This window comes from Canis aureus, chromosome 1 (assembly GCF_053574225.1).
Source record: "Canis aureus isolate CA01 chromosome 1, VMU_Caureus_v.1.0, whole genome shotgun sequence".
Lineage (NCBI taxonomy): Eukaryota > Metazoa > Chordata > Mammalia > Carnivora > Canidae > Canis > Canis aureus.
The window spans coordinates 102,823,157-102,941,728 of record NC_135611.1 but is presented as its reverse complement, the minus strand read 5'-3'; the positions used below and the strand labels follow the sequence as shown (position 1 = coordinate 102,941,728).

Below are 118,572 nucleotides of genomic sequence, written 5' to 3'. Positions count from 1 at the left end.
AGGCAGAGGGAGAAGCAGGCTCCATGCACCGGGAGCCCAACGTGGGATTCGATTCAGGGTCTCCAGGATCGCGCCCTGGGCCAAAGGCAGGCGCTAAACCGCTGCACCACCGAGGGTTCCCTTTTTTTATTTTTTTATTTTTTAAAGAGTGACTATGTAGGGGATCCCTGGGTGGCTCAGCAGTTTGGCACCTGCCTTTGGCCTAGGGTGGGGTCCTGGAGTCCCGGGACCGAATCCCGGTTCAGACTCCCTGCATGAAGTCTCTGCTTCTCCCTCCGCTTGTGTCTCTGCTTCTGTGTGTGTGTGTTTGTCTCTCATGAATAAATAAATAAAAACCTTAAAAAAAAAAAAAAAAGAGTGACTATGCAACCACCAGAGGAGCCAAAAGCACATTAAAAAAAAGGCGGGGCGGGGGGGGGAGGGGCGGCGGATCCCTGGGTGGCTCAGCGGTATAGCGCCTGCCTTTGGCCCAGGGCGCGATCCTGGAGTCCCGGGATGGAGTCTCACGTCGGGCTCCCGGCATAGAGCCTGCTTCTCCCTCCTCCTGTGTCTCTGCCTCTCTCTCTCTCTCTCTCTCTCTCTGCCTATCATAAATAAATAAATAAATAAATAAATAAATAAATAAATAAATAAATCTTTAAAAAAAAAGTATATCATGAGCTCCTCACACAGCTTAACAATTCTGCTCCTGAGAACCTGCCCAAGAGTATAAATCCTATGTCCACCAAGAAAAATTATAGCAGTGCAGTTTACAACAGCCGAAGAGTGGACCCAGCCCAAATGTCCACCAACAGATGCACAGGTAAACAAAACGCAGTCTATCCATACAACAGAATGTTACTCAGCCATAAAAAGGGATGAAGTACTCATAAATCTTACAACACAGATGAACCTTAAAGACAGCATGCACAGTGAAAGAAGCCAGGCATGAAGCGAACTTATTGTATGATGCATTTATAGGAACTCCCCAACAGAGGCATATCTGTGGAGACAGTGGTTGCCTGGAGCTAGGGGGTACAGATGGGAAGTGACTATTAGTGGGCACAAGAGATTTTGGGGTGGACATGTCCTAACATTTGCTTTAGGTGATAGTTGTACAATCCTATAAAGTCACTAAAAGGCACTGAGTTATACACTTAAAATGAGTGCATTCTACGGTATGCACATGAGATCTCAAGCTGTTTAAGAGAAACAAATTGAGCCCGTAACAGTATCTATCTATTGACCTTGATGTGAAGAGTAAAGGAGCTACTCCACGAAATCCCTTTAGAAAGAGCCTTAGGCTAGATACTCAAGAAATGTTTTGTATGATTATGAACATGTGGTTGAGTCATACACAAGCTACAGGGTTTGATGCATGAACACCAGGACTGTTGCTTCACAATAATAGCGGTCCCTTGGGGGGTCTTATCATTTCTTGGATTTGTCCCACCTGTCTAGGGCTCAGTCTTCTCATCTGCAAAACGGGAAACCGAGCTCCATCCTCAAGGACCTTCTCTCACCCTATGTTCTGTGTTTTGTTCTAGGAACGTTTCTCTCTAGGTGCAGCAGATCCTCAAGGCCCGAAAGCCGGCAGGGAGGGGGCAGGTAGTGGGCAAAGCTGTGGAGAGTGGAGCAGGATGCCTGGGGCTTGGAGACCCAGACACAGGTAAGGAGGGGTCAATGGGCCTGGGAACAGATCCTAAGGGTTAGATGGGCTTGGCTACAAGGTGTGCATGGTGTGGAGCTGGTCTGGACTGGGTTCCGTGCCACCACTTCCTGGCTGAGATTTTGGACAAGGGACTCCCGCTCTGAGTCTGTCTAGCCCCCAGAAAGTGGTCAGTATGTTTCCTAATACCCAGTGGGGTGCTGAGGACTCCCTGAGATAAGGTCTACATTGGCCTGGGAAAATAATATAACAAAGCAACAACAGCAATGATTCCCAGGTGCCAACCAGTGTTTGCAGACCTCTCCACAAAGTACCTCGTTGAATACAAAAAGCTCAATTCATGATAGTGATTTCCAAAGTAGGACAAATGCCTTAATGTTAATCCTGTTTGCCCCTTCTGTAAATTGGGTTATAAAATCCCTTCCCTCAATGAGTTTTGTCAATGCGATTGTGCTGAAAAGGTGTCTGTCCATGGTTGGTGCTCGTTAAACAGTGACCTGTGTTTTGATGTGATAATAGGGAGCCACTGAAGGTTCCTGGGGAGGGAGGTAGCTTTGCCATCATGAAAGCACACCCCAGCTCCCCAGCCCCTCACTTCTGACGCTTAGTTACAGGATCTAGTTTGAGAACTGGTCTCATTTGGAAGCCCTAATGTATTTCTGCCAATATTTGATTATTGTCCACTGCTGGTCTGTAAGCTCCAGGAGGGCTGGTGCTCAGGTGGTCTCACTCATCACTCTATCCCCTCCCCCCCTTCCCCTGTGGTTGAAGCCCCCATGATCAAACAGGCTAACATGAATTGAATGTCTACTACGTGCCAGGCATCGTGTCAAGGGCTCAGCCAAGGTGTGTTGAATCTTTGACAGGGGTGGGGAATTCTGCAGAACTCTGGAGAGTCATCTCCCTTCCTAGACCCTCAACCTCCATGTTCCCGGCTTCCCTCCCTCCATCCTGGCCCTGCCTGGTGTTTCCATCACACCAGAGAATCTTTCCTCCCAAAGCCTCTATTTGTTGCCCTGGAAAACTAGGATGAACTCACCTCTCTTTTCCTGGCCTCACAGGCATGACGATACCTAAGTGGTTAATGCCATTATTTGCAAAGGGCAAGAGAGAGCCATTGGAGGTGCTGGGGGAAGGCAAGATGTCAATAGAAGGAAAGAGAGAGGGTCTGAATAAGATGGCTTGAACACATCCTTCCCCATCCACTTCTCAAGACCCAGATAAGTGGGTGAAGAAAAAACCATTAGAAGGTTTGCAGAAAAATGATACTTTCCACCATCCCTCATTCCTTGTGGTTTTTCAAACATGCAGCACCAACTCACCTCATGGCCATTGTTCTAGCTGTTCCCTCCATCTGGTTCTTCATTCAAAGGTCACCAGAGGGCCTGCCCTCCCAGCCACACAGTGTTCTCAGGAGCCCTTATTAATACCTGGTGCTCCACTGAAGATAAGTTTATTGTCTAGAGCAGCTCTGTCCAAGAGAACTTGCAATGATGGAATGTTCTAGATCTGTGCTGTCCAGCAAGGTAGCCATCAGCCACATGGGGCTATTGAATACTTGAAACCGTGTGATTGAGGAACTGAACGTTTTTAATTATTTTGTTTTAAATTGATTTGCTCATTCTAAATCTAAATGGAAGCAGCCATGTGTGGCTAGTGGCCAAACTGTATGGAGCAGGGTGGGTCTAGAATTTTAGCTCCTCATAGAGAGGCAGTGGCTTTCTCCTCTCCAGTGTCCCCGGGGCCAAGTGCTGTGCCTGGAAAATGTTTGCTGAAAGAATGCATACAGAGATTGCACAGGGATGCCATGGGGCTCCCCAAAGATTCCTGGACAGATGGTGACCAGGGTTGTCACACTCCCAGTTCTTCTCACAAGTTTCTTGCTGGCTGAGCACCTCCTTCCTGTTCCCCAATGTGGGAATCTGGATCCTTCCTGCTTGGAATGCAAGCTCGGAGCCTACTGGACAAATCCCGGCTCACCCTAGACCCCCTCTGGCAGCCCACACAGACAACCTCACTCTCTCCCGTTTCACGAACTCACATTTATTCACAGACAGACAAAAGGACAGGTATGGACCTTTGCTCACTGGGGACCCCCAGGGTCTGGCAGTTCCAAAGAGGTGATGGTGTCCAGTGTGTACAATGGGGGACAGCCAGGCAGAGGGTCCCCCCCCAGTCTCCATCTCTCTGGCCAACATTCTCCGCCTCCTTTTCCAAGTCGTCCTTCAAAGGCCTGTTGGGGCAAGCAGTTCCTAGCCAGCATCAGGGGTCCTGGGGGTGGGCAATGGGGAGGGAGGGGTGGTCCAGGGCCCCCCCCTGCTCCTTAGTGTTGAGGGCTGGAAGGGGAGGGGTGGGTAGATAGGAGGCGCCTCTCCTTCGACTTCCTTCCTCCGTATTGCAAACCTATTGCAAACCGGGAGCCAAATGGAGGGGCCAAGAGTGAGTATGAAGGTCAGGAGGCCAGGCCTCCCAATCCACGCAGGTGGGCCTTGCTGTCGATCTCTTCTTCTTCCATCTCAAAGGCTGAATGGTCTTGGCTGTCGAAACAGGAGGCGCTGAGGAAGACCGGGGGGGCCGGCGGCGGTGACTGGGGCGGGGTCCCCGGGGAGGGCGGCTCTTCCTTGATGTGTGCAAGAGGCAGCGGGAGCCCTTCCTCCTCCTGCCCCGCCGGCAGGGGCGGCGGGGGTGGCGGGGGCGATGGCGGGGCCTCGGCCTGCAGCGCCTGCAAGGCTGCGGCCCTCTCCAGCTCGGCCCGGTGGCAGCGCTGGTGGCGCAGGAGGCTGTAGGCGCGCGAGAAGCGGCGCGGGCAGCGCGGGCATGGATGAGGGGCCGGGCCCCCAGCGTGAACCTGCGCGTGGCGGGCCAGGTCAGCCAGCCGCTTGAATTCCCTCTGGCAGCGCACGCACTGGAAAGGGCGCGCCCCCGAGTGGGTGACTCCGTGCTGCCGCAGGTGCGCCCGGCGGCGGAACCCTTTGCCGCACTCAGGGCACCAGAAGCGAGGCTCCCCGGCTGGGGGCCGGGCCGGGGCGGTGTCCCCTCCGTTCTGCCCACCTTCTCCCCCCTCCGAAGCACTGCCGCACTCGGCCCCTTCGCCCCCCTCGGACCCCTTCCCTGAGTTCCGTCCGCCCGCGGCCTTGTCGTCCTTCTTGCCCGCCGGGGGCAGCGGGGCCAGGAGGCTGAGCGCTCCATGGACGCGGCGGTGCTGGCGGAGGTAGGAGGCGAGGCGGAAGGCCAGGCCGCAGTCTGGGCACACGAAAGGGCGGTCAGTGGAGTGGACCAGCCGGTGGCGGGACAGCGACCAGGGCCTGGCAAAGGCCTTGAGGCAGATGGAGCACTGGTGGCGCTTCGGCCGGGGCGGGGGACCCCCTTCCCCCTCCTGTTCACCCTCGGGGCGCAGACACGGGTGTGCTTTGAGCTCGCCCTTGGTGGCGAAGGCTTCGCGACAGCGGAGGCACAGGAGCGTCCAGTCGGCCTGGAGCAGGACCTGCTTCTCCTCCTGCCGCCCCGCCGCCAGCGCCAGCTCCGCCCTCAGCTCTGCGGCCCCGGCCTCGGCCTCCTCCTCCTCCGACTCCCGGGGCTCGGCGCTTGTAGGCGCCGCCAGAGAGGCCGGCTCCCCCGCGGGCCACGTCTCGGGCCACGCGGCCTCCTCCTCTGCGGCCCCCGCCGCTGCGGTGGTGGGCTGCTCCGTACCAGTGTCCTGTGCGCCCCAGCTGGACTCGGCTGCCTCTTTGGCCACCCTCTCGATGGCCAGCTCCACCTCGCCGCCGGCGTGCTCCTGGGCCAGGTGGCGCCTGAGCTGGGCAGGCTCCGGGAAGGTGCGGGGGCAGGCGGCGCAGCGCAGGGGGGGCTGGGGCCCATGGCCACGCAGGTGGCGGGAGAGGTGCGCAGGCCGGCGGAAGGCCTTGGGGCACAGTGGGCACGCGTGGGGTCGGAGGCCCGAATGGCTCAGCCGGTGGCGGGAGAGGTAGTAGGGGAAGCGGAAGAGGCGGCCACAGGTTGGGCAGGGCAGGGGCGCCCGAGGGGCTCCTGCGCCCCCCCTGCCACGGCCCCGGCCTCTACCACGGCCTCGACCCCGGCCCCGGCCCCGGCCACGGTGAGGTGGGCTGCCCTGGGCCGGTGGAGGGGGCTGCGGATCCATGCCTGTAAGGAGAAAGGGGAGACAAGGAGACATTGGGGTGGAGGGTGGGGGATGTGGAGTGGGTCAGATAAAGGGAGATGTGTGGGGCCAGGCAGAGATGCAGAGACCCAGAGAGATGGGAGATTCAGGGATGGCCAGATGTTGAGCCAGGCCCGGGAAAGGGCCAGCAAGACAGAAGGACAGAGAGACACAGAGACCCCGGGACAGACAGTGTAGAAGAAGCCACAGAAACAGGATGGGAGACAGCAGGAGAGAGAGATGGGGACTCCCAGCAGAGACAGAGATGGGTAGAAAACAAAGAGATTTGGGGGGAGATGGTGCAAACACCGAGGTCAGAAGGACCACAGCAGAATGGAGGTAGGGAAAGGTAGAGACAGAGGGAACAAGCCAGAGGTGCAGACAGAAGGAGAGACAGGCAGACAGTCAGCCAACTGCGCCAACTGCTTTCTCTCCAGTGGCCCCCCTAGAGTATTTTGGGAGGGGCTGGGAACCCGCTGTGGTGCCCAAATGGAGGGGGTGGAATAAACATTGGGTGGCCCCAGAAATGCAGTGTGAGTGCCGGGACCAGGCTCTGGGAGAGGCTGTGGCAAGGAGGGCTCAGACTTTAGGGTAGGGGTGAGGCTGGGGGGTCTGGACTCCCGGGACTGACAGAGGTGGGAGCTGGGGATCAGGACCCCAGGTTTGGGAGGTGACTGGGTCCACTCCTGTGTGTGTGTGTGGGGGGGCATGGATTCCTGGGTCCCAGTGCAGAGAGGATTGGGGGAGGGGGCTGGGCTCCTAAAGACAACGGAGAGAAGGGGGCTGGGGGCTCAGCTGCCGGAATCCTCCGGGAGGAGGCAGCTGAGGGCCCAGCCCCTGGACGCCTACCTCTACCAAGGCTGCTGGGGTCCGGAGCCCCAGGTCCCCAAGGGGGGCCAATCTCCCCACTGGGCCCAGCCTGCGGTTCCCTGGAGGCGTGATCAGCAGAATTGGGGCAGCAGGTCGTGGCCTCACAGATTTCAGAGCCCAGGGCCTGGCGCTGGGCCCCCATCGCTGCGCACCCGGTCCTTACCTCCGCCTCCTTCGCTCCTTTCTTCCTTCCCTGCGGCCGGCCTAACGCGGACAGTGGTGGCGGGGAGGGAGGGAGGGCCCCAGCGTGGTGGGGGGTGGAGGAGGCTGGGCTCGGTGTCACCGCCTAAGCCTTCCCCCCGGAAACCCGACCTGCCGACCGAGCCCAAAGGAGGAAAGACAGGCTGAGAGGCCGGAAACGGGAGGACAAGGGGACCCAGGGGGCGGGAGGGCGGGTGGCTTGGATTCCTGGGTCCTGCACGGGGAGGGGGCTGGAGGCCTGGGAGGCTGGACGCAGCTCCCCTCCCCACCCCAGCACACACACATATTCATTCATTCCTTCAACAAATACACATTTATCAGGTCCTGTCTGTGCCAGGCACTGTGTTGGGCAAGGGGGTGCCAGGGGAGGGAGGTGAATGAGGCAGTGGCAGAGGCCTTAGGGAAAGTAGGGGCCCTGTGGACTAGAATCCCACTGCAGCCTGAACAAGTGACTGTCCCTTCTCCTAGGCTCAGTGGCCCCCTCTATAACAAGCCCTGCGTATTTTCATTTGCTCCTAAGACACCAACATGTATTGAGCACCCACTGTAAGTCCTTCCGCATGTATTTTGCTACACACATTCCCTGGATCCTAAGCTACCAGTATTTGCTGAGCACCTACTGTGGGCTAGCTCTGTCCTTGGTGCTGGATCTACAGTGGCAGAGGCCATTGAACCCTGTCTGCAGGAAGCTCACGGTCAGATTCAGGAGGCAGTCAGACACAGATCCAATTGCCTTCATGGAAAATGTACTCTAATGCAGAAAAGAGGATTTGGTGGTAAGACAGAGAACAGAGAAGGCGCTGAGCTGATCTCCTATTGAGGTGAGATCAATCCTCAAGGTCTTCCAGGAGGCAACAGTGTTTCAGCTGAAACCTGCAGGATGAGAGCCAATTGTTGGGAATGAGAAGGATGAGCAAAGGGAAACCAGAGAGAAATGCACCTCAACACAGCTCAAATGCTTGATACTGAGCAGCAAAGGCTTGTTGCAGAGGGATGGCTGCAGCATGTCGCTGTCTAGGGTGAAGTAGAAGAGTGTGGGAAACAGGACCTTTTTGTACATGGTTGGGGTGAGTGAAATTCAAAACAGCCTTAACAAGTGAGCAGTTTTGGGAACTTATCTGTCAGATAGATCTGTTCAGAAAAATGCACAATGACATCTGTTCCAGGTGAATCAGTTCTGTATTGCACAGTACTGCAAAGGACTGGAAATGAGCTAAGTGCCCACGCATAGGGGATTCAAGTGATGTCATGATTGATCTGCCCAGTGGAATGCTATGTGTCCCAAAAAAAGGAAAAAAAAATCGAGAAACTTTCTTTTTTTTTAAAGATTTATTTATTTATTATTTATTTATTTATTTATTCATGAGACACACACACACACACACACACACACACACAGAGGCAGAGACACAGGCAGAGGGAGAAGCAGGCTCTATGCAGGCAACCTGATGCGGGATTCAATCCTGGGACTCCAGGATCATGCCCTGAGCCAAAGGTAGTCACTCAACCACTGAGCCACCCAGGCGTCCCAATGAAGAAACTTTCTGTGTAAAAATATGGAAAAGCTCCAAGTGATAACACGAAGGGAAGGGGGGGTGGGAAGGCAAGGTGGCAAACAGCCTGTAACTTGTTCTGTCTGAGCTTATCAGTAGGTTCTGCCTGGAAGAAGAGAGAGTAAACTAGCAACATTGTCTGACTCCCAGAACTGAAAATTACTGCACTCTATCCCTTTGTACTTCTTGAATTTGAAACCATGTGAATGTGTTCCATACTCAAAAAAAAAAAAAAAAAAAAAAAAGTAAAGGAACAAGAAATAAAATGGGGGGGGGTAATAAAAATAAATATAACCAAAATAAGTAATAACTTAGTCTTGTAAGTGCTTAATGAATACAAACCCATTTGTTTCTCCTTCCTTTCTGGAGTGGGTCACATTGTTCTTCCATTTTAAAGTGAGGTTACTAAAACATTGCAAAACTGAGTCTTTGCCTTTCACAAAGAGATGGGAGAAATGACAGAGATGAAGAGCATGATTTTAAAAAGCACCCAGTCAATAATACTACTTAAAGAAACATTTTATTTATTTATTTGAGAGAGAGAGCATGAGTGATGGGGAACAGGAAGATGACCAGAGGGAGAGGCAGACTCCCTGCTTAACAAGGAGCCCAGGATCATGATCTGAGCCAAAGGCAGACACCTAATGGACTGAGTCACCCAGGTGCCCCAATAATACCACTTTTTAAAGGATATATACATATGAGTGAAAAATCTAAAAATACCCATGGAAACAATAAGCATCACATTCAGGGTAGGAGTTACCTTTTAGCAGAGAGAAGCAGTCAGATCCTAGAGGAGCCTACAGTGAGTAAGGTATACCTCCTAATGTTTCAAAGCTGATAGTATATGTGTGTGTGAGCATGTTGCATTCATGTCAGTAGCATTAAGTACATTCTCAATGTCATGCAACCATCCCACTATCTTGTTTCAGAACTTTTTCTGTCTCCCCAACAGAAATCTAGATTCATTAAACTGTCACTCCCCATTTCCTTTTCCTCCCAGCCCCTGGCAAGCTTTATCTCTCTATGGCTTCACCTACTGTGGACATTTTGTATCAATTGAGTCATAAAATATGTCATCTCTTATGACTAGCTTCTTTCACTTAGCATGTTTTTGAGATTTATCTACGTGTGGCATGTATTGGTAGGTCATTCCTTTTGATGGTTGAATAATATTCCACTGTATCGGTATACCGCGTTTGTTTGTCCATTCATTTGTTCATGGACATTTGGGTGGTTGCTATCTTTTGGCTGTTGTGAATAGTGAGTGTTCATGTATACATTTTTGTTTTAACGGTTGTTTTCAATTCTGAGTCTATACCTGGGGGGGGGGGTGTTATTTCATTATGTATATTTTAAGGGCTTAACGTTTTTTCCAGAGAAAAAGAAAGAGAAAGAAAGAAAGAAGAAAGAAAGAAAGAAAGAAAGAAAGAAAGAAAGAAAGAAAGAAAGAAAGAAAGAAAAGAAAGAAAGAAAAGAAAGAAAAAGAAAAGAAAGAAAGATAGATTCAGGAATGGAATGGTGGGAAATAGAATTTCAAGCAGAGGGAACAGCTTATGGGGGTGGGGTGGGAATGGAGATCTTTGGTCTTGGGGGAAACTCCAGGCCTTGGATTGTGGTGGAGAGAAGCCAGGAGCTGCACAAACCACTATGTCGGCCTCTTGGTCCAGGCTGAACGCTGGACGCATTTCTAGTGCACTGAGAAGCTATTGAAAAGGTTTTAAGCTACGGAGTCACATGATCCGATTAGTGTTTTAGAGAAATTCCTGTGAGACCCGCGTGGAGGCCCGCCGGATGCAGGGGAGACCCAGGCTGGGAGCAGGGAGGAGGCGGGGCGCGGGCCCAGGTGAGAGAGGGGCCTGGGTAGTGCTGGCCTCGGAGGGGCAGCAGGCTCCCGGGCAGGGGGCGGGACCTAGCACTGATTGGCTCAGGACTGCACTCCTGGGTGCCCGTCCCCCTGCAACTGCCTCCTCATTGGCTCTCCTGTTTCCAGCCCCTCTCCCACCGGCCAGTCTCCCGCCCCCAGAAATCACATCCTGTGAACCCTGCTTGGCTTCCCAACCCTTCCTCCCGAGTTCCTAACCCCCTGCCTGTAAGGCTGGGCAGGTCTGGCCCCTGGAGCCGCCCTCAACTGATTGCTGCCTCTCTCCCACTTCACTCTGCTCCAGCCACACCACCCTCTTTGGGGACTCAGGGCCTTTGTTTGTGTGTGTGTGTGTGTGTGTGTGTGTGTGTGTGTGTGTGTGTGTTTAAGATTTTGTTTCTTTATTTATGAGAGCCAGAAAGAGAAAGAGGCAGAGGGATACAGGCAGAGGGAGAAGCAGGCTCCATGCAGGGAGCAGGACGTTGGACTCAATCCCCGGTCTCCAGGGGTCTCCTGGGCTGAAGGCGGCGCTAAACCGCTGAGCCCCCCCCCCTCCCCCCGGGCTGACTCAGGGCCTTTGAACGTGCTGTTCCCCCTGCCTGGAATGCCCTTCCCCTAGATTTCCACACTTTCCCTTACTCCCCTCATTTCTATCATATGTCCTCAGAGACACCTCCTGTCCATCGTAGCTAAAAACAGCCCTCCTGTCACCCCTATCTTCCTTACTCTGCCTTAATTTTCAATTTGTACTTAGCACAAACAAGCATCAGGTGGTTCGTGGATTACCCACTGAGGAATATAATAAAATCCCTGAGGGCAGGGGTCTGCTTTGCCAGTTTGCTTAACTGCTTATCCATCAGTGCCCAGCTGCGCCTAGAAAAGTGGATGAGCCAGGAGGGGTGAAGTTGGGGTTTCATGAGAGGGGGATGCCCCTGAAGGGAGAAGACTGAGGTGATGGGTACATGCGGAATTCAGCAGAGAGCGCAGGTGCCATCTCCTCCAGCAGATGCAAGAGGAGAGGGGAGTCATCTGCTCCAGCCCAGGAATTGGCACTCACTCCCAGAGTAAAATCCTCCCCCACCCCTTCTGAGCCTTAATTAGCACATCTATAAAATGGGGCCACAGAGAGAGGAGTGGAGTACAAGGTCCAGCCCTGCTGCCAGTCCCTTGGGAGATGGACAGGAAATGGCTGAGTCCTTGCCTCTATTGTCTCAGAAAAGATTGAGTTGGAGGTGAGGTGGGTGGAGCCTCAGCCTCCCGAGGTCCCAATTCATTAATCCCTAGCCTGCTACCATCTCCACGACAACCCTGGCTCCTTTCCAGGCCCTCAAGGCTCCAGGCAGAGCAGGTCTTTAAGTGAGCGGGTCTTGTCCCTGGGGCAGTGCCTGAATGGAAGGGGGCGAGTCTCATTTCTCCATCACAGTTTTTTGTTTTTTGTTTTTCCCCCCAGAGGATGAGTCTGGTTCCTGGTTCCTGGGTGGGAGAGTGGAGAGGAACTATCTCTAAGGTTGAGTATCCCCAGGAGCTGACCTGGAGCCTTCAAACGGGCAACTGTGGATCTCCAGGCAAAAATGTCTTCTTGTTTTCTCTCTCTCCCCAAATATGCCTCCCTCTAAGTTTTCTCGTTGTGAAATATAAGACACATAGACTAAAAGAGCATGATACAGATGTTCAGTCAACAAATAATTATCAGTAGATCACCAGATTAAGAAACAGAATGTTAGCAGCCACGCCGGAGTCCATAGAAGATTTGGCATATCCTGTTCCTAGCCTAACCCATACAACCCCACTGTTCTTTTTATTTTATTTTATTTTATTTTATTTATTTATTTATTTATTTATTTATTTATTTATTTATGATAGTCACAGAGAGAGAGAGAGAGAGAGAGAGAGGCAGAGACACAGGCAGAGGGAGAAGCAGGCTCCATGCACCGGGAGCCCGATGTGGGACTCGATCCCGGGTCTCCAGGATTGCGCCCTGGGCCAAAGGCAGGCGCCAAACCGCTGCGTCACCCAGGGATCCCCCCCACTGTTCTTTTATGGGAGAGTAATTTTCTTGCTTTTCTAGATGGTTCACTACCCAATACATCCATAATAATAAACAGTATTATAGTTTAGTTTTGCTTCCTTTTGAACATTATATAAATGGGATCATACCCATGTATCTGGCTTCGTGCATTGGGCTGCTTTACAACTTTCATTTGTGTAATTGTGTGTATCTCCATTCCTTTATTTCACTGCTGTATTGTATTCCATAGCATAATATACCACCATTTATTTATCTGCTATATTATTATTTTTTTAAGATTTATTTATTTATTTATTCATGAGAGACAGAGAGAGAGGCAGAGACGCAGGCAGAGGGAGAAGCAGGCTCCATGCAGGGAGCCTGAGCGGGACTCGATCCCTGGTCTCCAGGATCATGCCCTGGGCCCAAGGCAGGCGCTAAACTGCCGAGCCATCCAGGGATCCCCTATCTGCTATATTATTGATGGATATCTTAGTCTGCTGTGGCTGCTGTAACAAAATACCATAGACTGGGTGGTTTATAGACAACAGAAATTTATTGCTCCCGGTTCTGGAGGCTGGCAGTCCAAGATCAAGGCACCAGCATGCTTGCCTTCTGGGGGAGGCCCTCTTCTGGGTTTATGGCCAGTGCATTCTTGCTGTGTTCTCACGTGGTGGAAAGGGCTAGGGATCTCTCTGGAGCCTTTTAAGTTTGGGCATTAATCCCATGCATAAGGACTCCACCCTCAGGACTTAAGCACCTCCCAAAAGCTCCTTTTCCAAATACTGTCACATTGGGCCTTAGGATTTCAACATAGAGATTTTGATGGAACATAGACATTCAGACCATAGCAAAGACATATCAGCTGTTCAGAGTTTGAGGCTGTACCTGTTACTTCTGGGAATGTTTTTTTTTTTTTTTTTAAATTTTTATTTATTCATGATAGTCACAGAGAGAGAGAGAGGCGCAGAGACACAGGCAGAGGGAGAAGCAGGCTCCATGCACCGGGAGCCCGATGTGGGATTCGATCCCAGGTCCCCAGGATCACGCCCTGGGCCAAAGGCAGGCGCCAAACCGCTGCGCCACCCAGGGATCCCTCTGGGAATGTTTTAAATGTGTCTTCCAGTGCAGGTGAAGGAAATTCTTTGGGGTTTGTGCCTAGCAGTGGGATCACTGTTATCAAAGGATATGCACATATTCAGCCTTATTAATCGATGCCAATCCCCCAGGCATCTTAAGTTTAAGAACCTCAAAATGGGATTCTTGATCCCCCTAAGCCCCTATCCAAACCTGTTCTTCCCCTTTTCTGGCCTTGATACAAAGTGTTACCAACCAACCAGTCCCTCCTCATTCCTCCCTTTCAGTTACACACACACATTCCACCTACAGAATTCATCTTGAATCCATCCGTTTCTCTTCACCACTCTGGTCTAGGCCCCTACTGATGCATTTCTCCTGCTGCTTTGCGGTAGCCTCCTGCTGTCTCCACTTCCTTCTCCACTCAGCAGCCAGAAGGAACTTTGTAAAGTGCAAGAGGGGTCACATGCCTCCATGTTAAAATCTTGTGTCCCAGTGCTGGAGAGCACAGCCAAATGCCTGTCTTTGCCCACCATGCAGGGCCTGACCCCTCCACCTTTGTTCATCCCTCCCTCCCTCTCCTGTGGCTGTCCAGGCATCCTTCTGGTTTCAGATCAAATGCCACCTCTGTAGAGACGTCCACCGGACACATGAACAAGACAGCATAGTCACGGAGTCACTCACTTTCTTAACATCTTTCCTCCCTTCCTTCAGCATGCTCATTAACACTCGAAAAGACTTTCATTTCTTTGATTACTTTTCTCCACCCCACCGCCCAAACACTAAAATATAAACCGCATAAGTTCTTTTCTTTGCTGTTGGATCACCCAAGAGGATGTCTGGCACAGAACAGGTACTCAGGTACTCAGTACAGGAATGTGATCTAGTGCCAGAAGACAGGAGTCACTGACTCCTTCCCTGATGGGGGAGTCCTACCCTTGATGTTGGATAGTGTTGATAATCCTATCCTATCAAGGTTGGTCTACATTTGGTCACCTGGAGGCAGTCTAAGATATAAGGTTTCTTCTTAGGGGTAGGACTTTTCTTTAAGGAGACCATTTGGATTTTAGGGGGGCAGGTCTTATGGGATTGATGGTTTCTAAAGGCCATGTCTGGTTCTACGGGGCAAGTTCAGTCCATTGGAGGTGGATCTTGTGTTTTAAGGGATGGAGTTCCATTTAGATGAAACTTAAGCCATTTCTGATTTTAATGGTCTTGCACTATCTAAGAGACTCATTTGTCAAAGGGAGGGATGGAGGGAAGATCTGTCTCTACTTAGGGAGCTCATCCTAAATCAGGGACAGAAATTCCCACCTCTTTGGAGCCAAGGATCAGAAAATGAGACAGCAATGACTGACAGGACAAGGTTTATTGGGATCCTGGAGACATTAGGGAATGGGATGAGGGGCAAGGTTGAGGCTCACAGGGGGAACCCCGTAGCCAAACCCCCCTTCCCCTTGGGGTTAAGAGTAACACAGAGACAGACAAACCAACAGAGATGAAAAGACAGGTGCTACAACAGAGTGGGAGGAAAACCCCATGTCCACCACCTCCCACTCAGATGAGTTCACAGGATGGGGAATGATGTGGACTGGCCCATACTCTAGAGGAAGGGAGGAGTGTCTGCCCTATTTGCCTAAGGAGAGCGGGGGTACAGGCCACAATCTGGACCAGCCCATTCCAGTGGACAGGGGTGTGTATCTGATTCAGTTCATTCTACTGGGCGGGAAGGATTTCAAACCAGCCTATTCTAGTGTTTGGGATGGGGAAATTCACTAGGGTTGATCCATTGTGCAGTAGGGGAGGGAGACCTAATTGGGGACAGGGGTTGAGGGCAGGGGGCATCTACCCTGGTCCTCTTTCAGCATAAGGAATGAAATGGGGGTGGAGGAAAGGCAGATTCCGGCTATATCCTTTGGGGGGGGGGGCACCAGTGACTGGTGGGTAGCATTTGGGAGATCTAGGGAAATTTGGGGACATGGTCCCCCCACATTCTCCAGATCAAGGTCCTTGGGAATGATGGCTCTTGGGGAGAGGGGCACTCTTCCTTTGGGGGAAGGATGCCCATCTCTTATTAGTAGGGTCCTCAAGATGAGAAGTACTTGTAGAGACCCATTTCTCATTGCTAGCCCCCCCTAGCTTGGGGAGGCCTGTTGATTTGGGGGTGCCCAGCATTTACTCCAGAGGTGTCAAGCTCAGGAGTTTCTTCTGAGATCCTGGACTCTGGAGCTGCAGAGTCTCTCCCTGTTCATTTGCTGCCCCCAGCTCAGGGGTCTGCGTGGGTGTCTGGTGGCCCCGTGTTAACGGCTGGGGTCGCTCATGGCTGGGGTCGCTCACCGCAGGCCCCTGCGTCCAGCCCCTAGGGGAGGGGCTGTCAGGCGGAGGCGCGGCCTGACGGGGTCAGTCCATGCCCCGGTGCAGCTTCAAGTGCCGCGAGAGGTTGCTGAGTGTGATAAAGCCCTTGCCGCAGATGTGGCAGGGGAAGGGCCGCTCGGTGCCGTGCAGCAGCCGGTGGCGCTTGAGGTAGCACTCGTGGCGGAAGAACTTGCCGCACTCCAGGCACGGGAACGGCTTCTCACCCGTATGCACGAGCACGTGCCGCTCCAAGTCGCGCGGTGAGCGGAACAGCTTCTCGCACTCGGAGCAGCCAAAGATCTTCTTGCCCCGGCCGGAGCCGGATGCGGCCTCCCCGGGACTGGGATCCCCCTCGGGGGCCACCGCGGCTGCCTCTGCGCCGCCGCCCTCGCCGTGGCTGGCCCGCCGGTGCTCCTCCAGGGCCGCTAGGGCAGCATACAGGGCCCCACAGTGGCCGCAGCCGTACGTGGCGGGGCCCGAGTGGGCCTCCAGGTGGCTGGCTAGCGCTGCAGCTGATGCGAAGAAGGTCCCGCAGTCGCACTGGTATAGGGTGTCTTCCGAAGCCTCGGCTGCAGCCGCCGGGGCAGGGGCCTCCCCACCGCCTTCAGGGAGCAGCCCCCCGAGCTCGGGCACGCCGCCCCCAGTGCTGCCCAGGAGCAGCCCGCCGTCCCAGGCTGGTTGCGCGGGGCCCGCCTCCGCAGGGCCGCCGCTGTCGCCCACCACGTCGGGCCCAGAGCTGGCCCCCGAGGCCCAGGCCTGCACAGGGGGCCCGCCGGGGCCCTGCAGGTCGTGCGTCAGCTTGTGCCGCTCCAGCAGTGCGGGGGCGTTGAAGTCGCGCTCGCAGCGCGGGCACTTGAAGGGCTTCACGTCGGTGTGCGCGGCCCAGTGGGCCGCCAGCTCACGGCCGTGGTCAAAGCGCCGCGCACAGGCACCACACGCAAACGGGGGCAGTGAGGCGGCGGCGGCAGCAGCGGCCTCCGCCAGCCCCCAGCTGCCCGGGCCCGCGCCCGCCCCCTCTGGACCCTCTCCGCCCCCGGCCCCTGCGCCCCGGCACACGGAGCAGGGCCCCACATTGCAGCAGACGGAGCAGGGCGCGCTCAAGGCTGGCAGGCCTGGACCGGTTTGTAGCGGGGACGGGAGCACCCCGCGGTGCTGTCGCTTGAGATGGCGGCCCAGGCTGGAGCGCGAGGAGAAGCGGAGCTCGCAGACCAGGCAGCAGTAGGGCTTCTCACCAGTGTGTACGACCTGGGAGGACAGGAGAAAGAGCATAGCATCAGGTCATCACTTCCAGAGAGATGCGGCCCAAGCTCCCTGCTGCAGCTACAAAGCCCCATATAGCTCCAATCCTCTCACTTGTCTTCTTCTTTTTTTATTTTTATTTTTTATGATAGTCACAGAGAGAGAGAGGCAGAGACATAGGCAGAGGGAGAAGCAGGCTCCATGCACCGAGAGCCCGACGTGGGATTCGATCCCGGGTCTCCAGGATCGCGCCCTGGGCCAAAGGCAGGTGCTAAACCGCTGCGCCACCCAGGGATCCCTCTCACTTGTCTTCTATAAATTGGGTCGTGTTGGCATTCTTTTGGTCCCTTCATTCTCAGGACCTTTACACATGCTGGTCCTTAAGACTGGAAGACTCTTCCTCCCATTCTTCCGGATTAACTTCTATTCCTTTTCAACAAGCCCACCCAGGAGATTGGGACTCCCTGTTAGAGTGGCCAAGTCCTAGGGCTCTGAGCACTAACAAAACTGGGTTCAAACCCCAGCTCTGCCTTCCACTCTCAGTGAAAACTGGACAAGTAAACATCATCTCTGGGACTCTACTCTTCTCCTCTGTGATATGTGCTACCTACCTCACAGGGTTTTTGTGACAGGATAAAATCATCACTAAAAAATGACTCAATTCCTAGAAATTAGAATTATCGTTGACAAACTTTCCAATGTCCTATTGGTGTCCTCTACAGCAGTGGATGTTAGGGAAAGGTAGAGAGGAACATTTATAATTCCCTGGGCTGGGATCCCTGGGTGGCGCAGCGGTTTGGCGCCTGCCTTCGGCCTGGGGTGTGATCCTGGAGACCCAGGATTGAATCTCACGTCGGGTTCCCTGCATGGAGCCTGCTTCTCCCTCTGCCTGTGTCTCTGCCTCTCTGTCTCTCTCTGTGTGACTATCATGAATAAATAAAATCTTTAAAAAAATATATATAATTCCCTGGGCTGGGAGGTGGCTTTTTAAGATAAATGCCCAAACTTCTAGAGCAAAAACTGTCCAAAAGAACTTTCTGAAATGGGGATCCCTGGGTGGCTCAGCGGTTTAGTGCCTGCCTTTGGCCCAGGGTGCGATCCTGGGGTCCCAGGATCGAGTTCCGCGTCGGGCTCCTGGCATGGAGCCTGCTTCTCCCTCCTCCTGTCTCTCTGCCTCTCTCTGTGTTTATCATGAATAAATAAATAAATAAATAAATAAATCTTAAAAAAAAAAAAAGAACTTTCTGAAATGATGGAAACATTCTATATTTGCCACTGACCAACGAGGCAGCCATGAGCGACTGGTACTTGTCATGTGGCCAATGTATGGTGCAAGACTGTGCTTTACTGATATTGGCCTCTGTGGTTTATTTAAAAGTCTGGGAGTAGAAGAGGGAGATTTGGAGCGACGAGTCCTTTTGATTGGTAGTTCCTGCCTGGAGAACTGTAAGGCTAAGTGAGAAAATACAGTGTTCTCTGCTGTCCAGTGAGGAGCCCTGTGACTCCCACGGTGGCCAGCCTGTTGGACTCACCTGGTGGTGCAGCAGGCCGGTGGAGTCTCGGAACCCTTTAGGGCAGGCAGAGCAGCGGTAGGGCCGTTCGCCGGTGTGCGAACGCAGGTGGTTGGCCAGGTTGAAGCTGTGTTTGAAGCCCTTGCCACAGCGTGGACATGCGTGGGGTTTGAGTGCAGTGTGCCGGGCGAAGTGGCGCCGAAGGTCCGAGCGGTAGCGGAAGCTCTTCCCACACTCACTGCAGTGAAATGGGACCCGGGGAGCGGCAGCGGGAGGTGCTGGGGCTGGGGCCGGAGCAGGGACCGGGGGCACTGGCAGTGGGGCATCATCCATGGTGGCGTGGTGCGAGGGCAGTGGCAAGTGGAGGCTATCTCTGGAGCAAGGGGGAGACACGGATGGCAAGTGAGGTAGTCAGCTCCCCACGAGCCCTCTCCATCAGGCTCCCTGGACTCACACACCCACCCTTTTCCCCCTGGGAACCCTTCCCACTTCCCTCCAAGCCACACTCACCGTCCCTTAAGCCCCTCCCACTCCCCTACAAACCCTCCTCCCACTCCTCTGCCGATCTTTCCCATGCCGGCCAGATGGTTTCCACCCTACTGGACGGTTTTTAAGCCTCTCACTTTCTTTTCCAATGGACTCCCCACTCCTCTCTAAACTCCATTCACTGTTGGTAAGCCGTGCCCACTCCAATATAAACTCCGCCCACTGTTGGTAAGCCACGCCTACTCCCAGTCAGGTACCACCTAGTCTTCCCAAGGTCCCCCCCACACAGTTCCCAAAGCCTCTTGTATTCCTAGATAAGACCCTTCCCCTCTGAAAGGCCCTCCCACTCTTCTTCATGAGTGAAAGTCATCTTCAGACAAAGAGTCACATTCCTAGCGAATGAGAGGACAAAGGTGTGGGGGCCCTGGAACCTCCAGTGAGACCAAGTAAAACTCGGTCCATCTGCAGCATAGGGATAGCAGGAGTACCTACCTCATGCAGTGGAGGTGAGCATTAGGCAAAACTGGCAATGCATACTGGGAGCTTACGTACGTAGGCAGGGGCGCAACGAGTGCTCAGCAGGTAAGCTGTTCTGATTAGGACAGTCTGCTAAGTTCCTCTGAGTTTCCCAAGTCCCACCAAGCATTCTCCGCTAAGGTCCGCCTCCAAAGCTGCATTCAGTTTTTCCCTGAACTCTGACTTGTGAGGAAGCCCGGTCCTCTGCAAGACCTCTCCCCTCCCCCCCCCTTTCTCAGCCCTCTACTGGGAGCGCCTCCCCACCCCCCTAAGTCACCGCACTCCCGTTCCGGAGACTTGTTAATTCCACCAGGACTAGCCAAATCACACACCTCAGTCCCATCACCTCCCCGTGCGCACTCCCAGACGAACGATTCCCCTTCTGCTCTAAGCTGTGCCCGCCTTTGCCCTGAGCTCGGTTCCTCCACTCAGCCCCAGGTAGGTCCCGTCTATCTTTCAAGCCCGGCCCATTTCCATCCCAAGCCACGCCCACTCTGGAAGCTCCTCCCTGCGGTTGCTCCGCCCCCGCCGCCACGAAGCCCCGCCTCCTTCCCACCCAGTAGCCCGCAGGGCTGCCCACCACCCCCCCCCCCCACGTCGGCCCTGGGACCAAGGCCCCGAGTACCGGCCTTTTGTGCCCCTCCCCCCTGCCCCTAAAAGGTGCGGCCCGGGGCGCCCGGGGCACGAGCAGCCCAGGCGGGACCCGCAGCGGGGCGGGCCCACCTCGCTCGTTCGGAGCGGGGGTTCTGGAGCCCTGGGGCGGGCCCAGGGGGCCGGGAAAGTCAGTCGGCTTTTCTCTTTAATTACTTACACCTCCCTCTGGGCGCCGACATTTTGGGCAGCGGGGGCAGCGTCACTTCCACCTGGGGGCCCCTCGACTTCCGCCTCGGCTCCCTTCTTCCCCACACTCCTCCTTTCTCCCGCCCCCTTGGCTTCCCCTTCTCCCCCGCCCTTCTCTGCTTCCCGTGCCTTCCCCTAGCCCTGGAGGTTGGAGAAGCCAGGGCGCCGCCATCTTGGGTGAGGGCAGGGTGGGGGCGGGGCCTGGGGCGACTCCGCCATGCAGACTAAGGGCAGCCAGTTCTCTGCGCTGCCTCTTCTCCGTCCCTGCCCTGACGGGTGTTAACGTGAATGAGAGCAGATTTGATTCTCTTTTCGCAGCCCCACGCTCCTCCTAGTGGAGTTGCATCAGGAGAACGGAAAAATCGAAGTTCGGCGACTGTGGTAGCGCTCAGAGTAAAGAGCAGGCTCCATCTTGTCTGCGCTCCTGGGCGCTTTGAAGCCTACCAGGCGCCATGTTAATTATGGGAACTAGCAGCCATTTTCCCGCTTCTCATCCCTGCGGTACCTTTGATTGGGTCACCCTGCTGGGTGCTTTGTGAGAGGACAGATTTTCCTACAAGGTTGGGGAATGTGTTGGTGGGGTTATTTCCCGCTCGGGGCCGGTGAGGGCCACGGGCGCACGGGCGCGTTTTCCCTGCGAGGATGTAAGCGGTTCTTAGGACCCAGCGCGTCCTCTTTGTTTCCCGCGGGCGCAGGCCCGACGGAGAGGGTATAGCGGAGGGAGGGGGATGGAGGAGGGAGGAGGAGGGAGAGGGCGGGGCTGTCCCCGCGCGCGCCGCCGAGGGGCAGGGCCCCCTGGCCCCCGCCCTTTCCCACGCACCGGCCCCGTCGCCCCCGCGCGCGCACACTCGCGAGCCCAGGCGACATGCAAATGAGGTACCCGAGAGGCGGGGGTCCGGGCGGGGAGAGGGGAGAGGAGGGAGGGGAGGCCTGGGGCCGCGCACTCCTGGAGCGCGCCCCACACCTGCCTCTGCGCCCGCGCCCGCCGCCGCGCGCGCGCGTGCCGACCTCGCGCCCCGCGGAGGCGGCCCGGGCGCGCGCGCGCAGACCCCCTTCCTGGCGGCCCTCGCCGTCCGCGGCCCGCGAGCCGCTCATTGGCCGCCGCCCCCGCAGGGCCCGCCCCGCGCGCTCGGGCCGGCGGGCGCGCGCTTGAACGGGGGCGACGGAGGGGCCAGGGGCCAGGGCATGATTCCAGGGACCTGGGTTCTAGTCCAGACCTTCTTGCCCAAGCGAATCTTGTGATCGTGGAGAAGTGCTGGCCGCTCTCTCGTCTCCCGTGTGCGTGCCCTGTCCAAGGGGAGCAGTGACACCTGCAGCCCCGCTACTAACTGCACCTTTGCTTTTCTCCCTTTCTCCTGTGTGACATCTTAGTCTCCTGGTCCCAGGCTCTGGGATCGGAGGTGCTGGTTCCCGGTGGTGGTGGTGGTGGTGGTGGTGGTGGTGGTGGTGGTGGTGGTGGTGGTTTGTAGAGTGCTTCGTATCACCAACTGACAACACTGCTATGTGCACTTTACAGAGGTGGAAACTGGCTCAGAGAAACAGTCACTTGTTAGTTAGCGGCAGACCTGGAGACTAGCACGAGTGTAAGGGACTCCTTCAGGTCCCCTTGTCTTCTGGATCCATGTCTTCTCACTCCCAAGACTGTTGGGGTCCTTGAGATCTGCTTCGGGTCTTGGTCCTGCTACTTATTGGCAGGGAGGGCTTGGACAACTGACTTGGCTTTCCTGTGCCTCTGTTACCCCAGTTGCAAAATGGGGATGATGTGCCATTATCCAGAGAGTTGATGTGAGGCTGCCACTCACCCAGATAACACAGGTTGATACATCACTTCTGCACTGAGCACTTTATGTGTATTATCCAGATAACATGACTGTGAATAGGTGGAGCTATTCATCCTGTTTTGCGAAAGGCTTAACTGAGGCTCAGAGAAACGAGCACTTTGCCCCAGACCACACAGAGAGTAAGTGATAGACCTCGAAATTGAACTCAGAACCTCTGACTTGGGAACCCAGACTCTTGAGTTCTATTTCTTCATCCACGACTCGGGGCCAAACATCTCCTGGGACCAGTCCCTTTCTTCTAGTCCTAAACTCCCACTCCTCCCACTTGGTCAGTCGGGACAAAACATTTCTGGGCCTCCATGGCTCAGGCGTGATGGGCTCTTGTTTTGAGGATCGAAATACCAGCCCTTACCCTTAGTTGGATCTATCCTATCCTCCCATGAAGATTTTTCTTTATTTCAGTTGAAGTTGACCCTAAACTTCCAGGAGAGGGGTTAGGGAGGCTTAGGGGATGCCTGTGTGGCTCAGTTCAGTGTCTGCTCACCAACTGTTACAGAATACCTTGCTGTTTTACCCACCAGTGTGGCTATAACTGTCCAGGTGAATGTCGGCCATGCCCAGGTCAAGAGACTCGGACCAAGGGATGGGCGAGGTGTTGGGGGACAAGGGATGCTCCAGACCCTCCCTGCACTGACGGCTGCCCCCTCTCTCCTCTTAGCCCGGCTCCAGTGCCCAGACCCAAGTCCCCCACTGCTCAATGGACATCCCCAGCCCAGACCCGTTGCCTTCGCCTTTGCCAGGGGAGGAAGAGAAACCTCTGGCCTTACCTTCTCCTGTTCCCCGGGGCCGCCGAGGCCGGCGTCCCGGTGGGGCCACCTCCTCGAATCAGACGCTCAAGGCCACCCTCCCTCGCAAGCGGGGCCGCCCCCCCAAGTCAGGGCAGGAGCCCCCGCTGGCACAGGGGGTGACAGCCCCTGTGGGCAGCGGCGGTGGCAGCGACCTCCTGTTGATCGATGATCAGGGTGTACCCTATACCGTCTCTGAGGGGTCAGCGGCAGGTTTGCCTGAGGGCTCTGGCCCTAAGAAGGCCCCACACTTCTGCCCGGTGTGCCTGCGGGCCTTCCCCTACCTCTCCGACCTGGAACGCCACAGCATCTCACACTCAGAGCTGAAGCCGCATGAGTGCAAGGATTGCGGCAAGACCTTCAAGAGGTCCAGCCACCTCCGGCGGCACTGCAACATCCATGCCGGCCTGCGGCCTTTCCGCTGCCCACTCTGCCCCCGCCGCTTCCGTGAGGCGGGCGAGCTGGCCCACCACCACCGTGTCCACTCTGGGGAGCGCCCCTACCAGTGCCCTGTCTGCCGGCTGCGCTTCACGGAGGCCAACACGCTCCGGCGCCATGCCAAGCGCAAGCACCCCGAGGCCATGGGGGTGCCCCTGTGTTCCCCGGACCCAGGGCCTGAACCACCGTGGGACGAGGAGGGCATTCCGGCTACAACAGGGGCTGAGGAGGAGGTGGAGGAGGAGCCGGAGGAGAAAGAGCTGGCTTGATCCTGGGCCATGGCTCCCCAGGTCAGGTTTACAGCTGGGAGTTCAGCTGGTGCTGAGCCTGGGCAGGAGAGCTGGGCCCCCCTCATACCTGGTGGTCCTCTCGTTGTGGGAGGGGGTTGAGGGTGAGGACCTGAACTCTTGGGTCCTGCTGCCTTCTGCCACCCTCCCCCGGACTGACAGGCCCCTGGAGGTAGGGGCCTTGGAAATAAATCTCTGCCTACTGGCTTCCTGTGTGTATTCAGTGATGCTACCAGGGCTGGCCCTTCCTTCAAATGCCCTCCTGTCCCTATGTCACCCTGATGGGAGAGTGCATGGAGTTTGGAGGAACCCTCATCTTATGTGCCTTGTTATCACGCCTGGCGCTGAAAACTGGCTTGCGGGAAGCCTTTGCCCCCTCCCTCATCTCCAGCGGACCTCACGTACTCCATGTAAATACCCACTCTAAAACACTGAAACCTCTGTGCAAACATGACTCTAGGTCCCCTTGCCCCATTCCAGCCAGATTCTTGGAAGTGCACTCACTACTTTGCCCCATCTTTTTATCCTGACACTGTAAGAAAAACTGAGGTGAGGGTTGTGGGCAGAACCGATAACTTGGGTAAGGCGTGGGTAGAAGGTGAGAGGACCGGCAAAGGTGAGAGGTGTAGCCAGGAGGGGCGGGGCCGGAGGGGCGAAGCTTAGGGAAAGTGCTGCGAACAAGGTGGGGCTGACATTGGTTTAGCGGTGGGCAGGTAGAAGGTATAGATTTAGAAGGAACGAAAAGGGTTTATCTGAGAGGAGAGCAAGATGTTAGGAGAGGCGGGAACTGTTAAAGATGCAGAGAGGTGGGCATGATGTTCGGACCGAGGGGGTGCCTAGGATCCGGGTACCTAGGAAGGGGTAAGGAAAGGAAACCCCTGAGACAGGGCAGTTAGTAGGGAGGGGCGGGGCTGACGCAAGGGGTTTGGTGCAGCCTAAAAACGTCTGAGAAGCACGGCTTAAAAGAAAGAGCTGGGGCTGTGGGCGGGGCTGAGGAGGGAGAGGTGGAATTCTTGGGGACTCGGAGGTGGGGAAGAACAGGAGAAAGCCCTAGCGTACTGGGGCGAGGAGGACGGATTTTGAGGCAATGGGCGGGGCTTCAGTAATTAAGCCAGGAAAATGGGCGTGAATCCGAGAGGGGGCGGGGCTTAAGTGCGAGACTTATGAGCGGGGCGTGGTCTAACCGGATGTCCGGATCGTGTGGGCGGTGCCCTAGGAGGCGGGCGTTCAGAGCGCAGGCGCACGTTGCTCAGCTCGGCTACCGGAAGCGGTTTAGGCTTTCCCCGTCCGCGTCTCCGAGCCAGCGCGCAGGCGCAGTTTCTTTTCCCGGTCGCCAAGGCCGCCCCCTCTTTCCGCTCCTCCACGCCGGCGCCTCGGAGACGGGCGCGACTTCCGCTTCCGGGCGGGCGGGCAGGCAGGCGGCGCGGGGCTGCCGGGGAGGGGGAGGGGGCGGCACTTCCGGTCGGGCCCTCGGGTCTCCCCGGAGCGGCGGCGTCTCCTCCGCCTCCTCGGCCTCCTCCCGGCGGAGACCCCTGCGCCGGTGAGTGACGGGGCGCGTGGCCCGGGGGCCTGGGGGAAACGGGGGCGGGGGGTCCCGCCTTGGCCCACTCTGGTCCCCAGAACGTCCCTGTCAGTACCTCTCTCGCCGGGCCCTCTCCGGGGGTCCACGGTCATGCCCCCTGTGAGACCTTTCCAGACATCTGCCCCCCCCCCCCCCCGCAACGCCCCCGTGCAGGACGACTGCCGGAGCACTCTGGTTTGTGGCGATCCCTTACACGGCTGCTAGGGCCCCCCATGAATGCTTCTTCGGAGGCTCGCTTCTGCATAATCTCCTGTCATTGCTGCCTCTGGGACAGCCCTCCGATCGGCACCAGCCTCATGGGGGCAGCTGCCCGCGGACTGTCGGTTCGGAGTGTTGCACTGGTGCGCTGCTGCAGACCTGCCCTCTTTCCTCGGCACACACAGCAGCCTCCAGGTCTCCTGCACCCGCCCCCTCCCCGCGGAAGAATACTTTCTCTTCCAGTCTGCAGCCGCAATGCCTTTTTGTCCTTCTGCACCACCCTCCCGCAGTACTTGAGAATACCCCTTCAGCCCCCTTCAGCCCCCCCCCCCCCCCACCAATAGAATAGCTCCCTCTAGAGTTCTGCTCTCACCCATATCCTCTCCCCCTTCAGGTAAAATAGCTGCCCGGTGTAGCTCCAGGCTCTGATGAAATGCTTGTGCCCCGCCTCCCCCCCCCCATCGGGGCAGTCCCTGCCCTCAGTCCTCTGGGGGAACAGCCCTCGCCCCCACCCCTTGAGGCTCTCCCTTAGGCTGCACCTCTTTCCCCAGCGGCAACAACTCTCCCCTGCCACTTCTCACCCAACTTCATTTCATCCCCTGAACACCCCAGAGAAGACCCCCAGCCTTTCTGTGGTCTGACCTCTTCTCTTCCCCAGGCATTAATGCATGCATACATACATTCATTCATTTAGTGTTCTAGGTGCAGGGCATACAGAGATGAAGGAGAAGATGCAGTCTTTCATTTTGTGGGTTTTACAGTCTAGTTGAGGAGAGTTCAAAACTAGTGAATAAGGTCAGTTTTGTTTTCTGGGTTCTCCCTGTGCCTGATGGGCAACTTCACAGGTGAAACAACCATGTAATGATCTGGATGGATTGTTTCAGGCAGAGAGAATAGCAAGTGCCAAGGTCCTGAGGTGGTCATGATCATGGTGAGTGAAGGAGCACCAGGAGAGGTCAGTGAAGTTGGAGCAGAGGACCTGAAGAGAAGAACAAGAGGAGGGACAGTTTGATCTCACAGGGCCTTGGGTGTAGTAAGGGTGTTGTGATCAATTATCTGGCCTTTGTCAGCTCTACCAAGCCCAAAATGTTCTTCATTTGTTCATTCATTCATTTGTTCAGCAAGTGTTTAGTGAGGGCCTTTTACACGCTGGGGATGCAGTAGAGAACAAAATAGACAAAAACCTTTACCCTCGTGGTTGCCTGTGCTAGTTTATAGAACAACTAAAAAGCAAAATACAGCAGGATCAGGGTATATTACAGGGGAGAAGGCAGGAAGGCCTCCTCTAAAAGATTCCCATTGTCATCTTGTTGCTCCAAGATGCCACACACCAAAAAGTTACAGTTGTGCATGAACCCTGTTCCTCCTGGACAATGGTGGCCAGGCAGGGGCTGCTCTTACCAGCTCCCCTAAAGAGTGAAGTGGTTCACATCTCTGAGCAGACCACTCCCTTTTTTCCTAGACCCGTTCATTCAATTATTTCACAAATATTTTCAGAGACAGCACTATTCTAAGTCCTGGGATAGAACAGTGAACAAAACAGATGAAAATCATTGCCTATGTCCAGTCCACCTTCTAGAAGGAGAGGACAGCAACAAGACAAACAGAATATGTGGTTTATTAGGTGATGCTGATAGGTAGGGGCAAAATTAAGCAGGCTGTGAAGAGCAAGAATTTTGGTCTGGATGACAGGTTACGGTGGTTATGGAGAGCCTCACCAGGGAGGCAGCATTTGAATAGAGACGTGAAGGAGGTGAGGAGGCGTAGAAGGAGAGGTGTATAGATAACAATCAGAGCATTCCAGGCAGAAGCTAGCCAGTGCAGGAGCCCTGGGGCAGCAATGTTGATACATTGGAGAAGCAGCCAGGTGGCCATGGAGACTATGTAGGTCATCATAACTGACTTTGACTTTAAGTGAGATGGGTGTCACTGCAGAGTTTGAGCAGAGGGAGGGACATGGTTTAGCTTTAGTCCTCCTGTCTATTTTTTTTTTTTTAAAGATTTTATTTATTTATTTATTCATGATAGTCACAGAGAGAGAGAGAGAGAGACACAGGCAGAGGGAGAAGCAGGCTCCATGCACCGGGAGCCCGATGCGGGACTCGATCCCAGGTCTCCAGGATCGCGCCCTGGGCCAAAGGCAGGCGCCAAACCGCTGCGCCACCCAGGGATCCCTAGTCCTCCTGTCTATTAATACGAGTAGTAACTATGCTTATCTTATGAACCTGTTAGGAAGTTTGATTGAGACAAGCCACATAAGGCACCTAATACAGTGCTCATTTGTGTTTAGTAAATGCTGGTGGCTAGTTCTGGGGTTAGGTGGCAGGAAAGTGGGGTGAAGTATATTTCTAGCATAAGGCGGAGTGGGGGTCTTACTCATTTTGGAGAGAGGATATCGAAAGACAGTATAGTATCGGGGGTCATTCACTCTGCAGCCCCACCGCCTGCCTTCAATTCCTGGCTCAGCCACAGCTTGTTACTGGTATGACCTCAGGAGATGAGGTGACCTCTCTAGCCCTCAGTCTCTTCCTCTGTAAAACAGACTTCATAATGGTCACCGTCTTCTTGAGTTATCAGGAAGACTCACTGAGTCAACATACATAAAGGATTTAAAAGAGCACTTCACGTTACGTGTTACTCTGTCACCGTTATTGTTACTAACAGACTGGACTTTCATCACAAGTCAACTCTGTTGCAACAGAACGGCCCACAGGTCCTGGTATCAGAGAGACTTGGGATCCAATCCTGCTTTCCCCTTTACTGGCTATGTGACCTTGGAGAAATGACCCCCCCTCTCAGTTTCCCCACATATAAAGTGGGACCAATACCAGTACAGGACCACTGGGGCCTCGGGGATGCTACAGCTCAAACTGGCTGAACAATAAACATGGCTGTTATGATTATGACTGCAGTTGCTGTGGAACTCCTACCCCTTGGGAGGGGCTCCCTCCATCATGCCCTCTCCACATATAGCCTCCCATGCACGTCTCTCCTTAGAAAGACACTCATTTAAGGCTTGGAAAGAGGAAATGCCTCCTCGTGTGAGCCTGATCAGTTCTGCCCCCCGGTTCTATTCCCTGCCCCTCATGGCAGCAACCCATCGCATTTTCCCACTTACCCTTGGGTCACTTCTTATAACATCACTGCCCTCAGAATTCCTTCTTCTGGGGACCCCCTCCCCCATGTCAACACCATCTCTGCTTATGTTCCCCGTGCTCCCTCAGGGAGTTCTAGACAAATCAGTTTCATCCCTTTGCTCAACAAATATTTCTCAATATAGGCTATCAGTTTACCTCTGAGCCCTACTTTAGCTGCATCTTCACTGAGTTTTGGTATGTTGTATTTTCATTTTTATTCATCTGGGGTTCCTTGAGATTTCTTCATGGACCACTGGTGATTTAAGAGGGTATGTTTAATTCCCATGTATCAGCAAATACTTAGCAAGCAACCACACTGGGTGCTGTGCTTGGTGCTGCAGGCCTAGTGGCAAACAAGACAGGACAAATCCTCCTCCTCATAGGCAAACACACCGTGAAGGAAATGCATGCAGCAAGTCATGACAGGGACAGTGATGAAAAATGCAACAAGACAAGGGGTTAGGGAGGACAGGGTGGGCATTACCATCTGAGCAGAGACCCAAAACAGGCATGGGACGGAGCCTTGAGATCTGGGGAAGTCTCACCACCTCACTGCTCCATCTGTTCAAGATGGTGACCCACTTCCCCTCCCACCCAACCCCTGCCATAACCCCCCCATAACCTACAGAACACCCCCAAATAAAGCTCTTACCCCCATAGTTCCACCCCATCTTTGTCCACCTTAGAGAACCTGATAAAACCACCCTGTGGTGGGGAGGGGATGGGCTGAATTGCAGGCTTGCTCTGTGACCTTGGGCAAGTCACTTGACTTCTCTGTGCTTCTCTTTTGTCAAATGGGAATAACAGTAGTTCCTATGTCATAGTCTCATAGACTTGTGGAGATTGAGTTAATATGTGTAATGGGCTTGGAACACATTGGGCCTAAAGGAAATGCCCAGTCCACATTGGCTGTTACTAATGTGTATTCTGATGGTGGGAAGCCTGGGCGGTGGCTTCTTCCCTAAGACATTTATCTCCCGTCCTGCCCCCCATCTTCTACTATGTGCTTCTCTCTGCCCATCCAGCCCACTCTAGCCTGGTCTCCCAGATTTAGGTGTCACCCACAGGCTTCCACTACCACTCCAACCATGCCTTTCTCCTTCTGCAGATCAGATTAACTAGAGGGGGTGTGAAGGGCATGGGATGTTGAGTCTCATCCAAGGACACCCAGAGCTAGAGGCTAAAAATAACGGCCTCTTGGCCAGGGGAGTGGAGGAAATACTCACCTTTCACCTGCGGGGAGAGAGAGCCAGCTCAGTGGATGGAAGCTGATGGGCCCTGGCCTTGTATTCACCACTGACCCCTACCGTGGGCTGGGCACAGAGCCAGGCCTCCAGGGGCCAGGGATGATGACCAAGGAGCATGCCACACTTCAGGGACCCTTCTCCTGCTGGCTCTGCACTGTTTTGGTGGGGGCATTTCCCCAGCCCCCCGGGGTGGCTCAGGTTCACAAATTAATTGTAGGAACTGAGGCTCAGGTGGGGGTAGGGGGTGCAGATATGGGCAGCTGCCATCTGGAATGCAAAGTGCTGTAAGAGAGGTGCCCAGAGAATGACTCCTACGGCAGAGGAGGCCGGGAAGGCCCCCTGGGCTGAGGACAAGATCCTACACTCCCTGGCTAGCTGCTGTCAGGCTCCTCCCAGGTGTGTGAGGACACTGAAGGTACAGATAGTTCTGGGGACTGGAAGCTCTGCCAATGAGTATGTTTCCTTACATCCTGGGTGAGATCCCCTGAGTGCCCCTGTGGTCTAGGGGTGGCCGCCCTCTCTTAGAAATGGAGAAAGTGTGGATGGGGAAGGAGATGGGACTTGAACCCAGGTCAGCCCAGGTGCAAGGGCCCACATATTTTCTGCTGTGTTGGGCTGCCTTCCCTCTCACAGCCAGTCCTCTTGCTGTAACTTGTTTCTTCCAGGCAAACACATTATACTTCCCACCTTGTAAAAGAACCTCCCTCCTCCAACACAGATTTCATTCCAGTTCTCTTGGTTTGTCCTGACTTTCTGCCACCACCTGCAGTAGTGAGAGTGGTATCTGCATCATGCCTTCCACTTTCCTAGTGCCTGCAAAGTGCCTGAAGCATCCACCCAAAGGCCTTATGTGGATTTGCTTGTTGGATCCTCACATCAGCCCTGTGAAGTAGGGATATGCTTTGCCACTTCTGTTTGTAGATGAGGAAATCCAGGCAGAGAGAGATTCAAGCACTTGCCTATGGTCACACAGCTAGAATGTGGTGGGGCTCAGAGTCTATCTGGAATTCAAGCTCTAGAGTCTACCCTCTTACCACTTTACAGAGTCCAACCCTGAGGGGACTAAGAACAGGGCTTGTGTGATTTATTTATTTATTTATTTATTTATTTATTTATTTATTTATTTATTTATTTATTTATTTATGATAGTCACACAGAGAGAGGGAGAGAGGCAGAGACACAGGCAGAGGGAGTAGCAGGCTCCATGCACCGGGAGCCGGCGTGGGATTCGATTCCAGGTCTCCAGGATTGCGCCCTGGGCCAAAGGCAGGCGCTAAACCACTGCGCCACCCAGGGATCCCCAGGGCTTGTGTGTTTTGGAGAGGAGGGTACGGTGCAGTGCTGATGGCCAAGAGTTTGCAAGGGGACTGTGACCAGAGGCCAGGGGTGCTGGGAGCATTAGATTGGGGGTGGGGACAAAGAGCCTGCAGGCAGCATTGGGGAAGAGGATACGTGAAGACCCCAGAAACAATGGGAAAAATGGAAGGAATGGGAGAGGAGGAACAAAGAGGATACTGAAAGGAGGTGGCCCAGTGGGGTGGAGGGACAGGCACCAGGGAGTAGTGGCTCTGGCACACACACGTTTGCTAGTGCACATAGCTTCCGGGCGGCGCCTGGGCCTGTGTGCTCAGCCCCCTCCTCTCTCTGCAGGGTCTCCCGTCGCCCGGCCCGCCCGAGATGGAGGCAAACGCAGCAGGCAGTGCCACCGGGGGTGGTGGGGGCAGCGGCATAGGGGGCGAGGACGGGGTTCACTTCCAGAGCTACCCCTTCGACTTTCTCGAGTTCCTCAACCACCAGCGCTTTGAGCCCATGGAGCTCTATGGGGAGCACGCCAAGGCAGTGGCAGCCCTGCCCTGCGCCCCCGGGCCGCCGCCCCAGCCCCCGCCCCAGCCGCCTCCGCCCCAGTACGACTACCCGCCCCAGTCTACCTTCAAACCCAAGGCGGAGGCGCCGTCCTCGTCGTCCTCGTCGTCGTCGTCCTCCTCCTCGTCCTCCTCATCCTCCTCTTCCTCCCAGGCCAAGAAGCCCGACCCGCCCCTGCCTCCCGCCTTCGGCCCCCCCCCACCGCCCCTCTTTGATGCTGCCTTCCCCGCCCCGCAATGGGGCATCGTCGACCTCTCTGGACACCAGCACCTTTTTGGGAATCTGAAACGTGGGGGGCCCGCCTCCGGGCCGGGGGTGACTCCGGGGCTGGCCTCGCCCACGGGGACCCCGGGGCCTCTGCCCGCACCCTCCCAGACCCCGCCGGGACCTGCCACAGGGGCAGCCTGTGACCCGACCAAGGACGACAAGGGCTACTTCCGCAGGCTGAAGTACCTGATGGAGCGGCGCTTCCCGTGCGGCGTTTGCCAGAAGTCCTTCAAACAGTCCTCGCACCTGGTCCAGCACATGCTGGTGCACTCCGGGGAGAGGCCGTACGAGTGCGGCGTGTGCGGCCGCACCTACAACCACGTCTCCAGCCTCATCCGCCACCGCCGCTGCCACAAGGATGTGCCGCCCGCCGCCACAGGCCCGCCGCAGCCGGGGGCGCCACTTCCTCCGCTGGGCCTGCCCGCACCCCCTGCGGGAGTGCCCCCCGCTGCCGCCGCTGCCCCCCCCACGCCCGTGTCCTCCGGTCCCCCCGCCCCGCCTGCTGCTGCTGGAGCTGCCACCGTGGCCGCCCCCGTTGCGGAGGGGACCGGTGCCCCTGCCGGGGTGGGCGTGCCCCCTCCCGCGGCGGGGGGCGGCGAGGGCCCATTTGCCTGCCCGCTCTGCTGGAAGGTCTTCAAGAAGCCCAGCCACCTCCACCAGCACCAGATCATCCACACCGGCGAGAAGCCCTTCTCCTGTTCCGTGTGCAGCAAGAGCTTCAACCGCAGGGAGAGCCTCAAGCGGCACGTGAAGACGCACTCGGCCGACCTCCTGCGCCTACCTTGCGGCGTCTGCGGGAAGGCGTTCCGCGACGCCGCCTACCTGCTCAAGCACCAGGCGGCTCACGCGGGCGCGGGGGCGGCAGGGCCGAGGCCTGTGTACCCCTGCGACCTGTGCGGCAAGTCCTACTCCGCGCCGCAGAGCCTGCTCCGGCACAAGGCAGCGCATGCCCCCCCCGCCGCCCCCGACGCGCCCAAGGATGCAGCGGCCTCCGTCCCGCAGCCCCCGCCTTCCTTCCCTGCCGGCCCTTACCTCCTGCCTCCAGACCCCCCCGCCACAGACAGTGAGAAGGCGGCGGCGGCAGCGGCGGCCGTGGTATATGGTGCCGTGCCCGTCCCACTGCTGGGGGCGCACCCGCTGCTGCTCGGCGGGGCCGGGACCAGTGGGGCCGGGGGGTCCAGCGCCAACGTCCCTGGAAAGACATTCTGCTGCGGCATCTGTGGGCGGGGCTTCGGGCGGCGTGAGACTCTGAAGCGCCACGAGCGCATCCACACCGGGGAGAAGCCCCACCAGTGTCCGGTGTGTGGGAAGCGCTTCCGAGAGTCCTTCCACCTGAGCAAGCACCACGTGGTGCACACTCGTGAGCGGCCCTACAAGTGCGAGCTCTGTGGCAAAGTCTTCGGCTACCCGCAGAGCCTCACCCGCCACCGCCAGGTGCACCGGCTTCAGCTGCCCTGCGCCCTGGCCGGGGCCGCGGGCCTCCCGGCCACCCAGGGCGCATCAGGGGCCTGTGGGCCGGGCGCCTCGGCCAGTTCTGCTGGAGCTGCGGATGCCCTGAGCTATGCCTGCTCAGACTGCGGCGAGCACTTCCCCGATCTCTTCCACGTGATGAGCCACAAGGAGGCCCACATGGCAGAGAAGCCTTACGGCTGTGACGCCTGCGGCAAGACCTTTGGCTTCATCGAGAATCTCATGTGGCACAAGCTGGTCCACCAGGCTGCCCCTGAGCGCCTGCTCCCACCCACACCTGGCGGTCCCCAGCCCCAGGACGGCTCTGGCAGTGCCGATGCAGCCAGTGTGCTGGACAACGGGTTGGCAGGAGAGGTGGGGGCGGCTGTGGCAGCGCTGGCAGGCGTGTCTGGGGGTGACGACGCCGGCGGAACGGCGGTGGCTGGAGGCGGTGGGGGTGCCAGTTCAGGCCCTGAGCGCTTCAGCTGTGCCACATGTGGCCAGAGCTTCAAGCATTTCCTGGGCCTGGTGACTCACAAGTATGTGCACCTGGTGCGGCGGACCCTAGGCTGTGGCCTCTGTGGCCAGAGCTTCGCTGGTGCTTACGATCTGCTCCTGCACCGCCGCAGCCACCGGCAGAAGCGAGGCTTCCGCTGCCCAGTGTGTGGCAAGCGCTTCTGGGAGGCAGCTCTGCTCATGCGCCACCAGCGCTGTCACACAGAGCAGCGGCCCTACCGGTGCGGTGTGTGTGGCCGGGGCTTCCTGCGCTCCTGGTACCTGAGGCAACATCGCGTGGTGCACACGGGCGAGCGCGCCTTCAAGTGCGGCGTGTGCGCCAAGCGCTTTGCGCAGTCCTCCAGCCTGGCAGAGCATCGGCGTTTGCACGCGGTGGCCCGGCCCCAGCGTTGCGGCGCCTGCGGCAAGACCTTCAGATACCGCTCCAACCTGCTGGAGCACCAGCGGCTGCACCTGGGTGAGCGCGCCTACCGCTGCGAGCACTGCGGGAAGGGCTTTTTCTACCTGAGCTCAGTGCTGCGCCACCAGCGTGCCCATGAGCCGCCGCGGCCCGAGCTCCGCTGCCCTGCCTGCCTCAAAGCCTTCAAGGACCCCGGCTACTTTCGGAAGCACCTGGCGGCCCACCAGGGCGGCCGGCCCTTCCGCTGCTCCTCCTGTGGCGAGGGCTTTGCCAACACCTATGGCCTCAAGAAACACCGCTTGGCCCACAAAGCTGAGGGCCTCGGGGGTCCTGGGGCAGGGGCGGGCACCTTGGCGGGAAAGGATGCCTGACAAGGAGGGGTTTCGGGTCCGCCGCTCGATCAGATGTGCTCTCCCGCACTCACCCCTTCCAGTTGCTGATCAGACTCTTACCCCTCCTTGCTGTTGCCCCAGCCATCCTTCAGAACTTCAGACAGACTAGCCTCCTAGAAGGCCCATGGCGTCCAGACTCAAGACTGGATCGCTCCCATCCGGGACCTCTCTGGCTCTTCTCTTGTCCTGCCAGCCACTGAACCGGGTCCTCTGTCCAACCCCGTTTGTAACCTTCATCAGCGCTCCCCCTCCCTTGCAATATTCTGTCCCCCAATAAGCTTTGGTGGAGGATGTGGGTGTGAACTGCCCCTCCCCATTCCTTTGGGATCTGGTTGGAAAGTGGAGTATGAGTTGAGTCGGGAGGCCCCAGTGGGACGGGGTGCTCTTTTGGATTGTGGGGGTGGGGGTGGGGTGGCAGACGCGGCTTGTACAGAGCGGAGGATAATAAATCTTACCAACAGGGCCGCTGGAGTCCTTTCTTGCATCCCAGAGAGTGGGGAATTAAGCGCTGACAAACAGTTGAGAACTTTTGTTTCCCAGGAATTTTGATTCCCCACCACCCTCTGCTTCACGCTCATGCTCTCTGCTTTGCCTCATTCAATGGGTAATTGCTGAGGATTTACCACATCCAAGCTTTAAGTCGGCACCTTGAGCAAAGGGAGAGGAACAAGACAGGTAAGTTTCTGTTCTTGGTAACTGACAGTGTGCGTAGACTCCTTCCCCTTCAAGATGTTTTTGGTATTTGTTCACTTGGCCAGCATTTACCAAAGCCCCCCGCCTGCTGGGTCCTTCACAGGACACTGGGAAGACTTAAATTGGACATGCTTCTTGCCCTTGAGTTAGGGAGAAAAGAACCACTGCTGTGTTCCAGCACTCTACAGACTCGTGGTTCTTACAACCTCACCCATGGCACCTGTCCCTCCAGGATGATTTGAAGGAGCTCCAAAAGCCCTTCCACAGCTCTCACTTCCATTGTTGAAACAGCGAGCCCTGTGCTCTTCAACGTGTGTTTAGTTATGCCATCCATCAGAGGAGAAGGCTGACGTCCTGGAGAAGAAAGATGCTCCAGGGACACCTAGTGAGTCTGTAGAACTGGGACTACAGGATTTGGGGGCCTCAATACTGATCCTGGAAGACAGAGCTGGTTCTGGGGCACTGCCTGGGCAAGTCCAGTTTGACCCACATGAGGGCAGCAGCTGTGTCTGGTCAACACCATAGTGCTGAAGACCCAGCATAAGACAGACCATGTGCCAGTGCCCCAGGAGCACCACCATAAAAAAGTACATGGAATTATCACTGGGGGCTGAGAGCATGAAGGAGTCACTTTATCAGAGCTAGCCAAGCTTGCTGGAGGAGAAAGTGATGCCAGAACGTTAACAGAAGCCACAGAAGCTTGCCAGGTAATGTGAGCATATAATTCTAGGTAGAGGGTGTGGTGTCTCATTAAACCCAGCTGTTCCAGAGAATGTTTCAAAGATAAGTGTGGCTGGAGAGGTTGGGGATGGGGGGGCTGGATCATGAAGGGCTTTGGATTCGAATAGTGAAGCTTGGATGATCTTGGAGGCCAGAGGTTGGAAGGTGGTGGCTGCTGGACACAAGCCACTGACACACTTTGTTTAGCCCACGCATTTAAAAAAAATAAAGTTTGACTTAGTTGCCAACATTTGAAAATAAAAAGATTTTGCATAATAAACTAATGCAACTTCTGAAAAATTTGCCAGATCTAGCAATCCACTCTCACTCTCCCAGAGCTGAGTAACCATTGCCCTCTTCAGACAGAGCACACTTTCCAGTCTGTCACCAAGTTCTGCCATGCCTAGAAGGCCAACACTGGGCCCAAGTATCAGTTGCCATGTGTCACCTCACCAGTGCTTGTGCTTTCCAGCCACCTCCCTCACTCATTTACACTGTCACCCTGCTCCTAGAGGCATTTTTGCATGGGATCCTTTCTGTTTTTTTTTTTTTTTTTTTGGTGGGGGGAGTCCTTTCTGAAAGCCACAAGGAGCAGTGGGCCCATGAGGCTGTGGTATGGAGACTGGAGACTACTACTGGGTAGTGTCCAAATGTGGGGCCACTGTTGGCTTGGCCTGAAAGACTAGTGATGAAAAAATGTTCAGATTCAAGATACTTAACTGGCTCAACAGCAGGAAAGGGATGAGGGTAGGGATTAGATGTGTGCATGAGGGACGAAGGTTTCAGGAACCTGTCCAGGTCTCTAGCTTGGTTGGTGAGGTCAATAGGAAACACAGCCCTTTCTTTGGGGGAAACAGAATGAATTCTGTTGGTGTTCTGACCTAAGGGATATCTTGTGGGAAGTGAACAGGAAGGTGTGCAAATCCAGGGCTCTCCCTCCTTGAAAGGCATACTGATCAGAGGAATCCCTTCTTTTTGCCAGATTTCCTGACACTCACTGCCACAGCTAAAATAAATATCTCCGAATAGAGATCTAAAGGAGAGATTTTGGAGAGATGCTGCGATTCACTGCTTGTGGCAAGACCAGTGTGGATCCTCTATCCCCAATCCCCAAACACAAGACTGACAGAGAAACCCTTCAGAAAGTCCTTTAATAGGAGTAGAACTGGAGGCTCCCCACCTCCAGCTCCCAAGTCCTCCTCTCACCCTCACCACAGTGACTCAGTTCACCCCACCCCATGCCCATTTTACACAGGCCAGCCCACCAGTGCTGCCATCCCCCAACCCTTCCTTGGGGTAGCCTTGGGTCAGGTAGTAAGCTGTTTGGTTCACATTGGGAGTGGAGGAAGTCAGAGAAATCTGAGGCTATGCCAAAGCCCTGGGGGCCATGGGCTCTGAACCTAAAGCCTTATGAGGGGGGACGTTAGGTGGCTGTTTGCTGTCCGGATTTTTTTGTTGCCTCAGAGTCAGTGGGTTAAGGAGGGACCACCGTGGGAGCAGGGAGCAGCTCTTGGAGTCAAGTTTCTTATGCTCAGGCTTACATCCTTGAGGCTTGAGTGCTTTCGGCTAGGACTTGGGGACCCTCTGGCTTCAAGGTGATGGCATTCCAGAATCTCTTTATGGAGGACCTGGTGGGTGTCTTCTGCCTGAGGGTGGGTAGGCACCCCAGGTTCAGTGCAATCCAGTGAGGTAGGCAAAAGATTCCATCCTGGTCCACCCTAGGTCCCAAGATAGTCCAGGGTTCTGTAGATGAAGGGCTGGCCCAGAGACACCAGGGCAGACTCTGGTTCTACCCCTTCCACTCAACCCTGGCTCCCCATCTGTAGTGCCTAGGTTCTGTTGGGACACCCAAGGGGCAGGCAGATTGGGCAGTGAAATGCAGCCCATGTTCCTCACATTTAGCTGGGCATCCATAGGGCAGTGTCTGTGCCTTTCTGAGTCTCATGGAGGTGCTGTATGGATTTGTGGGTATCCCCAAACTGGTTCTCCCGCACTAGCTGCTCTTAGCCACCTCCTTAGCTTTCCTCACCTCTCCTGCCTCTGCTTCCCATCCACCCCTTCCCCTGCAATCCACCTTCTACTTCCTGTATTAATGCTCCCACGGCCTTGCTCTCCCAGCCTACTGGTCCACCTCCACCTTCACCTTGGCCGCCTCCCCCCGTCCTTCTTCCAGGCTCTTTTCTGGCCCATGACCACGCCCACTCCCCGGCCCCTCGGCCCCCGAAGCCTGCCGGGTGCCAGAGTCTCCCGGCCCCGGCCCGTGGAAGTGGGTGCGTTGGTGCTTGCGGAAGTTAGAGGAGTTGTTGAAAGTGCGGTCGCACAGGGCGCAGCGGAAGGGGCGCTCCCCAGTGTGAATGCGCGCGTGGCCACTGAGCACTGACGACTGGGTGAAGCCCTTGCCACAGATGCCGCAGTGGTAGGGCCGCTCGCCCGTGTGCACCCGCTCGTGGTCGCGCATGTCTGAGGAGCGGCGGAACGGCTTGGCGCAGAACCTGCAGGCGAAAGGCTTGCCCACGGCGGCGCCCGCAGCCGCCGCTGCCATCACCACCTCTGACCTCTCCGGTGGCACCCCGGGCCTCGGTGCTCTAGCCGCAACCGCTTCAGGAGACCTCTGAGAGGCCCCTGGCTCCACCCCATGTCGGCGCTGGTGCCGCAGCAGAGGCGCCAGGGCCTTGAAAGCACGCGGGCACAGGGCACAGCGGTAGGGCCGCTCCCCCGTGTGCAGGCTGTAGTGGGCGCGGAGGCTGGCGGGGCCGGGGCAACTGTGGCCACACACATGACACCGGCTGGGATCCCCACCCTGCCCGCCGCCCTCCGCCTCCGCCAGGTGGCCATGTTCATGGAATAGCAGCTCAGACACCAGCCGGAACGCAGCCGGGCACAAGGCACAGTGGAGGGAGCCTGGCTCCGGTGGCTCGGGGACCAGCGTGGTGTCTGTCACCTTCACTACCTGGATCTCGATGAGGTCACTTGGGGGGGTGGCGGGGCGGCCATCATCTGGGACCAGGACCTGGGTGAGGGGGGAGACAAAGACCAGGAGCCTGTGGACCCTTCCCAACATGCCCCCACTTATTAAAACATCCATCTCCCTGGAAGCACACTGCGCCCCCCAATTTCCAGATCCTGCTCTCCATCCTACAGGATCCTGCAGCATTCCTATCAAGACTTCACACCTTTCCCAAGCATCCAGCTGTTTCTCTCCCTTACCCCAGTTAAAAGCCAATTTTTTGGCTTGACAACCGAAAAAGCTTCCTGAACAGAACCCCTGTTCCTATGTCTGCTGGCTACCCAAAGTAGCTCAAATGACCTTTTGAAAATGGAAATTAGATTGCCATTTTCCCTTCAAAACACTCCCATAGGGACGCCTGGGTGGCTCAGCGGTTGAGCATTTGCCTTAGTCTCAGGGCGTGATCCCGGAGCCCAGGGATCCAGTCCCAGATCGGGTTCCCTGTGTGCAGCCTGCTTCTCCCTCTTTATTTATTTAAATAAATTTGAATATTAAAAAAACCCAAAACTCTCATGGCTTCAACTGCACTTAAAATCCAAAGCTGTCATCATATTATCCATCATGCTCTGGCTCCTGCTTGTCTCTGACCCCAGTGTAAATCTAAGCCAGCACACTGCTGACTTCTTTCGTCCAAATTTAGTTCTCCTTACCCCCAGTCTATCAGCTTACTTTTTATTTCCTTTATAGCGAAACACAATAAAGATCCGTTATTGTCTCTGTCCTCTAGACTGTGAGCTCCAACAGAACACAGTCCTTAATCTGTTTTGTCTATGGGGCCCAAGTAAGAACTCAGGAGATGTTTGCTGAATGAATGAATGTCCTATCACTCTCCAGTTCTGAGTGGGGAAGTTCTAGAGTCACCTGGGGCATCATCATTCCTCCCAAAATCCTCCCCTAAGCATTTGAGTCCTATCACTCAGACCTCTCCAAAATCATTACCTCACTCCAACGTGAGTGCCCCCACCATAACTGCCCATCCTTCCCTTTCAGGGTCACCTTCTCAGCCTTCCAAGCAAATCCACCAGCCCCAGAATTTTTGAAGCCCCGTCCTCGGAATGCCCCGTCCCCTACTTACATATACCTCTCACTGGACTCGTCTCCCGCCCAGATGTTCCACCCAACCCCCTCCTCAGGCCCCGCCCTCTAGGCCCCGCCTTCCACCCTCATAGGCTCCTCCTAGGCCACGCCCCTCGCCCACCCAAGAAGCACCGCCCCCAGACCCAGAGACCTAAATACCTCCTCCGCCCAGCCCCGCTAGGCTCCGCCCAAGCCCCGCCCCCTGACCCGAGACCTCCTCCCGCCTCGAGTCCCCGGCTGAGGCCCCTTCTCCGCCCGCACCAGGTCCGGCGTCTCCGAGGATCGCGGCTCCGGGGCCGCTGAGCTTGGACTCGGGGCCTCCGGGCGCGCGGCGGCCATCTTGTGCCCAGGCCCCGCCCCCAGGCCCGCGGTCGCGGTGGGAAGAGGCGGGGCTCGGGCCTGCGTCAGAGGCGCCGCGCAGGCGCAGTGGTGGTCGGGGGGGCGTGGCCCTGCGGAGGCCGAGCCCCGCCCACCGGGGGAGCGCTGAGCGCACTTTAACCACGTCTCTAGCTGAAGTGGCTGTGGGCCAAGCAAGACCTCCCTTCCTCACCAGCGTCCGCGGGCTCCGGCATTAGCCGACCCTCGCCAGAACCCCACCTGTGTTACCTTTGTTCTGTTTTTTGTTGTGTTCCTACCACATGCGTTTGTCGCCGCCTCCGGGTGGCTACCCTCAACGGAGTGGTGGAAAGTTTACAAAGAATGTGAACATTTTCGCAGGAGGCACTCGGCGAACAGCGACTGGCGGCCCTGGGAGTTTGCAAGCATCCACGGACCGGGGAGCGCACGTCTAGATAGAGAACCCCCCGACGGTGGGTTGTGGGAGCACCCAGAACAGAACTGGGGCCCCCGCTGTGTGGCCGTGGACAAGTCACCACACTGCTCTGGGCCTTGTACATGTTTTCTCTACACGTATAAAACTGGAGCGGCGGCGTGAAAACCCAACAAGACGAGATATGGGACTTTGAGCACACTTTGGTGTTTTGGGAGGAGGCAGGGTAGCTGATGCTTGAACATTACCATCCTTCGAAAATTTGCTGTTTCTCCTCCTTCCCTGCGGTGATAAGATTGCACTTTCCTGGGGCACCTGGTGGCTAAGTCGGTGAAGTGTCTGCCTTCAGCTCAGGTTTTGATCCTGGAGTCCTGGGATGGAGCCCCACATCAGGCTCCCTGCTCATTGGGGAGTCTGCTTCTCCTTTTGCCCCTCACCCCGCTCCTGCTTGCTCTCTCTCATAAATAAATAAATAAAAACATTATATATATATTTATATATATGAGATATATAAAAATATATAAATATATATGTTGCAACTTTCCTTTGAAATATATATATATATATTGCACTTTCCTTTGAAGTTAGACCTGGTGTGCTGGCTTTCCTTGGCCAGTGGATTATGAATGACAGCTCCCGGAAAGAGCCACAGAGCTCTTCAACAGGTTCCCTCCTGCCGATCTGTACTTGGGATCAGATGGTTGCAGTGGTTTCCATCATGCTGAGTTCTAGAGTGTCTACAGAGAACAGAGCCTGGTCCTGGGCCTCCTTGGAGATGTAGCATTTATGTAGCATTAAAAAACGTTTTATTTTGTTAAGCCACTGAGTCATTGAGGCTGTTACTACCATATAAGCTATTGTGTTTTTAAATTTTATTTTTTTATTGTGTTTTTAAAAATATTTTATTTATTTATTCATGAGAGACAGAGAGAGAGAGAGAAAGAGAGGCAGGCAGAGACACAGGCAGATGGAGAAGCAGGCTCCATGCAGGGAGCCTGATGTGGGACTCAATCCCAGGACTCCAGGATTACGTCCTGGGCCAAAGGCAGGCACTAAACCGCGGAGCCACCCAGGGATCCCCCATATAAGTTATTGTATCTTAACTGATACACATAAGGAGTCTGTTACTTACATTTTAAAATTATAAACTGTTTCTTTTTTAAAAAAGATTTTAGTTGACAGAGCACAAGCAGGGGGAGCACCAGGCAGAGCATGAGGGAGAAGGAGGCTTCCCGCTGAGCAGGGAGGTCTATCCCAGGATAGACCAGATCCTACCAGCTGAGCCATCCAGGTGCCCCTAATATAAACTATTTCTATATAAAAACAAACAACTGTCCATACTCACTAATAAATTTAAAATATACAACATTGCAGATAACAATCTAACTTATGTACCACTCACCCCTTCTCCTACCCTCCCCTGATGTTAGAGTTTGCATTTTATATTTATCATTCCTATGCATGTCTTCCTCATTTTCCTATATATTATATATGATATTGTTCTGTGTGCTTTAATTTTTTTTCTAGTAAGGGCCCTTGGGTGGCTCAGTTAGTTAAGCAGCATTTGGCTCAGGTCATATCCCTGAGTCCCAGGATCCAGCCCTGAGATGGGTTCCCTGCTCAGCCTGGAATCGACTTCTCCCTCTCTCTCTGCCCTTCCCCCATGTTCATTCTCTCTCTCTCTCTCTCTTTCTAGCAAATAAATAAAATCTTTTTAAAAATATTTTTTTGGGGATGCCTGGGTGGCTCAGCAGTTGAGCCGCTACCTTCGGCTCAGGGAGTGATCCTGGGATCTGGGATCACGTCCCACATCGGGCTCATTCCACAGAGCCTGCTTCTCCCTCTGTCTGTGTCTCTGCCTCTCTGTGTGTGTCTCTCACGAATAGATAAATAAAATCTTTGAAAAAAATTTTTTTTAATAAATGAGGGGTGCCTGGCTGGCTCAGTTGGAAGAGTATGTAACATTTGATCTCAGGCTTGTGACTTCAAACCTCACATTGGGTGTAGAGATTACTAAAGAATAAATCAATTTTTAAAATTGTATTTTTTAAAAAAGATTTTATTTATTTATTCATGAGAGATACAGAGAGAGAGGGAGAGAGAGAGGTAGAGACACAGGCAGAGGGAGAAGCAGGCTCCATGCAGGGAGCCTGATGTGGGGCTCTCAATCCCGGGACTCCTGAATCATGCCATAGGCTGAAGGCAGGCGCCAAACCACTGAGTCACCCAGGGATTCCCCTCAACCTCCACGTTTAAAAGTGTATCCACTTTTATAAATATGCTATTTATAGTATTTTTATGAGATTGCTGTCTGGCTCAGCTCTGTAAGAGTCTCTCCCTATATCCTTTGTCTCTTTATATGGCAAATTTGTAATATTTTCTACCAAGGGAACAGAAGGGAATGTGCTCTCCAATGTGGGTGTTCAAAATTTTATTTGTAACTTAAGAAACTTTTTTAAAAAAAGATCTTGGGATCCCTGGGTGGCGCAGCGGTTTGGCGCCTGCCTTTGGCCCAGGGCGCGATCCTGGAGACCCGGGATTGAATCCCACATCGGGCTCCCGGTGCATGGAGCCTGCTTCTCCCTCTGCCTGTGTCTCTGCCTCTCTCTCTCTCTGTGAATATCATGAATAAATAAATAAAATCTTTAAAAAATAAAAATAAAAAAATAAAAAAGATCTTATTTATTTATTCATGAGAGACACAGAGAGAGGCAGAGACATAGGTAGAGGGAGAGGCAGGCTCTGTGCAGGGAGCCTGTTTGGGGGACTTCATCCCAGGACCTCGGATCACGACCTGAGCCAAAGACAGACGCTCAACTGCTGAGCCACCCAGGTGCCCCAATTAAGGAATTTTTAAATTTTGGATTGACAAGTATTTTTGTTTTGTCGTCAAGTTGAGAAAATCAGAACGAAGTTTCTTTCAAGTTTCAGCTTCATTAGCTTTGCAGTGAATCCACTTGGAGGATTTTTACCTACTTTCAAAGAAAACATATTTGGCTTGTTAGGTGTGAAGGAGAATGCAGGTGGGTGAGGATGGGCATCCGACAGGAGCTGTGAGAAGCCCTCACACCTACTTTAAGGAGAACCCACTGAACTTCTGAAAACTGGGTGTCAGGGGAGGCAGTAGCCTCCCATCCATGAGTCCTGGCCTGCTAGCTCTGAGCGAGCTTCTTCCACATTCTCTCTCTCTCTTTTTTAAAGATTTTATTTATTTATTCATGAGACACACACACAGAGAGAGAGAGAGAGAGAGAGAGGGGGGCAGAGACACAGGCAGAGGGAGAAGCAGGCTCCATGCAGGGAGCCCGACGTGGAACTCGATCCCGGGACTCCAGGATCACAACCTGAGCCAAAGGCAGGCACCAACCCACTGAGCCACCCAGGGATCCCCTTCTTCCACATTCTCATCCTTATTTCCCCTGGTGTGTCACGAGAAGGGCATTTCCTGACTTTCCTGTCTGTTTGCAGTGCGGTCTGGTCAAAAATGAAACAAGAAGCAGGAACGGCCTCTGGACGCAGCAGCCTTTCTGGGATCCTGGCTCCTCCCGGGAGCCCCCAGCGCAAAGCGGAACCTTCCTCTATGGGCCGCGCGTTTCCAGCCGGAGCATTTTCGCGAAGGGCCTGGACCGTACCCCTTCTTCCCAGGGTCTCTCCCTGGAAGTCGGGGGTCCCTTCTTTCCCGGGCCTCCCTTACAAGCGCTCTCCCAGTGGCCGCCACCTCCGCCGGGCCGGACCAGCGAGGCCGCCCCAGCTCGGCTCGGAGGGGCGCGAGAGGCCGACGGTCAGTATCGAGTCACTTAAGAGAAAGAACGGACACGGTGTTGGCGGCCGAGCGGTGGGAACCATAGGGAGGGTGACGGCGGATAGAGCAGCCTGGGTGGGAGGGAAACGAGAAGAAGCGATGTGTAGAAGGGCGGGAGGAGAAATCAGAGCGAGGCCCGTAGAGACTGAAAGGGCGGTGGTGGATGGGGCGGAAGAAAGCGGGTGTGGGAAAGGGTCTGGGTGCCTGAAGGCGGAAACCAAAGCTGCAAACAGACTCTTGGCTGGATGAATGTAGATTTGTGTTTTTTGTTTGTTTGTTTGTTTTGTTTTGTTTTGCCTGCGTAGCGGTCCTTGAGTTCTCTCTGAGCCTCCGTTTTATCTCTTGCAAAATGGGACTGGTCATGCATTAACCTCGCAAGGTGACAGTATGAAGGCGCCAAGCGTGATAATGCCTTTGAGCAGATGCTGGAAGATGTATGAGCTGTTGCTGTCGGTTTTCTCCAGGATGGATTCCTCTCTGCAACTCTGAGATTCTCGACGGCGTTGAAGTTAGCTAATTGAGCATGGACAGCGAAAATTTAGGGTTTCCTGTCTAATGCTTTTGAAATTTACATGACCACCACCCCTTCCCAAGGTTGGACCTCAGTCTTTCTCATGTTTGCATTTCAGCACCAATCCCAACCTTACCCCGCAGTGTCCACCAGCCCAACAGGCCGACAGATCTTTCAGAAACTCAGATCTGATCTTGCCCTTCCACGGCTCCTTCTTGACCCAAGATGGAAATCGCAACTCCTTGCCTTGACATTGGAATCCCTTCGTGAAGTAGTGCCCAGCAAGCCCTGTAGCCCCCGACTGTTAACTACTCTGCACCCTGACCAAACACAGCATTCCATCCATCCGGCGGCTAGGTCTTGGGCTCTTACTGCAGCTCAGAGCAACCTTTCTGGGGGGAATATGGCTGTTTTTTTTTTTTCCCCACATCTTAATTCCTACAGAAAGCATCTCTGATTCCTGCCCACCTCCAGGCACCCCCACCCCAAGTTTCTCTCTTGCTGACTTAAGACCACTAGTTTTAGAGGAATCCTAAAGCCCTCAAACCCTTCCATGACAGTGCAGCATGTAGTCCAAGTTCCTTGGGCTAGGACCTGTTGATGTCTTTCCAGGCATCATTTTCCTTGGCTGCATATGTACATTATGGTTAGTCACTCTGAAGGACGAGTTGTTCTGTAGGCTTGTTCAGTCCTGGCTGAAAAAACAGTCCATAGAATGGATATACCGCATAGAATTTATCCACTTCTCAAACACTGGTAAATATTTGGTTTCTTTCTACGTTTTTGCTCTCTCTCTCTTTTTAAAGATTTTATTTATTTGAGAGAGACTGCATGAGTGTGCATGAGCAGGGATGAAGGAGGAAGGAGGAGGGACAGAGTGAGAAGGAGAAGCAGACTCCCTGCTGAGCAGGGAGCCTGACCTGGGACTCAATCCCAGGACCCTGAGATCATGACCTGGGCTGAAGGCAGAACTTAACCAACTGACCCACCCAGGCACCCCTCCACATTTTCAGTCTTATGAATAATGCTGCTTTGAACATTCATGCCTAAATTTAAAAAAATTTTAAAAGATTTTATTTATTTATTCATGAGAGACACAGAAAGAGAAGGAGGCAGAGACAGAAGCAGGCTCCATGCAGGGAGCCTGATGTGGGATTCAATCCCAGGACTCCAGGATCACGCCCTGGGCCAAAGGCAGACACCTAACCGCTGAGCCACCCAGGCGTCCCTCATGCCTAAAGTTTTATAGGAACATAGGTTTTTAGTTTTGTGGAGTACGTATCTGCAAATGGAATTACTGGGTCACGTGGTAATTATCATCTTTAACTTTTTTTTAAAAGATTTTATTTATTCATGAAAGAAACAGAGAGAGAGAGAGAGAGAGAGAGAGAGGCAGAGACACAGGTAGAGGGAGAAGCAGGCTCCATGCAGGAAGCCTGACTTGAGACTCGATCCCGGGTCTCCAGGATCACACCCTGGGCTAAAGGCGGCACTAAACCGCTGAGCCACCAGGGCTACCCATCTTTAACTTTTTGAGAAAACTCAGGAGACAACAGCAGTTTTTATTTCCACCAGCAGTATCTGATGGTTCCAGTTTCCTTATGTCCTCATCAAGCTCTTTGGGTTCACCCAACAGCCTTTTCCTTCAGGTCCTGAGCACCTCTCACTTGGACTTGAGTTACATATGACCTCTGGAAGCACTCACCTCACCCATCCAGCTTCTTTTTCTTGTCCTTTGTATCACACCTGCTTCCTAGATTCTTGATAAGTGTATTAAGTTGTGGATATAGATGGGGCAACATTTGACCATATTCACTATCAGAGATTCAGGTGCTAGGATTAAGACTGTGTGTGTGTGTGTGCCTGCTTTGCTGTTTCCACAGACTGAGTGTTTGTGACCCTCCACTCCTCCAATTCTTATGTTGAGACCTTGATCCTCAGTGTGATGGTATTGGATGGAGCCTTTGGGAATTGATTAGGTCATGAGGGTGGAGGCTTCATGAATGGGTTTAGTGGTCTTTTTTTTTTTTTTAAAGCTTTTATTTATTCATGAGAGAGAGAGAGGCAGAGACATAGGCAGAGGGAGGAGAAGCAGGCTCCATGCAGGGAGCCTGATGTGGGACTCGATCCCGGGACTTCTGGATCACGACCTGAGCCAAAGGCAGATGCTCAATCATTGAGCCACCCAGGCATCCCAGGTTTAGTGGTCTTATAAAAAACCCCAGAGAGCTCCCTTGCTTCTTCCATGTGAGGACACAGAAGGTGCTGTCTCTGAATCTGGAGGGGACCCCTCAGCAGACAGAATCTGCTGGTATTTTGATCCCAGCCCTCCCAGCTTCCAGAAATGTGAGAAGTACAATTCTCCTACCCTGGACCTGGTATTCTATGATGGCAGTCTAATGGACTAGGAAAGTTGTGTGATGTGAGCACGTTCAGCTTCTCCAGACCTTGGTTTCTTCAATCCTCCAAACCTCCTTCCTGGACATGGAGAGATATCCCTCCACTTAAAAATGGGCCAGATGTCTCAGAACAGAAGCTATTAAAGTGGCCAATGAATACAGGCACATGTGCTCAGCATCACTGGGCATCATGAAGGCATGACATGATATATACTTCCCACCCACTAAACTGAGATTAAAGATCTTCAGATAACAAGTGTTGGGGAGGGTGTGAAGCAGATGAAACCCACATACCCTGCTGACAGGAATGTAAGTTGTTGCAGCCACTTAGAAGACCATTAATACCCATAAGAAGTGAGTCCTTATATCCACCAAACAACATGTATAAGATCATTCATAGTAGCTTTATTAATAATAGACTAAAACTCAAAACAAATGTCCATTGTCCAGTTAAAAAGAAAAAAGAAGGAAATTGTAGGATAAGAACATACAACAGAACCTGTACAGCAAGGGAAAAACAAATTATTGAAAACAGCATGGCTGACATAATGTGAGTGAAAGAAGTCAGACATGAAAAAGTACTTATAACTATATTTAGTATGAGGTTTAAGAGCAGACCAAACTAGTCCTTGGGAGTTGAAATCAGAAAAAGTCACCCCTTACTGGAGGCTAATGACTGACAGGAAGCATCCTGGGGTGCTCTCTGGGGTGCTGGTTATATTACTATGTATATACATTAAAATTCACTGATCTGTAACCTTAAGACTTGTGTACTTTGTGTAATATACTTCTTATATTTAAAAAAAAAAAAAGAGAATGGTGGCCTCTATGTGACAAATGGGAAAACTGAGCCAAATGAGAATGGTGTCACACAACGCTTCTCAGACTCCCCTGGAGAGACTTGGGTCTGTTTGGAGACTAAATTGATTGCATCATTTCTAAGCTGCTTCATTAAAATCTGAAGTTTGCCACAAAATTCTGATGGAATGCCTACTACTTCAAGACAGCATTGAGTTTAGGTCATGCCATCTGGTTTTTCCTTACATAGCCAGCCTGTAATTGGCCAGCCCCAGACTGACCACTGTGGCTGGAAGATCTACCCGTCTGTGTCACACTCAGGCAACTCTTTCACCAAGGAAGCTCTCTCATTTTTTAAAAATTTTATTATTTATTAGTGAGAGACACAGAGAGAAGCAAAGATATAGGCAGAGGGAGAAGCAGGCTCCCTGCAGGAAGCCCGATGGGGGACTGGATCCCGTGTCTCCAGGATCAGGCCCTGGGCTGAAGGACTCCTGGGATGCCCTGGGCTGAAGGACTCCTGGGATCCGGGACTGCTGGGATCACCACCTGAGCCAAAGGCAGACGCTCAACTACTGAGCCACCCAGGTGTCCCAGCTCTCTCATTTTCAACCTGAACTTTCTCGTTTCACCCCTTGTAACACTCAGGGGCCACAGAGTGTAAGAGTGTGACTTTCAGGGTCCACCTGCTGTGTGACCAACATTTCACTTAACCTCTCTAGGCGTCAGTTTTTCTCTGAAAAATGGAAGACTGAGTTTGAGATACTAAAGGACCTTCTCCTTCAAAATTCCTGTCTCCCCTACAAGATTCTTTAGTGATGCTAGTCTCCTGATTGCTGTCCCTCTGCCTCTCCCAGGTGCTTAGGTGGGGTGACAGTTAAATATTCCGGTCTAGGGATCCCTGGGTGGCGCAGCGGTTTAGCGCCTGCCTTTGGCCCAGGGCGGGATCCTGGAGACCCGGGATCGAATCCCACGTCGGGCTCCTGGTGCATGGAGCCTGCTTCTGTCTCTGCTTCCCTCTCTCTCTCTGTGTGCCTATCATAAATAAATAAAAAATTAAAAAAAAAATTCCGGTCTTTGTCGCCCCCACGAGGCTCAGGAGAGCTCCTTGCTGCACTAGGTGTCCAATAACAAGATTTGTCACTTCTGAAGGGAAGAAAGGCACTAGTTTGCTCACTCTTTTATCCCCGGAAGCTGCCACGAAGGCGACACTTAACAATTTGTTGAAGGAATGAGATTCAGTTCAGTGGAACGAAGGGCTACTGGGAACCTTTCCTTCGAAGGCGTGTGTTTCCGCCCGGAAGGCTTTCACGTGAATACCCTCCCCGTCCTTTCCGGTCGGAGGCAATGGCACCTTTAGGGACCCCAGGAGACCCAGTCCCAGCGCTTCCTGAGTTCCTGGGGGCAGCTCACGGGGCGGCTGAGCCTCGGGCCCCCACGGACAGAAAGGGTCGTGCCAAGAGTCGGGGTCCGGAAGCATAAGGACCCCGCGCCGAGAGGGAGGGTTCTCCAGAGGGTCTGGGGCGATGATCCGGTGGGCGTCCGGGGCTCTGGCAAGAGCGGACCGTGGCGGGGCGGCTGGAGAGACTGAGGTCGGCGTGGGGGAGCCATCGGGGGCAGGGGAGGGGCAGACAGCAGCGCGGCCGAGGTGGGCGGTGAGGACGGACGCAGGAGGTCGAAGCCCCGCCGTCAGAGGAGAGACACTGGGTGGGGAGGGGGATGGAGATGCTGGGGGTGTGTGTGTGGAAACACCCCCGGGGGAGGAGGGAATGGAGACATTTGGTGTTGCAGGGCCAGCACGAAAGGACGGGATCTCGCGACTGGGGAGCGCGGGCAGCCCTGGGAGGGAGGGCTGAGGAGGACCCCGCCCGCTGGGCGTTAGAAGGAGGAGACGGAGGGCGACAGCGTAAGGGAAAACTTGGGTGGTGCGGGAGTGTAAGAGGGAGTGTAAGGGGACCGCGGTGCACACCGGTAGGAACGGGGTGACAGATGCTAGAGGCCCGTAGGAGTCCTGGAAGCGTGCAGAAGTGGTAAAGTTGGCAAGTCCAGCATCTGGCACATAGTAGGGCATGGAAGACCCGACCCCCCAGCCCCTTGTCCAGACCGTGTGTGTTAAGGAGTAGAGGGTGTGTGTGTGTCATGGATTAGCAAAGACTGGGGGACGCAGGGAGGTCCTCTGGTCACCACAGCCCCTTAGCTTCTCCCTGGTTTCACTTAATGCAGGTCTTCCTCCTGTAGCTACTCCTCTCGATTCAAGGATGCCTATGGCTTTATTTTCATCAACGGAGGCTCCTTCTATCCTCAGTGAATACTCTTCCCTTGAGTTTCCTCCTCCAACTCTTCCTCCTCCTTCATGCTCATTTCCTGCCCTGGTTCCAGGCCAGTACCTGCTCAGTGCCTAGAGGGCATAACATCCACCTACATATACAATGTGATATGTGGAGAAGGAATGGAGAAGCCTGATGACGCCTGTAAGTCAAAGGCACTAACTCCCACTTGGTTTATAGCTATCCTAAGTGCCTGCAGGTCTTCAAAATGCTGTCAGGAGTGCCTGGGTGGCTCAGTGGTTCAGTGTCTGCCTTTGGCTTAGGTGATGATCCCTGGGGTCCTGGGATTGAGCCTTGCTCAGCAGCGAATCTGCTCCTCCTTCTGCCTCTGCTACTTCTCCTGCTTGTGTGCTCTTTCTTTTTCTCTCAAGTGGGTGGAATCTTAAAAATACATACAGAAAAAAAGAATACTTTGTCTCAAGGCTCACGGCCTGTCCCACTTGGATGTCTGGCACTGCATCTGGAGGCCTTCAAGCAATCTAGCAGTCTGCCAGCACCAGCCAGTCCCAGCGCTGGGCTTCCTGAATGTGTTCCTTCTGCCCCTGAGGTGGTTAAGATTACCAGGGAGCTGGCTCAGCACATCCTGGTGCATTAGCGCCAACTAAGTCTATCACTGATAGACTGATGCCCATGGCAAACAGCGTGCTGGGAATCTTCCTACAGCTCTCCGATGTGGAGCTTGAAAGATGTCATTTGCAGAGCTTGGCTCTGGCATGTCTCATGGACAAAGCAGCACCCTTTTCTGAGCTGCTCTCTCCCAGAATGAATGCTTTCCAACTTCGAGGCATGCTGGAGGCCTGTGTGTGGCAGGGAAAGTGGGAGAGGGTAATGAAAAAGATGTCCTCACCTCCTAAGATGATTAGGGATCTTTTCCCTGAAGCCTCACCCAAAAGGCAGGGACCCTGGATGTTGACTGTGCACTGGGTGGGATTTATGACTGGGGCATTCACTCTTTGGCTTCAGGCAACCCTCTGTAAACCAGGAATGAGTTCTCTCCTCCCTGTCAGCACCAGATAGTAATGATTCGCCAAACCTGCTAAGACATCTTTCTTCTTGCCTTGTTCTTCCTTCGTCTGTGTCTCCATGCTCAGGCTGTCACTTACTGACTGACTGCCATGGGGTGCTCCTCCACACTTCCTACTGTGGCTGTAGTAAGCAGCTCAGGATGATGCAAAGGGAGATGAGCCAACACCTACCTGGGCTTCTCCAGGTGCTAGCTATACAAGCGTGCTTAACCTGGGCCAGCAGGTGTCTCTCACTTAGGATTCTGGCCAGAAGTGTGTGACCCCTGTGGGAAGTACTTCAAGCCTCCAGCAGCTGGTCAACCCACGTGGGGGCGCCTGCCCCTGCTCCCTTGGCCCAGCAGGTCCTGGCTGGCTATGGGGGTGCAGACCAGGACTTCTGGCGTACTCTAGATCTGGGTATCATTTCCCTCAGCTACTCCAGCTGGACAGTACCCGCCCTGACCAGCCATGTAGTCCAGGGCCATTGACCGCCTCTCTCTGGCCTTGCCTTTCCCATCGGCTCAGGGGCATCCCCCGCCCTATTTTCTGGCGGTCTGATGCTTGACGTGTCAAGGCCTGGGTTTCCTCCGCTGTTGCAGGGCAAAATCATTCCGGCCCTCTGTTTTTGCTGGGAACCAATAGAGACATGGCCAGCCCCTCTGATTTCGGTCGCTGGCTGTCCCCGTGTGACGCCGGAACCGTTGTTTGGGGGTGTTCGTGTCCCCCCCGGGTGGATTCCGGAGCCGCGTTGGCCACAGTAGCGGAGCGGGGCGCTGCGCGGGGAACTATCCCGTCTGCCTCCGGCGGGCTCGGAATCCCGAGGTAGGACTGCCCCGGCCCTTCCCGCCCAGGCCCGCGCCCTGCGGTGGCCGCGTCTCCCCCTGTGCCCCACTGGCGGCCGCGGACCCCTGCAGGCGGCTGGGGTCCACATGCGCAGAGAGGAGGCCAGCCCGCGGGAGCTCAGGTCCGTCCCCCGCTCCCCCCCACGCCCCGCCGGGGGTTTCAATGGTCTTCGCAGGAGCCCAGGACCTACCCAGGGCTTCACTGGTCCCCAGTGGTCCCAGTTGGCACGGGGACCTCAGGACCCTCGGTGCTTTGCTGGTCCCTAGTGACCCTGGGCTTGCAAGATGGGCAGGCACCCACGAGCTACAGCATCGCCCACTCAGAGCTCCAGGATCAGGTTTGATCCTGCAAGCGCTGCAGCAAGGCCTCACTTCATTTGTGCACCTGCTGGGCTGGGTGGTACTCACGCCCCGGGGCCAGCTTTGTCTTGGAGTGCGAAGGATTCCCAGTGCCTGGCCCAGCATGTGCAGGCTGGAAGGGACTTGCTGGACGGCCAAGAGGCCACGGAGACTCCATAGAATCTCTTCTTTTTGGTACAGATAGCAGAGGCCCTGGTCTTTCTTGCTGTGTGACTTGAACCTGTTTCCTCATTCTTGAAAGGGGGAATGGCCAGCCCACTCTGGTCAGGGGTGAGAGGCAAGAGCCTTTTGTTGGAATCCCGACTCTGCCACAGCCCCTCTTGATAACCTGGGACTGACCACTGTCATTTTCTGGCTTCTTAAATATTGCCCAGTAAAACACTAGGAAAAATAGCGTGTATGGTCCAAATCAAATACAACTGCGAATCCTTTCTGGCCTGCTGGCCTCCAGTTTGCAAATGGCTGAGGGCGGTTTAGGAGCGGTTCCAAACCATGGGCAGCCATTAGCTACGTGTGGCTATTTAGCTTTAAGTGAAGAGAAACATTTTTTTTTTCAAAGATTTTATTTATTTATTCATTAGAGACAGAGAGAGGCAGAGACACAGGCAGAAGAAGAAGGCTCCATGAAGGGACCCCAATGTGGGATCCGATTCAGGGACTCCAGGATCACGCCCTGAGCCAAAGGCAGACACTCAACCGCTGAGCCACCCGGGCATCCCGAGAAACATTTAAAATGCAGGTCCTCAGCCGCAGTCGCCACACTTGGCTAGTCACCCAGACAGTTCTCTTTGATAACTCATTGGTGTGAAGCTCCGCCCGCACCCCTTTCCCCGGGTCCTGGGGCTGGGCGCGACAATGAGGCCCCTTCTCTCGCTCGGCGCTCCCCCCGCCCCCTCTGCTGCCTGTTCTACGCAGCGCGCTCCCCACCGCTACCCCTGCTCTTCAAACGGTTCCCGGCCCGGGGACGGCTGCCCGCGCACCTGCCGCCACCTGGGGGGGCACCTGCAGCCGGGCCTCCAGGTGCTACGGCCACCCGGCGCGGCCCCAAAGCAAGCTCCAGGCGCTGCCTCGGTTTCCCCCTGCGCCGCGGGAGGCGCTTTGTACTGGGCACCATCAGGACCAGCCGCCGATCCCTCTCGGGCCTCAATTTCCCTATCAGCCTGCCAGGACGAGCTACCCTTTCCCACCTCCACATCCAGTAACATCTGGCCCTCCGAGGGCCTCGGTTCCCCCATCTGTCCGAGGGGAGGCCACAGCTTCCATGTCTGTCACTGCTGATGCCTGGCCCTCTGAAGGCCTGGGTCTCCCCATGTGCCCCACCGATAGGACCATTCCCGTTCCCGCCCTCCGCATGTCCGGGCAGGGGGTGCAGCTGCCCCTGGACAGACCTGGGCGCGCCCTTTCCTCGCTGAGCACCAGGCCACGCAGACCGCCTAGCCTGTTTATTAATCGGTGTCTCAGCGCCGATCAGCTCCTGTCGGGGAAGAGGACAGGGCTTCCTCTGCCCGCACCGCCGGAGCTCGGTGGACCGGGATCGTGGGAGCAGCAGGCTCGGGGATAGCGGAACCTTCGTGGTGGCACGCGCGTTTCCTGACGGCGCCCTTTTCCAGCGACACCGCCGCCCCTCGCGCCCCGCGCCCGCGCCCCCCACGCCCGCGTCCCCGGCGCCGCCGGCCCGGAGCTCCCGGAAGTCTCGGCCCCGCTGCCGCCGGTACTCGCGAGGGGAAGCCCGGGCCGCCCGGGACCTCGGCCCGCTCCTCCGGTCCCGAGAGGCCGCCGCATCGGGTACGCGGGCCGGGACGGAGGGAGGAGCCTGGCTCCCTCACGGCGCAAGGCCGGGCCGGACTGGGGGAGGGGCGGGCGCCACGGGGGTGGGGGTGGGGCCGGGCTGGGGGTGGAGGAAGCCCTGGGGCGGGGGAGCATCGGCTGGCTGGGGGACCCGGGCGCCGGGGTTAGAGGAGGCGGATCCGAGCAGTGGGCTGGAGGAATGGGGACACAGAGGTGTCAGATGCGCCCCGAGGGCAGGGGCGGGGGCTCCGGGGGCCACGCTGAGGGCAGCGAGGGGTGGCACGAGGCCCCCGAGGGCGAGGACGGGAGAAGTAACGGTGTCGGCGGAGAGAGGGGCGCACTCGAGGGGACCTCGGGCAGCGAGGTGCAGGGTCTGGGGGTGCATGAAAAACAGACAATGGGTTCGTCGGGCGGGGACCGGGGTGAGACCTGGGGGGCTAAGACAGGGCCAGTATGGAGCCGCTGGGAACCCGGAGCTAGGCTGGCCTTCCCGGGTGGGAGGTGGCTGTGTGCCCCCGCGGACGGGGACAGGATTCCACCCGGGCTGTGCCTGGGAAAACGGGGAGGCCCCCGACTCACTAGGAGCAGATGACGCCCTGAGGCCGTCAAGAGAGGAACCAGACTTGGAGGTGAACAGGCTGTGAGGGAGCTGGGGGCGGGCGGGGGGAATGGCCGCGCAGAGACCTCTGGCCTGGCCTCGGGGGAGCCGCAGGAGGAAAGGCAGGGGTGCGCCCGGCTCAGCTGGAGGTGTCCTGGAAGCAGCTTCATGGAACCAGAGCCGTCTGGCCTAGAGTCGGTTTCTTTTTGGCAGGAGAGGTAGGTCAGTGGTCCAGAGGGCATAACAAGCAGCGGGAATGGGGACAGTTTTCTCGCTAAGAGGCGATTTTAATTTGTTTCCCCTCCACTACTGCTCCCAGCTGACGCCCCAGATGCTGCTGCTGCCGCCTCGGCCACCCCACCCTCGGTCCTCCTCCCCAGAGGCCATGGACCCACCGCCCCCCAAGGCTCCCCCTTTCCCCAAGACGGAAGGCCCTCCCTCCACGCCGTCCTCGGCGGCAGGGCCGCGCCCCCCGCGGCTGGGCCGCCACCTGCTCATCGATGCCAACGGGGTCCCCTACACGTACACGGTGCAGCTGGAGGAGGAGCCCCGGGGCCCGCCGCAGCGCGAGGCGGCGCCGGGAGAGCCGGGCCCGCGCAAGGGCTACAGCTGCCCAGAGTGTGCACGTGTCTTCGCCAGCCCTCTGCGGCTGCAGAGCCACCGCGTGTCGCACTCGGACCTCAAGCCCTTCACGTGCGGCGCCTGCGGCAAAGCCTTCAAGCGCTCCAGCCACCTGTCGCGGCACCGCGCCACGCACCGCGCCCGGGCAGGCCCGCCGCACACCTGCCCTCTGTGCCCGCGCCGCTTCCAGGACGCCGCCGAGCTGGCGCAGCACGTGCGCCTGCACTGAATCCCGGACCGTCGGGGCCCCGCGGGCCACACGGCGGATCCCCCAAGCGCCCCCGCCTCCCCGCGGCCACTGCCTTACCCGGGGCCTGGGTGTCTCCGTCCGCCCCGGGGACAGACACCATTCCTTCCTTACCTACCCGCCTAGCTGCGTGATCCCCTCCCTAGCCCGGCTGTGCTGTGCGAGCCTTTGCTGGTGACACAACCTCTCCCGGCCTCGGTCTTCTCAGTGGCGACCGGGTGTGCGCACGGAAGACTTGACAAAGAGCACGGCACGGTCTGGCTCGTTTCTGTATCTCCCACTTTCCATTCACCCCTTCTCCCCTTACTCAATAAACATTCCGCACTCCACTCTAGGGCTCAGACATGCGTGTGTGTGGTGGGGGATGGGCAGCGGGCTGGAGCTAGGCGGAGGGCCGGACCGTCTGCGCCCGGGAACCTTCCTCTCGGCGGGTGTTTCTGGCCGGATACGTTTCCCGAAGGCTCAAGCGCCCCGCCCCCACCTTCCTTCCCTGGACCCTCTTCTCTGCGCCCCGGCCCGCTCTCCCGTTACCGGTTCTACCAGCTCCCGGGGGACACCCAGAAGCGCCCGTCCCGTCACCGCCTGCGACCACGGGGGTAGCCTGGGGCCGTTCCTGAGTCGCCCGGACCCGAGAGGCTGCTGCACCGGGTACGGGGGCCGGGAGGCGGGAGGGAGCGGGCCACTGGAGGGGCGGGGCCGGTACCTGTACGCCGGGTGGGGCGAGGCCGTTGTGGGGGGCTCCGGAGGGCGTGGGCTCAGACGGGGCGCGGCACCCTGGGGAGAACTTGGGGGGGGTGCTGGATGGGCATGGATTAGAGGGACTCCAGAGGTAGCTGGGCTGAGGGGGCCGGGGCGTTTGGGGGGCTGCTGGAGGGCAGGGCAAGACCGGGGGTCTGACGTGGCAGCCTCTCGCGCAGGCTTGGGCGAACGGGAAAGGGGTAGACGAGGTTTCGGGTGGAGTCATGGGATGGGGCGACACCCAGACCCTGGGGAAGGGCAGGGAGAGCCCTGCGGGTGGCCAGTGTAGGGGGCACACAGCAACACAGCGAGGTCTTGGTGGGCTTGCGCTTGCGGTGGGTGGTGGGCGGTCAGCAGAGGTGGGAGAGGGACCTGGAAACTCTGCAGAAGGTCCGAGTCCCGGTGACAGTAGATGACGCTGGGGGGCCTCCTACCCTGCCTCCTACCCTGATGTAACTCCTCTCTCCCGTCCACCAGGCCTCCCCACGCCTCCGGATGCTGGTGCTGCCGTTGGCCCCAAGCCCGCAGCCCCTGGCGCTACCCTCCACAGAAGCCATGGAGGCCCCCCCTTCTCGGACAGGCCGGTCTCCAGAACCTGGACCTTCCTCATCCACAGGACTGCCCCAGACTTCCTCCTCTCCGAAGCCCAGCCACTACCTGCTCATTGACACCCAGGGTGTCCCCTACACGGTGCTGGTGGACCAGGAGTCTCAGAGGGAGCCCGGGGCAGACGGGGCTTCAGCCCAGAAAAAGTGTTACAGCTGCCCCGTGTGCTCCCGGGTCTTCGAGTACATGTCCTACTTGCAGCGACACAGCATCACCCACTCGGAGGTGAAGCCCTTTGAGTGTGACACCTGTGGGAAGGCATTCAAGCGGGCCAGTCACCTGGCTCGGCACCACTCCATTCACCGGGCTGGTGGTGGGCGACCCCACGGCTGCCCACTTTGCCCTCGCCGCTTCCGGGAGGCAGGTGAGCTGGCCCAGCACAGCCGGGTGCACTCAGGGGAGCGCCCATTTCAGTGCCCACATTGCCCACGCCGATTTATGGAGCAGAACACGCTGCAAAAGCACACTCGGTGGAAGCATCCATGAGCCAGGCTGCAGGGTACCCCAGATGCCATGGTGTTCTGGGGGAACCTGGACTCCTGTCACCCTCAGACACCTGGCCAGTGCTGAGGGCTGGTTGCAGCCCTGGACAGGAACACAGACACACCTCCTGCAAAGGCCAAGCCCTGCCTGAAGGAGGAGCCCATGAGTAGCCTCTGTGTGGTGGAGATAAGATGGAAACTACACCTTGCATTCCAAGTGGAGCCCTCCAGCCTCAGGCTGATCCCTGACCCGAGGTGTGGGGGGAGAGTGCTCCATGTGGAAGTCCTCCAGCTTGAAAGAGGTGGTTGGGAGCCATCAAGAATTTGCAGCAGCTTTCTGAGGCCTCCATGTTGATGCTGGGGGAAGGGGACCGGAACCACCTCCCAACCCCCAGCCAGGGCCTCAGATTGGATACCCAATAAACACCTTTCCCATTTTGAGCACTTGAGATTTGTTTTTGGGGACAGCAGCTTGACCTGCCTGCTGCCTAACAGACTCAGCAAGTGCCTGGCCCACCTCTTTTTGGGCAGAACAAGTCAGCCATTTATTTTCCCCAGAGAAGGAAAGAGTCTCCCACTTTCTGACCTCAAATAACACTAACAGGGCCCTGATCTTGAGCCTAGACCATTGCCACATGTTGGGCTGAGCATTTTGCATGGGTCCTACTAGTGCCTCCGCAGTGCTTGGCTTGCCTGGTGGCAGATGGGAGGTCAGCCTTCCGCAAGGGGTCAGTCCTAGTGTGGCTCCTCACAACGTGTATCACCTAAGCAGTGTTTTAAGCCTTTTTTTTTTTTTTTTTTTTTTAAAGCTAGGACCTATTGTAAGAAACATTTTATCTGGCAACCCAGTATAAGATACAAAAAATATATGTCAGACAAAACTTTAACAATACTTAATATCTGCCATATGCAGCTCACTTTTTTTTTTCTCTCCTGCCAATTCTGTCCTATTATACTGAATTCCCTGCCCATGAACCTGTGGTTTGCAAAACACGGATCTAGGGCAGGTGCCTCCCCCTGGACGTCCTGACCCAGGCTGCAATTTATCTATACTGTGAAGCAGGTAGGAGAGAAGGGTGGCCACAGCTTTCTAAGCGGTGCAAACATTTCAATTCTCTTTCTGCAAAGTTCAAGCCCTACTGTCATAGGGCTGGCAAAAATCCCAGAAGCAACTGGTGACCAGGCAGAAAGGCAGGGAGCAGAGCCGCAAGCTCAATAAACATCTGCCTTCTTAACGAATTTTCCTTGCGCGTCTGTTTCGTGCCAGGCACTGTGCTGGGCCTCATTTCTTCTCCCGACCTCTTTTTCGGTGGAAGAACAAATTAGCCATCCCCACTCCCCAGAGAGGTAAAGAGCCTCCCACTGCCTGCCCTTAAATGACACCTCCAGAGCCCGGATCCTGATCCTGGACCATGGCCAGGCGCTGGGCTGAGCGCTTTGCCTGCACCTTCTCAGTACATCCTCCCAGCACACATAGCAGGATCCTAGCCTCCCGACTGCACAGGTGAGTAAACTGCACTCTCTTAGTACATCTTCCCAGCGCACCTAGCAGGATCCTAACCTCCCCACGGTACAAGGTGGGTAAACCGGGGCGGGGTCAGGTCCAAGTGCTCCAATGCCAGCTCAGACCCGCTACCACCTGGGCGATGCGGGTGCTGCTACAGGCCCATGCGTTCAGGGTCGGTCACGCTACTCCGCCCCCTCCCCGGTCCTAGGAGCCATCTGTGGGAGATGAAGGGGCGGGTTGCGCGGGTCCGTAAGGCAGTTCTCAAGGTGTCGGGTCTTAACTTTCCCGGTGCGTCGCCACCCACCCCGGGGATCCCGGAGCCGCTGCTCTCCAGGAATTGGGAATTTCTCGACGCACCCTGGCCGGGCTTCGCGGAGGGCGGGGTCGTGCGGCAAGGGGCCGTCGCGCAAGTGCAGCCCGCGCCTCTGCCGCAAACGGCAGGCCTCACCTGGGGCCAGAGGCTCCCGGAGAAGCGCGACGCCCCGCAGACCGGGAAGCGCCAGCGTCCCTGCCGCCTCCCACCGCCCCGAGGGAGACTGGCAGTCTCTGCCGTCCCGCCTGTCCGCGGCGGGTGGGCACTTCCCTCCACTCCCCGCGACACTTTGCAGACGCTCCCCGGCGCCGGGCATGGGCGCCGCCGCTGTCGGTCCCCTGGCCGGATTCCGCGCGCGGGTGGGTGAGCGCGGGGCTCTGGCCCCTCCGGCCCCGGGCAGCTGTGGGCGGGGGGTGGTGGCCGCCTCTGCACCTGGGACCTCGTGAATCTCCCGCTGAGACCCCCGGCCAACCTCGCTCCCCCTCCCACCCGGGGGACAAAGGGCGGGGGCGGGGGCGCATCCCCAAGCGTGACCTTCCCCAGCACTGCGCACGCGCCCCGCCCCCTCCACCACGGGGGAGGGGCCCTGCTCGCCCACACGAGTGCGGGGGAGGGTCGTGGGGAGGCGCAGCGCGTGGGATGGATCCCCGCCCCATGGCTGGAAGTTGGGGCACGGTCCCCTCCCTGCCGCGCCTCTCGCTTCTTTTGGCTCCGAGGTGACCCGTGATGAGGGGCCGCACCATCCAGGCCAGAAAGTCTCCGCTCGGGCGGCCCCGCGGGGAACCCACTCCTCCCCTCAGGAGCTCGAGGTCTGGGTGCCCAGCCCCCTAGTTCCCTAGAAACCCAGGACTGTGACACCCCAGGCGTTCCCCCTTATGCCACCCCTTCCCCACTTCCTCTGAGATGTGCCTCCATCTGCGGCTCTCCTTTCTGTCCAGTGCCCCTGAGGCGCTCAGCTGCCTGGGTCCACAGGAGGCCACGCCATGAATGACCCAAACAGCCGGAGGAGGACACGTGAGGAAGCTGGGACCCTGCCCCACCCTTGGAGCTCCCCTCCCTGTCCCCTACCACCCTGTCCCCTCCCTCACCGGGGCTGCTGTGGTTGGGGGCTGGTCCCAGGTGCCTTCCCTGGGGTGACCCCTGGCCTCTCCTCTCCAGTGAAGAAAGACGATGAGGCCTTCGAGATCTCCATCCCCTTCGATGAGACGCCCCACCTAGACCCACAGATCTTTTACAGTCTGAGCCCCTCTCGGGGAAACTTCGAGGGTGAGCTGGGGGCGGCGTGGAGGGACCCCAGCCGTCTGGGGTATAGGGCCCTGGAGGCCTTGGGTGTGACCAAGGCTCCCCGCCCTGTCCCTAGAGTCTCCGGAGGCCCCATCCCCGACAGTAGCCCTGATGAATGGTGTCAGGGCCCAGCTGCACATGGCCCTGGAGAGGAACTCCTGGTTACAGAAGCGCATTGAGGACCTGGAGGAGGAGAGGGACTTCTTGCGGTGTCAGCTAGACAAGTTTATATCCTCTGCCCGCATGGATGCAGGTCAGGTGCCTGAGGAGCTGGTCCCTCATGTCTGCTTTGGCCCTCCTCTGGGATTCGTGACCCTTCCTCACCTACTCTTCTCCTTTGGCATCTTTTGTCCTTTCCCTGCTCCCCAGGCCATCTCCCAGACCCCAAAGATCAGCTTGCTTCCTTCCTGACTCCTGCCTTTGCTGATGGGCAGGACCCTGTGGCCATGTCAGGGCTTTCCTTTCCCAAATCTTTGGGAAGTCTAACTTCCCTGTTTTGGGGAGTCTAACTTCTCCCTTCTGCATGATGTTCAGCCCTTGCCTGGCTCTTTCCCAGGACTCCATATCCCCCTGTGAATCACCTGACAGCCTGGGCAAGGGCTCTGTTTTCTCAGCATCTGTGTTACTGGGGACCCCTTTGCTCTGGAACCACCTGTGGCCCAGGGTGCTGATGGGAACCAAACTAGGATGGTGGGGCCCAAGGGCCCTCTGGACTTTTTCAGTGAGGTCCCACTGAGTCCCCAGAAAACCCCTCCTCCACTGTGGGAGCCTGTGGTCAGAGAGTCTCGGAGGTGTCTGGTCCTGTCTTGGTCCTCTCAGTCCTTCCCCCCACCTCTTGCCCTAAAGTTAAGGAGTCAGAGGAGCATGAAACCATGCCCCACCTGTGATCTTTACCCCCAAATCCAACCAAGTGTACTGTGTCCAGTCATCTTGGTGGGAACTGCAGCATCTATACTGCATTTTCTGTTTGTCTTGGGGGCTCCAGTCGGGCCCAGTTGAAGCCCCTACCACCATGTGTGATGTGACACCATCCCCACCTTGGAGATAGTCTCTTGCCTCCTTCTGCCTCCTGTTCTGGAAGTTCATGTGTATGGGTCTCTCTCTCTCTCTCTCTCTACCTCTCTCCAGAGGATCACTGCCGGGTGAAGCCTGGGTCCAGGCGGGTTGAGGGGGATGGCAGGGGTGGGGCTGGGGGCGAGGCCTCAGACCCGGAGTCAGCGGCCTCCTCGCTCAGTGGAGTGTCTGAAGAAGGCAGTACGATGGAGAGGAAGAGGCAGAAGCAGAAGGGAGGTGCTGGCCGGAGGCGCTTTGGGAAGCCCAAGGCCCGGGAGAGGCAGCGGGGTGAGCAAGGCGCATGCAGGGTGTGGGAGCTCAGGGGTTCTGGGCTGGGGGCTTGCTGTGACCGTGGGGAGGCCCTTCCTGTTCCCCTGGCCTGGTTGTGTGTCCCAGCCTATCATGGGGTCTTACTTTGGATCTGAGCCTCAGCTGGGCTGCGGATCCTCCTCCCTGGGCCTGCCTTCTCCTATTTTCCACTTGTCCCACTGTCTCTATGTCTCCCAGCATCTCCTGTCCTCTTGATTTCTGCGGTGTTCCCTGGCTCTCCCTGTGTTGGGCTCCCTGTCTGTCCTTGCCCCATCCCTGTTCCTCACGTCACTCTCTCTGCCCTGCAGTGAAGGATGCAGACGGTGTCCTCTGCCGCTACAAGAAGATACTGGGCACCTTCCAGAAGCTGAAGAGCATGTCCCGGGCCTTTGAGCACCACCGCGTAGACCGCAACACGGTGGCGCTGACCACGCCCATCGCGGAGCTGCTCATCGTGGCCCCGGAGAAGCTGGCGGAGGTAGGCGAGTTCGACCCTTCCAAGGAGCGTCTGCTCGAGTACTCGCGCCGCTGCTTCCTGGCCCTGGACGACGAGACCCTCAAGAAGGTGCAGGCTCTCAAGAAGAGCAAGCTGCTGTTGCCCATCACCTACCGCTTCAAGCGGTGATCCCACCCTACTTGTCCCTCCGTGCCCCTCCTGGCACCGGGCGGGCGTGTGCATGAGTGGTGTGCTCCTCCCGAGAGCCTAGGGGCTGGCGGCGTATTTCCCACCCAGGTCACTGGCCCCCTCCTCTCCTCTCCCGTCCCTGGCACCTTCTCCTTCGTCTGCATTCCCCGGGGAGGGGCGTCTACTTAGCTGGGCTCACCGGAGCCGCCGCGCAGGGCTCTGCCTTTCCCCAGCACTGGCCCCCTCCTCTGCCCTGGCGGGCCCCTGCTTCCTGGGGTGACTGCGAGACTCTCCGCGGGGCCAGGCACTCACTGTACATAGCCCGTCCCCATCCCAGCCCCGAGGAGAGGCTGGCCGGCTCTGCCAGGAGCTCTCCACCCGCATTCCGGACGAATAATTATTCAGAGGATTTAAATTAAAGAGAGACAATAAAATTTGGAATAAACTCGGCCCGGCCTCTTCTTAGAGGGGGTGTCCGTTGCCGCGGAGATGGTGACGGGAGCTCCGGGGAGTTGTATGGGGCGGGCGGTTAGGCAGGGAACCGGAGCTTGGGGAGACAGGATGTAATTAGCACCCCCAGCGGCAAGGCAGGGGCGGGAGAAGGAGCAGCAGCCGTGCCCCGGAGAGCTCGGAGGGGCCACCGCCCCCCCCCCCCCCCCCCGGTGAGCTCCAACAGAGGCGCGACGGCGGGGGGCGGCGGGGGACGCGGGACAGGCCGCGGCGGTGGGGGCAGGGAACGACAGGTCTGGATGGAAGCTACCACGCCCGCCCGCCAGGAGGCGGTACTGTCAATTACCGGTCTTCCGGAAGTGCCCTCTACGTCGCCTACTGCGCCTGCGCTGCAGGAGGGGCGCGAGCGCGCTTACACAGTTGCTACAGCAACCAGGAGAAGGCCGCTGTGCTTAACGGACTAAAATTCAGTACCTTCCCCGGAGTAAGGGAAAGTCTCGCGCACGCGTGCTGGGGCCTCTGGAACCCGCTCACCTCCCAAACAGTGAGAAACCGCGCCTCAGACCAACCTCTACGCAAGCGCAGAAGCCCATCTCGCGCCCCTCCTCTGCCCCTCTGCGCAGGCGCACAAAGCCGCGCTGGCAACCTCCGCAGCGGCCGCGCGCACCCTTCACCCCGCCGGCTGCTTTTGTCTCGCGCAAGCTTTTTAGGCCCTCCGCGAAATCCGCCCTTCTTTTCCTCCACTCTTCCCACCCGGAGAGCCAAGTGCAGAGAGCCGGGACCTCGCCCTTTCTCTGTATCCCTTTTCCTGACCAACCTCATCTCTGTCCTCCCTCCCTTTTTCCGTTCCCGAAGCCGGAAGGAGCCGAAGCGCCGACGGAAAAAACCGAAGCTATCTGCCGTGAGGCCTTCCCGAAGCGGTGGCGGAAGGAGCCGAAGTTTACCGGCAGGGGAGGAGTAAGTGTACTATCCGGAAAGAGCCGAAGCTTGGCGTCGGGTTTAATCCTTCGGCTGGGTCCGAGAGCCCTCGCTGGAAACCTTCAGAAAGCGCAGGAGTCCGAGAGTGTTAGGATTGTCGGAAATAGCTGATTGCTTGGATAGAGCCGGCGGAGAGGAGCGGGCAGTATCTGCGGAAGCAGCCAAAGACTGGGACGGTTTGAATTGTCGGAAGAAGCCGAACCCCTCGGGGGAGGGGGGTAGGCGCAGAGGAACGCGCGGACCTACGGAAACACCCGAACGTTGAAGAGCTAGTTTACGAAAAGTTACGATAGCTTGGGAAGCCGGTGAAGTCTTCGCTTCGGGTGTTTTCGGAGGCAGCCGAAGCCGCTGCTCCCGATTCCTTCTACTGCCCGGAAATAGCCGACGCTATTTGGAGCCCGGCTCTGGGGGGAGGGGCGCGTCGCGGGTGGGCGGGCGGGGAGAGGGGCGGAGCAGGGGCGGGGCGGGCGGCCCGGGCTTGATTAAGTAGGAGGCGGCGGAGCGCCGGCGGCGGCCGGAAGTAGCCGAAGCGAGCGGCGGAAGTAGCCGAAGGGGCCGGAGCGGGCGGGCGGCAAGGCGAGGCCAGAGCTGCACAGGGCCCTTACGCGGCCGTCTCAGCATGTCGGACTTCGACGAGTTCGAGCGGCAGCTCAACGAGAATAAGCAAGGTGAGGGCGCCGGGGGCGCAGGGCGGCGGGCGGGTCGGTTCCTGGCCTCTCTCCGTGTCCCCCGCCATTTTCCCCCGCTCTTCCCCCTCCTTTCAGGGCCGCGCGGCGCTCCCCCCCACTTCGCCGCGCGCCTCGCTCACGTGACCACCCGGCATGCAGCCGCGCGCGGGAGGGGAGGGGAGAGGAGGGGGCCGCGGGCGCGGGTCCCGGACGCATGCGCGGCGCGCTCCGCTTTGCGCCCCACGTGGTCCGCGGTGGAGGCGGCGCGGGCCCGCGGGCTCGCTGGGTGTTCCCTTGCGGACTAAGCACTCCCATATATTTAAAAAAAATTTTTTTTAAATCTGAAAATAGGTTTTATGTGTATTAGGTCCCGCAGTGCTTCCTTTCTTTCCCGCTGTCCCGGCACTTCCGCTTCCGGCCGGGCCCGCGGCCCGGGTCTCCACGCCCCTTTTGTCCCAAAATGGCCGTTGCGAGCTCCCCACGTGGGCGTGGGTCGGGGGGGACGCCGGCCCCGGGCAGTGAGCGTGTCGCGGTACCTTTTGCGGGAGAGGACACTCGTGCGTGTCCCGACCCGGGTTGGAGGTGGCGGGGGCACGTCATCCCGCACAGCTGTCGGGGCGCGGGGCCGCGGGTTTTCCGACGGGCACAGGCGGTGGGCGCTGCCGCGCTCTGTCTGCCTCGACTGCTCGTGGGAGGGACGCCGGCGGGCGGGAGGGCCTGCCCCGGGTGGCGTCGGTCTCTGCGCCACGTGCAGCCGGGCGTCCTGGGCTCCCGTCCCGGCGGCCCTGCCGCTCTCACGGCTGTACAGCGGCTCGGTGCCTTGTCCCTGAGTCTGTGGGCGAGGGAGGGCGGTCGTAACTACGGTGGAGGTCAGACCTCGAGCGCTTGCCAAGTGCATCTTTGCGAGGCTCGAGAGATATTTTTATTGCCGTAGAGGGGGAAACAGGTTTCTCAGGCCTTAGCTGTGACAAGGCCGGGCGGAGTTTACGTGGGGGTAGCGCGTAGAAGCTTGTGACGGGGTCTACGCTAAGGGCGGAGGAAGCGATCTACTGGCCACTGTGCAGTTATCCTCAGGGTGATGTCATCCTAGGACCTGGAGAGGACCACGGCGGGGAGAGTGCTCTCCTAGTGCCTTTCTGCCAGGTCCCCACACACCTGGGTTAGGTGGGACCCTTGTTCACAGGAAGGTTTGTTGGCTTCTGGGCGGTTTCATACCCGTACAGAGAAGAAGTCCACCTGAGTGTGGTTGGTGGCGGGGCTGCCAGGTGGACCTGCCTGAGCTCCTTAGGCAATCGCAGATGTGTGCCTCGGTTCTTCCTGGCGCTGGGAGGCCAGGCCCTCAGCCCTGCACGGCCCCTGGGTTGGTGGAGCTGTGCGCACAATGCAGCCACAGACTTCTGAACAACTGAAGCACCTTTTCTGTTTTCTTTGTCCGGGATATCTGTGTGTGGGGAGGCAGGAAGCTCCGTGCACGTCTGCCCTGCCTGTGGGTGGGTCTCTGGACCAGCCTGAGTGAGGCCTTCAGCCCTCTGAGAGCCCTTCAGACCCCGCGTCGGGCAGGTGTGTCCTCGGAGAATTAGTTTCCTTGTGTGGTTGCAGGCTCCCAGCAGGCATCACTGCTTCCTCTCCCCTGGTTCTTCTGCCCGCTTGTTTTGTTTGTTTCAGAGCCTCAGCTTGCTCATTTTATAAGCTTGCCGCCAGAGGCCCGCAGCCCCACAGCCTCCTGCCATGCTGGTGTGTTTCTTTGCTGCTCTTCTTTGCTTCAAGTGTCTGGTTTAGGTTTTATTTATTCGTGTTCAGAGAGATAACATTGTTACTAGTGGTTCTGGGTGGACTACAGCAGCTCTGCCTGTCCTGAGTTGAGTCTGCCCAGGTGATGATTAGCTGTACTTGCTAACATTAGGGAATTCACCTTCAGTCTTCACCGTCTTTTTTGCTTTTTGGCTATGAGCAAGTTATGTGAACTCTCTGTGCTTCCGTTTCCATATTTTTTGTTTGAACTAATAGTAGTGTTTTTTTCCAAACAGTTGTAAGAATTGGCAGTATAGGTGGGTTTTAGAAGTATTCTTGTGTTTGCTCATCTGTTTTTTTTTTTTTTTTCCTGAGGTGCTTTTCCTTAGTTTTATGGGTTCTAGAGTTGATTTGTTTGTAGAAAGTTGACGTTTAAAGTTTCAGCATAAAGTAGCACGGATGAGGCTCAAGTCCACTTTAACACCCCGTCCTTGTTGCCTTTACCTGTATCCGTCCATAGAACGGGGCTAGTGGAGGAGGGTGAGGGGTGTCTTTGAGTTAAGGAATAAGGAAACCTGCTGTGACGTGGTGCTCATAGCTTGGCCTGCACATCCTTCCCAGGGTCTTTTGAGCGGAGTTTTCTATGGTTTATACGGGCTAGGCTTGTGCTCCGTTCTTTTGGTCACCACCCCCAAGGCTGAAGGGGTTGAGTGAGCCTACTAGGGGGCTGGACCCTGTCCCTCTTGTGTTGGCTTTGAGGGAGTGTGGGCAGGATAGGGTGGTTTGGGAATCTGGCCTGCAAGGGGTAGGGGGCAGGGCATGCTCCTCCCCTACCTCTTGAGGCAGGGCCCAGCACCTCCCTTTCTAGGCCACATTCAGAAGGGAGCACCTCCCTACAAGAGGGCATCTTGCATTCTTTCTCTGGTTGGGAAGGGACCATCAGGTGTCCTAACTTCTTGGGGATACCAGATCCTGCCTTGCACCTGCCCCTGGGGCCTGATGGTGGGGCTGTGGGTGCCAGCTGGTTGAGGAGGTCTTTCCTGAGGGGTCGCCAGTTTCCTTCATTCAGGAAAACATCATTGGGTCTCTTGATTCCCCAGCCTCTAGCCCTGCCCCTCTCAGGGACGACCCTGGGGTCAGGCCCCTCAGCCCTCGAGGGGGACCAGGAGCCAGCCTCCTCTGTCTTCTCTGGCTCCCCAGCTCCTCCTGAGCATCCTCAGGTATCTTACACCCCGTGGGCATTTCCAGGCTCTGTCCCCTCAGGTAACCAGCTCCTGTCCCCTGGGACCCCCAGGGCTCCTGGACTGGCTTGTGGACCCAGGAAGCCTGCTATATTCCCTCCTCCACTGAATCCCTTCCCCTTGGGGGGTGGGTTCCCTGGGGCTCGGGGCATAGCCACCAGTGAGTGGGTGGGCTGGGCCATGTCCTCCCTCAGCTCATTCTCCTCCCCCTCCCCTGGCCCAGAACGGGACAAGGAGAACCGGCACCGCAAGCGTAGCCACAGCCGCTCGCGAAGCCGGGACCGCAAGCGCCGGAGCCGGAGCCGTGATCGGCGCAACCGGGACCAGCGGAGTGCCTCCAGGGACAGGCGGCGACGAAGGTACCAGGGCTTGGGGACCCCTGGCTGGGAATGGAGTGTCCTTGCACCCAGATACTGGTGTGCTTCGGCCTCTTGAGTTCTCTGTGTGTGTGTGTCTAGGTGTCTGTTACTTGTCTGTCTTGCATATGGGTTTTTTTTTTTTTTTTTTTATACTCTGTTTCTAGAGTTTTCAGTTTCTGGTGGGTTGGTGGGGGCATTGGGTTCTTTATCATGGAGGTGAGTCTGGATTCAGGGTGCTGACTCTTCTGTGTTGTGTTCACGAGGCCTGGCTCAGTCCCTGCCTCCTAGGACCCGTTTCTTTTTCCCATTATTATTCTGTGTTTTTCTGGGATTGTATTCTGGGGTCTATACTCTGCCTCCTGGGAAGAGGGGTTCTCAAAGTGGGGCAGCCTCTGTGAACCCAGCTGCCATCTGCTTTGCTAATGCTTCTTCCCTCCCTAGCCTCCCCTCTGTTTTCTTTCCCCTTAAGCGAGGAAGGGTAGGGTAGGTGGAAGTTCTGCCTTCTTCCATTTCAGTTTCTCCAAGTAGAAAGTGATCTGTGTGGCCTTTCATCCCTTCCACAGTTCCTCTTTCCTGGGTTGGGGGTTTGGGGGGGATGGCAGGGCCAAGGGGGCCTGCCCCCAGCCCTGGGGCTCTGTGCCCTTGGGGAGGTGTGGCGTGTGGGGAAAACGAGGGTCCCCAGTCACCCTTCCCCATACCTTTCCCTCCCATCCCTCAGCAAACCTTTGACCAGAGGCGCTAAAGAGGAGCACGGTGGATTGATGTGAGCTGCTCTTCCTGCCCCTTCCACCCTGATGTCCACTCCCTCTGCCCCTGCCCTCATGTACCCTGCCCTGTCCTTGTCCAGCCCTGGCCCAAGCACTGGGGAAGAGGTTCCACTTGCCTTGAAACCAGCACCCTTCCCGAGGCCTGGGTACAGCCCTGACCAGATCCTCTCCCTCCTGGAGAGCACTGCACTCCTAGTGGGTAGCTGAGGGGAGCCTGGGGTGCTCACAGGCCCACCTTTGGTCAGACTGAGGTCGTCCTGCCCGGCTCTCCCTTCCCCCTTCCCAGTCGTTCCCCCCGCCATGAGAAGAAGAAGAAGGTCCGTAAATATTGGGATGTCCCCCCGCCTGGCTTCGAGCACATCACCCCCATGCAGTACAAGGCCATGCAAGGTAGGTTTCAGCTGTTGCCTCCTTGGTGGAGAACATGCTAGGTGGTTGAGGGAGCAGATCCTGAGCTGGGGGGCAGGGGGGATAAGGTTTGTGTCCCGGGCTTTCTGGATTTTGCCTTTTTGACCACTGCAGAAGAGGTGCTGTGAGGTTCCCATGGGGAGCTGAGCCTGTGTGGGCTGGTCCACAGGGAGCTGCCTCCTCCCCTATCCAGGCTCTCCCACCAGTGTGCTGGGGGTGGGATGTGTGTGTAGAGGATTGCCAGGTTGCCATCTAATCCTGCTCTTCCTTCTCCAAGCGGCGGGTCAGATTCCAGCCACCGCCCTCCTTCCCACCATGACCCCTGATGGCCTGGCTGTGACCCCGACGCCGGTGCCCGTGGTCGGGAGCCAGATGACCAGACAGGCCCGGCGCCTCTACGTGGGGAACATCCCCTTTGGCATCACTGAGGTACTGCCTACCCCCTGCCTTTTCCCTGCCCTCTCCCCAGTTCCCTCCCATTCCTCCCCTCTCCCCCTCCCCTCCCCCAACCTGCACGGGTCAGACTCTGCCTCCTGCAAGGCCCCCCGGCCCCCTCCCCGACGGACCGATGGAGTTGAGCCAGCCAGGGGCCGGGCTGGGGGTGGCCCTCTCCCTCCCTCCTCTTCCCCTCTCCCGTCTCCCCTTTCCCAACCTCCTCCAGCAACCCAGGGATCAAGGCACACACAACGAACCTACGAAAATCCATGAGTCCAGTCCGTATCGAGAGAGACAGAGAGGGAGACTCGCACGCGCGCGCGCACGCACACTGACACACGCACACATGCACACACGCACAGACGCACGCTCCCCTCAGTTGTCTCTGACACACCTCTGGTTCTCTGCCGCCTGTTCCCATCCTCTCCCCACGTCCCTCCCGTGGTCGCTGCTCTTTTGTTTTGATGGCCCTGACCTCCCCAACCTTCCCCACCACTCCTCTCCCCTCCCTCCCCCCCACCCCTTCCCGTGGCACCCCGAGAATCCCGAGATCAAAGAGTTGTTTCCATTTCTCTTTAAAGTGAAATATTGTGGGGCTGAGATCCCTCGTAGCAACAAAAAGTTTGCTACCGTCGTCGAAGGCAAGTAAGGTCCATTCTGACTTTCTCAACCTGCACTTTGCTACGTTTGATAAAGCAGCCCCCGGACTCCAGGGCCAGATCCCGCCACATCACTCTTTTCTCCCCCTCCCACCCTTCCTCCCTCCCTCCGCCCTCTGCCCTCCTTGTCCCTTGGCTCCTCTTCCTCTCCCAACTCCTTTTCTTCTCTGGACTTGTCTTCCTCTCTGACTCTTCTTCCCTGTCTTTCCTGCTCTCCTGCTGTGCCTTCTTCCTGTCCTCACGGGATGTGCTCTCTCTCTCTCTCTCTCTCTCTCTCTCTCACCTTCCACCTCCCTGTTTTCTATTTTATGCTTTTTCTTCTTTTCCTGTCATTGCCATTTCTATGCGTTTTTCTTGAATGACGTGTCTCTGGTTGGGGCCCCTGCGGTCCTCCCCACACTCCTGGCCCCTGGCTGTCTTTTGCTGCTGCCTCCTACTCCTCTTTGCTTTCTCTAATCTTCTCCTGTCTCTGTCCCTGCTGATCTCTCTGCCCCCACCCCTGTTACACTGCTCCCTCCCTCTCTCCTTCCACCCTCCCTTTCCCTTTCCCTCCCCTCCCCCCCAAACCCCTCTGTGTCTCCCTCTCTCACCCTCCCCTCCTCTCTCCACCTCCCTCCCCCCGCCCCCCCCTGTCTCCTATTCCCTCTGCAGGAGGCCATGATGGATTTCTTCAACGCCCAGATGCGCCTTGGGGGTCTGACCCAGGCTCCTGGCAACCCCGTCTTGGCTGTGCAGATTAACCAGGACAAGAACTTTGCTTTCTTGGAGGTGAGCGGGTTGCATTGTGGGGTCAGAAGGTGTGTGTTCTTTCTCTGCAGCAGCCTTGATCTGCCCAGGGCCCTTCTGCAGGCCGTGGTACACCCGGCACCCTGATCCTCATCACTGTACCACCACCTTCTCTTTCAGTTCCGCTCAGTGGATGAGACCACCCAGGCCATGGCCTTTGATGGCATCATCTTCCAGGGCCAGTCGCTGAAGATCCGTAGGCCTCATGACTACCAACCCCTGCCTGGCATGTCGGAGAACCCCTCTGTCTACGTCCCTGGTGAGTGGGGGCCTTGTCCCACGCTTCCCTCTCCAGCCCCGCTGGAGCCACTTGGGAGATGGCATGAATGCTTCTCATCCATCTCCCCAAACCTTAGGAGAATGCACAGTGGCTGTGGGAGGTGTTGAGGGAGGTGAAGGGTTTGCTGCCTGGCTGTCATTCCTGCTCTGGCTTTGGGACTTTGTGAGCATAAGCGTGTGAGCTCATAGTGTGAACACAAGCAGTTTCTCAATGTGGGGTCGGCTGCTGGACGTTCCCTTGTCTGGCCCCTGTTTCTCCTGACTTCTGTGCTTTGGGCTATTCCCCACGGCCACGTTTAGTAGTAGTCTGGGTCAGTGGAGATCATAGCAGACTGGAATCGGTGATCTTTTCCTGAAAAGGGTCAGATAGTAAATATCTTTGGTTTTGTGGGCCATACCGACTGGGTCACCTGGGTCACAATTGTTCTGTTGTGACGTGGCAACCTGTATGCCGCCTCGTGATAGCTGAATGAGTGGGTGTGGCCCTGGTATATTACCCACACGTTGTGCAATAGCTTCTAAAAAACCTTGCAGGCTATACAAAAAGACAGCTGGCTTAACTCGACTTACAGGCTGGTTGCCGTCCCCTGTGGTGAGATGGGTGAAAGTGAGGATTTGTGCCTCTGGGAGGCCCTGTTGGAGTGCAGGGAGCAAAGTGGGCTTGGAGAAGCCAGTGCTGTGGTGGAACTGGGGGGCCTGGATCTTAGGTCCCTGGTGTTCTCCCAGTAAAGGTGGTAGGCATGGATGGTCTGGGCCAGGGGGTGGGGGGGAGGAGCAGAAGGTGGGTTTCTGCTGGCTGAGGCTTCGCCCTGAAGGACACCTTTTAGAAATCGAGTCCACTGCTGACAAAGCGGGGGACATGGAGTCCCAGAGAGGGTGACACCTCAGGACTGGGTGCTGGTTCCCTGCCTTGTTTCCAGTGTTTTCCACCGTAATGAATTTGGTAAGTTTGGTGGATCTAATGTTTCTGGTAACTGAGGCGTATTTTTCGATGTTGACATGTACTAAATGTTTGATCAGATGATTTCTGTGTGGGTGCACGTCTGTGAGAGCATTTCTAGATGAAGTTATAGGCCGTTGCTTTGTATTAAAGTGAATCTCTTTTTAAGAGTTTACTTTAGAGAAAGCGTGCACATGTGCGCAGGTGGGGTTGGATGTGGGGCGAAATCTGGAGCAGACTCCACACTGAGGGCAGAGCCTGACTGTGGGCTCGGTCCCACAACTGCAAGATCATGACACCTGAGCCAGAATCAAGAGTTGGTACCTAACTGATGGGAGTCAGCCAGGCGCCCCTGTGCAAAATAAATTTAGTGTTTTAAGGTTTATTTTTTTAAGGGTTTTATTCATTTATTCATGAGAGAGGGAGAGTGGTAGAGACAGGCAGAGGGAGAAGCAACCTCCCTGAGACTCACTCCCAGGACCCTGGGATCACGACTTGAGCTGAAGGTGGATGCTCAATCACTGAGCCACCCAGGTGTTCTTTTTTTTTTTCTTTTTATAAAGATTTTATTTATTTATTCATAGAGACACAGTGAGAGGGGCAGAGGCACAGGGAGAGGGAGAAGCAGGCTCCATGCAGGGAGCCTGATGTGGGACTCGATCCAGGGTCCCCAGGATCACACCCCAGGCTGCAGGCAGCGCTAAACCTCTGCGCCACCAAGGGCTGCCCCCACCCAGGTGTTCTTAAGATGTTTTTTTTTTTTTTTAAAGATTTATTTATTTATTTTTATTTGTGATAGAGAAAGAGGCAGAGACACAGGAGGAGGGAAAAGCAGGCTCCATGCCGGGAGCCTGACATGGGACTTGATCCCGGGACTCCAGGATTGTGCCCTGGGCCAAAGGCAGGCGCCAAACTGCTGAGCCACCCAGGGATCCCTTCTTAAGATGTTTTTAATTATATAAGGAGCCTGCTTACTTGTCGAAGCTTACTATGTCAGGCGCTTTGCCGAGTGGGGTCCATGGATCAGGTTAGTTTTTGTGACAGCTGTGTAGTACAAAGTCTGCAACTGACAGCTAGGGGTCAAATGTAGCTTACCAGTAAGCCTGTTTTCCTAAAGTGGGCTCTGCGTCCGGTGTGTACTCATGTACTCACTGTACTTCATGTACTTCAGCAAAAGGCATGTGCTCCACCTTCTGAGCCAGCCAGGTGCCCCTTGCCCATTTTTTTAAATAAAGATTAACTGGCACAGAGCCGAATCCACTCGTTGTCTAGCGTCTGTATGACTTTTCTGCAGCAGCGGTCAGTTTGGATGAGAGACCCCGTGGCCCACAAACTGAAAATGTTTGCCACCCAGCTCTTTGGTGAGAGGCTTGCCAGCCACTGTTGTGTGTACCGCGATCCTGTTTCAGACGGGAGGAGAGCAAGGCAAGGCATGATAATGGTCTCTGGAGTTGGTGCTGTGCGGTCTTCCATAGCACCTTCTGACACAGGCCCTTTACCGTGTGGGAACAGAGACCTCGCGGGTCAGGGATAGCTTGTATTGGATCGTCTTCCCAGATTCATGGGCCCCTTTCTAGACGTAACTATTGGCGTGACTAAGCAGCTGAAGCGTGGGTCATCATCCATCTCTGTTCTTTGGGATTTGCTCACCCAGAGGGACCTGAGGGTCTACAGTACTAGTGCCTGGGCAGGTGGCAGGAAGTGTGATTGTGCTTGTAGATTGAGCATCTTCTAGTTACCTTTTCATAGCGAAGTTCATATTTCAGTCTTCATTTTTTGGTTTAAAAAAAAAAAACAATTTTATTATACAAGGAGGCTAAAGAGGAAAGCATGTGTGATAAAATTTAGCAGATGTTCTTGGCTGGAAGAGACAGTTCAGGAACCTGGAAGGCAACTTTCTGACCTTGATGGAAATGTGTTGATTAAACATGCATCACTTGGGGTTGTGAAATCTTGAGTTCATCTGCCCCTGAAGTCAGGCCTTGCTGTTGAGTGCTGGTGACAGGATCCTGGTGGTTCTTTGAAGACAAGAGGGAGACTGAGGCGGGGGGTGGGCCAGAGCTGTCTTTGGAAGCAGGGGAGCCCAGTAGTTATTCAGTGTGAGTTCAGCTCAGCTGTGAGCACCCGCCCACTGCCATGCCAGGCTCCCTTCCCCGTGCAGGGCCGAGTCCTAATCCCCCCCCCCCGCCCCCTCATCAGGCTCCTGCCACTGGGGCCTCACCCCCATGTACCCACTCCCTTATACCCACTCCCTTGGCAGAGTCCTATTCTGCCTGGTCTGGTGGTGAGTGCATGGTAGGAGGAAGTGGTATTCTAGGCACAGGGAAAGATTGCTCAGCCTTTGGGGGTCTAGTGTGGCCTTCAGAGAGGAGGTGTGTGCCAGGTGGACCCTCTGAAGGAGTGGATGTGTGGTCAGGGAGGAGGAGCCTGTCCATCCTTTTTTTTTTTTTTTTTCTTAAGATTTTATTTATTTATTCATGAGACATAGATAGAGGCAGACACACAGGCAGAGGAAGCAGGCTCCATGCAGGGAGCCCAATGTGGGACCCGATCCCAGTTCTCCAGGATCAGGCCCCGGGTTGAAGGTGGCACGAAACCACTGAGCCACCCGGGCTGCCCTGCCCATCCTATTGGGAGCGGATGTTGCCAGGGGCTTGATTTTGGGCACTGGGATTGATTGGTATCCCCATTTTCTGGCTGTGTGACTCTGTACGATAATAGTCCCCTGCTTCAGAACCGTCGTTCACTCAGGGTCTGCAGTCATTTATAGCTCTGGTCTCAGGCCCTATTTCAGGTGTACGCCCCATGTGGGTCATCCTCATCCTCCTGTGTCATAGATGCGAACACATAGAGCCTCACTTGGTGCTGTACCCCAGATTTGAACCCAGGGAGTCTGACCCTGGTGCCCTAAGCTCTGCATGCTTCCCTGGAGTGGATGGCACAGCAGATAGCAGCCAAGGCCAGCTGGCTGAGGGTCATCTGGCTCTGCCACTACTCCCTACTGGGGTGATGGAATCTCTGCTTTGCCTAGTCAGCCATCGTTCAGAGCTTTGGTACCTGTGTAAAGTCCCTAGCTTGCCGAGAGCTGCCTGTGGAGGCACAGGTGTTATGGGCTTGGGGACCCCTCTTTCTGTGTGTGTGACTCCAAGATAGAACCAACTTTCTCTGCCTCAGTTTATCCTGTCTGGATAGGGCTTTGGAGAGCACGGATAGTAGACTTCATGAATTTACCTGTGGTGTCTGGCCTGTGGCCTCTGCATAGCCTACCTTGGACACGCTGGATCTTCATGGTCTGCCCACCCCCCCACAGGCCCCACTCTGATGGTGCTTAGCTCTGGTTAAAGTGGCTGGGGTGGTGTCAGGAGAAAATGCACTCTTTTTTGTGTCCAGTCACTCAGTGTCTGATGCTTTCTGCCATCTTTCATTTCACCTGTCCGACCCTAGCTAGGTCAGGAAGAAGTGTGGAGGGGCTGCTTGGTGTGGACTGCTGAGGTGGGCCGGGCCATGCTGCTTTTGGTAGTGGGCTCTGGCCTTTGGAAAGTCAGGAACTGGTCGGGCCTGACCAGTGGTGTTTCTCTTCCAATGAGCCCTGATAGTGATCTGGGGCTCTGGGTAGCTCACACCTCACAGGAGGCCCCTGGGAATTAAACGACATGCTTTTGAAGCCAGTGGACAACAGGCTGAGCCACCTGGCAGGCACTTGTGTCTGAATCCAAAATTGAGTGGATATGGCAAGATTGGGGTGGATGCAGAGTAGTCATTAAACCATTCAGCCGACAAACATGAGCCCACTGTGATGTCCCTGCTGGCCTCTGAGGTCAGCAAGCTGAGTCGACTGGGCATATCCCTGCCTTCGCAGACCCAGAGCAGGAGGCCAAAGAGGGAGTTGCTGGGTTTTTGTGGTTGCAAAAAGCTCGGGACCACAGAGAGAAGGACCAAGGGTCTCAACGGGAGACCTGATGTAAACGTCTGGGTGGTAGGAATGGCATTGGGGTTGTGATCTGAAAGACGGAGGGGGTGTAGGTGTGTCATCCTGATGTCTTACCAGTAAGGGCGAGTGCTGCCAGGACTTGTGGTTGGCAGGTTTGAGGTGTGGCCCCTTAGTGGGGACCCTCGCTGTGGTGCCACCCTGGTGTCGTGGCACATCCGAAGAAGAGCTGCTAGTGTGAGTCTTAGGGTCTGGATAGGTTTGGGAGACCGTGGTTTTGTCAGCGTTGCTGGGCCACCTTGGCTGATATAATGGGCCAGGCCCTGTGCACACACCCCGGGGTCTTGGTTAAAGACCCTGTGCTGGAAACCAAAGCCTATGTACTCCCCTTCCCCCCAGGAGTTGTGTCCACCGTGGTCCCGGACTCTGCCCACAAGCTGTTCATCGGGGGCTTACCCAATTACCTGAACGACGACCAGGTAGATCCCTCGCCTCCTTCTGGCTTCTCCCCTCCCACTCTTTACCTCAACCAGCCCTGACGGAGTTGCGGCCCTGCCGCAGGTCAAAGAGCTGCTGACGTCGTTTGGGCCTCTCAAGGCCTTCAACCTGGTCAAGGACAGCGCCACAGGGCTCTCCAAGGGCTACGCCTTCTGTGAGTACGTGGACATCAACGTTACGGATCAGGTGAGCCCGGGCCCCTGCCCTGCTGTGTCCACTCCCAAGTCGCCCTCCTGGGGATGGGTGGGAGGAGGCCAGCTTAGGTAGGGTCCTGTGTGGGGGACTGGGCCCCTTCCCCTTGGTTCCGGCTCCTGCCAGGTGCTCACTCTTTGGCCTTTCCTCTCACCACCAGTGCCCAGCTCTGGGGTATTGGGGCTTGGTGGGAGGCGTCAAGTCCTGCACCTGACCCGCACCTTTCTGCTGCACCCCCCCCCTTGTCCTCCGCACACAGGCTATTGCGGGGCTGAATGGGATGCAGCTGGGAGATAAGAAATTGCTCGTGCAGAGGGCAAGTGTGGGAGCCAAGAATGCCACGCTGGTGAGCCCCCCGGCACGTCATCTTCCATTGGCTAGAGGGATACTGGGGAGGGGCGGGGCGGGGTGGCCTGGGGGATGCTGGGAGCAGATCCTCAGAAGCTTCGGCTCCAGCCCTGGCTTTCCTGGGCCTTCAGGGGCGGACGTGATTCTCTGGGTAGGCCTCTGGGGGTTCGGTGTGGCCCTGGCCGTGACAGCCCTGCCCTCCCCCCTTCTTCCCACAGAGCACCATCAACCAGACCCCCGTGACCCTGCAAGTGCCGGGCCTCATGAGCTCCCAGGTACAGATGGGCGGCCACCCAACGGAGGTCCTGTGCCTCATGAACATGGTGCTGCCCGAGGAGCTGCTAGACGATGAGGAGTATGAGGAGATTGTGGAGGATGTGCGAGATGAGTGCAGCAAGTATGGGCTTGTCAAGTCCATTGAGATCCCCCGGCCTGTGGATGGCGTCGAGGTGCCCGGCTGTGGAAAGGTGTGCATGTGTGCATGGGTACACACCAGTGCTATGACTCACATGGGTATAGGGTCCCCCAGGAGTGTGGTCTTGCAGCTGTGCTTCACAGCTTGGCTTTGTCATGTGATCTTACATATGTGGTTCGGTCTTGTCTGTAAGTGGGGAGAAAAGTGCTAAAAACAGAACAGCAGCAAACCCACTTGAGTCTTCTGGGTGCCAGGTACTCCCTGAGCTTAACCTTTGCAACATGAACTCTCATGGCAGCTCTCTTAGCCTTTGCTCAGAGGATGCAGGCCACATGGTCTGATTCCACAGCCCACTGGGTCCTGTCACTTCTGGCACTGTGCTAGGTGTCAGCACCTTGAACCCTTCTTGAGAGGCAGGGAAGAGTGGGTGACTTAGCTTTCCCTAGCCGCTCACCTAGTGATTCAGGCCTTCAAGCAGAACAAGTCCTGGGGCCAGCCTTGTCAAAGACAACATGTGTGATAGTAGCTGGAAAGGGAGTAGAATTGCTCTGCTCTGGATGCTGTTCTTAGACAGGAATAGACACCTCTTAGTCAAGGTTAAGAGTTGATATTAACCAGGCCCAAGTGATAATAGGTTATCCCAGGTGGTAGGGTCCTGAGCAGGGAACCCAATGAACATAGATCTCCTGGGTTATGAGCCTGGTGTGTTTGGGGATGGTGACAAGGCTGGCATAGTCTAAGCAGAGAGCAGTGGGAGATGAGTTCTGAGGTTGGGAGCTGGGGCCTAGTGTGGCAGATCTTGTAGGCCTGTGTGGGTCCTGGAAGAATGTTGGGTGTTCTTGAAGTGAGAAGGAAGCCTTTGAAAGTTCAGGAATGTGGTCTGTTGCCTTGCACATAGAGTTCCTCATAATCAAGTAGGCGTGGACAGGAATTACAGGGAGGTCCAGGTCTTACTCCAGTCCTGCAGAGCTGGGTTCTGCAGGCAGGGAATTCAGAGGGGGGCAGAGGTGGTGGTGGTATGACCTGGAACTTTGGGAACTAACAGCTTATGGTCACTTGGTCGGAAGATGGTGACTTGATGGAAAGTAGCAGCAGGAGGATGGAGAGAAGTCAGTCCATGGATTTGAAAGACACGTTACCTGTAAACACCCAGATCCTGGTGGTTGATTTGGGAGGGGGAAGAGGAGTCAAGATGCTCAGATTCCTGGGCTTTGGCAGCTAGGTGGAGATGGCAGGTGAGAAGCAAGGGAGATGAGCAGGTTTGGGGGTGGGGGGTGGGGGTCAGTGTTGGGGAAGAGTGGGCTGTCAGTCTGAGGTCCTGAGACACCTCATTAGAGATATGTGAAGCAGTGAGGACGGAGCTGCATTCCAGGCATGAGGGAAACATTTCTGATAGAAACAGATGTCATCAACACACTGATCCTCATTTTGGTGTCAGCTGGATAGGATTGCCCAGGGAGCAGTGGAAAGAGAGCCAGGTACCAAGGGACAGGGTTGGGGGGGGGGGGTGATGAAGGGATGAGCAGCATTTCCTCTCTCTCCTCCCGTGCTCTGCTTCCCAGTCCTCACTGGTGTGGTGTATGTGGTGTGATGGAAGCACCCGCTCCCCTCATGCCTCATGGGCGCTGGGATGGATCCTGGCTCCTGAGGGGCTGAGTCAGTATTTGTGGGAAGGATGAATGGGAAGACCGGCCTGGTGTCGGAGATCCTCCTGTTTTGTTTGTAAACTTTGTCTTTCTTTTCAAACATGCATAAAAGTAGAAGTACCACACTGACCTACTATGGTAGGTCACTTTAGTTCCATTGTGGCACATAGAGTAGTATCGTCGTGTCCCATCATCCAGCTTCACTTGTCATTCTTAATTTCCCAACTTCATTTTTCCTGAAATAATTCAACGCATATCTCCTATATTTTATCTCCAATAATCAAGTGTATTGCTTTAGTATCTGAGCTACTAGGATTTGGGGCCTGGTAAGTCTTGCTCTTTGAATTCTGTGCTGTGCACTGTTCGATGTGTGGCCCCATTGCCAGTCTCCACCCTGTAGATGGGGGCTCCTACATGGTAGCACTACACTCCTCCTTTGTGACAGCCTAAAACCTCTCCAGATATTGCAAAATGTTGCTTGGGGACACATTTGTGCTGGTTGAGAACTGCTCTAAACTTTTAACAGAAAACTTTATTTTATTTTATTTTATTTATTTATGATAAGCACACAGTGAGAGAGAGAGAGAGGCAGAGACATAGGTAGAGGGAGAAGCAGGCTCCATGCACTGGGAGCCTGATGTGGGATTCGATCCCGGGTCTCCAGGATCGCGCCCTGAGCCAAAGGCAGGCGCCAAACCGCTGCGCCACCCAGGGATCCCTTTTAACAGAAAACTTCTAAATAATTATAATGAAAGTACAATATCATTGTTACAATAAGAAAATTATTCTTAGGATTTACTTAAATTTGTATTATAATTTCCTTGAGTGTCTCAAATGTCTTTTTATACTTGATCCATTTAAATATCCAAACAAGGATCCATGCAATCTTATTTAGAACTTTCTTAAAACTTAGCAGTTCTGTGTAATGCCCCCCCCCCCTTTTTTTTTTTGGTGAGTCATTTTGTTGAAGCAACAGGGCCTTTGTCTTACAGAATTGTCATGTTGTGAATTAGGTTGGTATCTTCCCCCTCACCCACTCCCTGTAAACCGTTTTTTTTTTTTTTTTTTTTTTTAACTGGTGGTTTTTTGTGTTTTTGGTTTTAAGATTTTATTTATTCATTCATGAGAGACAGGCAGAGACATAGGCAGAGGGAGAAGTAGGCTCCATGCAGGAAGTCCGATGTGGGACTTGGTCCCTGGACTCCAGGATCACACCCTGAGCCAAAGACAGACGCTCAACCACTGGGCCACCCAGGCATCCCCTAAACTGGTGGTGTAAACAAGATGAGATACTTGACCGGATCAGTGTTTTTTTGTTGTTGTTGTTGTTGTTTCTTGCTTTGAGTCAACTTGGGTTTGAATCCTAATTTCTGAGCTTTCCTTGTCTGTCTCTGGGGAGAACCTGGCCCTTGGGGAAGCTTTGGGGAGGGAGGAGCACCGGCAGGGCGGGTGGAGCTCGTTGCCGTGGGTGTGGCTCTGGGCTCCAGTCACGCTCTGATGCCTCCCCTGAGCTCTGCTCTGTGCGCTCTGTTCTTTGATCCTGGGATTCGAGAGTACATTTGGGTAAATGCTCGCAGATCTGCAGGAAGGCCCGCTGCCTCCCTCTGTCTGTCTTGCAGAGTTGTGGGTTCTGTGCAGGCTAGCTGGTTGCTGGGGCTGAGGCCACCTTGCTTTTACCACTTGCCTCTTACTCCCGCAGATCTTCGTGGAGTTCACCTCTGTGTTTGACTGCCAGAAAGCCATGCAGGGCCTGACCGGTCGCAAGTTCGCCAACAGAGTGGTTGTCACAAAATACTGTGACCCCGACTCTTACCACCGCCGGGACTTCTGGTAGAGGTGGAGGGGGAGGGTGGGGGAAGGGCTGGCTGGGGGTGTCTCCCCCTCCACCCCCCCCTTTTCCCCCTCTGAAGAAGATGGGCAGAGGAGTGACAGCCGAACGACAGCCGACAGCCGGCAGCAACTGGAATGGCAGCGATCGGGGCGGGGAGGGCAATGGGGAAGTGTGCGCACAGGCCCACACACATGCACCCACAGACACAGAGGGAAGGGGGGCGGGGAGGGGGTGCACAGCAGGGCGGGTAGGACCCCCATGGCCCCTCCCCAGAACAGCCTCTCCTCCCTCTCCTACCCGCCCCCGTCCCCACTGTAGAAACATAAGTGTGTTTATATTTTATGGCCAAACTATTTTGAATTCTGTTGTCCACACTCCCCCGTGCCCTGCCTTATCCCTCCAGGACCACAGCTCCCGTCCTCCTGGCCTCCGGTCCTACCCCCGTGCGCCCCCCCCCCCCCCTCCCGTGCCCTCCCTGGTTTCTTACGTAGTTGACTCTCCTCTCTAGTCTCCCTGACCTGCGGCCCCCGTTTCCTCTCTGTGGCAGTTTCATATTTGCTAAGACGAATTTGCTCATTAAACATTTTGTTGTATTTTACTTTATGGGCCTGCTCGGTGTCCAGTGTGTATGAGTCCCCCAGTCTCTGACCTCTCCCCTCGCGCCCTTGGCGCGCCCTCGGGGCACACCCTGCCAGCGTGGCCGCTTGCTCCGGCCGAAGGGGGGGGGCGTGGCGGCAGGCTAGTTCGCGCGGTGGAGAGGCGGTGTTGGCGACGCCAGTTCCCCAAAGCGCCGCAAGGTGCAGAGGGCGGCGTGGCCGCGTGAGCTGGCGACTACACAGTCCCTTCCCCGCCTCCTTCGGCCGCGCTGGCCGGCCCTCATCCTTCTAATAAGGCCTGCTCTCCGAGGTTGGCCCCTGGGTTTTGCTGGGGCGCCTGCGCGCCGGAAGTGACGCTGAGCAGGGGGGGGTAGGGCCGCGGAAGTGGCGGCTGCGTAGGCTCCTTGCGGGCTAGTACGCCGGGTGCTGCGCAGAGGGAGGAGCGCGTCGCCACTTCCGCTTCCGGTCCGTCGCCTCCGGTTGCTTCCCGTCCGCTCAGCGGCTCCCCTCCCCCGCCCGGCTCTCTGCGCCCCTCCCGGGCGCCGGGGCGGCGGGGCCGTCGGCGTGCGGCCCACTCCGTGCTTCCGTCCGTGCACCTGAGTGCGCCTGTGCGTCCGCCGCCCGCGGCCAGGCGCGCGCCCCGCGACACCGAGGCCGAGCGGGGGCAGGGGGTTGCCCGCCATGACCCCCCGGAGCCCGGCGTGAGGGGCCGAGGTGAGCGCGGTCCAGGGGCGCAGCGGGCTGAGGGCGCTCGGGCGTCCGTCGCGTGTGGCCCATTGGCTCAGCCCCGCGGCCTTTGTGTGTGTGCGGCCAGCCGGCCTCGGGTGTCCGCCGGCCTGCGCCCTGGCCTCGGTTGCTGCGGGCGTCGCTGTCCGCTGGGATCCGCGCGCGGCGCTCGGGGTGACGGCCGGGCTTCGTGTCTGCAGTTCCCGGGCCTCGGGGCTTACCTGTCGCCTGTTTCCCATTCATTGCCGTCCTCGCGCTCCTCCTTGCAGCCCCTGGCCCCCCTGTGCCCTCCCGCGGGTTCTCGGGAGCCGGGCTCCGCGGGCAGGCCCCATCCGTGCTCGCCGGCCTGTGGTATATCTGGGGTGACACCCAGGCCCCCTCGCCCGCCAGGTCGGGGCTGTGGGTGTGCACGGACGTGGCCCTGCGGTCCGCCGCCTGGAGCTCTGGATTCCATGATTACTCACAGATCCCGACCCGCGCTCTGTGTTCTGTGAGTCCTTTGAACACCCCTCGCAGGATTTGCCCTCGCATTTGTCCTCCGTCTGATCTGATAACCTTTCTTTGAATCCGTTTATTTTGGAAAACTTGGTCCCATCCTAAGCAGTACCTGAAATCTTAGCTGTGTGATGCCCTGACGTTTTTTCTAACGCACTTTCCTACAATTGCACTTAGAATGGAGCATCTTCCATTACCACACTTTTGGAAATGCTCTTTGCTTCTGGTAGTGACTGGCAGGCAGCGTTATTGAGGTCCCACTATGTGTGGGACAGGGAGCTAAGCACTGTATGTACCCATCGTATGTAATCACCAGGCCTGCCAGGTAGGAATTCTTTGCTGTGTGTCAGAGTCGTGCAGACTGGCTCCTGTTGGTAGCTCACAGCCAGAGTTTGGGTCCAAGCTTTGTGTGTTCTGTACCATGTTTTTCTCCTGTAAATTTGCAGTGCCAGGTTGCTATCCTTTCGTTCTGGGTCTCTGTGTTTGCTCTGTGTCGTCTGCCACGTGTCTGTCTCCTTTGGCTTCAGCTTGCTGTGTCTCCTCCGTCCAGGTTTCTTGACGCCTCTTTCTCCACTTGTTTGTCTTGTTCCTGTTCCTCTGCATCCTCTGTGTTGGTCCCCTCAGCTCTTCACCTCAGTGTTTCCGGCTGGCCTGCTCGGCCCCCTGACTGTGTGTGTCTTTGTGTGTGTCTCAGTGCCTGAGTTCAGAGCTGGGGCTGGCTGCCTGTCCCAGGATGTAGGCGGGTTGTGGGAGGCTCGTCGGCATAGATGTGGTTGTCAGAGTCCACTCTGGAGCCAGGGAAAGGCGGCTCTTGCTGTGCCTCAGTTCCCTACCCTGTGAGATGCTGTGAATCATGGAGTTGGGAGGATTAGTTGAGTCACTGTGCATAAAGCACGGGGCAGAATGCCTGGCCCAGAGTAGGGTCATGTCACTGCTTGCTGTCACGGTCACTGTCTGCCTGCTTCCCAGCCTTCTCTTTCTTCCGTTGCCTTCGTTCCAGCACCAGTTAGTTTAAAAGTGTAAGTTTTGGTGTCCAAGCAGCCAGAGGTTGAGTCTGCTGCTGTGCTGGGTGTGACCTTGGCTGAGTTGTTAAGCCTCCATGAACCCTTGTCTTCTCGTCAGTTAGAATGAGGCTGGTGGCATTGGATGAGATAATGGTCATCTTTTGGTCCAGGAGTGCCTGGCATGCTGCAGGGACCTAGGCAGCAGCCATGCTCATCCTTATCTCTCCTCCCTGAACCTCCAGCTTTCCCACCCTTGGGACGCCTCGTACCCCTGGCATTCCCCGCCTCTCGCCTCTTTGTTCCTTTCTGGTCTCCTCTCCATGTGTCCTTGTGTCTGCCTCAGGGTCTGACCTGTCCACTCCTGCTCTGGAGGTTTTCCCTGCCCTCCCTCCTTCCAGCTCTTCTGAGTCAGCTGCTCTGTTTGGAAAAGTCACATCCATGTAGACGTGGTGTCTGTCCCCCTGGAGTTCAAGGGTCGACTGTAGCTACAGAGTTGGACTAGTATAAAGTCACGAGGGTGGCACAGTCTGCCTCTGGAGCCCCTGGGCAACAATGACCATGGTGTTTGGGTGTGAAATTTGGGAATCTTACACGGAGCTCTTGGGGTGAGTGGGAGTGACCTGGGCAGTGAGGGAGAGGAAGAGCAGGGTGTTCATCTCGTGTTCACAGCATACTTCCTATCCACTGGGTTACGGGATAAAACCCCACTTGTTAGAGCGGAAAATGGAAATGCCAGAGTTCCTGGCCCACCCAAGGCAGGTGGCCGGGATGTGCCTAGCTGAGGTGTCCCAACCTGTGATCCTCTGTGGTACATTCTGCCTCGCTGAGCAGCGCCCCCAAGCAGGAAGGAGCTGGGCATGTTTGAGGAACTGAAAGGTAGACTGCCTAAGTCAGGGGTTAACAGAAGCCAGAAGCTTCTAGGCCCCAGGGGCAGCGGGGAGCCCCAGGAGGGTGTGCACCAGCCAGCCCCAGGTCCCACTTGTGTTTCCAAAGGGTCTTTCCTCCTCAGATGCGGTGACCCAGCAGCCCCTGCCGCTGTCTGCTTCTTCGAGCTTCCTCCTCTCACTACACCCCAAGGGGCTCGCCACCACCTGCCACCATGTCGACCTCGTCCCTGCGGCGCCAGATGAAAAACATAGTCCACAACTACTCGGAGGCCGAGATCAAGGTCCGAGAAGCCACAAGCAACGACCCCTGGGGCCCATCCAGCTCCCTAATGTCTGAGATTGCGGACCTCACTTACAACGTCGTTGCTTTCTCTGAGATCATGAGCATGATCTGGAAGCGGCTCAATGACCATGGCAAGAACTGGCGGCACGTCTACAAGGTCAGTGCCCGGGCTGCAGCGGGCTTCACGTGCACACGTCTTCATGGGCAGGTGTGGGGCTCTGCTGGGAGTGCCATTAGGTCCAGCCTTCCCAGTTTGCAGGAGAAGCTGGAGTACTAGGTCTTTACGTGAAATCTCTCTCCTTTTGTTCCTCTTCTCATTTAACAAGGGCAACAAACACAAGGGTTTAAGATTTTGAGGCCTGTGACTTAAATTCACTTTGAAAACAGCGCATTCACAAGATTCATCCACATAGAGGGTCGAAGCAGGTGCATGGTGTTCGTCCTTCTGTGCACACACAGCCCTGGTCCCTCTTGGGGCAGCTGGTGTCCTCAGCTTGTGTGTGGTCTTCCAGGATGACCCGTGTGTGCGCGTCCCCAGGCACCAGGGAATTTGGGGGCCGTGGTACCATCCTGTATCAGAACACAGAAGTGCACATGAAAACCGGTGGATTTGATCACATCTAAGCTGTACCCCAGTTCTAAAAAAAAAAAAAAAGATGAGTTTAAATATTACAGATGGTTTCACATCAGAATATAGCAGATTTGCTACCTTTTTTCCTTTCTCTCTCCCGTCACCTGCTAGTTACCCAATGATGAATTTTTAAGTGGTCTGTGATGTATTGCTTCTGTGAACAGGACTGCCATGGATATCCTTGTATGTTTGTCATTCTCTAGAAGTGGAAGTTCTGGGTCGAGGGGCGCATGCCTGTGTCATTTTGGTAAATGTAGGTAGAGTGCCCCTCAGAGAGTCTGTTGACTGGTCCCCAGTGACACGTGCATGTGTCCTCTTTCAGTGAACAGACAAGACCATGGGTGGTGGTCAAAGGGAACATGTCTTTGGGCAATGCTCAGTGAGATGGTTTCCTGTCTTCTATCCTGGGGCCTGGTGTCCTCCCCTTGGGTTGGGAATTGGCATTGGGCATGGGCTGGGGCAGGTGCCCAGGTCCCACTCCTGGCTGTGTGGCTCAGAGCGGCCTGTGGACCTCCTTCCATGTGAGGGTCTGGCTGCTGGGGGTGGAGCTGGTGTGAGGTGCAGCAGTGTCAGGGAGTCCTCTTGCTGCCGACGCCTTTGAATGTTGGTTGAGGGCCTACTCTTTATGGCCACGGACCAGGCAGATGAAGCCCCAGACCCATGGACTCCAGCAGGGGCCTGTGTTGTCCACGCTCTGTCCTGTTCCTGAGACCTGAAAATGCTCTGGCTCATTTGTATGCCCATCTCAACAAACCTGGGGTGGGTCCTCATTTCCACAGAGTCTGTGCTGCCTCAATTATTTGGCTCTTTGTTGTGAAGGACTGGGTGGTGGTTGTGTAGCTGAGAATCAGGGAAAAGGTGGGGAGTCTGGATGAGCCTTCGTGTGGAGGTAAAGGGAGGGGACAGGACTGGGAGGGCCTCTTGAAACCTTGAGAGCGGGGATCCCTGGGTGGCGCAGTGGTTTGGCACCTGCCTTTGGCCCAGGGCGCGATCCTGGAGACCCGGGATCGAGTCCCACGTCGGGCTCCCGGTGCATGGAGCCTGCTTCTCCCTCTGCCTGTGTCTCTGCCTCTCTCTCTCTCTCTCTCTGTGACTATCATGAATAAATAAATAAAATCTTAAAAAAAAAAAAAAAAAAAAAGAAACCTTGAGAGCAGCTTGGTGGGGCTCATGGACCGTGTGGTAGGGAGATGAGCCCTATGGGGCTCTGCTCTGCTGGAGACATGCTGCTGTGGGCACAGAACCCCCGTGAAGTACATTTTTTGGTCCCTCTTAGGAGGGGACACTGAGGCACAAGGAGGGCAGGGGGTGGGAGAGGAGCCCCATTCTCCTAGCTCAGTTGTGTCACCTCCTGCTTCAAGGACTTAGCGGTCTCAAGTTTTTTTTGTGTTTTTGTTTTTAAGATTTTATTTACTTATGAGAGAGAGAGAGAGAGAGAGAGAGAGAGAGAGAGGCAGAGACACAGGCAGAGGGAGAAGCAGGCTCCATGCAGGGACCCTGATGCGGGACTCAATCCCGGGTCTCCAGGATCACGCCCTGGGCCAAAGGTGGTGCTGAACCGCTGAGCCATCGGGGATGCCCCAAGTTTTGTTTCTTAAACCGAGGTCAACACGCTATGGCCTGTGGGCCAAAGCTGGCCTACCACCTGTGTTCGTAGGTAAAGTTCTGTCGGTGCGGACAGGCCTGTGCGTCTCCGGCTGTGTCCTCTGTCATATGGAGCTGAGGGGTCAGCACAGGGGCCGTGTGGCCTGAAAAGCTGGGCTATTGATCACCTGGGCCTTTTAGAAGAAGGTTGCGGTCCCTGTTTTAGACTAACTCCCATATGCCAATGTTGTTCCACCTCTGAGCAAGTGGTTTTGAAAATTAACAGAGGCTGTTGGGTTGTCCCGCTGCTTGCTTTTGAGAAAATGTTCACTTTTGCTGTTGCGGCACCCATCTTGAGCATACAGCCTGATCTGCTCTCTTGCGTGCACACACCTGTGTAGCCAGCACCCAGATGGAGACAGAGGGTGTCCCTGGCTCCCCCAGGCTTGCTCAGCACACCCCTCCACCAGAAGCATCCTACCCTGCCTTCTGTCTGCCAAGCTCGTTCTAGAACTTTCCATGGGCTCATGCACATGGTTCTTTGTGTCTGCTTAGGTTGGTCCCTGCCACATCTGGGAGGTTTCTTTACATTATCTTGCTGCGTGTGCTGCTCGCATCACATGAGCACACTGCCTCATACATGTGCATTTGACTCTTGGTGGGTGTTTGGGTTATTTCCGGGTTCACTGTCTATTTAACTGTACTTCGAAAGTTTCCAGAGCCCTGGAAACGAGTTCTTATAATTTTTTGGGTGGGAGTCCCATCCTGGACTGAGGCAAGGTTTATCTGGGATCTGTTGGTCTCACATAGTTTAACTGTTGGTCTGACCTGCTGGGAGACTGGTGTGTGATGTGTGCTATGTGCTGCCCTTCTAGTCCGAGCACAGCTGGCCCAGGACTGGTGGAGCCTGCCTGCCTTCTAGCCCAGGAGTGACTGGCAGCATGATTGCTTCTTTCCTTTCCACTGTAATGCATAAACACCCCAAGGGCTGGTTAAAGACTAATCTGTGATTACAGGCACACACCTTCAGGAAGCCTGCCAGATCCAGGCCTGGCTCCCGTGGGTGGCAGGGAGTTAGTGCTGACCCACAGCAGGGCTCCCTGGCAGGTCCTGCAACTGCTGAGCCAGCTCAGCTGAATCAGCCAGGTCCTCCCTTTGTGTCACCTTGTTCTGGGGCGCACACTGAGGTGCACCCTTGTCTGCGGCCTTGTGGATTTTTTTCTCGCGTGTGTCTCTGTGCGTGTGTTTAAGATTTTATTTATTCATGTGAGAAAGAAAAAGAAAGAGTGCGGGTATGCGTGCGCACAAGCTTGAGAGACAGAGGCAGAGGGAGAATCAGGCTCTCCACTGAGCAGGGAGCCCGATCCTGGACTCAATCCTTGGACTCTAGGATTTGACCTGAGCTGAAGGGAAATGCTTAACTGACTGAGCCACTCAGGCACCCTCTCATTTGATTTCAACTTGTTGAAAAGAGACTTTGTTCTCCTGTCCTAAAACACAAAAGCTATCACAAGGTGCTCCTGCGTCCCTGTCCTCTTGTTCCTCCTGTTCCCAGGACACACATGTCCCCTACAGAGAGCCGGGATCTCAACCACCCCTGCAGGCTCGGCACCTCCCTCCAGACTCCCAATTCGGGTAAGGGAGTTGCCTCCCTGTCATCCTCAGAGTGGGAAAGTCTTAAATTGGAGGTGGTGACGCTTCCCAGGTGTACAGGACGGTAGGGGAAGCAGCTCCATTCCTGTGTCTTGGGTGCCTTGAGTGTTGTTTAACAGGCATGTCTCTTTGGCTGTCTTACTTTGGGTTTTCCTTTTAGAGAAATAGAGCGGGGTCTGCACCCCTCAGGGAAGCCCAGGTGGGGCTGCAGTGACCACACCTGTTATTTCCCTACTTATGTCTTTTTATCGAGACACATGTAGATGCCATGCCGTATGAGTCACCCTCATAAAGCGCGCAGTGCCGTGGCATCGAGCACGTTCCCAGGGTGGGCAGCTGTCCCCGCCGCCCTGGTTTAGTGTATTTCTGTCATCCTGAACACAAACCCCTTCCCATTAAGAGTCACCCAGCCCCTGGCAGCCATGAACCTCCTTCCTCCGTGGATGTGCCTGAGGATGTCTCACGTGAGCACAATCGTGGGCCGTGTGTGCTCTGGCATCTGGTTACTTACACTCAGCATGTCTTCAGGGTCTGCAGGTGGCAGCACACAGCTGTGCTTCGTCCTTTCTTATGCCCAGGTAGTGCCCGCTGTGCTGATGGGCCACGTCTGTTTCTCCACCTGCTGATATTATGTGGGTTGGTTATGTGGGACTGGGATCCTGGCTGCCTCGTGAGTGACTGGTGTGCCCCCCTGCCCCGAAGGCCATGACCCTGATGGAGTACCTCATCAAGACCGGCTCGGAGCGTGTGTCTCAGCAGTGCAAGGAGAACATGTATGCTGTGCAAACGCTGAAGGACTTCCAGTATGTGGACCGTGATGGCAAGGACCAGGGTGTGAACGTGCGTGAGAAGGCCAAACAGCTGGTAGCCCTGCTGCGTGATGAGGACCGGCTGCGAGAGGAGCGTGCCCATGCGCTCAAGACCAAAGAGAAGCTGGCACAGACTGCCACTGGTGAGGCCTGCTGCCCCCAGGAGGTCCAGCCCAGCCTCCTCCACCCCGGCTTTCTCAAATACCCTGGTGGCCAAGGGTCTGGGCTGCCTCCTTGCCAGGTGCCTTGTGTCCAGGTGCTGAGCCCTCTTGCTCCCCTCCTTCCGAGCCAGGTGGGCTAGAGTTCAGCTTTAGGCTATCCCCTCACAGGAGGGTCCTTCCCTGTCCCTTCCCCCACACTGTGGGACTCGAGAGCTGAGAAGTGTTCTGTTCACCCCCAAATGTTGACCAAGAGCCACTTGAGGGCCCAGGTATGTCCCTGCCCTCCACCCAGGCCCTGGAGCTGCCATATGGTGCTCCCTTGGTCCTGCTGGGGGGCTGCCCAAGGTCAGAGATTAGTGACAGCTCTCTGAGGAGGGCCAGCTGGGAGGAGAAGGTGGGCATGTCCCCCAAGCTTAGCTGGTTCTTTACCTGTTAGGCCCTGTGCCCCATTCATCCCTCCTTGCAAGTGGTCACCTCCTTCGCATTCTCTGTCCCTCCTTCCCTTTCCTCCTGCCAGTCACCTCTTGTGTCAGTCACACCCAGGATGGGGTTGGGGGCTGAGAATGCTGGTACCGTCCTTCCCCTAATGCCAGCTGGTCCCTGCCACACAGTTCTCCACTAGCTCTGAAAATGCAGGCCCTGGACATGCTGGGAGCTTTGTGGGACCAGGGATGAAGGACCTGTGTCCCCATGGGCTCTGTACCAGGCCCCAGGCATACAGTGTGGGAACTCCGGTCATGGGCTCTGAGGCTCCCAAGCTTCCTCCCTCACCTGGTGGACTTGTGGTTTTGGGCCAGCAGGGCTGTCCTTCCTTGACCCCCGTCCCTCATCTCCCGGGGGTGCTGGACAAACCTGGCTCACCAACCTGCCCCCACTCCCAGTGGAAGCCCAATGTTGGGGCTACAGGGTCCCCTTCTTTTTTTCCACCTGTGTCAGTTGCTTTTTGCCACTGCAGCCTCCTCAGCAGCGGTGGGCTCCGGGCCCCCACCCGAGGCAGAACAGGCGTGGCCACAGAGTAGCGGGGAGGAGGAGCTGCAGCTCCAGCTAGCCCTGGCCATGAGCAAGGAGGAGGCTGACCAGGTACTGGCCTGGGTGGGTGTGACGGGCGCGGCAGGGCGTTTTGACTTTGGTTCTGCCATCCCATCTCCATCCCTCACCCCTCAGCTCCTAAGGGCCTGTGCTCTGTCTCCCCATCCCCCACCTCTCTTGCTTGTCGACTGTCCCTCCCTCCCTGCTTCATTCTGTCTCTCCCTCCCCTTGCCCCCCTCCCCTTGCCTTCCTCTCTCCTCGTCCTGGGCATTCTTGTCCCTTCTCTCAGGGATGCCTGTCCCTCACAGCTCTTGTCCCATGCTTGTCTCTCTGTGTGTGACTATGTCTGCGGCTCTGTCCATCCCTGGCTCTCCTCTGTTGTTCTGTGTGTGTGTCTGTCTTTCCTCTTCTCCTTCCCCCTCCCTCTCTCTCCCCATCTTGTGTCCCGCCCCGGCCCCTTCATACTCTCTCTCCCCCAGCCCCCGTCCTGCGGCCCCGAGGACGACGTCCAGCTCCAGCTGGCCCTTAGTTTGAGCCGAGAGGAGCACGACAAGGTCAGAGCAGCCTCCCTACCCTTCCCAGGGCTCCCCTCAGACCTTCCTCAGGTCCCTGCCTCCTTGCCCCTCCCTGCTGCCCCCTCCAGCCCTGTCCCTAGTGTGCACAAATTTGCCTCAGCATTTCCAGCTATGGGACCTGTGTCACATGGGTCCTCAGTTGGGTCCTCAGGTGGGTGCAGTCCCAGTACGGGAAGCAGGTGCCTTTTAGCTGCTCTCGGTGGCAAGGGAGCCCTTTCCTCGCCCTCCGCCACGGTCCAAGGCTTGGTCCTCTCCAACCAGCAGCAGTCAGGCATCTGGTGGGAGGGCCCATCTTCCCCTGGGCCACACGCTTCCCAGGCCTGTCAGAGCAGTGCCAAGCCAGGCCCACCTCCCGCACACCATCCCTACATCCCCGTTCCCCCAGACCACACGTTCTTCCCCATCCCCTTCTTCTCACACATTGTCCACATCCCATTTTAATTTTGTCACTTTTGTCTGTGGGGGAGAGGGTTCTTGGGCCCCAGTTGCTCGCATTCTTAGCTGCCTTCGCTGCCTGCTTTCATGACCCAAACAGGAAGAGCGGATCCGCCGCGGGGATGACCTGAGGCTGCAGATGGCTATAGAGGAGAGCAGGAGGGAGACCGGTGGCCAGGAGGAGGTGAGCATGGGCAGGGGCCTGGGACAGGGTGTCAGGGTGGCAGCGGCAGCAAGTAACCATCTTCTTGTGGACACGTGTGGAGACTGGAAGATGCTTGTGTCGGAGACCTTTGCCTGTATCTGCTACGGGAGATGTTGCTACTGCTGGTCAGTTCTTGTGGCTTAGTAGAGTGAAAACCCCCACCTGGTTGCGCAGGAAGGGGACGGCATAGAGTTCATCCACACTCACATTGTTCTGGACCCCGAGGGTTGGTGGGTGAGGGAGACCTGTCTGGTCCCCAGCCTTTGGGCCTCTAGGCCCCCCAGTGGAGACAAATGAGGTTTGGTGCTGTTTCAGTTTTGTGCTGCTTCAACCCTTCTCTTGGCTCTGAGAGTGGACGGGGTTTGCTCCACATGTCAGGGCCAAGGTCACCCGTGTAGCTGGGGCATCCAAGTTGGCCTCCTCTGTGGTCTCACCAGGCGTTGTGGGTGTCCTGAGCGCCTCCACAGTGAAGGAGTGCAGACGCCCTCCTGATCGGCAGGGGGGTGGGGGGCAGCGAGGTTGGGCTGGCTGGCTGGTTAGCCACGGGGGTGCCCTTGATAGAAAAGCTTGGGCACCTGGGTGGCTCAGAGGTTGAGCATCTGCCTTTGGCTCAGGTCGTGATCCCAGGATCCTGGGATCGAGTTCCACATTGGGCTTTTGCATGGAGCCTGCTTCTCCCTCTGCCTATCTCTCTCTCTCTCTCTCTCTCTCTCTATTTCTCATGGATAAATAAAATAAAATAGAATAAAATAAAATAAAATAAAAACAGGAAAAGAAAGAAAAGCTTGCTCAGGCCAGCCTTGGCCAGAGGGTCTCACTGATGCCTGACAATTCAGTGTCCTGGAGGAAGGTGGCACCAGGGTTGCAGGGCTTTGGTCCCAGCACCCTGCCACTTTTGTCCTGTGGGGACAAGAGGTGTGGCACTTCTGTATCCAGAGATGCTGAATGCTCTGGTTAGCTGGGTTCATCCCCGGATGTGGGGAGATTGTATGCACAAGGGTGTATGTGTGCATACGGGTAGCCATGGACATCTGGAGTATGTGGTGATGCGGGATGAGTGCTCAGCCTTGGGCCAAGACTATTCAGGGTGGACTCGGGGTGGGAGACCCAGGCAGACCTCCCAGAGGGTGAGTGAGGGGTAGCTTTGGACCTTGGCCTCTGTCCTTGCTGCGGCTGGGGACTGGGAGTGGATGGAGGGTTTTGGGGCAGGGCCAGGTGGCACTCTTGGCATTTGGTGGTGGCTGGGCTGGTGGTAGGGGAGGCAGACAGAGCTGGGGCATAGCGGGAATGGGAGGTGGGGAGGCTGACTCCTCCTGTCTCGTGGCCCTTGGCCGTCCCTCCTTGGCTGTGGGGCTTTCCCCATCACACCCCATCACACTCCAACTCACTCTCCCCTCTCTTCTTCTGTAGCGTCTGTCATCTAGGTTCTCTTCCCAGTCCCCTGGCTACACTGCTCATGCTATATACGCTCTTTGTCCTTTTGTCTCTTGCAGTCATCCCTCATGGATCTTGCTGATGTTTTCACGGCCCCGGCTCCACCACCAGCCTCAGACCCCTGGGGCGGCCCAGCGCCCATGAGTGCCCCCACCTCAGACCCTTGGGGTGGGGCCCCTGTCCCTCCAGCTGCTGATCCCTGGGGTGGTCCGGCCCCTACACCAGCCTCTGGGGACCCTTGGAGGCCTGCTGCCCCTGCGGGGCCCTCAGTTGACCCTTGGGGTGGGACCCAGGCCCCTGCTGCTGGAGAGGGGCCCACGCCTGACCCATGGGGGAGCTCTGATGGTGAGTGCTGATTGTCCTCCTGCTTCAGCCCCCATATCCAGTGTGCAGTCTGGGATATACCCTGGGGACAGGAACAGATAGTCAAGTGGATGACAGGCAGCTGTGGGGGTCAGATAAGACAGCCCAGAGGAGAGTGAGTGAGGAAACCTTGAAGGACAATGGGAAGGGTATCGGGCTGTTGGGGTGTGGAGAGGCTGCTAGGGTGGAGTCAGGGTGGGGTGGCTGCAGAGCCTGGGCATAGGCAGGCTGGGAAGGGGTCACATACCCTGTGGGGACCTCAGGGAGCTGTGGGGGCTTGAGGTGTGGAGTTGGGCACATCTAGGTGAGGCACACACCCAAGGCTGCTTTCCCAGCTGGGGAGCTTCTTAGGGGGCTTCCTAGAGGCACCAAGGCTGAGGAGGGCTTTGCCAGGAACGGATACATGGGCAGAGGCCCAGCAGTGTGTGAACCATGGTTAGATTATGGGGACAGGGCTGGCTGGGGCTGGGCCCGAAGCCCCTGGGTTATCTAGCTGCATCCTACAACATTGGTGAGCAGGGTGGGGCTTTGGGGAGGTGATGGACCTAGAAGGGAGAGGCTGGAGGAGATGGGCACAGATTCTAGGTAACAGTGCCTCCAGCCACCAGCCTCTCACATGCCTCCTTCCTCACCCAGGTGGGGCCCCAGCTGGCGGCCCCCCTGCCTCTGATCCCTGGGCTCCAGCCCCGGCCTTCTCGGACCCCTGGGGAGGGTCACCTGCCAAGCCCAGCACCAATGGCACCACAGGTAGGTACTGGGTGGGCTCTGGGGTCAAGCAGACAGGGTCTGAGTGTGTGTGGTGTGGGAGGTGTACAGGTGAATGTGGGATGTGTCTGGTCTCCTCAGTGCTGGGAGGCAGCAGGAGGCCGGACCCCTCAATGAGCTGAGCCGACATCCTGGGTGCTGGGGGGCAGGGGGAGCGGGAGGCTGATCTCTTTGATGAGCTGAGCTGGTATCCCGCCCATATAGCAGTGGGGTTTGATGCTGAGCCAGATGAGTTCTCTGACTTTGACCGACTGCGCACAGCCCTACCGACCTCTGGGAGCAGCACAGGTGAGCCCCACCCCACCCACCATCCCCACCCTGGCCCCACCCAGCCTGTGGGCTCCTCAGCAGGTGGTCCTGCAGTCCCTGTGGACTGCTTCTGAGTGAGGGGTTAAGCAAGGTGGATGTAGCTCTCAGATGAGACCTAGCACCCGGGCAATTTTATTGAGGCTTGGTGTTGTACCTTCAAAAAGAGTTTTAAGTTTGTTTTAAATAACTTTATACTTAGAGAAAACTTGCAAGAATAGTGAAAATAGTATAAAGAGTTCTCTCTGGAATTTCCCCAAATACTGACCTGATTGATTTCTTTCCCTGGAATGTTTCTTTGGGTGTGTCTGAGGGCCTGACCAGCTATACCTGGGTTGACAGCAGTGTGGCAACACAGTGACCACAAGGGGCCTCTGGTCACCGTGTCCCCTTCCTTGCATGCTCACTGCTGCCTTAGGGTAGCACCTTGTCCAGCAGGCGTCCTGTCCATGGGGCACCTTGTCTTTGGGCGTCCTGTCTCCTGCATCTTCTCCAGGCAGAGATAAGACCCGTCCCTGCGAGGTGTTGGGAGGGCACAGGAGCCTGTACCTGGGAGGTGCTGAATGTGTCTTCCTGCAGCAGTGGTATTCCCCTTGCTTCCTTTCTTTGCTCATCTTTGAGTGAGTCAGACCTGTAGGAGCGGGAGGATGCAGGACAGATGGGAGGTGAACCGAGAAGGACAGGCAGGGCCCCCATAGTCCCGACTCCTCCCCCAGGGCCCTTGGTTACTGCACAGTCTGCAGTTGACATTCCTTTGGGCCTTTTCTTGTATCTCTGCACCAGTTTGTGCATTTCCTGATATCACAAAGGATTCCTAAATCTCTCTTTTTAAGCCAAATGTCAAGCTAACAGAAGTCACCGAGGCTGCTAGGATTTTGTTTGCCCACCATGAAGCTTCTGTTGAGGACCAGGGAACCAGTGGGGCTTCTGTGGGACCAGAGGAGCATCCCTTAGGTCATGTTGCCCCTCACTGGCTCTTTCCCAGCAGTCTGTGCCCTGCAGGTTGTCAGCTGGTGTCCTCGGATGCGTGTCCCTCCCTGGGCTCTGCCTCACAGGACCACGGCCTCCCTGTACCAGGTCCCCACTGCTCGTCTTCCCCTGACCCCCTCTCTGGCTCCTTCTAGGGGAGCTGGAGCTGCTCGCTGGAGAGGTGCCCCCCCGCAGTCCTGGGGCATTCGACATGAGTGGGGTCGGGGGCTCTCTGGCTGAGGCTGTGGGGAGCCCCCCACCCACAGTTGCTCCAACCCCCCCACCGCCCACACGGAAGACACCAGAGTCATTCCTGGGGCCTAATGCAGCCCTCGTTGACCTGGACTCGCTGGTGAGCCGGCCAGGCCCCACGCCGCCAGGAGCCAAGGCCTCCAACCCCTTCCTGCCAAGCGGTGAGTGTGGGCCTCCTAGGCCGGTCCTGCCCACTGACCTCCTCCCCAGGCAACCCCTGACCCTGCTCTGCATGTCTCCTCTTCTCTTCTCTCCTGTAGGAGCTCCGACCACTGGCCCCTCCATCACCAACCCCTTTCAGCCCGCGCCCCCTGCGACGCTCACCCTGAACCAGCTCCGGCTCAGCCCTGTGCCTCCGGTCCCTGGAGCACCACCGACATACATCTCTCCCCTTGGCGGGGGCCCCGGCCTGCCCCCTATGATGCCCCCAGGCCCCCCAGCCCCCAACACTAACCCCTTCCTCCTATAATCCAGGAGGGAGGGGGATTTGGCCTGGTCTGGCTTCCCCCATTTCTGCTCCTTGAGAGACCAGTGTTGTGAGTGCATGTGAAGCGGGGGGACCCCCGCCCCCACCCTAGCACCCTCCCCCTCCTGGGGCCCACTCACACTACACCCTCTTCCATGTCCCCCCACCCCACCTCCCTGGAGAGAAACTGGACATGGGGGATGGGGAGGGGTGCTGGCCAGAGGAGGACCCCTTTCCTGTGGCATTAGAAAGGGGAGGGACAGCTGGGGGTCCCCCCATCCATCCCCCTCCCTCCCAACTGGCCCCTCAATCAGTGTTTGAGCCTCCTCGTCCCCGTTCGCACCCCTTGGTGAATCCTTGGTGATAATTTTGGCAACTTCAGGAATAAATGGCAATTCTCACGAGTGTGGCTCCCATCCATCTCTTCCTGCCTCAGTGGTTTGCTCCAGCTCTCCCGCTGAGCTGCTCTGACCTGTCCCCATTGTGGGCACTTGTGGGGGAGGGGCAGGAGGGGGGGTCCCGTGGGTGTGTTGGCAGAGGAGGGCCAGAGAGGGGCTGGCAGGGGTGGGGTGGGGTGGGGTGGGAGGAGGGCCTGGTCTGTGATGGGCCTGTTCCTCCAGACACAGAGGCCCTGCACTGTGCTCCCAGCCCAGGACCCCCACATGCACCCTGCCCTGCTCCCCTCCTCCCTGGGATATTGGTGTGTGTGCTGGTGTGGCCCACTGTGTTAGCCTGTCCTGCCTGTGCGTGTTCCGTCTCCCCTCCTTGTGCCTGTCTCTGCTAGCCTCTGCCAGCCTCTGCCTCACCCTCCCTTGATAACTTGTCTGCCTTCCGTGTGGAATCCTGTCCTTCTGCTTGCCCCCCCCACACTCCCCATGCCTCCCCACCCTGCACATGGAGCCCACACCCCTTCTGAGCCATCGGTGTGCACAATCCCTGCTGTGCTGGGCTGCGGCAAACTCCGAGGCAGTAAATGCAGGACGCCCTATCAGGGCAAGCCAGCCGGCTGCCTGCTGATTTTTGTAAATAAAGTTTTATTGGAACACAGCCACTCATTTTCTTATTGTCTGTGGCAGCTTACACCTACAAAGGCAGCATCAAGTAGGTGTGACAGACACCACCTGGTCTGTGAGCCAAATATATTTACCATCGGGCTAAGAAAAGTTAGCTCCATGCATCTCCTCGTGCCGGTTTCTGCAGGCCTGTCCTACTCCAGCCCATGGGACAGCCACACACTCCCCATGGGCTCTGTCATCTTTTGCTTCCTGTTATTTCTCTGTTGTCATTTTGCTTTTAGGGCTAGTTCTTTTTCATCACTCATGTATTTTATTTTGTATATTTGTAATTTCAGAGGGCTCCTTTTAAAGATTGCTCCTTAAAATGCACATTTTATGGACGTTTTCAAGCATGCACAATTGTGGACGAGTGTCATGACTTGCTTTCTAGTCTCTTGAATGCCCGCTGAACTTCGTGATTAGTGCTCCTGGCCAGTCCCCCTCCTCCAGCACCCTGGGAGCTGCCTCTGCCCCTAGGGGATGTACTAGCACCTATTTACCCTGGACTTGCAAGCATTAACCCTCTACTCTCCAAGGGGAATGAAGCACATGGCAGAAGTGTTTCTGGTACCTAGGAATATGTTCACCCTTTGCATTATCACTCCAGGCTTAAACCTAATGAAGCACCAAACTGGCCATTATACAGTGGAATATTAGTTGACAACATAAAACAGAAATGCTAACCATGGCACTGAATCGGAAAGGTCTGGGTCCTGTGCAGATTCCCTCTGCCTGGATGGTGCACCTAGCTTTCCCATCCCCCTCCCCGCCACCCCCCTCAGTGACACACCCACCAGCCTCTAAAGAACCACTCTGGGTAGACAGCAGCTGGCTCACTGGAAACTCTGGGAGGACACATTTCTTCTATCCTTTGGCCTGCAGGCCACTGCAGGGATGAGAGGCAGGGGCAAATAGATGCATACCTCTTGCTTGACAATGGCACCCTTGTGGTGCCAAGTTCTTCAGAGCCCTGTTGGATAAGGCTGCCCCCAATGGGCCTGCCTTCTTATGTTTCAAGAATGGTGTGTACTTGAAAGTGTGCATTTCAGTTATTGAGTGAAGCTGAATACATATACACACTGTTTACATAGGTTTTGCTTATATATGACCTAGAAAATAAATTTATTGGGTTACATGCAATTATTTTATTTATTATTATTTTTTAAAAATTTTTATTTATTTCTGATAGTCACACAGAGAGAGAGAGAGAGAGAGAGAGAGGCAGAGACACAGGCAGAGGGAGAAGCAGGCTCCATGCACTGGGAGCCTGACATGGGATTCGATCCCAGGTTTCCAGGATCGAGCCCTGGGCCAAAGGCAGGTGCCAAACCGCTGCGCCACCCAGGGATCCCCAATTTTTTTAGTTTATAACCTCCATTACACACTAAGTTAATATTGCAGAAAGTAAAAACATTTGGAGATTGATCTGAAAATCCAGAGCCCATTCATTGGAACAGAAATATGAGAAGTCCCAAAGGAGATTTACTGTGGTGATACTTAATGTTTGATATCTACTTCTCCTTTATCTCATTAGTGTTCACGATTCTCTGACTGTTCCATGTTTGTCTGCTGCCCCTTGTACAGTCCATGTAACAAGCAAGAAAGGTCCCAGCTCCGGCTCTGAGCACACGGGAATTCTCTAGAAGTGTTCTGTATCAGAATCCACTGGAGAGCTAACAATGCCTGGATTCATTACAGGACAGATTCTCAGGAAGCCTTGACCATCCGTGAACGGATTCGCAGGAGCAAAAAACGGACGCAGCAGCTCCACAGCAGGGATGCCAGTGAAGGTGAAAATATGGGATCCATCACTAATGTGATAAAAGGAAACAGTGCCAAAATTCATGTCCAGGAAGATGCCTAATCGGTGTAAGCGAGGGCTTACTGAGAGAACAGTCACAGGCATGGTGCTGGCTTGGAAGAGATCACCATTCCTCAAGCCCACTGTCCAGAAGCCAAGTTCTGAGGACAGTAGAATTGGCCCTTGTCGCTTAGCAGAGTCTCTGCAAACACCCACATCCCATTCCTTGCTCGTCCCCATGTCCACCTCCCAATAGTGGCGGCCAGAGGGGAAGCCAGGGGAGCCCAGGACACAGATGGCATAGTCGAATCTCTCAGGCCGGACCCTCCGGTTCTGTTTGGAATACCCACAGCGGACACTCTTCAGGTCCTCAGAAATGATAAGGTGGTGGTTGGCGGTGTCCACATCCAGAGTCACCTCCACTGTGGAAGAAAAACAAGCCAATCAGCAAGCACACAACACTCACTGGATGGCACTTTGCACGTCTGCTGCAAAGGCCCAAAGTTCTCGTCCACCTCCACTTCTTCACCCTGTGCCTCTTCCCTGATCAGAATTTCCCTGGGGAGACTTCCCAGGCCCCTGATGAAGTTGAATGTGTAGAGAGGATGGTTATGATCAGACCTAGTCCCTTAGACCCCTCCCAGGGACATTCACAGGGGAAGGGGACCCCTCCCCTTCACATTCAGTTCTTTATTTGATTAAAGATGCTTCTTCCTTTGGCACAGAATATATATGAAGAGACTATGACTGTTGTTTGTTCTCAAAATTATATTGCAAACTAGCACAGATTCTATGGACATATAGGCACCAGATGAATATGTGAAAGATGGAAGCTATTTTACTTAGTGCAGAACATTAAATATGGAAGTTTTTCACCTCTTTCTTCTTGCCAGTTACCTTCCTCATTTCCTGATGTTAACAGACAAATGCATCCCAGACCTTTGCTTCCTGGGGTTTCAAACACACAGAGAAGTAAGGCTGGGGTTCCTGAGAGGAGCTGGGTGAACTCTGGATGGTCCAGGCAGGGGAAGGGACCCTGTGGGCATGAGTGGGGATGTACTGGGGTCTGGTAGCAACATAGATGCAGAGCAGTGTGCAGAGGGGTAGGGGATGTGTGTGCTGCCTACCTCTGCAGCTCACTCTGAACAGGAGGCTCTCCTAAGGAGACGAGTGGATGGAGCCAACACAGCCTCAGAAATAAACCCTCTGCACCAAAGACCAACTGTTTCACCTGGCACCCTGACACACAACTCTTGGGAAGATGCCCAGACCTTCTGATCATCATAGGGGACTTGTCATGTTTCTGGTACAGGGTTCACCATCCCAAATGTGAGTTGCATGGAGCTAGAAGTACACTTAGAACACAAAGCAGTCCGTGTCCTTCACTGCAATACCCACTCCAGCATGCTTCTCACACCTTCCCACCAAGGGGCCCACCCCTCCTCAGGACCCATCACAGGAGAGCAGGGACCAGAAGGAACACAGACATGGCTCCCTCCAGGGAGCTGGGGAGGTCCCACCTGGCATCCTGGCTAGAGTGTGTGAGATGTGCTGCTGAGCTGGGAGAATTCACCCTAACTCAGAGCTGTGAGGTGTGATTTAGGTGCAGGTTGGGATGGAAGGAAGCTTATTTTCTTTCTTATGTTCTTACCTATACTTCTAGGTAAGAACAACTGTGGCTTACACAGATAAACATCTCAGCCCATGCCCTCGTGTAATGGAGACTTAGGCAAGCTGTGATTTCCAGGGCTCTTTAGGGGGCAGGGGTAGGCTGTACCTTGGAACTTGCGCATCTTTGGGTTCATCTGTAGAGTGGCTCTCAGCTGGGGCTCCAGCTCCTTGATCTTTGAAACCAGCCTCCCAAGATGGGTACCGGGCCTCATGTCCTCCTTCTGAGAGACCACGGAGCAGGAGGGGCACAGTAAACCATGCCCATTGGGCTCCTTCTGCAGTGAATCCATGCAGCGCAGGCAGCAGACATAGCCACATTTCAGGTACATGGGCCTCTCCAGGTAGGTCAGGCACACAAGACATCTACTTCTTTCTTTAAAGTGTTCGGCCATGGCCACGGTCTAGGGAAAGATGTGCATATGGGACCCGCTGAGAGTCAGATGGATAGGAGGCCTTGGGCCATTTTCACCTCGATGTGTGTGGTGATTTGCTGTCACCACTACTGGGTAACGAAGGCACTGCATCAGTACAGACAGATAGGACTTATAGCCCTTGGCTTCTGATATTTAAAATGCTGGTTGGGATGAAGGACATGATCCATCCCCAGGCTGTAAGTGAGGTGCTGAGGTTTGTGCTGTACCTGGGTTGTCCTGTCTGGGGGCCGCCAGCCACATCCCGCTATATATAAGCACCGGAAATGTGCCATGAGTGTGTGGTGCACTCTCGATGGTGGCAAAGACACAGCAAGAAAAGAGAATGTCAACTATCTCATTGAGAACTTTCAGACACTGAATACATGGTGAGAGGATTACCTTTTGCTTGCTAAGATTAATTAGATTTGTTTCCTTGAAGTCTGTTTATGAGGCCACCAGAGAAGGAGTTTATGATCACATAGTGGGTCAGCTTCTATTTGTCCTGGACACACTGGTTAGAGCCAGGAACACTGCCCCCCCCCCCCCTCGCCCCCAGCACTCCCACCTGCACAGGGCAGAACCCACGCAGATGATGGGAGGTGGGAGGTCTGTGGCTGGAGCTTCACTGGCTACCTCTGTGTTGGCCAAGTTCTGCTTTGACTCAGAGTACTGGAGACCATTAAACTTCCAGGCTGCTATTGAAAACCAAAGTTCTGCCTGCTGGTCTTGTCAGAGGTCCCCATGCCCCTAGGTGCACACAGTGTGTCTGCATGCAGTTGGTCTCAGATGGTACCTCCTGAATTTATTAATTACTGTATGCTGAGACCTTGCTTTCTGATTGCACTATTGGTAGAAATCTTAGTTTTTTGTGTATTTGAGTGTAGTTGACACACAATGTTACCTTAGTTTCAGATGAGCAACATAGTGACTCCACAAGTCTGCAGGTTATGCTGTGCTCATCCCAAGTGACCTACCATCCGTCACCAGACAACACGCATACAGTGTCACTGACTATATTCCCTGTGCTGTGCATTTCCTCCCCATGATTCACTGCATAACTGGACGCCTTCACCTCCTTTTGCCCACTCCCTACCCCCTCCTCTCTGGCAGCCACCAATTTGTTCTCTTTGTTCAATTTGTATTTGCAGGTCTTTGTAGACTTTTGAGAAATAGAAAGGAAATCCAGTGAGGTTGGACTCACCGCAATCCTGCTCTGGCCCCAGGTCTTCCCTGGCAGGGATAGCAGTTCTGAAGTGAGATCACCCAGGAGCAGCTTTTATTAGGGATGTTCCCGCCCGCCCACCTCACCCACATCCTCCCTAATCCTACATCCCCTCTAATCCAATCAGAGTTGGATTTAATGCTGGATTTTTCTCACACATTAGAGAGGCTACCACAAACAAAGGAGGTAATTGTATCTGGAAAGTGTTATTTTTAAGCTAATGTGAACACATTGCTGTCTAAAATCATTCTAGATTAGATGTCCAATATTCCCTCTCTGGGTGATAAGAATTGGAATCAAGGCTAAAATTTTTTTAAAAATGTGTCATTAGTAATCCTTGTACACAAATTGAGGCTAACTTCAAGTAGCTTTGATCATGACAGTGAAACCATTTTGATCCAGAAAATTGTTGAAGCCTACTCAGAAGTCTCTCCTAAAAATCACCTTACTAAACCACGGTCTCTTCTTCAAAAGTGTTTTCTCCACAAACATGAGGACCTTTGCTTACAAGTTCAGGAAACAAACCCAAAACTGATCCCTGATAAGTCAGCCGCTGAAGGTCCTTTTTTATGTTAGAGAATCAAAGATTAAAGATGTTTTACAGTGTTAATATCTTCCTTTCATGGCAACCTAGATGGGATATGATACGATGAGACACATCTTTTCAAACGTGCATAACCTGTTTCTCATGGGTTCAGAGGACTCATGGGTAATCTCAGATTAAGGGGCAGGATGAAAAACTGGGGAAGGCGGGGGTAGGGGGGCTTTAGGTTGCACCTAAGTGATTGTGTTCAATATCGTTAATTTCATTGTTTCCACAGCAATCCCTTGCTGGCATTGGCTGGAGATCCTATCACGGCTCATCCCAAGCAGGCGCGCAATGCCCCATCAAGGTTTACCATCCGTGCTTTCCCAGCTCCCTAGGTCTAAACTGGTGCCTTGTTACTGCCGTCCCTCCTGGGCCCGAGCCTGAGGGTGTCCCATGTAGACAGGAGCAAGGCCTTTATGTCTGCTCTTCATTTTCTCTCTCTTTTTTAAAGATTTTATTTATTTATTCATGACACACACACAAACACACACAGAGGCAGAGATACAGGCAGAGGGAGAAGCAGGCTCCTCGCAGGGAGCCCGATGCAGGACTTGATCCTGGGACTCCAGGATCACACCCTGAGCTGAAGGCAGAAGCTCAACCACTGAGGCACCCAGATGTCCCTGCTCTTCATTTTCTCACAAGATACTTGACATAATCTTTTTTTCTTAGACTCATAGGGAAAAAAGAAATCCCTATAATTGTAGCTTGTGGTTGAGTGGTTGGTTTGGGAAATGGGGGATTAGGCAATACGGAGGGAACACCAAAATACAACATTTCAAACATGATTCTGTCTCCTATATTTTGTGTTGCTTCTTTCCTTTGTCCTAACACATTTACCAGGTAGTTAACTACAGTGAAGCAGGATCCATGTTAATGTGAGCCATTAACTTAGTCCTAGTTCCAGAGTAGGAAAGATTTTCGTGGGAAAGTTTTCTCAGCTACAGAAAGACATATAATGAACCAGATAAAGTGCAAAGGGGCTATTTAGGCCCCGGAGTCTGCCCGGTCATGAGAGTACTTCTCTTCTCCCCACAGTGGAGACGAAACTGCATGGGGCACAGACAACACTCACCTCATCATTTCAGGTGATCTGAGGAGTGTGCCATGTGGGTGCATCAACCAGATTCCAAGAAAGCATGTCAAGAGTTGAGTTTCTCACTCTGTGTCCTGGACTCTGCTGGGTTCACCTCAGGACACCCCCAGGAGTGGGAACCAGCCATGAGTGGGATTGTGGCATGTGCAAATAATTTGTTTCCCCTCGTGAGAAAGTCAAACTGTCTCAGGGTGTGTATTCTGGGCAGCAAATCGGACTGTCCACTACAAGGACCCCATAGTGCAGGTGGAGAAGCTTCTCCTTTAGAAATCATCCTCTTACTTCAACATTAATAATGATTCTCTTACCTTCACCTTTACCAAAATTTCTGCTCTTGCGGTAATGTAGGTCCAAGCTGATTGAGGAATAACATATTTGCTAAGTAATCACATTGTACTTAGGCCGAAATGGAATTTGGCTATACTTTGTCCCTTTGTATGAGATCAACGCCCCCTTCAGTGTTAAAGCCAATGAGAGACTAGAAAAAAAATCCTTTATTGTCATCTGACTTTACTGCACATTTCAAGAAAAAAATCCAAGTATATAAAAGATCATTTAAAATAATTTTGAAATTCATGAAGAGGAGTCATAATGACAGCTCAGAAATATAAATATAAATTGAAAAAAAATAAAAAAAATAAATATAAATTGAAATACATATATTATCCCAATGAGATTTGAGGTTTTGGTATCTGTTTAATATTTTCCAACTTGTTTTGTCCTTGATTCTCCATATATAAAGGCCTGGACAAGATTTGCTTTGTGAGTGACAGCTCTTGCACCTCTTAACAACCTCTGATAAATAAAGTAATTATAAAACCTGACTGGGGTCCATTGACAGATGTCCCCCAGGTGGTCCCTTTTTTTCCTATCAGAACTTTTCCTTTGGTCCCCAAGACAATAATTCCTCTACCCTGTGCTGCCAGGACAATTTGTTAACCCTCCTAGAACCGGACTCTGTAGAGCTGTGTGCTTTTCAGGTCCCCTATTGAGACAACTTCTCTGGAAAGCTGGCACTGTGGCCTTCATTGTTGACATGAAATCACAGAGTACCTGGCACATCTCTGCATTGGAATGAAGTACAATCTAAACTAATGGCTTACACTGTAATCTAATCATTTACACTTGATTTAATCACTTAATATTTAAATGATTAAGCTTAAATTTTAAAGTCAATCTGATCTCTTTCTCATGTTTTTATTTTCTTGGATTTTTATCTTCCAAACAAAAATCTCTGATTACCTGGAGGTCATCTAAGACAAAAATTACATCATAGTGAACAGACATTTCTCCAAAGAAGACATACAAATGACCAACAAAACACATAAAAAAATGCTCCACATCACTTGGCATCAGGGAAATACAAATCAAACCACAATGAGATACCACCTCACACCAGTCAGAATGGCTACAATTATCAAGTCAGGAAACAACAAATGTTGGCAAGGATGTGGAGAAAGGGGAACCCTCTCACACTGCTGGTGGGAATGCAAACTTGCGCAGCCACTCTGGAAAAGTGTGGAGTTTCCTCAAGAAGTTAAAAATAGAGCTACTCTATGACCCAGCAATCGTACTACTGGGTATTTACCTCAAAGGTACAAATGTAGTGATTTGAAGGGGCACCTGCACCCCAATGTTCATAGCAGCAATGTCCACAATAGCCAAACTGTGGAAGGAGCCATGATGTCGTTTGATGGATGAATGGATAAAGAAGATATGGTATATATATATACAATGGAATACTTCTCAGCCATTAAAATGAAATATTGTCATTTGCAATGATGTGGATGGAACTAGAGGGTATTATGCTAAGTGAAATAAGTCATAAAGACAATTATATGATTTCACTCATATGTGGAATTTAAGAAATAGTACAGAGGATCATAGGGGATGGGAGGGAAAAAGAAAATCATAGAGGGAGACAAAATATAAGAGACTCTTAATCATAGGAAACCAACTCAGGGTTGCTGAAGGGGAGGTGGGTAGGAAGATGGGGTAATTGGGTGACAAGAAGGGTATGTGATGTCATGAGCATTGGGTTTTTTTATGCAACTGATGAAATTCTATCTACTAAAGTCTATCTCTGAAACTAATGATACACTATATGTTAATTGACTTAATTTAAATAAAAATATTCTGGAAAAATGTTACATCATAATGGACTGTAGAAAATGACTTTCTATTTCTTCCCAGCTTTATTGAGATATAATGGACATGTAACATTGTGTAATGTAAGATGTACCACACTGATTTGATACATTATATATTGCAACATGATTACTGCCACAGTGTTAGTTGACATTTCCCTCCCATCACATAATTATCATTTCTTTTTGGTGTTGAGAACATTTAAGATCTCTTCTCTTTGCAACTTTCAAGTATATAATACAGTATTAAGAAAAGCTGCTTTTTGAATCATACGTAAAAGCATGGGAAATTCCTCTGAGTTTTGGTAAGGTATGGTAAAAAGTAATTAAGAGTACATGTAAATTATTTGTGATACATGTCTTGGGTGTAGAGATTACATTTCACATGAAGAAAAATGAGAACTTTGAAAAATAGATTTGGGGATGACACAAACGGAACATAGTGCTGTGTCACTGGTAGATACTCAACAGATTCTTGAATGGTGGCCTGAACGCCAGGAGAACCAAGTCCCTGTTATTTGACCCTGAGTTGAATCTCAGTGTTCTGTAGGGTGCTTATTGCTATTGAGCTTTATCCTTTATTTTAATGCCTCATTTTTATCCTCATATAAATAATAATTGTTCCTTTGCAAACATTTCCAAACCTGAAATAAGCAAATGGAAGAAAATATGAAACATATAAATAAAATACCAAACAGAAAACAATGGTGACAGTGAAATATCATTTCAGTCTATTACAAATACATGGGTTTTAAAATTTGGGGAAGTCGAAAATAGCATGAAAATATATGTACTATGTTAGGATCCATAAGCAACAACAGATTTCTGTGATTAGGAGTAGTATGTTTGACTTTCCCTTAAAATTTTTTTTTTTTAAAAGTAGGCTTTACACCCTACATGGGCTTGAACTCTCAACCTAGAGATCAAGGGTTGCATGCTCTATCAACTGAGCCAGCCAAGTATCCTCAATGTTCCTCTTTTGAATTGAAGTATAGTTGACACACAATGTCACACTGGTTTCAGGTGTACAACATAGTGATTCAATTATGGGGACATATGGTAGCTACACCTGTAGTGAGCATAGTCTAATGTATAGACTTGGTGAATCATTATGTTGTATACCTGAAGCCAACATGACATTGTGTGTCAACTGTACTTCAATTAAAATTTTTTGATTTTCTTTTTTTTCTTGAAAGATCCTATTTATTTATTTGACACAGAAAAAGAGAAAGAGAGAGAGAGAGCACACAGGCAGGGGGAGTAGCAGGGGGACAGGGAGAAGCAGGCTCCCCACTGAACAGGAAGCCCGACATGGGGCTCCACCCCAGAACCCTGGGATCATGACCTGAGCTGAGGGCAGATGCTTAACTGACTGAGCCACCCAGGCACTGCTTATTTTCTTATTAACATATAGTGAATACAATTTCTGGAACAAACTGACGAACCACAATTTTACGATGCATTTAAATATAAATTGAAGGGGGAAGTTATTAAAACATTAGTTTTAGGCTTTGCCACAAAATGCATCGTATTCATTAAAAAATGAAATATCTTTTATTTGGGGCAATATTTATGGCAAAAAAAATCAAAGAAAGGTTCTTGTTGAGCTTACAAGTTACCCAAGAGAGTTTCTCATTTAACGAACCTCTAAAAATAAATCTCTGCAAATATACAGAAAAGCATATCAGAGGAAATGATTTTGTTCACTGACTTGCCTTTGGAGGAACTTCTGAGTAGGCTTTATGAACTTTCTTTATCTAAATATGAGAAGACATTTTTATCACTTTAGTTACCAAAAGGGCATATAACTATATAACGTTGTTCCATGGGGTAGGACATAACTTCTGAATTCTCACTCACAGACTTACAAGGCATGGTCTACCTAATATATTCTTCACCTTGGTGGGAAATTCCAACTTTTGCCTGAATGAAATGAAAATAAACTAGATCAGAGAGGCATGGTAGGTGTGAATGAGGGGTGGGGGTACGAGAGAAACTCTCCAATGTAAGCCCAGATGTTTGTGTGCTTCCCACCAGAATGACACCACCTGTGTAACCTCTGGAGGCCAGAGGAGCAAAGCAGCTAACAGGTGAGGTGAACCTGAAATCAGACAATTGCTTTGCTTTAGAACTTATGCAAATTTCCGAAAAGGATGGATTGAGGGAGTTAGAGGTAGAGAATTTAGCTGTTCACTCATTGAGCTGTTACTGGAGGAGCTTTGACTCTCTGCTGGCAGTGTGTACACACTTTTGTCACAGGTCAACTATCCCCTACAGGAAAGGTAGTAGATTTGATTTTCAGTGCCCAGACTGGAGTCATGTATTATTTAATTATTTACACAAAACAAAGTACAGTCTGGGATACTCCACAACAGGGGTTGGCCAACACTTTCTATAAAAGGCCAGATACAAAATGTCTTTGGTGCATTAGTTTGCCAGGGCTGCCCAACAAAGTATCACAAACCGAATGGCTTACACAACATAAGTGTATTGTCTCATAGTTGTAAGATGAAGGGATGGTTCCTTCTGAGAACCAGGAAATAATCTAGTCCATGCCTCTCTTCTAGCTTCCAGTGACTGCTGGCACTCTTTGGTGATTGTTGGCTTGTAGATGCATCAACTCCAATCTCTGCCTGCATATTCATGTGGCGTGCTCCCCATGTGTATGTCTGGTGAAGAGCAGGAGGCTGGGCAACCCTAGGGTTTGGGTGTGTGGGATGGTATGTGGATCCTCTTGCACTGTTGTGGGAGAAGGAACTGGTATAGCAAATCTCGAGTGCCATTTGGCAGTGAGTAAATTAAAGATAAACCAAATTAAAAAAAAAAGAGAAGAAGAAGAAAATATCTTTGGCTTTTGGGACCATTTGGTCTCTAATACAAATACCTAACTCTGACATTGAGCTCAAAAGTAGCCATAGAGAATACAGAAAGAAATGTGTGTAACTGTGTTCCAATAAAACTGTGTGTAAAACTCACAGCAGACTGAGTTTGTCCCCTGGACCGTACTTTGCCAACCTTTGCTATAGAACAGAGGCATTCAATAGAAATGTCTGTGATGGAAATATTCTGTAATCTGGCTCTCAAATATAGTAACTGCTAGCCGTGTGTAGCTACTGAGCACTTAGCTATGGTCATGTGTAGAGACAGTAACATTTGGAAATATTGGGTTAAATAAAATATGTCATTAAACTTAATTTCACCTTTTTTATTTTTTACCTTTTTTTTTTTAACCATGATGGTCATCATCACCACCACCATAATCATCATCATCACCACCATCACCTTCAATACTTTCATCATCATGACCATCTCCATTTTTACAGAGGGGGAAAATACCGTGAAGTTAAGACACTTGCCTATGGCCACACAAATAGCTTGGAATAGAGCCTGGGTGACTGAGTGTGGCAGGTCAAATGCTTAACCACTTTTAGCCTTCTATGCCAGATCCTATGGAACCAGGGAAACCCCGTACTCCCCCCTAAAAAAAAAAAAAGAAAGAAAATCAAGATGACCCAGTGCTCTAGTGTGAGCTATGGCCCAGCTAAGAATGGTTACAAAGTCAGCATGAGGTCAGAATTTTGGTGGAGGGTGTCTGGGTTAACCAATAATCCATATCTTGTGTGTGTGTGGGAAAATTCTCTTAGCTCAGTCTCAGCAGATAAAAGTAAGATGTGGGGCAGCCCTGATGGTCCAGCGGTTTGGCGCTGCTTTTGGCCTGGGGTATGATCCTGGAGACCCAGGATCGAGTCCCACGTCAGACTCCCTGCGTGGAGCCTGCTTCTCCCTCTGCCTGTGTCTCTGCCTCTCTCTCTCTCTCTGTCATGAATAAATAAAATAAAATCTTAAAAAAAAAGTAAGGTGTGTTCATACACTAATCCAACACAGACCTCTTTAAGCCCCACTGAAATTAATGCTGCCTAAGAGGCACCACAGTGGAAAGGTTGAAATTTGGGCTGACCAAGTAGGAATGGTCTGAACTCTAACCTCCTCCCTGATGTCCTCAGATATCTTTGAGAAGGGGAGAAAAAATACTACTTATTTCAGAGGGCTAAAGAAAATCAGATGTTGCATGAAATGCCCTTAGCTATAAGGGCTCTTATGTGATCAGCATCCAATTAATGTCAGAGACAGGGAGGACGATTATGACAGCTGACAGCACTGATGGTGATTAGAATAAAGATGGAACAGAATTCACACTAGATTTAGTGATGAGGTTAAAGGAGGCATCCATGGATACCTGTGCTGGAATATTACTTAGGTTTTAAAAAGGCCATCCTGCCATGTCCTACAATGTGGATGCACCTGGAGGACATTATGCATAAACCCTCCACAGAAGGACAAAACGGCATGATTCCACTTGAGTAGAGTATCTGAAATAGTCAAGTTCATAGAAGCAGAGTAGAATGGTGGTATCCAAGGGCTGGGCAGTGGGGAGGAGGAGAAGCATGGCGTTATTGTTCAGTGGGTATAAACTTGGTTTGCAAGATGAATGAGTTCTAGAGATGTGCCCCACAACATTGTGTCTACAGTTAACAGCACTGTATTGTACACTGAAGACTTTGTTAAGGCTACAGATGTCATATTAAGTGTTCTTATCACAATAAAAAAGACATTTGTAGGGCGGCTCCGGTGGCGCAGCAGTTTAGCACTGCCTTCGGCCCAGGGTGTGATCCTGGATATCCGGAATCGAGTCCCATGTCAGGCTCCGTGCGTGGAGCCTGCTTCTCCCTCTGCCTGGGTCTCTGCCTCTCTCTCTCTCTCTCTCTTCTCTGTGTATTCTCATGAATAAATAAATAAATCTAAAAAAAAAAAAAAGACATTTGTAAAATCTAACTTCTCCCTTTCTATCCAGAGTGAGTTATTTGAAAATACTCATCAATTTCTTCCTATAGAAATGCTCTACAAAAGCTTGAGAAATTGCACAAGACAGCTTGGTAAGTTTATGATATAGTAGAAGTCAGATATCCAGATCATGAGCTGAGTGGTTCCCAACCCTAGTTTCCATATTATCCCTCATTGGTAGAGGGAGAAGACTGCCCACCGAAGCCCAGGGGTAATATCACACAGGGAGATGCAGTTAGTAGCATCATGGGAAATCCATCCGCGGCAGCTCTTGGCAATGCCTGAAGGAAGATCATTCTCACCTGAGGTGCAGGGAACTCCCCTAAGTGGCTTCAGATCACCTCTGGAGTCTAGTCAATCAAGAGTCATGTCAGCCAATAGGAAGGGAGAGATTCTATGGCCAATCAAGGGTCAGGCACAGCCTTTTAGTGTTGGTTTCCACAGCTGTTGTTTGATGGGGACCAGCTAGCAGGACCAGGGACCAGAATGGGTGAGGAAGTCTTCTCATTGACCTTTCTTCTTCATTTTCTCCTTTCAATACTTACTGTAGGGCTGGCATGCATAAAGAAGAAGGTGGAGGGGTCCCAGAAAGTGATCAAGTCCTGCCCCTTTGTTTCATCAAGGGTGCACTAACATGAAAAGCATTTAAATGCACAGATTGTGTATCCTCCATGTGTCCCAACTCTAAATTAGGTGAGAGAATGGGACTCTTCCAGCCTGAACAAGGCTCCTCTTTTCCTCAAATGTAATTGGAAACATGGAGAATTGGAGGACCTTGTTTATCAGAGAATGGAGGAGAAAGGGTGAAAACACCAGAAACCCAAGAGCTGTTTCTCAGACTTGGTTAGTTTATGGGTTCTGATTGTGAGATGCATGTAACCTGGGGAGACGAATGAAAGAGTTTTGGCAATGGGAAATTATGAACGAGGAAGGGCAAACACCAGGCAAATTGGAGAATTACATCTGAGACCTGTTACTATGGTAATTTGGCTGATTTGCTTTGAACTAATCTTTTACCGTCTAGAAGTTCTAGGATGCCCTGACCTTATGCGAAAGTGATATATAAGTAACTTTGTTGGTGACATTTGGTTTGTATGACCATGGACATTGTATCGGACTGGGAGTGGACTAGGTGGTGTAATTTGTGAGGAACGAGGCAGGTTGTACCAGGGACTGTAGTGGCCACAATGCCTGAAGATAACGGGTGGTGGAGCCTACAGTCTGTCTGATTAGGTCTGTGAAGTGTCAGGGAGTGTCCATGAGGATGTCCCCCCACATCTGGACACTGTAGCCTGAGGAATGGCAGTGAATAAGCAGCCGGTATTTGAAAGGGCTTCAGGGAACACATACATATTTAGGAGGAGAGTTTCAGCTAGAAAAGGAAGGAGAAAGGAAATGTTTAGAGAAAAAATTTTGGACACATGTGGGTTTCTTTTTAAAATTGTGGTAAAATGTCCACAAAACAAAATCTACTATTTTATGTCTTTAAGAGCACAGTTTTATGGTATTAAGTTCATTCACATTGCTGTGCAACCATCATAACCATCCATCCCTAGAATATTCTCATCCCTGCAACTGAGACCACACCCACTTAGTTCCTATTCCCCCACCCCAGGACCTCTCGATTTCACCTGCTGTCTCTGGATTTGAGAGTCTAGGTGTGTAAGTGAAATCACAAGATATTTGTCCTTTGTGTCTATCTCATTTCACTGAGCATGTTTTCAAAGCTCATCTATGCTGTAGAATGTGTCAAAATTCCCTTTTTGTAGAATGTGTCAAAATTCTATAGAATGTATGTAGCACATTTTGTTTATCCGTTTATTCATTGTGGAACACTTAGGATTTTTCACGGATGAAAATTTGGGTTGTTTTCACCTCTTCGCTATTGAGAATAATACTGCTATAACCATTGATGTACAACTTAAAAATTTAAAATTTTGATATATAAATATAACCTCTACTTTGTCCTATGTACTACAGCAAGAAGGCATACCCCTCAGAATAAGAAGAAAACCCAAATATACTGTTTTTTCATTCTTTATTTTCATCTTCTAGAATGAGATCACCTGTGAGTTTAATGTCAGTTCATTTTTTTCATTATTGAAATTGCGTTAGGCTCTACTAAGTATGGGCAAGATTGTACAGCAAAGAAACTCTCACAGGATGCCAGTGGTAATGTAAATTATTATATTTATGAAGGGAAATTCTTGGGCATTATGCTGTAAGCATGATGGCCCATATATGCTATGACCTACAATTACAAAACAAGAGAAACATGTGCTTATTTGTACTAAGGTGCATGTGAAAGCTTGTTCCTAGAAGCATCATTTATGTTATTAAACTCTAGAAAAACATAAATGTCAGCCAACAGCATTAATAAAACTGTGGAATACTGACAGGGGGATACTGTACAAACAAAATAAATGAACCACTTATGTCTACATGCAACAGCATCAGGGAATCTTACAAATATAATGGCGACCAAAGGAGCCCATATAGAAAAGAATTTATCAGGGATCCCTGGGTGGCTCAGTGGTTTGGTGCCTGCCTTTGGCCTGGGGCGTGGTCCTGGGGTCCCAGGATCCAGTCCCGCATTGTGCTCCATGCATGGAGTCTGTTTCTCCCTCTGCCTCTGCCTCTGTCTGTCTCTCTCTCTGTGTCTCTCGTGAGTGAATAAATAACATCTTAAAAAAAAAAGAATTTATCGTTCTGTTCACCAAAAACCATTGTATGACACCAAGCTTTATTGTTTGGAATGCATATCTGTTCTAAAATTATAAAACAAAACTCTTAAAAATAAATATGAAAATAGTGGTAATCTCTTGGAGGAGGTTATAAAGCAAGGGTCACATAAGATGTGATTTCTTGATCTGGTTGTGGATACACTGGATTTGCTGGAAATTCAAAAAAACATGTGTTTCATGTGCTTTCTTATTTATGACATTTTATACCTACAAACTTAAACAGAAGTTTATCATTTTTGCTTCTTTGTTCTCCACTATTTGTGTCCCATGTGAACTATAAAAAAAACACCAACTTTTATTGTATGTGGATTTTAAGTCATAATTGGAAAATTCTTCCTATATCCAGATTGCAAGAGAATTCACCACACTCTTCTTTTTTTTTTAAATACTTATAGGTTTTTACTTTTTACATTTAGATTGCCAATCCTTTTGTAGTTTATTCTTGAATAAGGGGAGGGGCTTGAAGTTTCGTGTTAGCTCTTTCTAACTGGCTAACAAATTGCGTCTGAACTATTTATCAAAAAGTCCACCTTTGCACTTGTGGTTTGAAGAGTGTGCTTTATCGGTTACTAAATGTCCACATATGATTAGGTTTGTTTCTGTACTTTGTCCTTTATTCTACTGGTCTATTTGTCTCATCAGTTTTGAGTACCACCATGATTTAATTGCAGGTGTAGTAAGAGTATATTTTAATACCTGGCAGAACTATCCCCTTCTACCTCCTGGTTTTTCTTTCTTTCAGTCTCTTCCTTATTATTTATGAGTGTTTTAAAGTCTTTCTTACATAGATTTGTATATATCTTATTAAACTTATTCCTAAGTATTTTATTTTCTTTGTTGTTATAAATAGGATTTTCTCTACCATTAAATTCTCTAACTGGAGATTGTCTATATGATAGCTAATAATTTCTGCGTATCAATTGCATATCCTGATATGTTAGTGAATTAACATTTTTTATTGAGATATCATTGATGTATGACATTGTATTATTAGTTTTAGGTGTACAACATAACAACTTGATAGGTTTGTATCTATTTGTATGTATTGTGAAATGATCACCACATTAAGTCTAGTTAACACCCATCACCACACATAGTTACAAATTTTTTTTCTTGCCATGAGAACACCCCCCCCTTTTTTTTTTTCTTTCAAAGTAAGCTCTATACCTGATGTGAGGCTGGAACTCACAACCCTGAGATCAAGAGTTGCATGCTTTACCAGCTGAGTCAGCCAGGTGCCCTATGATGAGAACTTTTAAAGATCTATTTTTGTAGCACCTTAGTGAATTTTTTTTAATAGTATGAATTTTATCATTGAATATCTGGGGTTTTCGAGGTATACTCCTATGTTATCTGCAAAGAGAGATAATTTTATTTCTTTTCAAAACTTTGTTTCCAGTCAATGTCTCTTAACCTATTTGCTTCTAAAGACCAGCAGTACACAGTGTCAAGGGGTAGTAGCAATAGCGGTCATTCTGGCCACTCTCACCTTTGTTCCTGATCGTAGCAGAAATGCCGGTATCCTCCCAACTTCTTGATTAACATTTTATTTTGAGTACACCCTCTGCTTGTTCAGAGGAGACTCTTGGGTGATAAATCCATGAATATCTTCATGTCTTCTGAAATGGTTTACTTTTATACCTGAAGGGAAGATGTCACTTGTTAGAGAAACCTTGGTGATTACTGCCTAAATCCTTGGCAGAGTTTTCCTGTTTACTCTTCACTTAAATTCAGTGTTGTCATTAAGGGTTCTCAGACACAAATTCCTAACCTCTTGTAGACAAAGTGATATTCAGAGCATTCATTTGGGAATGTGCATGTGGTGGTTATTAAATATTAAATTATTCAATAATTTGAATATCATCCCTTGTTGGTAGGAAATGTCTTGCAGGTCTAAATTCCCAGAAATGTATTATCTGAAATGATAGCCACTGGTCACATGTGATCACTGAGTACCTAGAATGTGTCCAGTAAAACTGAGGAACTGAACTTTTAATTAATGCAAATTTTAACTTTAAAACTGATACTCAATTCAGTTCTTATTATTTTACAGATTTTGTTTATTTATTCATGCGAGGCACAGAGAGAGAGGCAGAGATGTAGGGAGAGGGAGAAGCAGGCTCCCTGTGGAGAGCCCAATGTAGGACTCAATCCCAGGACCCTGGGATCATGACCTGAGCTGAAGGCAGATGCTCAACCACTGAGCTGCCCAGGCATCCCCCATTCAGTTTTTATTTTTAAAAAATATTTTACTTATTTATTTATTTGAGACACACACACACACACACACACACACACACACACACACACACACAGAAAGACAGAGAGATAATGAGCAGGGGGGCAGCGGAAGAGGGAGAAGCAGGCTCCCTATGAGCAAGGATTCTGAGATCATGACCTGAGCTGAAGGCAGATGCTTAACCAATTGAGCCACCCAGGTGCCTTCAGTTTTTATTAAAATTTTTAAAAGTTTGTTTGCTTATTTATTTAAGTAATCTCTACATCCAACATGGGGCTCAAACTCAGGACCCCGAGATCAAGACTCGCCTGCTTCTCCAACTGAGCCAGCCAGGCATACTTGCTCCACTCAGTTTTTCTTTTTTTCCCCATTCAGTTTCTAGAAGGCTTATGTGTATATGAGATAGCTTGGGTAAGAGAATTTGCCTTTCCTTTGCATATTTTATGAGCTCTAAATAAAGGTCAGGTATTTCCTATGACAACTTAGCATTTAATTGAGATATTCAACGGATTTTGAAGATTTTGTATAAAAAAAACAGGTAGAATATTTCATTGATTTTTTTTTCTTACAATAAAATAATTATTTTAAAGAAGTATTTGAAACAATTTAAAGCATCTTTTCATTGATTAAAAAAATTGTTTATTGGCTGGCTCAGCTGGAAGAGCATCTGACTCTGATCTTGGGGTTGTGAATTCAAGCCCCACATTGAGGGTAGAGATTGCTTAATAAATAAAACTTAAAAAAATTGTTTACATGTTGAATTGATATTTTACATAGACTAGGTTAAATAATATTAAAATTCTCCCTGTTTGTGGGAGAATTTTAATGTGTCTACTCAAAAATTTAAAATACAAGCAAGGGGCGCCTGAGTAGCTCAGTTGATTGGCCATCTGCCTTTGGCTCAGGCTGTGATCCTGGGGTCCTCGAAAGGAGCCTTGAGTTAGGCTTCTTGCTTGGTGGGGATCCTGCTTCTCCTCCCTCTGCCTCTTCCCTGGCTCATGCTTTCTCTCCCTCTCTCTCTCTCAAATAAATAAATAAAATCTTTAAAAAAGCAATAAAATTACCTACATGTCTCACATTATATTGCAATTGGGTAGTACTCATCCAGCTCTAGATTTTTCTTCTTTACCTTTGAAATTGAAGTTCATATGATGTGATATTTAATTTTCCCCTTAACGCTCAGTAAAATCTTCTATCCTGAAGATGCAAATCTGTTTTTCAGATCTGGAAAGCTTTCTTCCATGAATTACTTCTTTCCTACTGTTCACTCTGTTCTTTATTTTTTGTTTTTGTTTCTTTTCTTTGGAACTTCAATAAGACGGATGTTGGAATTTCTAGAGTTATTAATACTATCTAAACA

At 53.9% G+C, this 118,572-nt stretch overlaps 11 protein-coding genes across 33 annotated transcripts; 7 read left to right on the top strand and 4 right to left on the bottom strand.

Moving 5' to 3' along the window:
* Positions 1-3,675: 3,675 nt before the first annotated feature.
* ZNF579 (zinc finger protein 579) lies at positions 3,676-6,966 on the bottom strand. The gene is made up of 2 exons (XM_077914116.1): positions 6,838-6,966; positions 3,676-5,788 (listed from the first exon to the last, which is right to left on the bottom strand). Exon 2 carries the CDS (start codon positions 5,784-5,786, stop codon positions 4,101-4,103), a length of 1,686 nt encoding a protein of 561 aa, XP_077770242.1. The 5' UTR covers positions 5,787-5,788; positions 6,838-6,966; the 3' UTR covers positions 3,676-4,100.
* Positions 6,967-14,727: 7,761 nt separating this feature from the next.
* On the bottom strand, positions 14,728-20,442 carry FIZ1 (FLT3 interacting zinc finger 1). 3 transcript variants are annotated; one of them, XM_077914076.1, is made up of 3 exons: positions 20,296-20,442; positions 18,504-18,855; positions 14,728-16,977 (listed from the first exon to the last, which is right to left on the bottom strand). In XM_077914076.1, the coding sequence occupies exons 2-3, from the start codon at positions 18,813-18,815 to the stop codon at positions 15,778-15,780; spliced, it is 1,512 nt and encodes a 503-aa protein (XP_077770202.1). In that variant the 5' UTR covers positions 18,816-18,855; positions 20,296-20,442; the 3' UTR covers positions 14,728-15,777. The 3 variants fall into 3 exon arrangements, with proteins under 3 accessions (XP_077770202.1, XP_077770193.1, XP_077770185.1); XM_077914067.1 differs by lacking the exon at positions 20,296-20,442 and adding an exon at positions 19,461-20,041; XM_077914059.1 differs by lacking the exon at positions 20,296-20,442 and adding an exon at positions 19,817-20,041.
* Positions 20,443-20,773: 331 nt separating this feature from the next.
* Positions 20,774-23,882, top strand: ZNF524 (zinc finger protein 524). 2 transcript variants are annotated; one of them, XM_077914106.1, is made up of 2 exons: positions 20,774-20,884; positions 22,824-23,882. In XM_077914106.1, exon 2 carries the CDS (start codon positions 22,863-22,865, stop codon positions 23,655-23,657), a length of 795 nt encoding a protein of 264 aa, XP_077770232.1. In that variant the 5' UTR covers positions 20,774-20,884; positions 22,824-22,862; the 3' UTR covers positions 23,658-23,882. The 2 variants fall into 2 exon arrangements, with proteins under 2 accessions (XP_077770232.1, XP_077770225.1); XM_077914099.1 differs by lacking the exon at positions 20,774-20,884 and adding an exon at positions 21,043-21,200.
* Positions 23,883-24,015: 133 nt separating this feature from the next.
* Positions 24,016-35,189, top strand: ZNF865 (zinc finger protein 865). Its single transcript, XM_077914048.1, has 2 exons — positions 24,016-25,215; positions 31,490-35,189. Exon 2 carries the CDS (start codon positions 31,517-31,519, stop codon positions 34,703-34,705), a length of 3,189 nt encoding a protein of 1,062 aa, XP_077770174.1. The 5' UTR covers positions 24,016-25,215; positions 31,490-31,516; the 3' UTR covers positions 34,706-35,189.
* A 2,082-nt stretch (positions 35,190-37,271) lies between these two features.
* On the bottom strand, positions 37,272-40,627 carry ZNF784 (zinc finger protein 784). The gene is made up of 2 exons (XM_077914086.1): positions 40,485-40,627; positions 37,272-39,149 (listed from the first exon to the last, which is right to left on the bottom strand). The coding sequence occupies exons 1-2, from the start codon at positions 40,560-40,562 to the stop codon at positions 38,259-38,261; spliced, it is 969 nt and encodes a 322-aa protein (XP_077770212.1). The 5' UTR covers positions 40,563-40,627; the 3' UTR covers positions 37,272-38,258.
* A 3,902-nt stretch (positions 40,628-44,529) lies between these two features.
* ZNF580 (zinc finger protein 580) lies at positions 44,530-56,618 on the top strand. Of its 6 annotated transcripts, none has more exons than XM_077913949.1 (2): positions 44,530-44,773; positions 55,741-56,618. In XM_077913949.1, exons 1-2 carry the CDS (start codon positions 44,573-44,575, stop codon positions 56,269-56,271), a joined length of 732 nt encoding a protein of 243 aa, XP_077770075.1. In that variant the 5' UTR covers positions 44,530-44,572; the 3' UTR covers positions 56,272-56,618. The 6 variants fall into 6 exon arrangements, with proteins under 6 accessions (XP_077770075.1, XP_077770125.1, XP_077770105.1 ...); XM_077913999.1 differs by lacking the exon at positions 44,530-44,773 and adding an exon at positions 52,536-52,655; XM_077913979.1 differs by lacking the exon at positions 44,530-44,773 and adding an exon at positions 54,660-54,820.
* ZNF581 (zinc finger protein 581) lies at positions 52,587-58,556 on the top strand. Of its 4 annotated transcripts, none has more exons than XM_077914008.1 (2): positions 52,587-52,655; positions 57,505-58,556. In XM_077914008.1, exon 2 carries the CDS (start codon positions 57,523-57,525, stop codon positions 58,117-58,119), a length of 597 nt encoding a protein of 198 aa, XP_077770134.1. In that variant the 5' UTR covers positions 52,587-52,655; positions 57,505-57,522; the 3' UTR covers positions 58,120-58,556. The 4 variants fall into 4 exon arrangements, with proteins under 4 accessions (XP_077770134.1, XP_077770144.1, XP_077770164.1 ...); XM_077914018.1 differs by lacking the exon at positions 52,587-52,655 and adding an exon at positions 56,749-56,937; XM_077914038.1 differs by lacking the exon at positions 52,587-52,655 and adding an exon at positions 56,973-56,994.
* A 157-nt stretch (positions 58,557-58,713) lies between these two features.
* On the top strand, positions 58,714-63,655 carry CCDC106 (coiled-coil domain containing 106). Of its 8 annotated transcripts, none has more exons than XM_077913901.1 (6): positions 58,714-59,619; positions 60,874-60,949; positions 61,094-61,201; positions 61,296-61,472; positions 62,348-62,560; positions 62,890-63,655. In XM_077913901.1, the coding sequence occupies exons 2-6, from the start codon at positions 60,919-60,921 to the stop codon at positions 63,204-63,206; spliced, it is 846 nt and encodes a 281-aa protein (XP_077770027.1). In that variant the 5' UTR covers positions 58,714-59,619; positions 60,874-60,918; the 3' UTR covers positions 63,207-63,655. The 8 variants fall into 8 exon arrangements, with proteins under 8 accessions (XP_077770027.1, XP_077770053.1, XP_077770039.1 ...); XM_077913883.1 differs by lacking the exon at positions 58,714-59,619 and adding an exon at positions 60,036-60,294; XM_077913906.1 differs by lacking the exon at positions 58,714-59,619 and adding an exon at positions 60,036-60,298.
* A 1,439-nt stretch (positions 63,656-65,094) lies between these two features.
* Positions 65,095-82,363, top strand: U2AF2 (U2 small nuclear RNA auxiliary factor 2). 2 transcript variants are annotated; one of them, XM_077913852.1, is made up of 12 exons: positions 65,095-65,302; positions 68,498-68,633; positions 69,352-69,396; positions 69,687-69,790; positions 70,086-70,237; positions 71,554-71,670; positions 71,809-71,947; positions 77,235-77,314; positions 77,397-77,519; positions 77,785-77,883; positions 78,092-78,340; positions 81,634-82,363. In XM_077913852.1, the coding sequence occupies exons 1-12, from the start codon at positions 65,254-65,256 to the stop codon at positions 81,766-81,768; spliced, it is 1,428 nt and encodes a 475-aa protein (XP_077769978.1). In that variant the 5' UTR covers positions 65,095-65,253; the 3' UTR covers positions 81,769-82,363. The 2 variants fall into 2 exon arrangements, with proteins under 2 accessions (XP_077769978.1, XP_077769981.1); XM_077913855.1 differs by having other exon boundaries at positions 65,097-65,302; positions 77,785-77,871.
* Positions 82,364-82,826: 463 nt separating this feature from the next.
* EPN1 (epsin 1) lies at positions 82,827-97,797 on the top strand. 4 transcript variants are annotated; one of them, XM_077913826.1, is made up of 11 exons: positions 82,827-83,075; positions 85,596-85,913; positions 90,327-90,576; positions 91,550-91,674; positions 92,103-92,177; positions 92,734-92,817; positions 94,332-94,617; positions 95,272-95,382; positions 95,605-95,688; positions 96,831-97,088; positions 97,188-97,797. In XM_077913826.1, the coding sequence occupies exons 2-11, from the start codon at positions 85,686-85,688 to the stop codon at positions 97,394-97,396; spliced, it is 1,710 nt and encodes a 569-aa protein (XP_077769952.1). In that variant the 5' UTR covers positions 82,827-83,075; positions 85,596-85,685; the 3' UTR covers positions 97,397-97,797. The 4 variants fall into 4 exon arrangements, with proteins under 4 accessions (XP_077769952.1, XP_077769955.1, XP_077769969.1 ...); XM_077913829.1 differs by having other exon boundaries at positions 85,580-85,913; XM_077913836.1 differs by lacking the exon at positions 82,827-83,075 and adding an exon at positions 83,325-83,577.
* Positions 97,798-99,591: 1,794 nt separating this feature from the next.
* Positions 99,592-103,618, bottom strand: RFPL4A (ret finger protein like 4A). Its single transcript, XM_077913867.1, has 3 exons — positions 103,535-103,618; positions 102,027-102,321; positions 99,592-100,671 (listed from the first exon to the last, which is right to left on the bottom strand). Exons 2-3 carry the CDS (start codon positions 102,310-102,312, stop codon positions 100,088-100,090), a joined length of 870 nt encoding a protein of 289 aa, XP_077769993.1. The 5' UTR covers positions 102,313-102,321; positions 103,535-103,618; the 3' UTR covers positions 99,592-100,087.
* Positions 103,619-118,572: the final 14,954 nt, after the last annotated feature.

Bases quoted from the DNA above. Each gene is read 5' to 3' on its own strand.
- ZNF580 (XM_077913959.1), top strand. From the start codon at position 55,207: ATGAAAAACAGACAATGGGTTCGTCGGGCGGGGACCGGGGTGAGACCT. The intron at 55,453-55,740 runs GTGAACAGGCTG...TACTGCTCCCAG, and splicing joins GAGAGGAACCAGACTTGGAG to CTGACGCCCCAGATGCTGCT.
- ZNF865 (XM_077914048.1), top strand. From the start codon at position 31,517: ATGGAGGCAAACGCAGCAGGCAGTGCCACCGGGGGTGGTGGGGGCAGC.
- CCDC106 (XM_077913901.1), top strand. From the start codon at position 60,919: ATGAATGACCCAAACAGCCGGAGGAGGACAC. The intron at 60,950-61,093 runs GTGAGGAAGCTG...TCTCCTCTCCAG, and splicing joins AAACAGCCGGAGGAGGACAC to TGAAGAAAGACGATGAGGCC. The intron at 62,561-62,889 runs GTGAGCAAGGCG...TCTGCCCTGCAG, and splicing joins GGCCCGGGAGAGGCAGCGGG to TGAAGGATGCAGACGGTGTC.
- U2AF2 (XM_077913852.1), top strand. From the start codon at position 65,254: ATGTCGGACTTCGACGAGTTCGAGCGGCAGCTCAACGAGAATAAGCAA. The intron at 69,791-70,085 runs GTAGGTTTCAGC...TCCTTCTCCAAG, and splicing joins GCAGTACAAGGCCATGCAAG to CGGCGGGTCAGATTCCAGCC. The intron at 70,238-71,553 runs GTACTGCCTACC...TTCCCTCTGCAG, and splicing joins TCCCCTTTGGCATCACTGAG to GAGGCCATGATGGATTTCTT.
- ZNF524 (XM_077914106.1), top strand. From the start codon at position 22,863: ATGGACATCCCCAGCCCAGACCCGTTGCCTTCGCCTTTGCCAGGGGAG.
- EPN1 (XM_077913826.1), top strand. From the start codon at position 85,686: ATGTCGACCTCGTCCCTGCGGCGCCAGATGAAAAACATAGTCCACAAC. The intron at 91,675-92,102 runs GTACTGGCCTGG...TCTCTCCCCCAG, and splicing joins GCAAGGAGGAGGCTGACCAG to CCCCCGTCCTGCGGCCCCGA. The intron at 95,383-95,604 runs GTAGGTACTGGG...CCGCCCATATAG, and splicing joins CAGCACCAATGGCACCACAG to CAGTGGGGTTTGATGCTGAG.
- FIZ1 (XM_077914059.1), bottom strand. The intron at 16,978-18,503 runs GTGAGTCCAACA...CTGTCCTCCCAG, and splicing joins CCGGCCTGCTGCACCACCAG to GTCGTACACACTGGTGAGAA.
- ZNF579 (XM_077914116.1), bottom strand. From the start codon at position 5,786: ATGGATCCGCAGCCCCCTCCACCGGCCCAGGGCAGCCCACCTCACCGT.
- RFPL4A (XM_077913867.1), bottom strand. From the start codon at position 102,312: ATGGCCGAACACTTTAAAGAAAGAAGTAGATGTCTTGTGTGCCTGACC. The intron at 100,672-102,026 runs GTACAGCCTACC...TTTCTTCCACAG, and splicing joins AAAGATGCGCAAGTTCCAAG to TGGAGGTGACTCTGGATGTG.
- ZNF581 (XM_077914008.1), top strand. From the start codon at position 57,523: ATGCTGGTGCTGCCGTTGGCCCCAAGCCCGCAGCCCCTGGCGCTACCC.
- ZNF784 (XM_077914086.1), bottom strand. From the start codon at position 40,562: ATGGCCGCCGCGCGCCCGGAGGCCCCGAGTCCAAGCTCAGCGGCCCCG. The intron at 39,150-40,484 runs GTGCGGGCGGAG...CCCCTCACCCAG, and splicing joins CCTCGGAGACGCCGGACCTG to GTCCTGGTCCCAGATGATGG.